General features: G+C 44.7%; 1 long non-coding RNA gene across 2 annotated transcripts; it reads left to right on the top strand.

Moving 5' to 3' along the window:
- Window positions 1-26,345: 26,345 nt before the first annotated feature.
- LOC146805222 (uncharacterized) lies at window positions 26,346-138,403 on the top strand. Of its 2 annotated transcripts, none has more exons than XR_014967437.1 (3): window positions 26,346-26,421; window positions 132,632-132,693; window positions 138,340-138,403. It is a non-coding gene; the product is annotated as an uncharacterized LOC146805222 (long non-coding RNA). The 2 variants fall into 2 exon arrangements; XR_014967436.1 differs by lacking the exons at window positions 132,632-132,693; window positions 138,340-138,403 and adding exons at window positions 26,589-26,680; window positions 26,786-27,415 and having other exon boundaries at window positions 26,354-26,421.
- Window positions 138,404-144,179: the final 5,776 nt, after the last annotated feature.

Below are 144,179 nucleotides of genomic sequence, written 5' to 3'. Positions count from 1 at the left end.
AAGATTGGAAACACAGACACTAGAGATGTTACTCTACACTTGGGCACCGGAGTGCCAGCTTTACCTCACCCACAGTAAGCGGGTGCATAGGCGTCGAAGTGCGTCGGGTTTCTTCTATCGGGTCAATGGAGCCTGTGGGCAAAGATGCTGCAGGCGGTCGGTCCGGGAGAGATGCGGTGGATCCAAGAGTGGATCGGAGTTGTAGAAGACCTGTAAGCAGAGGGGACAGTGTTCACAGTCACTAGCCAGTGACCAGCGTGGCACCAGGTGGGTACCAGGCGATGTCGGGTGCAAACAGGAAGAAAGGTGTAGCTTGTCTCTGCAGCCACGTGGTCCCTGAAGGTTGACGTCGTCCAGGAGTCGGTTCACGAGCTGTCCCACGCAGGCTCTCGCTGTCGGCGGTGTCGGCGACGTGATTGAAGCAAACAAGCCTTGGCAAAAGCAATTGTTGTGGAGAACAAGATAAGCTGATGGTTCTGACCAGCAAGGTCAGAGGGACTGCTCCTTTGGAGGGGAGCAAGGGCCAGTCTGGAGCAACCAGACCAGCGGTGTAGTTCTTGAAGTTCGTCGCCAAGATGGCTACTAGCCAGCGGGCCAGCAACCGGTTAGGCGCGTCGAGTGGCAAAATGCAGAAGGGCCCCACGCAGATCGTGGAGATGCTGGAGGGCTCACCTTTGGTGCAGATGCTGCTCGAGGGTTGGGCTTCTCAGATCCCAAAGCACAACTTGGAGGGAGCCTCGGTTGTTGCGCTTGCAGCTTGTCGTAGTCGTTCCAAGATGGCTGGCTCCACGTGTCTCGGTGCCTCCACGGGTCTCCTCTTTTCAGGGACTGTGGATCGGGCGGTGAGAGGTCTGGAGGTCCAGGTCTTGTCAGTCTCTGGGCTCGGGCTCCGGCGGGAGGGGGCGGCAAAGCAGATGTTGATTCGCTGGATGGTGCTTGCGTTAGCAAGGTGGTCACTCCCTGACCACAGGGGAGATTTCCTTCAGTCTTCTGTGCAGCAGAATGTCGAAGTTCCCGTCTTCTTCTTAGTTTCAAGTTGATTCCAGGATGTCTGAAGTCTTAGGACACAGCTCCTACCTTTAAGCGGATTCTAGGGGCCGGACTACCTGCTAGGTCCCTCCCTAAGGGTGGGACCAGGAAGGGGGGTGGTTACACCCCCAATCCTTTGTCCAGCTCGCCCCAGGCCCGGGACTGGTGTGCCCCAGGACCGGTTTGAACTGGCATATGCACCGAGGCTCCTTGTGAGCCTCAGGCATGTCTGGTTCTATTCAAGCCCTACCTGACCAATACACAAAATCCTGTCTGGGGTGGTGCACGCACCTCCCCTGGCAGGAAACCCTTTGTCCACACCTCCCAAGCTGGAAGGACTCCCAGCAGCAGGAGGGCAGACTTGTGTCTGTGGTGGCAGCATCCATTTTGTGGAGCTGAGGCTATGTCTGATTTTACCCGGGTTTCAGGTACTGTACATGTCGTGTCCCTCTAGAAGGGTGGAATGCTAACCCCGTCGCCAGAATTGGCGAGGGGTTAGTATTCCAATTCGTATGACACCTTACTCGACATATTTTGATAAAGCCAAACCAAAGATAGCATTTAACCGCGAGGTTCATAATGCACTTAAGAGTATATGGTATGACGATATCTGGAAACAGTAGAAGGAAGTTGTTCCGACCACTGCAGACAGGCTCAGCTCATGCCAGAGCACCATCTCACATGGAACCAAGCACTCTGCCTTCAGGATTGTTAAGGCCTGCCATAGGAGTGACTTATAGGTTACCAGGTGTCCCATTTAAGGTTAGGTATAGGTATACTACACCTAAGTAAGAGGTGGTTACACCAACTTACCCCAGCTGAGTGATCAGCCAGTTGTGTCAAATTTGTTAGGCCAAGCCTGGGGTGGCATAATACATGCTTCAGCCCCTGGCAGGCCTTAGATACACCAATGCCCTGGGTACCTACTGTACACTGGTACAGGGGCTCACAGGGTGATCCACTTCCAATTGGTTATGCACCTAGGGTGCATAGTGTAAATTTAGTAGAGAGAACAGCAGGCTGGGGGTCTGATTGGCAGGCCCACAGCCTCAATATGTCAAAAACCAGTGAAGCAAAAAGCAAAAATTTGGGGTGACCATAGGATAGCAGACCCTACTCTCCTACAACGACGGAAGAAAATACTCCTGCACAACCTGGGCCCGGCTGGACAACGAGTATACCAGGACTTGGTGAAGGCGGACAGGCCAGCAGCGGATGTCGACGTGTTTCGACACGCGTTAGAGGATCTGGACGCGCACTATCGACCAGTGGTGTGTACGGCGATCGACAGATACAACTTCTACCACCGGAAACAAGGCAAAAGCGAAACAGTTGACGAATATGTAGCAGCCCTACAAAAACTGGCTTTAACGTGCAAGTTCGGTAACCTCCAGGAGGACCTGATACGGGACCAGATCATAATGCACACCGTGAACACGAGTATCCAAGAGAAACTATGGACCAATGGGGACGGCCCACTGAAAACGGTGGTAGCGCTAGTAAAGAAGGCAGAACTCTCCAGAAGATGCGGGGAAGCGGCCAAGCGCGAGAACCCCCCAGGACAGACCGTGTGCAAGGTAGAGGACCGGAGGACGACGGACAACAGACAGCCGGGGGGGGCCACAGGGCACACGATCGAACAGAAGATTCAACCCCAGGACGCAAAGAATGCAAGGACAAAGGCAGAGTAACAAGACGGCCTGCTACAGGTGCGGCAGCGACAACCATGCAGCCAGCAACAAAAGATGCCCAGCATTTGGCGCCAAATGCCTGTATTGCGGACTCATCGGGCACTACGAAAAGGTATGCAGGAGGAAATCCCAAAGGCAAGAGGTGAAGTTCGTAGCCCAGGGGACGCGGGAAGAAGACGACGACGAAGGAGAAGCGGAAGAGGATGAAATCCTGATCATAGAAGAGCAGGTGCTGGGCATAGAGGCCATAACGGACAGAAAACCCCGGTGCGACATGAACATTGGAGGAATACAGACCACCATGGTGGCCGACTCAGGGTCACCCTACACCATAGTGCAAAGAAAGATATGGGAGGAGGAGTTCGCACCGAAAACGACCTATTACTTGAGGCCCACGGATATCCATCCCGTGACCTTCACGGGAGAACCGATACCCATGGTAGGGTACTGTCCGCTCACCTTCGAATTCCGAGGACGCACATGCGAAGGAAAACTGTATGTGGCGTAGAAGGGACCATCGGTGTTGGGCTGGAGAGATCAAGGAGCGTTGGGCATAAAGTTGAACCCAGGTGGGCACATGCAAGTCCTCATGACGGATGACGGCCCAGACATGGAAGGAAGGCGTTGGAAAGAGGAGTTCCCTGAAGTATTCAAAGACACCATCGGCCGGATGGCGAAATTTACGCACAAAATCCAACTGAAAGAAGGAGCAACACCAGTGTCCCACAAGGTGCGCAACATACCCTTCCGCGTACGAAGTGCCGTGCAGGAAGAACTACAGAGGTTAGAGGACAATGGCGTAATCGAGGCGATAGACAATGCGGAATGGCTGGCACCCTTGGTCGTAGTGCAGAAGCCCAACGGGAAGGTGAGACTGTGTGTCGACCTTAGAGAGCTGAATAAGAACATCGTCGTCGACAAGTTTCCCTTGCCTAGGATCAACGAGATGCTGGCGAAGACCCACGGAGCACAGTGGTTCTCCACAGTGGACCTCACATCCGCCTATCACCAGATTGCCCTGCATAAGTCATGCAACCATCTAACATCCTTCATAACACCATTCGGGTGCTATAAGTTCCTGAGGATGCCGTTCGGACTTGCGTCCGCGGCAGAGGTCTTCCAGAAGCTGATGCACAAGCTATTCCACAGGAAAATGGGCATCCAATACTTTCAGGATGATATCTTGGTGATGGGGGCCACCCGAGAAGAACACGACAAGAGACTGGCAGAAGTCCTAGCGGTGTTGCAGCAGAATGGGCTTACCGCCCAATGGGACAAATGCAAGTTCAGCGTGAACACCGTCACCTACCTGGGCCATGAAATAAGCAAGCACGGCATAGAACCCAAATCATCAAATGTCGCCGCTATAAGGGATGCGCCTACACCATCGAGCAAAGAGGACGTACGTACCTTCCTGGGCATGGCGGAGTTTTATAGCAAATTCATAGCCCACTTCGCCTCCAAAACGCATCTCATGAGGTCACTCCTCAAGAACAAGTCCACCTTCGTATGGACGGGAGAGCATCAACAGGAGTTTGAGGAGATGAAAAAGAACATCAGCGAGGCAGTGCCGATCCACGGATATGATCCGGAAGCCCCCACCATGCTGACGACAGATGCCAGTGATCGAGGGCTGGGGGCAGTCCTCATGCAAAAGACAGCAGAGGGGGGCGTATCTACGATCAGTTTCGCATCGAGGGCGCTAGCGCCGAACGAAAGCAAGTTCAGCGTCATCGAAAAGGAGATGCTAGCGGCTGTGTGGGCGATGGAGAGGTTCCGGCAATTTCTATGGGGAGGACGGTTCTTGCTGCGAACGGATCACAAGCCGCTAGTGAAGGTCCTCACATCAGGGGGGCACGAGCATGCGACACCGAGGATCGCGAAAATGACGCTCCGGCTGTTAGACTACGTCTACGACGTGGAATACCTACCAGGCCATCGCAACAGTGTGGCGGACTTCCTGAGCAGGGCTGCGGCCAAGGAGATCGCGGAAACTCAAGAAGAAGGAGGTTGGGAAGACTATGCGGTAGCTTTCACAGGCGACCATGAAAGAGCAATAAGTGCCCAAGAATGGGAAGAGGAGTACAGCAGGGACGATCAGTTGAGTGCAATCAAAGCATACGTAACTAGAGGATGGCCAGAGAAGAGATTGTTGAGTGAGGAGCTAAAACAATTTTGGGAAGTGAAGGAAGAACTATCCCTAGGAGACAACCCAGGGTTCTTGCTGCGCGGCAACAAAGTGGTTCCTCCCATCGCATTGAGACAACGCATACTATCTCTCACCCATGAAGGACATTTGGGCATCGTAAAGACCAAAGGAAGAGCCAAGGAGGACTACTGGTGGCCGGGGATAGATCTAGCGGTAGAACGGCATGTACGAGGGTGTGAACACTGCAGCAACGCAGACAAAACACAAAAGATGCTAAGACCACCACTGGGCAAATTTGCGTGCCCGGATAACCCATGGGAGGAGATCTCTATCGACGTCCTGGGACCCATCACGGACGCGAACGAGATCCAGAAGTACATCACCGTAGTGGTAGACCGGTATTCCAAGTGGCCGGAAGTCCACGTGGCAGACAACACGGAGACGATTCTGGAGTTCCTGACGGATATCTTCATAAGGGAAGGGATACCCAAAGGGATTCTGAGCGACAACGGCCCGCAATTCACCTCCAGCAAATGGGGTACATTCATGGACCGAAACGGAATTTCCATCCGGCACACTCCCATCTACCACCCAGCCGGGAACGGCGCGGCGGAGAGGTTCAACAGAGTTATCATGGGTTCTGTCCAAGCCGCCATAAGCCAAGGGAAGGACTGGGAAAAAGAGTTGAAAAGGCTGATGTGGGCGTATCGTATCACCCCCACGTCAACGGGGTACAGTCCCTTCCGGGTGCTTAGGGGGCGAGAACCCTTCACGAAGGACAATGTGGCCTGGAAGAGACTCACCGTACAGAGCCATTGGTCCCCGGCGGTGGTGCGGAAAAATTGGGAGAAGGCACAAGCAGTGTACACAGAACACTACGACAGGGCACACAACACGAAGGAGGTGGCCCTGGGAAAAGGGGAGTGGGTGAGAGTCAAGCTACCCACCATGCAAAAGAAGGGAGACAGCAAGTTCACACCGCCGTTCCAGGTGCTGGAACCATACTCACGATCGGCGCTTCTCAGCGACGGGAAGATATGGGCACAGGACCGCAGGGCGAGGTGCTTACCCGCAGAAGAGAAAACAGCGGCGGAGGCGACACCTGCAGAGACAACTTGCAAGGCGGTGAGTTTCGCAGAAGAGGGGGAAAGCCCTCCAAGAGACATGGGACGCAGTCCCCAGGCTGAGTGGAGACACAGTGCTGGAGGGAAGAAGGAGCAGGAAGGAGAAGCCCGAGAGGACAGAGCGGGCAGTGCTAAAGGACAGGCAAGCCGGGAAGGTGAAGAAGGGACACCTGACATGCAGAGCATGACCACCACCCCGAGAACAAGTGAACCTGACCGGCAGACGCGACGGGGAAGAAGAATCATACTGCCCCGGAAGTTTGGAGAATATTGCATGGACAACAAGTAAGACTGTACAAGTTACAGGGGTTCTGTTGGGATGTTGTTTTCGTAAAGGGGGAGATGTGGTGTAGCGGTCTAGTGTTGTACGCGCCGCTCCGCGACGTCACAGGATGTCCGGTGGCGGCCATTTCGGGGAGTTAGTACGAGCGCCGGATTCAAACTGTACGGAGCTCCGAGCCGGCGCTCCTGTGAAGGGATAAAGTACATGACACCACACTCACGTGTACTGGTGGTTATTGTCAGGCGAGGCAGCAGGGAACAACATTACACCCCTCAATAACTTTGGCGCCGTATGACGAATCTTCGCGATATTTTCCAAACTTATGGCCCGCTCTGGTCAGCTCCTATTCTGAAAATTTTGGGGTGATTCGCCAAGCGGGGGCCAAGAAAAAAGGGGGTCCCAAAACGTGTTTTCTCCATGTTATCTCCCATAGGAAAATTTGGACACAACTACAGCCCGAACTGCTGAACGAAATTTCACCAAATTTGGCAAAAGGTAGCTCTTGGTTCAGAAAGAGACCTTTTTTTAAATGGTGTAAATCCGTTCAGTAGTTCCTGAGAAATTCAAAAAATGAGGTAAAAAAATCAATTTCCCATAGGAAACTTTAGACACGGTTACAGACAAAACTGCTGAACGGAATTACACCAAATTTGGTAAAAAGGTAGTGCTTGGTTCAGAAAGCGCCCTCCTCTTTACATGGTGTAAATCCGTTCCGTAGTTGCTGAGAAAATCAAAAATTAAAAGTTTCGATATCTATGGCCGTGGTGGATCTGCGCACCCTGGCGATCACGAGCTGCATTCTAATTGGCTGTCAACACTCCAAACCAGGAAGTGTTGGCAGCTATCTTGTGCACTAGAAAACAGTAAAACTAGCGCAAAAACAAGAAAAGGGGGCAGGGTAGAAACACCCTGACCCCCTAGGCCTGCTCAGGAGGTCCCACAAGGACCACAGGGCCAAAAAACCATTTTTTTTAAAAACATCGGCTAAATTCGCGCAGGGTCCGCAAATCCCACCAATTTTTTTTTTAAATGAAGCGCGGGCTCCCGCGCTTCATTTAATTGAGGCCCCCGGGTGGGCCAGATCCCGGGGGCAGTGAACAAAATGTGTGGGGGGGCCCCAATCCCCCCACACTGCCCCGGGGACCGCTACCTCCCCGGGCGGGAATAAATAGTTGCGGGGGGCACGCAGCCCCCCCAGCCCCGGGGACCGCCACCCCCCGGGGCTAATTTTAAAATGTGTGAGGCCCCCCCAAGCCCCAGGGACTGCCACCCCCGGGGCTTTATCTTTTAAAATGAACCTGTGTGGGGGGCTCGAGGCCTCCCACACGCCCCAGGGACCGCCACCTCCTCGGGGAATTAATTATTCAAATTTGGAGGTCCATCACGGACCCCCGAGCTCTGGGGACCACCACCTCCCCGGGGCTTTGCCAATGGTGGGAGGGGAGCAGCGTGGTCCCCCTCCTGCAGCCTGTAATGGCCCTGGGGACCGCCACCCCAAGGGCCGGCTCCTGCAGTGTCCTGGGGTGCCCACCCCCGGGACACTACTGTTTGCAAATGACAGGGTGGGAGCCTCGCGGCTATCGCCCTGTCATTGCAAACTGCTTTGCTTCATTGAAGCGAGAGCAGGGAAACCTGCTCTCGCTCTAATAAAGCAAAGCAGATTGCTTTTCCACACGGGGAGCTGCTAACATGCATGTGGAAAAGCAATGCCGGCTCCTGCAGGAGGCGGGGAGCCGGCGGGACCGTGGGGTAATTGGGGCTCCCCCCACGGTCCCCAAAGGAGAGAGCCAGCCCCGGGGATGGGGTCCCCGGGGCTAGAAGTGGCCCGGGAGGTGGGCTACGCAGCCCCCCTCCCCTTACAAAAAAAACAAAAAAGGCAGGCCGGCCCGGAGGATAGGGTCCCTGGGGCCATAATTGGCCTGAGGAGGGGGGCCACGCGGCCCCCCTCTGAAAAAAAAAAAAGCAATGGCCAGGCCCCGGGGGATGGGGTCTCCAGGGCCAGAAGTGGCCCTGGAGGGGGCCAGTAAAAAAAAAAAAAAAAAACGAGGCAGAACCCCGGGGATGGGGTCCCCGGGGCTAAAAGGAGTCTCAGGAGGGGGGCCACGCAGCCCTCCTCCTTGGTAAATAATTAAAAATATATATATATAGTGGCCATGCCCCAGGGGATGTGGTCCCCAGGGCCAAAAATGGCCTCGGGAGGGGTGCCGCACGGCCCCCTTCCATTTTAAAATAATAAAATAGAGAAATTAGGGGTCAGGCCCTGGGGGATGGGGTCCCCAGGGCCCGAAAAACAGGAAAGGAAAGGGGGCCACACAGCCCCCCTTCTATAAAAGATTTTTGTTTAAAAAGCCGGCATCGCGCCGGAGGCCCCGCCCCCTCCCAGCAACACTATGCAAACGCGTCCTGTGGCACGTTTTAAGTTGGGGAAATTAATTCCCCTACAATCCTAAGGGTCCCTGGGTGCCAACTAGCCCGCCAGGTATCTCCAGTTAGCGCCACAGGGCTGCGTTGCAGAGAGGTGGTCTGAGGCAACGCCCCTTTTTACACCTCTCTGCAACGCAGCTCTGTGGCGCTTACTGGAGGTACCTGGTGGGCTAGTTGGAACCCAGGGACCCTCAGGATTTAAGGGGACTTAATCCCCCAACTTTAAACGAGCCACGGGGTGCGTTTGCTTAGTGGTGAAGGGAGGGGGCGGGGCCTGAGGTGACATGTGTGCAAACACGCCCTGTGGAGCGTTTTAAGTTGGAGAATTAATTCCTCTTCAATCCTGAGGGTCCCTGGGGGCCAACTAGCCCACCAGGCACCTCCAGTAAGTGCCACTGCACTGCGTTGCCGAGAGGGGGGCCAGGCCACGCTCCTTTTTACACTTCTCTGCAACGCAGCTCTGTGGCGCTTACAGGAGGTACCTGGTGGGCTAGTTGGACCCCAGGGACCATCAGGATTCAAGGGGACTTAATCTCCCAACTTAAAACGGCCACAGGGCGTGTCTGCACACGTCACCTCAAGCACCACCCCTCCCTTCACCACTGTACAAATGCGCCCCGTAATGCATTTTAAGAGGTAGTTTTAATCCCCCTGCACTATTATGTACTAGGGCCTTACAGAGGAGGTCATGCTAATCACAGGGGTACCCCAACGCATAGTGTTCCCTAGTGTATGTAGGTGTTTTCACTGTATTCTAAGTGTCTTTTAGCATAGCACTGGCTCTAGGCCTGGTTAGTCAGAGTCAGTTACCACCAGTACCCGTCTGAAAAAGTTGTGGACATAGGATGATTTTGCAGCAAGGCCTCTTTCTGCTCCTCTGTTGGTTCTTTCTGCACATGTCTTGCTTCTTCCCGCCCTTTTACTCGTCTTTGTGGACTTCTGTTGCTTCTTTCTGCATTTCTTTTGCTTCTTTCTGTGCGTTTTTTCTTCTTTCTTCACATGTCCTACCTCTGTAGGCATAGTTAGAAATTAGGATTTAAAAAACCTTTAAAATTCACTTATAAACCATAGGTTTCAGGCACGTTATAGTTAGAAATTAGCATTTAAAAAACCTTTGAAATTCACTGAAAAAACCATAGGTTTCAGGCACGTTATAGTTAGAAATTAGCATTAAGGGAAAGTTATAGTTAGTTGGACATTTCACTCGTACAAAAACAGAGAAATTCCCCCGTTATAGTTAGTTCAGCTAACTATAACTCGCGCCCCCGCAATGCACTGCTGATGATGTCACATATTACATCACTCATGACATGGTCAGTGACATCACTGATGACATCACTGATGACATCTCAAATGACATCACTGATGACATCATCCATGTGATAAATTGATGCATCTTCTCACAACCTAATATAACCTTTCATATACCCACTCTAAATTACAGACTGCCATTCTCAAAACCATAGACACTTCAACACCAGTAACTACATACCCACTCACTGATTCTTAGGTTTACACACACATCCACTCACTCACCTGTACAGTCACTCATACTTATGGTCACTCAGTACAGGACTATCATATGCACTCGTACACCTATATAGACACTCACACACCGCCACTCATCCATAGAGGTACTAACACACCTAGTCAGTCATGCAAATAATCACACTGCCATTTACCCCCCAAACAGTTATACGCACACCAGCTCAATTACTCATACAAATACTAGCACATTCTTACGCTCTTATACAATCAATGATACAAGCACACACTCATCCATACAGCCACTCTCACAATCATACACTCTCACTTATAGCCATTTATGTACTCCAAAACACATATATACTGCTCACTAACACACCCATACACACACTCACCCACCCATACAGTCCATCACAGATGCACTCTTGAAAACATGCACCCAGTGAATCACCCACTCACACATCTATGCACAGAGTCACACACACCCCACCCACACAAACACTCAGGCACCCATACAGATACTCAGACAACAAATCAATAACCCATATAGACACTCATGTAGCTATTCGCAAACCCATGCAGCCGCTTACACACCAACAGATAGACGGATACAGACATTCACACAGTTTAGTCAATAACCCATGCCTTCAGTAAGATACGTTTAATAACTCACTTATAGAGTCAGTCACGCACCTACTAAATCATCCATACACCCACTCATTCTTCAATCCGCCTTTCCCTATATATATTAAACATATTTAAACTTTACAGAAACACACAGTCACTGGATGATGTAATCAGTGATTCCATCAGTGATTCCATCAGTGATGTCATTTGAGATGTCATCAGTGATGTCATCAGTGATGTCACTGACCATGTCATGAGTGATGTCATCAGCAGTGCATTGCGGGGGCGCAAGTTATAGTTAGCTGAACTAACTATAAAGGGGGAATTTCTCTGGTTTTGTTCGAGTGAAATGTCCAACTAACTATAACTTTCCCTAAAACCTATGTTTTTTTCAGTGAATTTCTAAGGTTTTTAAAATGCTAATTTCTAACTATAACGTGCCTGAAACCTATGTTTTTTTCAGTGAATATATATATATATATATTTATATATATATATATATATATATATATATATATATATATTACTTCAAGAAACGAAAAACGCACTCTCAAAGGTCAGTCTTTTTTAATCATGAATCGCTACGCGTTTCGACACAACCTGTGTCTTGATCACACGATTACTTCTGGATTCTCGAACATACATATAGGTATATGTAAACATAGAAGAGGTGCTAACATGTTGCTCATTTAGGCTGCAAAGCGGCCGCCATTTCTAAACAGGTACAAACCTCGTACAATTAGATGAATATAACCTAGTATTCTTTGAGTTCAGACATTCAATCAGCTTGTTGCTTGTATGCAATTTACATATTGGATTATGTCATATTGTCGAGTATATGTAATACGTTTGTCCGCACTTAAATTTAGACAAAACATTCAATCAACTTTATCCATTGATAAACAGACAAAAGCTAAAAGTCAAGCCCCACTGTACATGCGCAATTCAGCGGACTAGTGCCGCATACGTTCCTATAGATGTGCAGGCATGCATGTAATGGTTTGCAAACTTCGAACTCAATTATAGGGATTTCTATACGGACTAGTGCCTCATATACAAACGTACCCATATGGACAGAATGCATAGCTCAATTGCCAAGTGGCAAGATAAAAGCCAAGAGCAGTTGGCACCTCTAAATACAACCACATGGTAGTTAGCAAAAGACCAAAGTCACGAGAGTATACTTGACATCACAGAAGAACTGAACTAATATACTGAAATAATATAAAAACTGTGAAATTCTTATCTCTAGGAGAGTGCGATGAAGTGTCATCCTCATGAAGAAAAGGGTAGGGAACCTGTGCCGTGTCGTGAAGAAGTGAATGGTCCCTTCCTTTCCTCCTGGATGGTGAGAGAAACATAGGTTAAAATTAGCTCTCGATTCATCATAAATCACATGACTAAACTAGTATATGTATATAAAACGATATCGGAGACATTCACTATTCATAAAATACATGTAAATTACATTTCAAAATACAGAATACAGATAGATATCGCAATACACGATTAAGTGTTCAATCATCATGTAAGTGTGTTGCAAGCTCCTCGTCCATATTGTGCCCCCCAGGGAACTTGGTTTCTAATTCCATGATCCATTTGGATTCCCTCTTCCTCAGGGCCAGTTCTCTATTACCTCCTCTTTTGGAAACATGCACCTGTTCTAAGGCGAAGTACTTTAAAAGAGAGTTATTGGACTGGTGTACACCCTGGAAGTGTCGAGCAATGGGATAATTCTGGTCTTTGTTGGTTATGACTCTAAGGTGTTCCTGTATCCGCTTTTTAACCATGCAAGTTGTACTCCCAACATACCAGAGTCCGCACGGACATTCCAAGACATACACTACATAGTTAGTGCTACATGTTAGGAACTGCGAGATAGTTTTATTCTGTCTTAATCCCGGGATCTTGAAATCCTTAACCATGTGGCTACATTTGCAGGCTTTGCAATGGCCACATGGATAGAACCCTTTGAGATCGAAGCGGTTCCTATTGGGTGTTTCTGTGATATCTCCTCTGACCAAAATATCTTTCAAATTCCTCCCTCTTCTATATGTTATTAGAGGTCTGTCACCAATGGTCCCACCAATGACAGAATCTGATTTCAAGATCCTCCAATTGTCAGCTAGCATTTTCTGGACCTGTTTGGATTCGTGATTGAATGTAGTTATCACTCTAGTTGGTATTTCTTCCTGGTCCTCCCAGGTGGAGTATTCCAAGGCTTGAGATCTGCTGATTCCACTGATCTTCTTTACTGCCTTGTTTAGTACCCATTCGGGGTACCCCCTTTCTCTGAATCTGCCTAGTACGATACCAAGTTCTTTCTTAAAGTCTTCCTCCGTGCTGCAATTTCTCCGTGCTCTAAGCACCTCCCCAAAGGGGATGCTCCATTTAAGTGGCTCTGGATGAGCACTGTTAGCATGGAGCAAGCTGTTCCCGGAAGTTTCCTTCCGGTGTAAGCTGGAAACCATTCTGCCCTCCTGTATAGAAATGGCAGTGTCTAGGAATTCGATTTTATTACTACTTATGTTAGCGGTAAGGTGTATATTATACTTGTTGTTGTTAAGTTTACTAATGAATTCCCTAGCTTCCTCTTCATTGCCCTTCCAAATGACGAAGAGATCGTCAATATACCTTAGCCACACCAAGACTTTTTCAAAGTCTGAGTCCATGTCACTGTTCGTATGGAGCTCCTCCTCCCACTTGCCCAGGAAGAGGTTCGCAAAACTAGGTGCGAAGCACGTACCCATGGCCGTGCCGCGGACCTGTTTGTAAATTTCACCATTAAATAGGAAGATGTTATTCTTCAGACATAGACCCATCATGTCAATTAACATATTGGTGTGATCAAGATAGCAGATATTTCTTGCTTTGAGAAAGTGGAGACATGCTTCAATGCCCTGGGTGTGGTCAATGATGGTATATAATGAACTCACATCCAGGGCAATGAGTAGATATTCATCTGCCCATGTGACATCAGAGATTTTGTTCAGAAAATCTTTCGTATCCCTTATATGTGAGGGTAACTGAGTGACATACTCTCTAAGAAAGAAGTCAACGTATTTAGATATGTTCTCGTTGACATTACCTAGTGATGATACTATCGGTCTCCGTGGTGGTACAAGTGGGTTTTTATGTATCTTCGGGAGTAAGTACAGGATAGGTAGTTTGGGGAAATCTTTTTTTAGAAAACAGTATTCCTGCCATGTGATGAGTCCTTCTTTTTGCCAATTAGCTAGTTTGTCCCATGTGTTATTTATGCTGTCATTATATACATCAGTGGTACATTTACAATAAAAGTTCGCATCTGAAAGTTGTTTTAGTGCTTCATCAACGTACATACGTTTGTCCCACAAGACAATATTGCCTCCCTTGTCGGAGGGTCTGATTACCATACTGCTGTCTTGTGCTAGAGAAAGGATAAAGGTTCTTTGCTGATTGGAAAGATTACAGTCATAATTCTGACGTGTACCTAGTCTGTGTTTGTGCTTAATCATTTCCTTCGTTACCACTTCCTGAAAGGTGTCTATTGAGTCGTGTGGCAAAGTCGGAAAGAAAACGGATCTGGGTTTAAACGTAGTGCACGCTGCCCTATGAGTATTGACACCCTCCAGATCTTCTGAATCCTGGGACCACCCAGTGCCCATAGCAGGCTCTGCTAGATCATACATAGTTTCTAGGACATCTGCATCACCAACATTGAGATTCGGTTGCGACCAGATATCCAATTGTTGATCACTGTTTTCAGGTGGTCTGGCGTTCCTTAGGCTATGCCATTTTTTTAATTTAAGTTTTCTTACGAACTTAAAAATATCCACTCTGGTGTTAGCATAATTATACAACTCAGTGGGGCAGTAAGTTAAGCCTAAGCATAGCGTTGTTTTTTCCATGGGTGTAAGGAATCTAGAGGAAAGATTGATAATTGTTCTATTTACCATTTCCTCATCCATAATTAGTATATTTTCCTTTGGCCTCCTCTTTTGGTTCCCATGAGTGCCTTGCTTATTTCTCCTTTGTCGGAGCCTGAGTCTCCTCTGCTTGGACCGCCCCTGCCTCTTCCTCTTCCTCTTCCTTGCCCTCGGCCACGTCCCCGTCCTCTCTTCGGAGTGGTCGATTGGGTATCTTCCTTCTGTCGTCTGGTCCTCATGACGCGAAATTCGTCTAAAAAAGACGCAGGTTTACTTGTTATCTCAACTTCAGAGGAAGTACTGGCTGTTGTATCTGAGAGTTCTGTGTCCGAATCTTCTGTTGTCGGTGTTTCGGTTACTGGTTCAACATTTTCAGAGGTGTTTCCTTGGTTGTCTTTCTGCTTATAGAGATGATCATATTTCTGGCTATACGTTAGGATGCGACCGCTCTCGTAGTCCGCACAATCTCTATGCAGCTTTCTTTGTTTCCGTGATTTGATATCATCTTCATATCTCTTAAGTCTGTTCACCAAGTCTTCTTTGAATTTTTTGATCTCCTCCTGGTCGGTACTCTTTTTGAAATCGTCATTGATCGCTTCCAATTCTTTGATTATTTCCTCTCTGTCTTCCCATGCGTATTTAATGAGGATCAGAAGCATGTTCTTGGAACTCAGGGCCGAATTGTTTGCCCAATCTTCAAGCATCCGTGGGTTCCTTGCATGAGGCACGAAAGATTTTCTGAACAAAATCTCTGATGTCACATGGGCAGATGAATATCTACTCATTGCCCTGGATGTGAGTTCATTATATACCATCATTGACCACACCCAGGGCATTGAAGCATGTCTCCACTTTCTCAAAGCAAGAAATATCTGCTATCTTGATCACACCAATATGTTAATTGACATGATGGGTCTATGTTTGAAGAATAACATCTTCCTATTTAATGGTGAAATTTACAAACAGGTCCGCGGCACGGCCATGGGTACGTGCTTCGCACCTAGTTTTGCGAACCTCTTCCTGGGCAAGTGGGAGGAGGAGCTCCATACGAACAGTGACATGGACTCAGACTTTGAAAAAGTCTTGGTGTGGCTAAGGTATATTGACGATCTCTTCGTCATTTGGAAGGGCAATGAAGAGGAAGCTAGGGAATTCATTAGTAAACTTAACAACAACAAGTATAATATACACCTTACCGCTAACATAAGTAGTAATAAAATCGAATTCCTAGACACTGCCATTTCTATACAGGAGGGCAGAATGGTTTCCAGCTTACACCGGAAGGAAACTTCCGGGAACAGCTTGCTCCATGCTAACAGTGCTCATCCAGAGCCACTTAAATGGAGCATCCCCTTTGGGGAGGTGCTTAGAGCACGGAGAAATTGCAGCACGGAGGAAGACTTTAAGAAAGAACTTGGTATCGTACTAGGCAGATTCAGAGAAAGGGGGTACCCCGAATGGGTACTAAACAAGGCAGTAAAGAAGATCAGTGGAATCAGCAGATCTCAAGCCTTGGAATACTCCACCAGGGAGGACCAGGAAGAAATACCAACTAGAGTGATAACTACATTCAATCACGAATCCAAACAGGTCCAGAAAATGCTAGCTGACAATTGGAGGATCTTGAAATCAGATTCTGTCATTGGTGGGACCATTGGTGACAGACCTCTAATAACATATAGAAGAGGGAGGAATTTGAAAGATATTTTGGTCAGAGGAGATATCACAGAAACACCCAATAGGAACCGCTTCGATCTCAAAGGGTTCTATCCATGTGGCCATTGCAAAGCCTGCAAATGTAGCCACATGGTTAAGGATTTCAAGATCCCGGGATTAAGACAGAATAAAACTATCTCGCAGTTCCTAACATGTAGCACTAACTATGTAGTGTATGTCTTGGAATGTCCGTGCGGACTCTGGTATGTTGGGAGTACAACTTGCATGGTTAAAAAGCGGATACAGGAACACCTTAGAGCCATAACCAACAAAGACCAGAATTATCCCATTGCTCGACACTTCCAGGGTGTACACCAGTCCAATAACTCTCTTTTAAAGTACTTCGCCTTAGAACAGGTGCATGTTTCCAAAAGAGGAGGTAATAGAGAACTGGCCCTGAGGAAGAGGGAATCCAAATGGAATTAGAAACCAAGTTCCCTGGGGGGCACAATATGGACGAGGAGCTTGCAACACACTTACATGATGATTGAACACTTAATCGTGTATTGCGATATCTATCTGTATTCTGTATTTTGAAATGTAATTTACATGTATTTTATGAATAGTGAATGTCTCCGATATCGTTTTATATACATATACTAGTTTAGTCATGTGATTTATGATGAATCGAGAGCTAATTTTAACCTATGTTTCTCTCACCATCCAGGAGGAAAGGAAGGGACCATTCACTTCTTCACGACACGGCACAGGTTCCCTACCCTTTTCTTCATGAGGATGACACTTCATCGCACTCTCCTAGAGATAAGAATTTCACAGTTTTTATATTATTTCAGTATATTAGTTCAGTTCTTCTGTGATGTCAAGTATACTCTCGTGACTTTGGTCTTTTGCTAACTACCATGTGGTTGTATTTAGAGGTGCCAACTGCTCTTGGCTTTTATCTTGCCACTTGGCAATTGAGCTATGCATTCTGTCCATATGGGTACGTTTGTATATGAGGCACTAGTCCGTATAGAAATCCCTATAATTGAGTTCGAAGTTTGCAAACCATTACATGCATGCCTGCACATCTATAGGAACGTATGCGGCACTAGTCCGCTGAATTGCGCATGTACAGTGGGGCTTGACTTTTAGCTTTTGTCTGTTTATCAATGGATAAAGTTGATTGAATGTTTTGTCTAAATTTAAGTGCGGACAAACGTATTACATATACTCGACAATATGACATAATCCAATATGTAAATTGCATACAAGCAACAAGCTGATTGAATGTCTGAACTCAAAGAATACTAGGTTATATTCATCTAATTGTACGAGGTTTGTACCTGTTTAGAAATGGCGGCCGCTTTGCAGCCTAAATGAGCAACATGTTAGCACCTCTTCTATGTTTACATATACCTATATGTATGTTCGAGAATCCAGAAGTAATCGTGTGATCAAGACACAGGTTGTGTCGAAACGCGTAGCGATTCATGATTAAAAAAGACTGACCTTTGAGAGTGCGTTTTTCGTTTCTTGAAGTAATTGGATTATCCGGCAGTGGGTTCGCCGGACAACGCACCACCTGACGAGGGCTTGGATCCCGGAAGGACCCGATTGTTATTGTATATATATATATTTTTTTATTTTTAAGTCACTAGTCGCCTTCGAGACATGTGACAATATGCGTCGCAAAGGCGTATTTCACAGTACCAACGGCGGCCCTTGAGGTGCAACACCTGCAATCTCTGCAGCATTTGTCTGCAGCAGAGAGCATCACAACGTGTTGTATGAATGACATCTAACTCACACGAACCCCTGAGGATGGGCAGGAAAAGCGAGGCTGGAAGGTCATTATTTTTCTTTTCTCTGTGTCTCTAGGCACTTGCTCATGCTGGCATTTATCTGGTAAATAGTTCCTTTTACTGAACTGGTTTTCCAAGAAGTTTTATTGTTAGTCCATTAGCAGGAGATGCTGACATGGGCATCTCAAAGGCTATTTTATTCATTTTTGAGTATTTATTTAACTCAGACATTAGCCAAAGGTGCTAGAGCGTTTTACAGGAGATACATTTCGTTGTGATGCAGCAGAAAGGGGCTTTGCCAGATTTTACCATCATGAACCAATTTGAACACCTACCATTCCCTTCCGCTGTGTCATTTTAAAACAATTATATCAGAACAGGTCACCAATATTGATAATGTTTTTGTGGTTCTCTCTCTCCGATGGACCTTTTAGAGTTGTCAAGGATTGGCAAAGGATAGACGGTATCCTAACCTTATGAGGACCAAACAAGGGAAATAATTCAAACACCATAATACAATGACATTAATAATGACAAACTCTGGTTACTTATCAACTTGCTTTTATTTAACTTTCATAAATTGTGAATGCTCATCAAGTCAACACAGCTTGAATCATAGATTACCACACAAGATAGACATCAATACAGTAATTTATAATAACATCTCTCAACGAGCCATGAATGAGTGGATAGGTAAAGAGACAAAAGACCATTTGCAAATAAGTTCAATGCAAATTCAGAATATCATACAAACCTGTGAATAACTATAGCACGAAAAGCTAGTAGTCAGAAAAATCCACTCTCCGACCGGAAGAGTAAGCTGGGCATACTCACAAAGGTATGAGGAGCAAAGTTAAAGAGTCAGGATCAGCAGAACAACAGCCATCTAGATAAGTAAGGAAAACAGCAACACGGCCCTCTCCTCTCGCAAAGGCAAAGTCTAAGCCTCTCCCCTTAAAAATTCTAACACTAGTAATCTAACACTTATTCACTAAAGATCTACCACCCATGTATCAAAACACAAAAATCCACGAGTGTGATTGGATTAGGCCAGGGGGTGTCTGATCACTCCACTTCAGTGCACCTGACTCTCAACAGTTCCTTTGTCTTTAGGAAACCATCGTCATCGTCCTTCAGCAGAGGAAACCAATAATCTCTTCCGCTGCTTGCACATAGCGCTCCGATGTATTGTATCAAAACTTTTGTCATGAATGTCCACAAGAACATTTTCTCCGGTTAGCAAGGGAAATTCCATTAATAACATGCATTACTTCCTCCACACAACTATGGCCATCAACAGGAACTCTCGAAGGACAAAATACATTTCTTCGCAGCCTACCTTTTTAAGATGCAAATTCAACCTAAAAAGACTTTTTGAGGCCTTCCCTTCAGAACAGTAAAGTGTGCTTTTTCTCTAGGAAAATCAAATACATAAGTAATTATCAGGTTAAATCAAAACTTCATTATTAATGCTTTGCATTTCTCTATACGTTATGTACAAAGTTTTGAACAGTTAGTGAAAAGGAAAAATGTTTCTCTTAAAACTCATGGCTTCTATCAATATTTTCTTTTGGCTGTTATTTCTGCATTAATCATTCACATTTACGGCCTACTAGAAAAGCACTGGAAACACAAATGTCTTTCCAGCATGCATTTGCTCAATTTCTTGTTCTCCCCGTTTTTAGTTTTTCACGCTAATTTTCCACACGACTTTGGTTAATACTCCACACAATGAGAACTTTTCTCCGAGCAGGTTTTATTTTGAAAAAACCCTGCTCAATCAGTTGCATTTAATTTACAGATGGTTTAAGATTAACTATAGTGTTATAAGTAATTACAGAATTAAATGTACAACTAGGTAGATCGTTTCATAAAACAGAATATGCAAATGCCATATCAGGGCTGAGGTGGTATACAAGTGTACAAAAAGTATAATTCCGTAAAGGAGGTAAAATACAGAGTGCACAAATAGTAAATGTCCGTAAAAAGGTTGAATTAGTATATAGCTATAACTAGGTCGAGGTAGTATAGAGGTCTGTGCCAAGAGTTGATTACAGTGCTTTGGCTAAATACCGTTTGGAAGAGAGAGGGTTTCAGGTGTGGTGACTAGATTTCTAAAACGAAAAACCCGGAAATTTCATAAAAATAGAAGTAGGACTACAAATTCACATCACAGAGGGGCGGAGATGACTTAAAAGACATCGCTCAACCAACGTAGCATACCAAGGCACTAAAGGACACAAATTACATAATGTAACAATTTATTGTACAGTTAATTAAAACCTTAACAAGCATGCATCTCATTGACATAGGTTCAGAACAGCAATATAAAACAAAAGCAACTGTTATAAAAACAAAGAGTGCAGGAGAAAGTGCAAAGTGCTGAAGCAGTATTTTTAACAGTGTCAGTTATGATTGACCCGAGCAATCCACATAACATTTTTTTTAGAGCAGACATTTAAAGTGCAGAATGCAAAGGCAACAAAGTATTGTCCCAAGGTTGCTTCAGATGTTAAGTCCGAGCGTTCCACAAAACATTCATTTGAAAAACCCTGGCAATTATGGAAAGGGCAGGTACAAAGCAATACAATTGTTCCAAGGTTGCTGCAGATGTTGAGTGGCAGCTGTGCAGGGGTGTTTTGCATGCCATTTATCTTGGTGGGCCAGAGAAAGTACAGAGTCCAAAGTGCAAAACGACCAATTTTGAATCAGAACTGTACAATGGGGTGAACAGTTCTAAGGGCAAAGTTCAGCAGCAAGAGGGGTGTTTGCAGAACCCTAATTTGCAGTGGCCATCTGGAGGAATTTAACTGCTTTGACATTTAGTGTGGTATTATCTGGGTTCAGGCTGAAGATTACAGCCTGGCGGCAGATTCGGACTCCCAGACAAACAACTGTCCAAGCAAATCTGGATTCCCAGGTCCCTCTACCTTCAGCATACATGCCAACCCTCCTGAATGAGGCGGGAGACTACAAATTTCAAGGCTAGTCTCCCGCCTCCAGATTCCTGCATGTAGAATCCCGATTCGGAGTTTTGAGGAACAACCAAATAAAATAAAATGTTGATGTCTGTCATTCACGCTCCAAGCTCCCCTCCAAGAATTACATCTAGCATCAAAGGTTAACGTGTTGCTTGAATATAAGTTTACTTTAAAAACATGAAAGAGAAGAGGCGTTTGGGAAAACAGGAACAATTGGTATAATTAAATGCAGCTTCCGGGAGAGCAGGCAACAGAGTTGGGGGTCAGAAGACTGTCTCAAAGCACATGGGTTTTGGCCATCATTTTATACACTACATGAGGTGTCAAAAATCAGTTGTACATTCCTTCAGGGACAGAAATCTGGGCCTAGTCAAGGGGTAATAAATCTGGTCTTTTGATAAGAAGCGCAGGTGGGCCTTGACGTGGTCACAATGCAGGGCCAGTGGGTACGTGTCCAGATGTCCAGCATGGAGAACACGTGATCATTGCAAGTAATGTGCAGGCTGTGTTCTGTATGTCTGTGTGTTCCTAAGTAAGTGTGGCATCTGACTTTATGATGTTTTTGGGAACGGGCTCCCCTCCAGCCAAACGTGTTTTATTGGGGCCAATCTCCTGAGTCCATTGTGGTATTGCTGCCTATCTGTGGGATTGACCACACATTTTACCAAACAAGTGCAGCGAAAAGAGAGTCACCCCTGGTTATGTTCAAGCATAGAAAATAATAATTTTCTTCTAAAAAATTCAAGTGAATGTATTGTGATGCTTGTTGTACAGTGGGTTCATTTAGAATAGTGCACTGTTGGGTTCAAATGTAAAGCTCAGAAAGCCAATTTTCAAAATGTGCTAAAGGTGATTTTGTCTTATGTTTATATTCAAATGTATCTGTATGTGTTTTGTCCTTGTTAAAGAGTATGTCATGAATTATTTTATGTTATACGTTGTGTTTTGGTCATGTACATTTTGATGTTTTGAAATTGATTTTTACGTGTAAATTGTGTAAAACGGTGGGTGTGGTTGGTAAATTTGTTATATGAAAATTGTTGAAACTTTTTTGATACATGAATGAAAAAATAATAACAAATAATAAAAATATTAAAAAGAGAATCAAATGAATCTTGGTGTCACATTGAGTTGGTCCATGTGTTACCTCCATAAGTAATGGATTCAAAAGATAGCAGTATTGGCGTTCTGGTGGTGTTTATATCTGTGGGATTGATCAGGGTTTTCCTATTCCCTCATTTGTCTAAGGGTTACGTATCTCCCCACTTGTGATCTGTCAATCAGTTGCTTCAGGCCTAGGTCGCAGTGCTTGCCTGACCAGGTATTTCTGACTTGTGGTTGAGGAGTAGGTCATAGCGAGTGAATTTAAGAAGTGAGATGCAAATTAGTTGTTATACGTACAGATATCGTAGTGTACATCATCATCGTATTTTTAATTGTTAACAAACACTTTGTCCTTACTTCATGGAAGGGGAAATTAAAGCATGTGACAGGCCTCGACATTTTATTTTTGTCAGTTTTACACAGCGCATACAAACACAGACTTTAGAGCTCAGGTTTTGTTTGTGCTGTTACTAAAATGGCAAAATTTAAATGCTTATTGTCTGTCACCATACATACCAGTATACCTGATTCAGGTAGATTGCCTCTGTTTCAATATGAGTGAGTCGGGAAAATGCATTCTCCCTACTATTTTTTTTAAACTCCCACTTGCCTGCTATAGACAAGCTTAATAAAACCATAGAGGAATTCAATTTCTTTTAACTAATTAAGAAGGCCGATAAGGTGACAAAGGATATAAAACATTTCTCAAAAGAGAGGGCATATCCTTACCTCAGAGTGGACGACTACCATACAACTTTGGCAAATCAGAACAGACAGAACACTTGGGGTAGATTTAGGAGAAACCAACCCATCACTTTCTCTGAATCCTCAGGTGGTTCAAGTGACTTGGACGCACAACCAGGTCCCAGCCGTTCAGACAACCACCCTGGTCAGCCTTTTTTAGACCAAGGTGGCAAAGCAAAAAGGAAAACTTGGTATCAATACCCAGGGGAGACACAAAGCAGGAACAAACACTATCAGTTGGGCCCACAACCATACTAGAGCAAAGTACAAGCAATATGGAGGTCATCCCGATCTTTAATCTGTCTAAACATGTACTGTCTTCCTCTGAAATATCTCTACTGAGCAAAGGATTATCATTTGTTATCACAGAAAGAACCATTTTTTTTCACTTTAAAAGCAGAACTGTTACAGTTCTTCAGAAAAATACAGGTAAAATGTTTCTTTAAAGACAGAGAACATATAACACAAGAATCTGTGACGGGCTAGAGACCACCGTCTACTTTCTATCCCACAAATGGCATGATGCCACTCGAACTCCTCACCTTTGAGAAGCTAGTTCTCACCAGCCTAGATACCCTAAAACACACTGGACAATTCATACCATATAACATTACATTGCAAGAGCGGCAAGCCCTCAATTCTTTGAAAAATGACAAATCCATAATACTAAAACCTGCTGACAAAGGGGGTGGTATTGTGATTCAAGAACGCAAAGAATATGACACAGAGATTAACAAACAAATAAATGAGGAAAAGCATTACAAAAAGTTAAACCACAACCCCCTATCAGGGATCAGAAGTGAGATACTTCGCATAACTACAGATGTCTCAACGAAGGCTATATAAATAAGAAGGAATTTGAATCTCTCAATGCGGAAAATCCCAGAAACTCAGTACTATACACCTTACCCAAGGTACACAAAAGCACTACCAATCCTCCAGGGAGACTTATTCTGTCAGGGTGTGGTTCCATCCTGGAACCCATTGGCAGATAAATAGATTTCTTCATCAAGGAGTTCGTACCTATTCAAGAAAGTTACGTCAGAGACACCATGCACATGATCAATCTGGTAGATGGCTTGCCCTACAATATTGCCACTGATTGGTTGGCCACACTAGACATCTCGTCTCTATATACTAATATCCCTCAAAATGAGAGTATCCTAGTTATAGAGAAGCTACTAGAATCCAGACCCAGATCCATCCAGGTACCCACCTCCTTTATAATTCCACAACTACGGGTTGCTTTACAAACCAACTACTTTGTGTCAGGAGGGGAGTACTACCAACAGTGCTCCGGCACTAGCATGGGTGCAGTTTTCGCACCAAATCAGGCGAATATTTATATGGACCACATAGAACAGACATATGCCCTTAACATCACAAATTGCCAACGCTCAAACATCAAATGCTGGCACAGGTATATAGACAACATTTTTCCCATCTGGTGTGGCAGTGAGACGGAATTCAATGACTTTGTAGTATATCTCAACAATATTCAGACACACTTATCTTTTACTGCCACTTTACACAAATCCACCATAGCCTTTTTAGACCTGAACATCCAACATGCAGAGGGGACATTATACACCTCGCTTCATAGGAAACCCACTGAAAGAAACACGCTATTAGCCTATAGAAGCCATCACCCTCGGGCACTAAAAGAAGGGTTACCCTTCGGTCAGTTCTTACACGTACGTCGAAACTGCACACGCAAAGAGGACAATATGCGAGAGGCAGAAATACTTAAAGCCAAACTAGTAGCCAGAGGCTATCCCAATAGAATTGTCAAGAAATCCATGCAACGGGCTTGGTATTGCCCTAGAGAGGAACTTCTTACCATCAAAGAGAAAGCACCGCTCAACAGAATAGTTTGCGTCACCACCTTCGGGGTACACAATAACAAAGTTCGCAATTTAATTACCAAGAATTGGAACATAATTAAAAGCATTGACCCCCAAATGGAGGTCCCCATGTTCGCCTAAAAGCGAGGTAAAAACATAAAGGACCACCTTATCAGATCATCCACCGAGACTACCAAACGAAAAAGCAATACGCTTGAATCCACATGGGGATTACCGGAGGTAAAAGGTCATCATAAATGCGGTAATTGTGTAGCTTGCCCCTTCACGAATAATACCAACACCTTTAAACATGGCAATTACACGCATACCCTCAAGTTTTTTTTAAACTGTAACACATGTAACGTGGTATACTGCATTTGGTGTCCCTGCGGACTACCACACATCGGGCAAACCCAACAACCAGTCAAAGCCCGCATTGGGCAGCATCAGAGTCGCATATGACGGACATTTGTGAATGCCCCACTGGTTTCTCATTTCTTTGAAAAACATCACACAGCCGATGATCAGGTGGCAAGTGATTGATATAGCCACAGTCCCTGAGAGAGGGGGAAACATCACACAAATTTTGCAAAGGAGTTAATGTCACTGGATAGACAGAATTAATTCTATAGACCAGGGACTCAATTCTGCGGAAGAGTGGCGTAGCATTGTGGCCACATTAACATGAAACTGCCACAACACCTTCCCCCACCCTTGAACCGACTTTGTATGTGTAAGCAATTGTACAGTGTTCTATGTAATGCTCGATTATGCCAGCACATAGTTATGATCCCGCGCGCGCCATGTATATGTCTGAAATATTTATGGTAATAGCCAGATGTAGTACGGTTGACCAATTACTGTACATCAACATAACAGTTGTCCATGATGTTGTTAACTAACAATCACTGTAGCTGCTAGACTAGGCTAATGTACTAATGTACATTGCTCAATTATTTATGTAAATACTAACTGACAACTTTGTATGTTTACAAATCCGTCTTGTCCAGATTTTCATGTGGCTCCTATGGCAAACACTGCTTTTTCTAGACAATTACTTGATTTTGCAGACGAATTGTATGAGAACACTAAGTGTAACATAATTTTATGTTTACCGTGTTTTGCTCAGCTACCCGTATATAACAATATAGGTGTGTTCACAGCTGTTATCCCTGTAATATTAATCCCAGATGCACACCATATCCGCCTTTTCACCATCTTTTGCTCAACAATCTATACATTGTGCCAACCGCTTTGATCTCTCTACTCATATGCTTGGACACACACCGTGTCCGTCTCTCTTCTAATTTTTCCCTGTCCCCTAACATTGTCAGCACACCGCTAGGCCTCTTTTCACTTTTGTTGGGCTTCCATCACCGAAAACTGGATAACTCCGAGTCGCTGCAATCATTCTGATGCCTGCGTACTGTTACGTTTTTTTGCTCTGAGAACTATTTAAGTCAGCACGAGCATCCGCTCTGTGTCATCGACCTCCAGCAAGCAGACGGCTGCAGACTTGCTGTTAGCACGCATCGCACGTGCCCCATGGAACTCCATCCAAAATTAGGTAAGAGGCCCGACACCATGAGCGCGCGAAAACATCCTTAACGCATATGAGTTACCCTTGATGCCAACACTCCGTTGTTCCCTTGCACCATTTCTGTAGTTTCTCTGAACCGAAGCCCAACGACCCTCTAATCCTTAATTATCTTTCTCTATCCCTTACACCACCAGAACCCAGCTGGGTCTCCCTGTGAGTATCTTTATTTTACTTCACCCACGGTTGGCACAGTTTCTTCACTCAAGCTGAGCGATTGATAATTCAGGTACATTGACCTATCCTTCTTGCCTACATGATTTAATCCACCACAATTGTGCTGGTATAAGGGCCATATGCTCACCTCACATTGTTTTTACTCTTCCTTTCCCAGATGTCCCCACAATTATAGGTCCTGACGAGACCCTACATTCTAGAAAGGGTCGAAACGCCGTCGACAGTAATGATGAAAGCGAACCACTGATTCAGCACTTATTATTGTACAAAGTCGGTGTATATTTTGTGAAAATTTCAGAAATGGTTATTTTCAGTAGAACTAATTCTTGAAAGCTTGTAAATATTATCACACTGTGTCACGTGACTTTAAGGTTCTTGTAGCACTTGGGACACTTAGCACAACTGCCTATCTTTTTGTATATTATTTGAGTAATACATACATATGTGTTCAATTAGACTTTTTGGTCCTTTCTTTCTGACATCATTCTAAACCCTTTATCGCGATTGTGCATCACAATATCTATATATGTATATACCATTCCACAGGAACCGTTGTTTTCTTGTATTATTCAATTGCCCTGGTTCCATAGTGAGTAGAGTTCCCTTGTTTTCCATTTTCTGCTTTACAATGTGGGCATGTATGTTTTCAAGTCCTTTTTGAATTTAGGCAGCAAGGTAATTGTGCACCGGTTTGGGAGTAGTGCGTTGCAGATTCTTGTTGCCTTTCCTGAGAAGGATTGTGCCATCAGTTGTTCTCTTTTGGAGAACAGGGGTTCAAGAAGCATTACTTTGGTGTTTCACAATTGACTGGAGCCACCTGATAGTTTGAGTTTTCCGCCAGATAAGAGAGTGGAAGTGTGCAGGACTTTATGGGTGATGCAGGCTGTCTTGTAGATGGCCCTTGCTTCAAATGGCAACCATTAGAGAGAGATCAGCTTGGGGGTCATGTGGTAATTTCTTTTGTCCCTGTGGATGAATCGGGCTGCAGAGTATAGAGTCACTTTCAAGGGGGTGAAATGGGTTTTGGGGAGACCAGCCTACAAGCAAATATGACAGAAAGTCAGAAACTCATTTTTTTTGCATTTCACAACTGCGCTTTGGCACTATGACATATACACCATATTCAGTTTTTTGTTCAGCAGCAGCATGTTACATTGGGGGGCTTGTGTTTTGCTTTTAACGGTCTTATTATACGATCAAGACCCAAGCATGCAAAGTGCTGTTGGTTAAAATGCCAAAATAGTCTGGAGGTGTTATATAAGATCCACTTGTCGGCTATTGTTTCAAATTTTACAAAGTCGCCTACTCCATTTCGAAAACCACTTGTTTGACATGTAAAACCAAAAGTAAACTCTGCTCACATGTTTTGTGAGGGTTCAAATTTTCAGTCACATCATGCATTAAAACAAGCATTGGCACTCTGGATCTTTTTTATTATGTGGAGCGGAAATGTTTTATACCAATCTTCACAAAACAATAAAGCTACAACATGGACAGGCCGCAGCACAGTCTTCCCTAACCTAAATAAATTAAGGACAGGTGGCAGCAGCAAAAAAAAAATCACACAGTTCTCTCTCACATACAGATAGGTACAACACAGGTAGCTAATGGTCCAAAGAGTGAGTGAGATCACCTACCTAATGTGGCATGCTTTTTCAGTGGATTCCATATCTTACACCAGGAAGCATTCAAGAGTACTAGTGTCCTCTAGCTGTACAGTCTCCAAGTTATGGGTTCCTTATGTGGGTGAGCTAAAAATGTTTGGGTGTGTTTAACACATGATTAAAAATATGAGGGCTGAGCAACTGATCCTACTTCTTTTTTCATTATCATGTTTTGGTGCTTGAATATATCCCCTTTGAGCTCAAGAGTCTTTCCCGGGAATATAGTATCTCACATCAAATATTGTGCAACAATCCCTGCTTTAAAAGGCATGTTTACCAGCCTCAGATGGGGTAACACAATGGGGCAGGCCTCCCAATAGGCTATTGGCTATGTTGTCAGTATGCAGCTTGTTTCCCAGGTCGAATCACTGTAATCCCAGCCTGCACTATGAAACAGATCATGCCAGTGCTGCCAAGCCATATGCACACCTATCTGGTTGTGGGCAGTGGCAGTGCAAAGGCCTTGACACCGCCCACTATACGCCCAACATAAAAGTTTCTCTTGCCTTGCTACAAGCACAAATAGCGCAGTGGTAGCCAGGCAGTGACCTTCAGGTCCCATCATTCTCTACAACACCATCTGTGTTTCATCCTGTCTGGAATAGCGATGTGGAGACTTAAGGGAACGGCTTTAGGATCCTTTTCTTATGCAAATGTTGGTGACTTCCACTTTATTTATAGCTGGGGTACGAACTTTTACATAAAGTGTATTTTGGATTGTTTCACTTTAGCATCTTAGATCATACCACTGGTGTGATCATGCTTTATTAACATTAGTGATCCACACCCTTTCTGCTGTGACAATTGTATTAATGACTCAAGAGGAAAGTCAGTTGTCTTGTTTCATTCTACATAAGCCTTTTATTTTTATAGTTTGAGCAACTTTATGGTCTATTAAACCATATGCAAGAGAGATTGTTGTATAGTTTGCACCCTGAACTATTTCAAGGTGCTCTCAAATGTGGTGATTATGGAAAAAGAAGCATAGTGGAGAAAAGTCATTGCCTAGGGTCACGCTGTAAGGTCATGCTGGAGATTGAAACCAGATTTCCAGATTAGACATTGTGTATTTCAGATCCTGAATGGATATCGCATTCTCATTACCCCTTCTGGCCAGATGAGAATTGTACAGTGACTCAAGAGGCTACTCAGTTGTCTTCTACCTCCTATACAAGGCATTCACTTTTGCCATAAACGGAGCAACATTATGATCTGTTAAACCATATACAAGAGAGGTATTTGAGGTTCACACACGAGATTTACAGGAAAGAAGCAATAGTCTTGTATTTATTGATCACCATTAGGCACAGTGATACAGAGACAAGAGCACACAACAAGATGATAGACAGAAATAGTCTTTTGCTATACAACAGTTTCCACCTGAGAGCCCTTCGTGAGAACCTGCCAGTGGGCCAGTTCCTGCGAGGGATGCACAACTGCTCCTATTTGGAAACTTTTGAAACCCACATCACCACCCTGGAGAAGAAGTTACTGGCACGCCACTACCCGAGTAAAACAGTAAAAAGAGCACACACAAGGGCAAAAAATAACACTAGAGAGGAACTCCTAGAAACGCACCACAAACCAGAGATGGACAGAATAGTCTGAGCGACTACATAGAGCACTCTTTCTAACAGAGTATAGGGTATCATAAAAAAACTGGAAAATAGCGAACAGTGGAACCAAACAGTGGTCCCCTCCACTTTTTCTGTTTAAACGCAACACTAGCATACGGGATATGCTAGTATTCACCTAATCACAAGGACCCACTAGTTCACCGCAGGGTGCCGCTTTACTACACCAACAAACGAGGCAAACACCAGCACTCGAAGACCATGGGTTCTGAAGGGCCTAACACACTGTAATAGTGAAAACCTGGTATACATGCTTACCTGTCGATGTGGCCTGGTTTATGTTGGCATGACTACTCGAAAGATGAAGATATGAATAAATGAGCATTGAAGTACTATACATTGCAAAAGAACCGTGCCAAACTGACACAACACTACTTGGAAGCTAACCACAACAATGGTGACCTGTCCTGGGTGGTACTGGAGAAGGTGGCATAAAATGCACCGGATCACACGAGAGCAAAAGTGGGTGTACCGCCTGAGATCTTGGAAAAATGGTGTGAGCTATGAGATGCCATGGTTACATCTATGAATCGCTGTATCTACCAGTTAGCACTTGCCATAGGTATTGCATCTAAGGTAGTATTGAGCACATTAAACCAGGACAAACCCCACGCCGGCTTTTCCCTCACGCCCCTTCCTCACTGCCCGTTTTTGTTTTTGGCGACGGTAGCACACAACTTAATGAGAGGCCCCTAGCTTGGCAGTAACTCCTGGTTGGGTCTATTTTTTTTCCCTTCGATACACAACTAGACGTGTGGGAGAGATCGGGAGGATCCAGAAACCACAATTCTCAAGGGACCGAGGAGAAGACCCAGAAAGAATAAGGATCAGCCCGCTATGTGACGCCATCCCTATCGCAAAGACCTTTGCATTTCGTTTTCTTTATTTTGACTTAACAGTTATTGCCTAAAGAGTCACCCCAAAGAAAGAAAACCAGGAAAGAAATAAACCCCTTTTGCAAAGCACACTTGGTTTGTTCCGTGGTCCCTTTGACACACCCCTACAGTGCCCTATTTTTTCCTTAAAATATATTTCTTGGTAGAAAATATGCTGCTTATATAGCTCTACAACACCCAGGATTCAGTATTTACTACCACTTTTATTTTAGATTCGTAAAAGTAACTCCCAGCATTCATTTATAAACTTTATTTCGGTCAATCAGACCTTAAGAGTGGAAACATACATATACATAAATTATTGCTGATTACATAATCCTAATTCAATAATTTCATCAAAACAACCCATTATAACATAATCACAATTCACATATGTAATGAAATGAATAAAAGGAGTCTAAATCCATAAAAAATCATTTAGCTGAAGAAGATAAAATGTTATAAAATTATGAACCAATGAGCGTCAGGCCTTCTACTGTTATAAGTTAATGCATTATATACTTTGGGACAATCCAAACTGCTATTCACTGGCCAAGGTTAGGGACTCATATTAGAACGATTTGTCAAACTAGACAATATCAATCATAACTTCCTTCTGTATACCTTTCCAACAAACCTTAAAAAGTGCCAACGTGCTTATACTAAGATCAATGCAAGATACATGTACATAATTCATTACTTCCAGCAAGGCACACATTAGAACATGATCAGATTTTTCATATGTAGTAAGATAAGTAGAGAATAGACTTTATCCATTAGAAATCATTTGGATAAAAAGATAAAATGTTATAAAACGTTGGATCAATATGCCCCAAACCTTCTGCTTCTATATGTTGGTTCATTGTATACTTTAAGACAGTGCAGATTGCTGTTAACTGGCCGGGGTTAGGGAATCACATTAGCACAAATTATCAGAATAAATGGTTTCGATCATACCTTCCTTCTGATTCCCCACATATGGCTTAAAAACGTAGCAATTACACAAGCAAACAAAGGTCTTGCATCAGATTTTAAAATACGAAGGGCCTCACAATGGTCCCTAGTGCCCAGTTGTTTACATATGGGAACGAGCCACCTGCTCCTAGACACTGAATATGCCGGGCAGCCAAGGAAGACATGGCCTGTAGTTTCACTAGGGGTATAACAGCATGGACAGTCCTTGCTGGCAGTGGCATTACCTGACCAAGAAGTTGTAAATGTATTCAAAGGAATTGCCCAGACCTCTGTACTGGGGTGAAAGTATGACATTGTTCTGCAGTCTGTCCATCAATTGTTCTTTTTGCATTTGTCACCCCGAATGGGATGGGTATGCCCAGAATGGGCCCCGTGCTCTCCATGCCACTAGAGTCAAGCTATCCTGATTGATGAGGGGTGAAACCCCGAAATCGGTCCTAGGATGATTGTTTCCAGTCCAGGGAGGACCTGGCCTGGCAGTTCGGGCTGGACTGTTCCCATTGGGCGCAGGGTTAAGACTGATTTGCATATGGCTGGGTTCAAACTGGAATGGCATGGGGAGCAAAATAATGATGGATTTAGGCCCAGATCTCTGTACTGGGGTGAATGTATGACATTGTTCTGCATTCTATCCATCAATTCTTCTTTAATCAAAGGAATTGTACCATATCTAAATTGGATATAGAGCTTTCTATCAGCCGGGACCTGTATCATATCTAGAAAACTCTCCAACTATCTCTGTAGTTTAAAGTCTAAGAATTCCCCTGTTAGTCTTCCTAAATTGCTGTTCCTGATCTCATTTCCGAATATCCAATCTCAGTACATGGATCTTAGTTGTTTTTTTGTGGGGAGGTCTTGGGGATGAATGCAGCTTCCTTTTAACCCAATGTTTTTTAATAAAATGTTTATATTCCGTATCCAGCCTATCTTCTTGTATGTGTCTAAAATACATAGTTCCTCCCAGGCTGAGGCATATGGGTGCAGATCCGGAATTGAATGGAGTCTCAGCCAAACCAAGAGAGGACTTAATTTGGCCAAGTCCTTTATATATTTGACGCCCATATTTAGTTTCAGAGGAAGTAATGGTGTGCTTGATGGAAGAGAGACCAGGTTCCTCAAGTACCTGTTCTCAGTTGTAGTGAGATCATCCATTTTGTCAAACCCCCACAGCTCAGCCCCATAGAGAGCACTGCTTACTGCTTTGGTTTTGTAGATATCTAAGGCTGGAGAAACAGGTTTACTATAGGATCCTGAATGTTCCTTTCTCAAGACTCCAACAATCTGTCTAAACTTTAGGTTGGTCTTAGTCAAGTGGGCTTCCAGGACATTCCCTCAGCCAGTTTTACACCCAGATATTCAAAAGTACATACCCACTGCAGACTAGTGTTATTTAGAGTAAAACAACCTCTAAATGATTTGTGTGGGTTGAGCATCATTAGTTTCGTCTTGCTAGTATTTATTTCAAGCCCCCTCACATCGCAGAACTCTTTTGTGGAAATCTGAAATAATTTCTATTAGCATAAGCTGAAGCCATCTTGGTTATGGCATCCATTTTGTTGGCTTTGTAATACCCCCATCCTCTGTTGCTCGTCTTTTTCCCTCACTGTGCTGTCTATTTTAGTTGACTTCCTGGCTCAGCTAAAAGCAATGTGCATGTTAAGAGTTTATAGCTGCCAGAACACCTGGTCTCAGACTAAACTGTCAATCATTTACTGCTGCCATAAGCACTCTGCTCCCCCTCCCACTTTGATGACTAAGTGATCTCCCATCTGCCCATGTTTGTCGGTAACTATTCTTGTGTAGGCCTGTACCTTCTATTTGTATCCACATGCTTACCAGTGCAGAAAAAGCTGTATATAAGGCCTGTATTCTGTGATTTCAATGTACTACCTCAGGCAGCACTTGAGAGTGCTGTGTGGACGTAGTCCCACTCATGAGTGATTAATAAACTTGTTATTTGAATTCCAGCTTCAGTGCCAATCTCTGTTTTGTTGGTCTATGGACCCGTGGACAGAGAAGGGTGACCCCTGCACCGGTGTGCTCATTAAAAGGCACATTTCCACACTTTGAATTGATTTAATAGATTCTGCAGCACACTGGGAGTTTTGGAGACAAAAAGCGTGTTTGCAAAGAGGAGCGTTGTGATCTTCATGTTCCCCAGGAAAGGAGCATCAGCTGGTGTCCAATCTAGGAAGTCCACAACCGGAATATTGTATAATGAAAACAATGTGGGGGCCAGCACACAGCGCTGTCGAACCCCCTTGTTTACAGTGATGTGGTCGGAAACTTGGCCCTGATTGCTCTAGCTTACTGTGGCATAATTGTCTTTATGAAGATGAGCAATCAATGCCAGGTTCTCCAGGGGCATCCCAATTTCTCTCAGCACCTCTCAGAGTTTTCCACGGGGCACAAGGTCAAATGCTGAATTCAGATCTACAAACCCAATGGTGGTTTTCAGGGCGCTGACCTTTTGTAAATCGGAAACAGAGATAGCAGCTTCGGAATTAACCAAAAGTACATCGCCAGGCGCGGGGTGGGGGGTGAGTGGGTGCTTCCTTTCTTGGTACCTCCCCTATAATTTATGTCCTCAGTTACAATGCCGGTTTCCAGTAAGTCTTGCAATGGTAAAAATCTATTACTGCATAGCAACTCAGTAGTAAAAGATAAGTCAGTGATCACATTTTGTGGAACAACCTTAGTCAGACCCGAGGCTTCCTGGGACTGAGGGCCTTTACCAGCATTTGCCTTCTTAAACATATAGGGTATGCAACCCTTTTTAATCGGGGTCTCGTGGCTTGTAGCGGTTTTAGCACTAGACACAACATCAACATCAACAGGAGTTGGAGCCAGTAGATCTTCGCACTCAGTCAGTAAATCATCAATGCGATCCAAAACACCGCTCCCCTCTGGTAAACTCTGAGCCTTCTTGGATTTCTTGGCTGCTTTTCGTTCCTCACCAACCCCTACCGCCCCCTCGACAACCTTTCTTTTCCCCATAGAGACTTCGGTAGGTTCCACAAGTGCTCTATCGGGGGCAAAAATGAGAATGCAAGGGGAGATGGCAAGCCCACAAGCCGGCTCAGCCGATAGGAACACTAAAAGATCGCAGAATGTTCTACAATGCATATAGTGTTTTTACAGTACTTTAGTGAGACCCCCAGATGCAGGTGTTAGAGGGGTAGCCCAGCCTCTTACGGGCTATGACGGGCGTGGACAGACCTGCCCTTGGCCTGGGCTTAGTACGGGCACCGCCCATGCTCGACTCGTGCAGCGGGGCCTCGCAACTGGCTCTATGCGCCTCTGGGCACCTGGAAATGCGACAGCAACAAGGGAGCCTGATGGATGTGGTCCATGCCCCAGCTCACAGTTCACGACAAGGTAAAGCGGGTGCCATGCAGTGGGCCACGCAACTGGCTTTATGCGCCTCCGTTCGCCTGGAACAGCCCCAGCAACAAGGGAGTCTGAGGATGTGGTCCGTGAACCAGTTCACTGCTCAGCAACAAGGTAAAGCGGGTGACGGTCCCAGTATTCCATTCTTTGGAGCAGGAGCTTTCAGGCACTGTGATTCACACGAAGCGCCGGGCCTCTAAGCAAGGCTATTGCAGCATTGGCCCATAGGTCTCACATGTACATTCACATGTACAGAGGAACACCTCCACACTGCCGATAGCGAACAGCAATTGTCCCTCCAGGGCATGGGGCTGGCTGCATCTCTTTAAATGCAACTCAGGTGCGGCTGCCATCGAGGGGCGCAAATGCCTAGAAATGTATTAAGGACCTCTGGGCTATTACTCACAGAAGCCACATTCTTTGATCAGTAACTGGGCATTATACTCTACAAGGAGGACGTGCATACAGCTGCATATGTAATAAAAAAAGAAACTGGAACACAGCTGATAATTATCACAAGAGGAGCGCTCCACCAACCGGATGGGCGTTTACTGGCACATAAATAATCCCAGCGTACACTCCATTTCCCTAATCATCAGGAGGAAGGAGTGAGCAGCTCTAGGTGATCCATGAGGGACACACCTTGGAGTAGTAAGTGGGCAGTGGGGGAAGACAGGTCATTGGCACTACAGCCTCTTGTTTAATGGTGGTAACAAGGGGGCTACAATGATGATAGTTGTGTGTTTCCCCCCTAAGTGTGTGACTGCAGCGGTTCCTGAGCCCTTCCTACATTGGGGCACAGATGACCCAAGTTTAGGGTAAGAGGATGTAAGCTGACATCATGTCATTATAGTATGGAACACGTGATACACTAGTGCAGTGTCACACTCACAATTTGTGCATGCAAATGTGCATGCTTTGTCTGTCACTTTCAGCCAGACAACAAAAATCAGCCCGAATTTAAAGTGGCACTAACAGGAGTACATGCCACAATATGATCCCGTGTTCCTTCCTGATAAATGCCACAGACTCTTGTGAGCCAAGAGGCCAAAACATGTTCATGGTCTAAGTGGGTATAGAGTATTGGTTCCCCTAGTCTTCACATTGCTTTTTACCACCAAGTGACATCTCACTAAAATTAAAAGGTAGTTTTGATTCATCACATTGTTCTTTAACATATCATGGGTTCAATAGTCAGGTAGAAGTACTTCCTTTACTAAAGTGTAGGCCCTCTCTTCATCAAACAGGGTTTTTGAAGAGCGAGGGGAGTCCTATGATGAAGCATGACAGCTGGTGGTATGTGAGGACATCCTTTCACAATTTTTTGTGTGTCCATAGATAGTGAGCTTTACTGACAGGCAGTGTGGCATATTTTGCGCACGGTTCTTTCAGTATTTAAGAGATTACATTTAATGTGAAAACTGCATCAAAGGAAACTGAAACAACGACCACCCCAGGCCAAGAATTAGATCAGCATTACTCACCACGACTTTCGGATATTTGCTTAGAGGATACTGTTTAAAATGATTAAATTCGCAACTGACTGAAGATCACTTCTTCATCATTGGCTGACAAAACCGGATTTGGACTCGCACTGTTTATCCGATCAGTGGAAGTTTGTCTACGATAGAGGCAGATTATACCTGTTGCGCTAAAATAACAGTCCAGGCCCTGATGAAGTCTTTGGTTATTACCATTAGACGAAACACGTGTTGGCAAGAACTGTGGCTGTTGGTTGTATCGTTGAAGAACTGAACTATGTTTTATATTCAAACAAGTCTGCTCAAGATACAAGTGACAGAATAAAGACCAAGGATGAACACTTGAAAAAACCATTGCATGGACTCATGATTTGAAATTCTATATTTTGCTCAGGAAATTGAATCTGTATTTGTCCATAGATAGGCTTGAGGTGGACATTCACTTATAAAGAAACAAATAAACATTTTCTCGTGTGGCTTTTCTTGTGTTTAACATTTGTGATTGGAGGGCAGCTCACCCTAGAGACCCCATTGCCTCCTGTTCCCTACCGTGGAGAATAGCCAAGGTTTTGTGATTTGATGACCCTAATATTATTGTCCAGTTTTACAAATGCCTTGATGACTTCTGATGGATTAATTTACACTGAAAGGCACAGATACACAAGATCCAGTTTACCCTCAATGGCAGAATAACCGCAAGGTCAGCAAATTTCTCACAATAACCTGAGCCCATTTTGTCTTTTGTAGAGTTTTGTGCAACCCCAACAATAGTTTTTACTTTCCCTTTTGTTGTTGCTCAAGTAACAACAAAGGGGTTATAATTAATATACTTGGATTTATAGCCCCCTCCAAAATATTATCGGTCAGGTTCCTTGAGAGAAAAGTGTAAGTGTGGCATTGTAACCCATTCCTGTTAATATTTATATATTTGTGTTGGAGATGGTCACAAAGGTCTACATTATTACATAAATCATGGGCCAGCAGATAAGTAGACAAAATGTAACCACTTGGATCCCAAGTGTGTGCTAAATCTATGAAGACCTTCAATAGAATTGGATTTATTGCTGTTGGCATGAGCCTGTCCCGTAGCTTGGCAATAAAATCCCCTCTAAACAGCAGGCTGAAGCCCTTAGCGGTACTTACAGCTGCTGTTTAGCTCATCAATTAATTCGAATAACATGTGGAAATTCAGAATATCCCTTGATTCGAAATCATTACTATAAAATGAATGAATGTATATGTATATTTCTGACTATTAAAAGGAAAAGCCTGAATAAATCCACTATTTTTTTTTTGATAAACAAATTTTATTGTTTTCACACACAATTTTAGCCACTTATCGCAATACATTGAAAAGGCATAAATATATTCAAATGCTAGACTTTCCCAAAATGCGGATCTGGTAGGGTACAAAATAATATAAGTAGACATTCCTGTAAATCTAAACCAATCCCCCCCAACCACTTCCCCCACACCCTACAATATTTCTTGGGACAACCACGTGCCTCGTACAGTGTTTTCTCCTGCGTGGCGCGCTAGTCAACCCTGCTCCACCAGCGTCCAAAGCTCGGGGGGGGGGGTCCGGGCATTTCCAAGAGGCGGCTATGTCCCTTTTAGCCACGGCCATTGCAGTAGTGAAAAACAGTTTTTCATTCCTGGACCCATCCAGCCCTTCTGTAATACCCAGAAGTGTGTTTCGAGGATCATGGGGGACCTCCCAACCCAACACCTCTGTGAGTTCCTCTTCAATGTCACCTGTGTCAACTTGGGACAAGCCCATACCATGTGGAAGAAGTCAGCGGGTTCATGTGCGCACCTGGTGCATGCGGGGGTCGGTCGAAATCCAGCCCAATGAAGGCTTGACGGGGTCATGTAGGCTGCATGCAAGTAATATAGTTGGACCAAGCGGAGTCTGGCGGAAGCAGTGACAGTCATGGGGGCCATAAGGGCGTCGCGCCAGTCCTCCTCGTCCAGAGTTCCCACCCATTGCGCCCATTGATGTCGGAGTCGGTCTAGCGTGGTCGGGGTGTTATTGATCAGTGTGCGGTAGATGCGGGAGATTCCCCCTTCCCCAGGTCCCCAAGCATGATCTGTGCCTCAGGTGGGCTGTGTCCAGGGATCTGTGTGCCTTCAGGGAGGTGAACATGGAGGGCGTGGCGCAGCTGTAAATATTTGTAAAATTGGGACTGGTGCAAGGAATACCGGGTCCGCAGGTCCACAAAGGAGCACATATGGCCGCTCGCCCCCACACATCACCCAACTGCGAAATCCCTATAAGATCCCAGGAGCGAAAGCCCTGTAGGCCACTCACCTCCTTAAGCCAGGAGCCGTGCCAGAGTTGGGTGCACTGGGTCAACCTGTGTGTCCACTGAGTGTACCACAGCGCAGCCCGCCAGGCAAGCAGCACGGAGCGCATCACGTCTGATAGTCCTGATGGAATGGGGTCCCCATATAGCATGGATTGGATGTCAGTCAGCGCCAGTGCGTTGAGCTCAAGCCTGTAGGCTGGGTCGGATCAACCACCGTTAAACCAATCGTGTATGGAGAGTAAGCGCGTGGCCAGGTAATAAAGATATAAGTGAGTCCTCCCCAGACCCCCTTCAAATGATGGTATCCTACAGATGTCTAGGGCCAGGCAAGCCTTCCCCCTCCCCATAGGAATTTAGAAGCTATACTGTCTAGCTCCCGGAACCAGGCCCTCGGGAAGCAGAGGAGGAATTTTGAAGAACGTAGAGGAACCTGGGAAGAATCGTCTTTTTAAACAGGGCTACTCTCCCCATGAGGTTCAGAGGTAGCCTCTGCCATTTCTGGAGATCTGATTTGGCTTTCTTAACCAAAGGAGTAACATTAATGGCCCAGCCCAAGTCGGGGAGCAGAGTCACCCATATCCCCAGGTATTTAAACGATTGGCGCCGGAGTGGTATGTTGGACTGCCAGTCATCGCATTATAAATCCACTATTAACAGTTATTTGCGATGTAGAACATTGGCAGGTTGCCTTGAACCAGGTCGATTGACCAATCATAGCCCAACCGGAGTTCCGGGTAAACTATACAGGCTCTGTGAAGCAAACAAATACATCACAATGTACTTTACCCAGAGCCTAAGTTTCCTGCAACATCACTATATCAAACCGTTGCTATATCCAATCCATTTCTCCAAATTTATTTTAGATGAAACACCTACAATATTCCAACGTATTCATTTTAAATCAGAAACTGTAGTTAGAGTGTAATTAAGATCATATGGCTAGTTTGCCATTGCAGGGATTGTAATGTGTTAATTGTGGAGCGAGGTTTAGACACTGACTGTCTATCATTTTGAGACGGATCTCAGAGCAGAGAAAAATTACTAAAAGTAATTACTCCGGCTAGCCGAAAAACAGACCATAGGGGCTAGCTCTTGCTGCATAATCTAACACGATTTGACCATTGCAACCTGGACGAAATCGTGGGTGACCCATGGGTACAAACAAAGACCTTTGTAGGCAGGAGGCAAGGAATTGCTATAGATTATATCTTCCTCCCCATGGTTATTGTAGAGTTATTGGAGCTGGGGGTCACAGTGGAAAATGGGTTTAGCAACCACAATCCAAATGAATTAGTAAAGCACACAACTTCCGGCTTGCAGAGGTTTGTCTGATCTAACTCCTAAGGACAGCACTTTTAGACTAATGTGGCATCTTGTGAATATCCATATTCTACTGACTGCTACAGTTCAGGCAAATCTTGGTCTGATTCTTGATCAAATTCTAGTTACTGATCATCCTGTAGCCGATACGACAGAGGCTTTCGAAAATTTAAACTGCTCTATACATTTTTTTAACTGGCCCATAGAAAAATGATAAACCGAATAAGATTGTCTGGGCTGACAAGGACTGCAAGATAATCAACCAACACATGTGCTTCAATGTAATCCTAGGGATAATACCGCCATAGCAAGGTCTAGTACATATCGACCATTAAAAAAAGAAAGTATATTCTCAAAGAGCGAACCTGGAAAAGCCTGATCAGAACCTGTAAAGAGAGGGACACCAAGGGTTTTTCAGATATTGTTAACGAGAGAAGAGCAATGGGCATTAAGAGTAATGTGTAAGAGGCCAACATTAGTGCAGATAGCTGCACCAGTCACTTTAAACGTATCTACTATTTTCAGCATGATCAGAGTGAGAATCAGGCAGACTACCCCAGCTACATTTTCCCTTGATATTAGGTTTACTGTTGAAGAGTGTCTTTAGCTTTCTCTTCTTGTTGCACACACACTCTGCCCCTCAACACAAACACACCGCTTAGCGGTACAACATTCAGTAACATCCGTTCTCCATCTTCTTACCCGTTATGGCAGGGAATGATCTTGGTTGTTAGGGTGGTGGGATGGAAAGGGTGTCCCCCGGTCGGCACAGCTCACGGAACGCGGTTCCGACAAAGGGCGTGATACCGCACTATCGGACTGATCAAGGACTACATTTCCCATGAGGCTAAGCGGAAGTCACCACGCGAGCCTGGGAAATGAACCGGAAGAGGAGGAAGGTTCAAAAGGAGCCTCCAAGAACCCTGATGCTGCTGATACTCTGATGCCGAGCAGCGCGTCCGTGCTGTACTTCGTCCTGGTGGGTTACCAGTAAGGGTGCACTCACACTGACGTAAGCAAGGCCTTCTTCGAATCTAGTTAACTGCGCCATTGCCTCAGAGAAATACGTGACTTTTTGCTCAGTGATATTTCTGCTTCAGGAACTCTTTGCGTAGCAGAACCCTTCTCATTTCGTTTATACTTATGTAAAAGGATATCGAGCCTAAAGGATTCTAAGCTTATGGTTTAGGTAATTAGGAACTCAGGATGGTGAACTGATTATCGGAATGCACATGCATTGGCTCAGATATATACTACACCTACCTTTGGCATAAAGTATCGAAGACGCATTTTGGTGACTTATTGTTTGTTTAAACCTTAACAGGGGGTTCAAGAGGCGGTCTTCTGCTCTTCCCCTGTGAAGCGGAACATGTCATGTGTGCTGGTGTGTATGGTTCCATACTATCTATGTTGCATACGTGAGTAAAGTGCTAAGAGTGTGTTTACATGTTGCATGGAAAACAGGCATTAAGATTCCCATATGTTATGCCTGTTTCTTAGCGCAAACCCTCCTCCTTGCTGATCTAGTTGCAGGGACGTTTACTCATTCCTCATGAATAGGACAAAGGAATTGTTATTTTGATTTACAGGTATGAAAAGCCTGCATCGTTAGCCGTAGGAGGGATATTGTGTAAACCAGTGCTTACCTCTATTGTTTTGCCTTTCAGATCTCCCTCCCTGCTGATCCCTTCCCTTTCCTTCCTTCGCTTGATCATCCCATTCCCCTGCGCTGTTATAGCATTCAGGGTTGGGACATTTGCAAGTTCCGTGTGAAAATACAATGTGGCACAAAAGCAAGCCTATTCATATAGTAACGTGTGCAGAGGGAAACGAGGCCTACAATGTGCACAATTAGGCTAACATAAGGAAAACTACAATGGGCCATACAGAAATCACATGACACCCTCCCCTTGGTCAGGAAAATAGCACTAAAAAAGAGAATGAATGCTAACAATGTATTCAACAAATTGGAACACCCAAAGGGTTGTGGTAGGAATGCAAAAGATAAAAAATCTAGTACTATATGCAAAAGGAAATTTTTGAAAACTCTAACAAAAAGGCTTTCCCAGATGTCAAATGAACAACATTCAAATGTATATGTGTATATATATATATATATACACTGAAAAAACCATAGGTTTCAGGCACGTTATATTTAGAAATTAGCATTTAAAAAACCTTAGAAATTCACTGAATAAACCATAGGTTTCAGGGATGTTATAGTTAGGAATTGGCATTTAAAAAAACCTTAGAAATTCACTGAAAAAACCATAGGTTTCAAGAAGTTATAGTTAGTTGGACATTTGACTCATTCCTCATGAATAGGACAAAGGAATTGTTATTTTGATTTACAGGTATGAAAAGCCTGCATCGTTAGCCGTAGGAGGGATATTGTGTAAACCAGTGCTACCTCTATTGTTTTGCCTTTCAGATCTCCCTCCCTGCTGATCCCTTCCCTTTCCTTCCTTCGCTTGATCATCCCATTCCCCTGCGCTGTTATAGCATTCAGGGTTGGGACATTTGCAAGTTCTGTGTGAAAATACAATGTGGCACAAAAGCAAGCCTATTCATATAGTAACGTGTGCAGAGGGAAACGAGGCCTACAATGTGCACAATTAGGCTAACATAAGGAAAACTACAATGGGCCATACAGAAAGCACATGACACCCTCCCCTTGGTCAGGAAAATAGCACTAAAAAAGAGAATGAATGCTAATAATGTATTCAACAAATTGGAACACCCAAAGGGTTGTGGTAGGAATGCAAAAGATAAAAAATCTAGTACTATATGCAAAAGGAAATTTTTGAAAACTCTAACAAAAAGGCTTTCCCAGATGTCAAATGAACAACATTCAAATGTATATGTGTGTATATATATATATATATATACACTGAAAAAACCATAGGTTTCAGGCACGTTATATTTAGAAATTAGCATTTAAAAAACCTTAGAAATTCACTGAATAAACCATAGGTTTCAGGGATGTTATAGTTAGGAATTGGCATTTAAAAAAACCTTAGAAATTCACTGAAAAAACCATAGGTTTCAAGAAGTTATAGTTAGTTGGACATTTGACTCATTCCTCATGAATAGGACAAAGGAATTGTTATTTTGATTTACAGGTATGAAAAGCCTGCATCGTTAGCCGTAGGAGGGATATTGTGTAAACCAGTGCTTACCTCTATTGTTTTGCCTTTCAGATCTCCCTCCCTGCTGATCCCTTCCTTTTCCTTTCTCGCTTGATCATCCCATTCCCCTGCGCTGTTATAGCATTCAGGGTTGGGACATTTGCAAGTTCCGTGTGAAAATACAATGTGGCACAAAAGCAAGCCAATTCTATAGTAACGTGTGCAGAGGGAAACGAGGCCTACAATGTGCACAATTAGGCTAACATAAGAAACTACAATGGGCCATACAGAAAGCACATGACACCCTCCCTTTGGTCAGGAAAATAGCACTAAAAAAGAGAATGAATGCTAATAATGTATTCAACAAATTGGAACACCCAAAGGGTTGTGGTAGGAATGCAAAAGATAAAAAATCTAGTACTATATGCAAAAGGAAATTTTTGAAAACCTGTCCAATTGTAGTGATTCAGCGCAATCCAGGACGCTACTTGCCATTTCATAGACTCTAAGAAGGAATCTAACTCTGTGCATAATAATTGGTCAACAGCCCAAGTTACGAGCTCCAAAGAACAAACATGCTCTCTGGTCGCAGCCAATGCTGAGAAGATCACCGAGTAACCTGCATCCATGTTAATAAAGCCTGTCTTGTGTTCCATGTGCAGATGCACATATCTACTAGTATGTTAAATGCTCAAACCTCACATTGTGAAGAAGTCGCAAGCCCACAGGTCAGTTCTGAAAATGGATCTTGAAGGGATTCATTAGGAGTCCAAAGTCCAAGGCAGCAGGTGTCTGCGTAGCCAGGCATATGTCTACTACTCATTCGAAGGGGCACCAGATGCAGTGGAAGATGGGATACGCACAATCCAAGATCCAGTTCCTGTAGTAGAAGCATTCCAAAAAGGTTTCATCCGCTAACAGTAGTGTTGGAGCAATGCCAGTTCCAGAGTGTCCACCAACGGAACATCCCTTGCGGAGAATCAGGAACAGACAAGAATGCCACGAATGAGGAATACAGCCACGTTAATCCTACAAATACACTAGAGAAAATGGAGTGAATAAAAGCCGGAATTACTCCAACGATGGTCTGAAGAAAACAGTCTGGAGCCTATAACCTTAAGAAAGTGGGCGAGGCCGGCCGTCCTAGAGGCGTTAAAGATTTGATGCACTAATTCTCCGAAATGCATTGCTAGGTTAGTGTTTAACAATGACTGTATTTCATTAGAAGTCCTAGCCGCCTGCAATTCGAAGGCCTCGTGGGTATTTGTAAGAGCTACGTCATGTTGAATAAGAACGCTTTGAGTCTGCTCAGCTTGTTGAAGTCTGCCTTCAAAGTAGTAAAGGAAGGCAACAGCGAGCTATCTACTTTCCCATGCGGAGGGGGAAACCGGACGTTGTTGCCTCAAGTGACTAACTGGGAAACAGGCACAATATACGGGACTCCAGCCCTCATTCCGCAACAAGACTGATCACTAAGCATTAGATATGTCCCATTAGAGAGTACTGTAATAGAGGGGAGAATTATGAGAACTGGGATTCCTTTTAAAAAACAAGCCAAATATGACACCGAAGTGTAGCATGTGGCGTGAATTTTTACATGTTTACAAACAAGTGAATGCTCGACAGTGGATTCTAATTCTTCACCAGTGACAAAGACTTCCTTGTCACTACGTTCACAATAGGCAAAGGGAAGTGACAATACTTCATGTATGTAACTGCTACCTAGGGGTTCATATTTACCTACAGGAAGATATTCATCCAAGCTGTGAATTTAAATATCGAAATAGGCAGTGAAATAACTCTGTGGATTAACCAAACCACTGAAGGTGTCTCAGCTATAGTGAATGGGAGTTGTTCTAACTTTTCTAAATGCACTATTATATAGGTCACGTCTTTCATGGCCATTAATTGTTGCCTACATCTTAAATTAAATGGGGAAAACAAGTCAGTACAATTCAAATAATGCCAGGTACAAAGCCCATTTTTAAGGGTTTGAAGTGTTCGTCTAATCTGCATATTAGATGTAAGCTGACTCTGTCCATGATACAGTGTTGACATATCACTGCACAATATCAACACCAGATGATACAATATTATCCAAGTTATAAATACGAGATGACAATGTATTAATACTATTATCAACAACAGCCAGCACTTTATCCAAATTGTCTTGGTCTATTTGTCGTAAACGTGCAGCAGCTTCCATCTGAGATAATTTCCAAAATGTCATTATAGGTAGCATATATAAACCTTTTGGAAAGAAGGGATTTGGGGCCTAAAAGTAAAGCTGATAAATTCATGTCCTCAGTGTAGGAAGCTGGCTCTGTATATACTATACCAAAGTAAGGTATAGTGTGCACAGAGTCCAGTGGATCTCCAGAGGCTTGCAGAGGCTGAAGTAGATAATACTAAAAGCTCCATTTGTGTTAGTGTGGTCGAGCAGTTAGGCTTATCAAAGGGCTGTGTTAAGCATTTATTGTACACACTCAGGCAAATAATTGCACACAGTCAAAGACTGAATTCAAACAAATTGGTTTGTATAAAAAATTATTACTTTGTTAGTTTATTTTTTTAGAACCAGGAGGAACTCAGTTTTTGGCAAGTAACAGTTTAAAAGTAGCAATACTCATCAAATGCAGGAGGAATCGTTTTGCAAGGTAGTAACAATGCATTACAGTAATAAAAATTCTTTAGTGATATCAGTTTAGAACAGTAGAACTTTGCAATAAAAATAGATAGACTTTTGCATGCAATAGGAGGAAAAAGGCAATGCAATCCTATGGGAGGAAAACAGGGTTATGCATTAACAGGTAAGTACACCACTTACTCTTCAAGTCTTCGAGCGTTTAGAACAACACTGGCCAGAGCTCAGTTTAAGGTAGGTACTGCTCCACCTGTGGCAATGGGGCGGCTGGGTACAGAGGTCACTGAGCCCAGTGTTAGTCAATGGAGACTAGGGGCACCCGAAGGGGTGCAGGATTCAGTATCTTCTACGCGATGGTCCATACTGGCAATGATATTAACACTTGTGGTCAGCAGAGAGCAATGAAGATGGATAGGTTTCAGTAGCCCGCCATGCTTTACAGACAGTCACCATCAGCAAGTTACTATAGGTCGAATGGAGGCATCGCCAACCCAGCAGTTGCTGTTGTGGGGTTGGTGATGCGCAGGAATTGAGGAGTTCACTCTGTCGGACAGTCACCAAGTGACAGCAGTCGTGCAGGAGGTGCGGGAGGGGGCTAACAGGGCCAGTAGTAGGAGGGTACCGGCTTTTGGGAACAGAGCTGTGAACTGCTTGGGTCATTGGGCCGAGAGAATCCCTCTAGGTGGAGGAAGAAGTCTAGCTGCTGTGCTTTCTTCTAGCAGGGCAGAGTTGCGTAAACACAAGTGCCGGTTCTCTACCACTGCGGTCTTGAGGTTCTTTTGTAGCAGTTTATTGCTTCGCCCTGCCAAATAATACAAAATACCGCCCTCCCACACGGAGGCACAAACATGGCAAAGCAATAAAAACACCACCAAAGGGATTTCACTCTTATAAAATGAAACACATCAAAGGACTGTTCTCAGAATAAGGCACGGGGTTTTATTTATGCAACACTCTAACAAAAAGGCTTTCCCAGATGTCAAATGAACAACATTCAAATGTATATGTGTATATATATATATATATATATATATATATACACTGAAAAAACCATAGGTTTCAGGCACGTTATATTTAGAAATTAGCATTTAAAAAACCTTAGAAATTCACTAAATAAACCATAGGTTTCAGGGATGTTATAGTTAGGAATTGGCATTTACAAAAACCTTAGAAATTCACTGAAAAAACCATAGGTTTCAAGGACGTTATAGTTAGTTGTTAAAGAAAGGGTAAACCTATACGAAGTCACTGGGACCTGGGTATAGATCAGTATGAAAGAAGTGGTCCCAGCATACAAATCATTCAAAACAAAACATTAAAAAACAATTAACCAAAAAATTCGAAGAAGTTCAAATGCCATTTAATCACATTGAACAATTGTAAATGTTTTACTGAGGTCCATAATTAAGGCAACAATTTTAAAGTCATAAAAGTGCCCAGAAAAGGAGGAGTAGGGAGGTGAGTGATTGAGTGTGGGATTTAGAAGGAAGTGAACACAATGATAAATCCACTTAGAATACAATCAAATTGATCGGCATAATTAAATCACTGCCGCGTATTACATACAGATCAAATCATGATTAAAATATCAACAGTTCTGAGAAATGCCCTATATATAGGAGATCACAGTGCATCCTGTACTGGTGATAATATTGGCAATGGTGTTATGTCGACGTTTCGACCCCTTATGTGTTGTAGGTACTCATTGCGACCTTACGAGGTGGGGTCTTCATCAGGACTGGGGTACGTGTGGAAGGGGGGTGGGCACCAGGTCAGGTGCTATCAGTCGCTAGTGTCGATATATAGTCATCAATCGGTTGCGGTGTCAATCTCAGCAGGTATCCTCTAAGTAAACAGCAAGGTGTAATGACGACTGAGCCGGTATAGCCCTTGGTTAGTTGGACATTTGACTCATATAAAACCAGAGAAATTGGCCTGTTATAGTTAGTTGAGCTAACTATAACTGGTGCCCCCGCAATGCACTGCTGATGACGTCACATATTACATCACTCATGACATGGTCAGTGACATCACTGATGACATCACTGATGACATCATCCAGTGAGTGTGTGTTTCTGTAAAGTTTAAATATGTTTTATAAATATATATATATGCCAAGGTGTATTGAAGAATGAATGAGTGTATACAACTCAGGATGGATGATTAAGTAGGTGTGAAACTAACTGTATAAGTGACTAATTAATTGTGTCTTGCTTAATGCATGTGTTAGTGACGGATATAGACATTCACACAGTTTAGGTTGTTAGTTGGTGTGTAAGCAGTTCCATGGTTTGGTTAGCAACTAAATGAGGATCTATATGAGCTATTCATTGCTTGTCTGAGTACCTGTATGAGTACCTGAGTGTCTGCGTGGGTGGGTGGGTGTGTGTGACTCTCTGCATAGATGTGGGAGTGGCTAATTCACTAGGTATATGTGTTCAAGTCTCTACCTGTGAAGGTCTGTATGGCTGAGTGAATGTGTGTATGAGTGTCTCGGTGAGTTAATGGATGCCTCAGTGGTACATGTGAGTAACTCCATATGTGAAAGGCAGTATATATGAGTGTTGGACTATATAAATGACTATATGTGAGAATGAGTGATTGTGAGAGTGCCTGTATGGATCAGTGTGTCCTTGTATTAGTTATTGTATTAGAGTGTAAGTATTTGTTAGTATATGTTTAAATAAGTGACGTTTTATGTGTAACTGTACAGGTGAGTAAATGAAAGTGTTATTGATTATTTCCATTACTGACTAGGTGTGTGAATAACTCTAAGAATGAGAGGCAGTGTGTGAGTGTCTGTATAGATATGGTAATGCTGTATTGATGGCTGACTGTATGTAAGAGTGAGTGTATAGGTGAATGAATGGATGTGTGTAGACCTACAAATTAGAGAGTGGATATGCACCAACTGGTATTGGTGTGTTCACGGTTTCAAAAATGATAGTCTGTATTTTAGACTGGGTGTATCAAGTGTTATATTAGGGTCTGATCAGGTGCATCTGATTTTCACGTGGATGATGTCATGAGTGATGTCATGAGTGATGTAATTTGAGATGTCATCAGTGATGTCATCAGTCATGTGACTGACCATGTCATGAGTGATGTATTATGTGACGTCATCAGCAGTGCATTGCAGGGGCGCGAGTTAGATTTAGCTCAACTAACTAGAACAGGCGAATTTCTCTGGTTTTATATGAGTCAAATGTCCAACTAACTATAACGTCCCTGAAACCTATGGTTTTTTTCAGTGAATTTCTAAGGTTTTTTTAAATGCTAATTCCTAACTATAACGTCCTTGAAACCTATGTTTTTTTCAGTGAATTTCTAAGGTTTTTTAAATGCTAATTTCTAACTATAACGTGCCTGAAACCTATCGTTTTTTCAGTGAATTTCAAAGGTTTTTTAAATGCTAATTTCTATTTATAACGTTCATTAAACCTATCTCTTTTTCTGTGTTTTTTAATTATCATCCCATTCTCAACTTGGTGAAAACTGCAAATCTCACCACTCTTCCATCAATACCTTACACCAACAAATTCGCCACAAACAAAAGCCACATCTAACGCAGATGAAATGCACAGTAGGCGTTCCCGTGCAAAAAACCACATAAACACCACTTCCCCATATTTTCAACGACCAGCCAAATCTACAATGCGATCCAAAAAGCAGGCGATAAGCCAAGTTAGCAGCAACAAATTAACATCAACCTTTAACTGGTGTAAGGAGGTCGACTATCTACTTATTTCGACCCAACTCACAGCCACATCTAAAGACCAACACGTGATACAGCTATTAATCATGCAGCTCCGACACCCAACAACGCCACAACACCCAGCCCCACCACCACCAGAACCTCCCCCCTCTACTAACACCGAGGCAGCACAAAACAGAACAACGGACCTTCCCAAAACGCCATGTCCCTCAGCCACACAATAGCTGAATGTTGGGAGATTAGCAACCAACTATACATGAGGGAGGCAAGTCACCCATCACTGATAAAGCACACAATGCCAAGTGGAACGCTCATGTGCTGCACAGACCTCACTATGCAAAGCACAAACCTCTCCATGTGGAGATATACTATTGATACTTGTAGTGTAGTGCACAGTGGACGCAACCATGTTACCTCAGGCAGTGGGGAAGATCTCGGTCATGTAGCTGTGTTGTCCCCCCCTGGAAGCAGAAGCGGAGTGGGCTGCTCCAACGTACGCCTCTCCGGCGTAGGAGTATGAATAAATAGACCAGGCCCTAGGCGTGGTTCACTTGTGGGAAGACCAACGAGTCTGTCAGAACGGCAGCCCTCACACTGGCACGTGGCAGCCGCCATAACCGCGGGCCTCCTCGACACAGGGCCTCTGCGAACCCAGCGGCACAGCACCTCAGACTTATGTCTGTACTGACTACTGCCTTCGATCTACTCTACGAACAGCACGGCTCACAATTCAGATGTAGGGGCGATTGCAGATATCGCAGTCCAGTTCGCAAGACACATTGCTCCCAGTGCGGCCCACCCAGACCACGCATCATCACAGGGTGCGAACACGCTGTGTGCTTCAGGTACTACTAGCTCACTGCACCATAATTCATCACCACGTGGCCTTATCAACGCAGAATTCATTAGACAAAACACATTGCTCCCAGTGCGGCCCGCCGGGACCACGACTCATCGCAGGGTGCGCACACGCTGAGTACTCCAGGTGCCACTAACTGTGCAGCTCAACTCAATGCCACGTGGCTGTGCGCCCATCCTGACCGCTGCCTCCACCCTACACTGGAGTTACATGGTTCACAATTCAACATTAGTAGCGACGCAAATTGTGTAAGAGACTATAATGGGTTAAGAAGACCAAATGCTCCCAATCTGTGCAGCTCAAATCAACGTCACCTACCTGTGGGCTTTTGATGACCACTGCCTCCGGCCTACACTGTGGAAGACCGGCAACACTTGGTGCCAACTAACCCTGTTCAACACAAGCCGATCCCACATGTGAAACTGTGTCCTGAGTCCTCAATGGCAGCGACCACAGCACCAGACTCCCTTCGATCACCGAGGGGTATTGCCACATGGTAGACCGGCAACTCGGGGTGCCACTGAACCTGTACTACGCAAGGTTTGTTTGGGTCACCAACGTATGCACGTGGCTGTGGACCCTAGCTCACTGCTACCTCTGCCCTACACTGTGGGCAACGGCGACAAATGGTACCACTAACCGTCTTCAACACAAGCCGATCCCACATGTGGAAATGTGTCCTGAGTCCTGCATGGCAGTGACCCCAACTTGTCAGCGACCATAGCACCAGACTCCCTTCGATTAGTGTGGCATATTTGCATATCGAAGTCATCACTGTGGAAACTATTGCCGACGAAAAGATAACACAAAAGATAAATTTTACACAAACTGTCGATTTCCCTTTCCACGTCCAGTAATTTCCAAAGGAAGAGTGAACAGTTTTATGTCCGCAATACCATCACTCGAAAATCACCCAAAAATACTTATAATTTAAAAAGAACAGAAGCATCGAAGTACAAGAATGATTACAATAGAGAGATTTTGAAGATGTGAAATGCAAATATGAACATACAATATGATGCATATAACTTAATTGCTGTTTCTCTCTATGTCACGTCATATATTACCAACTCTGAGAAGACAGAATTGAAAGAAATGTGGGAAGAAATTTCACAGGAGAAGACACTTAGGAAAGAAATGTACAGCTTCAGTTTGAAGATACTTTCACATCGAGAAATTGGATCCTACCAATGTTCGGATCGATAGACATCTGCAAGTTTATATTCAAAGTCAACAGGAACCATCTGGATAAGTCTAGGTTTTCCTGCGGCACGAAATCGAGTTTTAATATAAATGTTATAAAACAAATTTGTGATAATATAGACTTATGTTTCTTTGCTAGTCAAGAGAACTGTACAGAAAATAACAGTTGGATATGTCTAGGTGTTGATCAACAAATGGAAGATAATACTGTTGTGAAGTTTGAAAAAGAAATACCAAAGTTTAAAGTAGTTTCTGGTGAAAATCCCAACTATGTTTATATTTATAGCCGACGCACTCATTATAAAATTCAAACTAGGAATGTAGATGTACTATCACTAACCCTGTTCAACACAAGTCGATCCCACATGTGTAACTGTGTCCTGAGTCCTGAATGGCAGTCACCCCAAGTCCGTGGCAGCGACCACAGCACCACACTTCCTTCGATCACTGAGGCATATTTCGATATGCAAGGCCAACAACACGTAGTCCCACTAACCCTCTTTAACACAAGCCGATACCACATGTGTAACTATGTCCTGAATGGTAGTGACCCCAAGTCCGTGGCAGCAACCACAGCAGCATACTCTCTTTGATCAGTTAGACATATTTCCGTATGCAACGGCGGCGACACGTGGTGCCAATAAATCTGTTCAACACAAGCCGATCCCACATGTGTAACTGTGTCCTGAGTCCTGAATGGCAGTGACCCCAACTCCGTACCACCACACTCCCTTTGATCAGTGAGGGGTATTTCCATATGCAACTACAGACTCCAGTAGGCAAGTAAGTATTACAGTCCTACACCCTACATATTATCCTTTTAGTATTCTTGCTTCAAGAACTTTTTTTTATATCAGTTATAGCTTTACTACAAAGACCAAATTATTCTTCAAATGAAAACTAAAATGGAATAGCAGTCTACACTGCAGGCAGTTCAGCTCGCAATTCCATTTTTAAATGCTAATTTCTAAGAACAAGATTGTACAATACTTCGTCAGTGTATTCGATACTTATTTCATCTTTTCATCATACGCCTACACTGCACTCACTAGAGCTCCCAATGGAAATTATTTCTTCATTCATTAACTACAGAGTCCACTAGGCAAGTAACTATTACAGGCCTCAAATCTACATAATATCCTTTTAGTATCCTTTCTTCTTGAACATTTTTTATATCAGTTATACCTTTAGTACAATCACCAAATTCATTTTCAAGTACAAACGAACACTCCGCAGTCTACACTGCGGGCAGCAGACCTCGCAAGTTGAATTTTGGACACATGGTGCCAACTAACACTGTCCAACACAAGCCGATCCCACATATGTAACTGTGTCCTGAGTCCTGAATGGCAGTGACCCCAAGTTCACGGCAGCCACCACAGCAGCAAACTCTCTTGGATCAGTTAGACATATTTCCATTTGCAGTGACTTAAAACTTCATGGCAACGACCACACCACCACACTTCCTTTGATTAGTGAGGAGTATTTTCATATTGAAGGCTGGCGACAAGTGGTGCCACTGAACCTGCACTACGCAGGCCGGTGAGGCCACCAACATATACACGTGGCTGTGGGCCCTTGCTCACCGCTACCTCTGGCCTACACTACGATCAGCAAGCATATTTCGATATGCAAGGCTGGTGACACGTAGTCCCACTAACCCTCTTTAACACAAACCGATCCCACATGTGTAACTGTGTCCTGGATCCTGAATGGCAGTCACCCCAACTTCGTGGCAGCGACCACAGCACCAGACTCCCTTCAGTCTTATTTGTTGTTCTTTTCTTTAAATATTTTTTTTTATATGTAAATCTATACATGTCTTAGACTCTTCTTTGTCCAACCGCACAGGTACACTTCCGGGCCCAAGAAGGTTGTTGGGGGTATGATGGTAATGTGGGAAGAGGGTGCGTTACCTGCTGATGTGGGGAGAGGCAGCGTCAAAGGGGTATCTATCACAGAAAGAACTCCGATATGTTACAAATACCTCGGACAAATGCCAGCTGATGGACTGAATCACAAAATTATTTTTTCAATACTTATGTAGTGTGAGTTATGAACAGTTCGCACCCAGGCTCGCAGAGGGACAGCTGCGGCCCGTCCACTCCACTCCACTCACAGACGCAGTACTACGAGCCGTCCGCGCCATTGTAGCTATCCCTGCCCAGTTCCGTTGTATGCCACGACACTCAGATTACGTTCTGACGATTGCCCCACATACCTACCTGTCGCAGGTGTACTCGCTGTTCCTGTGCAGGTCAGTGGTCTAGTTCTCCACATCTCCCGCCCACTCCCAGAGGGCAGCTTTATCCACACACCACACCCGTCTGGCACATGCGTCACAGGCCATGTGACCACGCAAATAGAATAGATTGACAACGTCACATCCTTTATTGCCGGTGCTGACTAGATGCCGGACGCTCCACGTGTCTCAGCCATAAAGAGTCTTTCAAAACTTGCGCAGAAGGTTACTCGTACCCTAATCTGTATAGCCCTCAGGGGCCTAACACCCCCTTGGCGCGGACTTCAGATGCACAGGGTTAGTGCCACCCAAAGCTCATATGGCCATCAGGGGCCTACCACCACTTGGCACAAACTTAACTTCCACAGGCTTAGCGGCCCCAAAAGCTGATGTGGTCTCCACCATTGATGACTCAGGACTCAGCGACATGTGTGAGATCTGCCAGGCCGTTGAGACGATGATGTGGTCTCCGCCATTCATGACTCAGGACTCAGCGACATCTGTGCGATCCGCCAAGCACCTGATGTGGTCTCCGCCATTCATTACTCAGGACTCAGAGAAATATCTGGGATGAGTTTTGACGGGCACGTGGAGTGCCCACTGCTGCACACTCCAGTGGCACCAGGTAATTATTTGCTCATGGATGCGCAGGGGCGGCAGTGTCTCTCTCTGTCTCTCTCTCTCTCTCTCTTTCTCTCTCTTTCTCTCTCTTGTCCTTCTTTTCCTTCTATCTCTCTAACTCTCTCTCTTCCTTCTCCCTTTCTTTCCTACCCTCTCTTTTTCTCTCTGGCTTTTATTTTCCTTTTCTTTTTCTCTATGTTTCTCTCCTTTGATATGCGCATTACACACGTCCTTATTTTGTGCTTTATTTTCCAGGCTCTGTCGTCCACATCCATGGTCCCCACAGCAGTGTTCCACCTTGTTATTTTGTATTTTTTTTAATAAATTTTGTTTATTACTTTATCGTTGATATGTTAATAAAAAAATTAAGTTTGAAAAAAATAATTAATTACGTTTCTGGTTGTTTTCTTAACTGCTGTGTAACTCTTTCTTGTTCTTATAACTGTTATTTGATGAAGTCCACCATGGTCTTAAATTTTGGAGGACTTATCGCGGGAATGCTGGTGATGTCTGCAGTTTCCACCAACTTCTGAATAGTGTGTTAGATTTATCTCAACTTTACTTCGATTAAAGTGCTGATAATGAAACGCAGACTAGCCTTTCCCGTGCAAAAAGACACGAGGTGCACCTTTGCGATTTATTCTAAATACTAAAATCCTGTATTGAATTGCACTGACGTAGTGGCTGCACTCTCAGTGTACACACAATCATTTATGAAACCTCATTGTATTTATATTGATTGGGAATCGGGCGTCAGGTGCTGGATCTTGACGAGATACACTGCCCAGTTCGCATATTGTCCTGCACACACAAATCACATCACAGCTTTCACACCAACTGCAATGCAAAACAAATTCCGGCCATAAGCCACGTTAGCACCAGGGATTTTACACCTGCTTTCTGATGGTGTTAAGCAGGACGACTACCTGCACCATGAAAGAGAACACAGCCAAGAGCCACACCAGAACACCCACAGGTGCCATAGAATAAATAAGCATGATACAGGGATGCCCATGAGGGCCACAAGACTCTTTGGAACAATGCCGGGACCGCCAACGCCCCCCCAAACCCGCATCTGAGCAGGTGTGTCCCTCTGGTCATTGTCTTAGCTTGATAGGCACCAGCCCTGCAACATCACAGTGTGCTATCACCTCAGCCTTGGCAGTGAGCCTGCACATATAGCTACGCACGCATCCTCCTGCATGCACAAGCGGCATGTGCTGGTCCGGAGTACACAGATCAGTGCAGGGGTGTGCCTATCCGACAGCGGGAATGGTGTGTCTCGGACATCTCCGTGTACAGGAAGTGCGGTAAGTGTGTCTCTGTGTTCTGATGTGGCCTGCCACAAGGGCTGCAGCAGTCGATGTAGTAAAGTGGCATGCACCACCTCCAAACGGCACTGTGATGGTGTAGTTGGAATGCAGCAGCACATGCGCAAATAGGCATTACATTGGTGTGCTGTACGAGTGCACAAGATACAACAGCGCACCGTACAAAAGTGTGGGCGCTCGTGGGAGGGAGGAGCAGCTGTTTGCAATGTAACAGACAGTGAACTCGCCCATGTGCCACATGCTAGGCATCTCATCCATGATGACCACGGTCCCAGACATCCCACAACACCAACGACCCACCTTTGTACACATCCTCTATGAATGCAGCGTGGTTTTCACTTCTATGCTCGTTCACTGGTGTGATGTTGGCGAGTTGTGTGACTTGTGCTCCTTGTTGGTGTGTTTCATTTTGGCCATTGTTTGTCCATACTTGTGCTTTACCTAATTGTGAAAGTCTGTCATTCTGCCCATCTCCCCCGTCCCCTCACTCCCTGCTTCTTCCTCTTCCTGGTGCTGTTCTGTCTATAATTTTGTTGCTCCACACATGTAAAGAACAAATTAGAATAGTTCCTTGATTCTTTTAGGTTTCAAAACGTCTCTCTTGGTTTCTTTTTAATTTTCCATATAAACAGTTTTTTTTAATATTCAACAACACATAGAAGTCAGAAGTGCAACGTATTCTATCAACACACTTTCCAGAACATTCTACAGCACGTGCAGGTTAAAAGTTCATCAATCTTTTTAAACTTAACCATATTTTTTTGCAACATTTTCTCGGACATTTAACGGCACGTGCAGGTTAAAAGTTCACGATTGTTTTAAGTTCGAACAGTGCCTTCCAAATGCAAGTAGCAGGTGAGGTTGAGTTGACAACTTTTATCCTATGATATGTACTCCACGTTGAAACTGCTTTTTCTTAACCAATCACAAAGATGCTTCTCCACAAAACAAATGTGCACCCTACTTTTAAAAAAGAATGCTTTTCGTCTCCCAATCACGTATCGTTTTGTATGGCAATAAAAAGTAGATCCCCCATCTTTAAACATATCTCTTAGCCATACCTTCAAAATGCTAGTGTGGATCGTAGGACATAGCTATATTTTCTGGTGCAAGAGGTATGCAGAACAGAGACTTATTGACTTAGACCTAGGTTTACAAAATGTGGACATTAAATGGTTTGCACAGAGAGGATTGAAGTGGCACCAATTGTTGCCTTTGGTTAAAACCTGTTTGCATCTCCAACACCCTGACCTCATGATTGTGCACTGTGGTGGAAATGACCTAGGCACATTGACTGGGGTAGGTTTGGAAATGCTTATGAAGGACACCTTTGGATAATTGATGTTACTTTTCCCTCAAACTGTCTTTGTATATTCCAATATATGCCAAAGACAGAAGTGGAAATGGTCAAAACAATTTCGTCCTCAGATTGAAAAATCTAGGAAGAAACTCAACAAAGCTGTGTCTGCATACCTGAGAGACCACAAAATGGGGTCCATCTACAACAACAACATACGTTTTGATATGGCTGATATCTACAGAAGTGATGGAGTACACTTCACAGATCACGGAAATCGAGTTTTCCTGAATAACTTGAAGCTGTGCATCTGCACTTTTATGTAGCTCCAACTAATCAACACAAGGGATCTTTTTAGAGCCACCCTATAACTGACAACTTAGGCCCGCTATTTTAGGGCCAGGTAACGGCAACTCCCGGACCCTCGCCAAAATGTATTCTCCACACAGCTGTGATGCAGCGGCCAGACCATCTGACTTTGCAGCACAGAGCACTCGCTTTGATCACCACCTCTACTCCCCCATAGGGGTGAGTAGTTTGCGCTTTACAAATACCGTATTGATTTACCTTCGCACTCCCTGTACAACACCACCTAAGCACCATATACAAGTTGGACAAGTGTGGCACAGCACCCAGAGCACATGACTTCACAGCATAGCAAACACAGGCTCACGGTTTCATACCCAAGTCCAGCAGCAGCTCAATTTAGCAGCATGACACTCTAGGCAATACCTCACTTAATTTCCGTACCCCGCACTTTCTGACCGGTAGGGGTCAGTAGTTCAGTGGCTTTATCCCCGAGTCTGGCAGCAGCTCAGCTTACGCACCCAGCGCCATCAGACCCGTACGAGTGAGTAGTTTGCACTTTACAAATACCAAATTGATTTGATACGCGCAAATTTACCTTTGCACTCTGTATAATACCCCCTAAGCACCATACACAAGTTACAATGTTCGAAACAAAGGTTCCTCCGAGTAGGTATAACTACATACTGACACTACTTGGACAGATGTGGCACAGCGGCCAGAGCACATGACTTCACAGCATATGACACACTGTTTGGACTCACGCTTTCATCCCCGAGTCCGGCAGCAGCTCAGCCTAGCACCATGAGACTGTACACAATACCTCACATATTTTCCGTACCCCAAGACTTTCAGACCAGTACGGGTCAGTAGTTCGTCCTAGTAGGTATAAACACGTGCTGACACTACTTCCACAGGTGTAGTGCAGCGGCCATGGCACATGACTTCACAGCATAAGACACACAATTGGGGCTCCCGCTTTAATCCCCCACTCCCGCACCAGCTCACCTTAGCAGCATCAGACTCTAGGCAATACCTCACTTAATTTCCATAGCCCAGCACTTTCACACTGCTAGGGGTGAATACATCGCTTCACACCCCGTCTATACCACACCCTAAACACCCCACAGAGGTAACAGTGCTCCTACCCTCCTCTTTCCTACTTTTTTCGCCCTTTTTCCCCTTACTCACGTCGACGGAATCACAAAATGGCAGCCAACACTTTCTAGTTGCAACCGCTCGCAGCGCTCACAACCAATAAGCAGCAAGCTCGTGCTCATAACGCCTCAGCCAATCAGATGGCAGAATTCCCAAATATCGATATCTGTAAATTTCGATATTTCTCAAACTACTGAACGGATTTACACCAAATAAACAAAAGCATGCTTTCTAGACCAAGACCCTTCTCCCAGCCAAATTTGGGATAATTCCGTTCACTTGTTCGACCTGTAGCCGTGTCGTTTCCTATGGAAATTAACAAGGAGAAAACATGTTTTGGGACTCCCCTTTTATTCTCGGCCCCCCCCTTGACGAATCACCCCCAAGCTTCCCACATAGGAGCTGATATGAACAAAGAATTAGTTTGGAAAATGTCATGAAGATTCATCAAACGATGCCAAAGTTCTAAGCAAAACAAAAAATGCTCTTCCTATGGAAACTTGGTCCTAACTATAACTACCTACTGGCGCCCGCCAGTAGGTTAATAAACATATATATATATGTATATATGCAAGCAATAATATCACTTTTATAAGTGGGCAAATGCAACTGTTAAATGCATAGAATAAAATACATGAAATGTATTACAAGCAGATAACAATATAATGGACATCCACTGCAAGAAATCAGAAAGATATATACACTACATAAACAGATGATTACAACCACTGAAGACTTGGATGTGCACACAGACTCACTTACACATCACAAAGTCAATACTCAAAGAAAACACCTCAACAGCTGCAAACACTGCACCTTAGCCCACTCCAGACTTGGGGATTCACAACCAGGGGTAAGAGACTCAGCAAGCCAGGTTCCTGCACTGAAGACGTGTCCGTCTTTCAGGCCCAAATCCCAGTTTCCAAGTCAACAAACCCCAGCTTTATAATCTCAAAGCACACTAGAAGTTTCCGAGTGGCCCTCCTCTGTGCCAAGGAAATATACTTGAGTTGGCCACTCTCCATGCAAGCATTCCAAAGGCAAACGAGTTCTCACATTCCTTCCTCACTCTCACATGTTCCAGACCTTATCTAAAGGAAGCTTACAAAAGTACAGAAAACAATCTCCGAAAACAAAACAACCTTGAGAGTGAATAGACTAAACTTGAGTATTCTGGGGGACTATCTGTGCGCAAAGCTCAAGCTAGACAGAGTCAGAATTCAAGATGGCATGAGGGCATGTGAAAGCCAATTGTAAGAACTTCATAATACTTCCCAATGTACAACACAATGCACATTTGTGCACCACTGCCTAGAGCATCACACACTTCATCTCGCCATGTATAACATAATGCAAATTTGAGCAACACTGCTTACAACACTGCACTCTGAGACCAAGATGTACATTCCACACCTCTATCTCTCTCTCATGCTTTCATTTTTTATTTTGTTTTTTTATTAAAATCCACAGTATCAAAATCAATAAATACATATAGATCTAGTAGCAATTCAATTCATTCAACTATACCAAAATAATTATCGCTCCCCAAACATAGATACCTAATTTATGTTTTCTTGGCCCTTTAACAGAATACAAACTGAACTCCAGATTAAATATGCTATACTACTGGGCACACCACCTTTCATACAAAGGTGATTCAGACTGTAACCATGAAGACGCTAAACATAGCCGTGCTACAGCTGTCACAATAAAGAGCAAATATCGGAATTTATACATCGGTCTCCCTTGCTCCAAATCTTCCCCAATCCCAAGTAGCATCATGGAAGCTGAAATTTTGATGACGACACCAGTAACCTCTGTCAAACTTCTGAATGTGTTCTATAAATGGAGCCAGTTTAGCACATATATAAAATATATGAAGACTATCAGCGTTATCTGCCCCACACCGAAATCATTTACCATCGTTCGCTCCCCCCCCCCCATTTCATCACCTTGGCTGGGGTGTGGTAAAGATTAAACATTGTTTTATAATGCTGGGCTTTAAGATTCGCCGATAAACAGATTTCCCTAGCAATAGCGATCACTTTCTCTAGAGACACAGATTGTTCTCACAGACTATTTGCCCATTTAAAGTTATGCTTATCCAAATCATCCTTCCTAGAGGCTAAGAGGATTTTATAGAGGGCCTCTATTTTTTCTTGGCGCCTAACAGGTTCTACTAGTTTATGAGGTATCATCAAAGTGGACTGTTTACCCAGAAAATCACGAATCTGTCAATTTTAAAAACTGATTCTTCGGTAGAAGAAATTTGTCCGCCAAGTCTTAGAAAGAAGAGTATAGCCCAACAGCCTCATAAAAATCCCCAATTTGTGTGAAACCCTTGCGTCTCCAACTAGTAACCACGTGGTCCCAGAAAATCGACAGAAGTATCCCCGTGGCGGTGGTAGGTGTATAAAAAGTTACCCCCTCAATCTGAAGAATTTTCCGAACTGTTTTCCATAAAAATTATGAAAGATCCGTAGAATCTTCTGGGGATCATATACCATGCCACCTAAAGTATTTTTCATGCCAGCTATTCTATGGGCGGCTTCCTTTGAGCGTAGGTTTTGAGCTAAGCAACGCCCTATAGGCTCGCCATATTCATAACAATCCTTTTTATATACCAGATATTTAAGTGCGATTTCCTTGCTCCATAATAAATTGATGCTAGCCCTGCATCTGGCCACATTGTTTTGTAAATCAGCAATATTGTTTTTAAGCGAGATCCCCTGTGCGAGATTTTCTTCAGCTGTTTTAAGTTTAGTATACAGTTCCTGTACTACAAGTTTAGCTTTCTTTTGTTGATACAGTCAATAGCTCAGGACTTCCTCTCTGATGCAAGCTTTAAGGGTATCCCACAGAACCCCAGCTGACATAGAATATCGATTATTTTGAAGGAAATCCTTAATCCAAATCTTCATGTGATCCATAAAAGCATTATCAAGAAGGAGCTTCCTGTCAAAGATAAAAACTCCTGGGGTTATACAAAAGCCAAATGCGGGAATGTCAAAAAACTACTGGCGCATGGTCAGAAGTAATTCTTGGGAATACTTGTATCTTAGCTCCAGTAGATAATAATGGAGATCCCAAAAAATAATCGAGACGCACTAACTTCCGATGGTATGGGAATAAAACGTGAACCCGGGATCGGGCATACAGAGAGAATCCCAGACATCAACTAGGCCGTGATCGGCCAATAAATTATATAGTGCCTTAAAGACCCTAGGTTTCTTTCCTTTATAGTTTTGTATACCAAGTTGAAGTTCCTTATTAAATTAATCAGATTAATATTAGAATCGAGGACCAGGGTGCCTTGCGAACTACTAACCTGCTGCACCTGGTTCCTCTTCCCGACTCCTCCCCAGCCAGCTACTTCACGCATCGCGGCCCCCGCTTCGCGGGTGCCGCTCGCAGGCTTTGACTCTGTTCACCACCGGCTGGGCTCTTTTCGAGGACCTGATCCACGGCTGCTGAGGACGCCACGCTGTTTTCAGAGGAAACCCTGTTTTTACTCCGAACCTACCACATTCGGGACTGCGAGGACCAGGGTGCCTTGCGAACTACTAACCTGCTGCACCTGGTTCCTCTTCCCGACTACTCCCTCCATCTATTTAACCTGCACGTAGTCTCGCGTAAGCGGGACGCGTGCGGGGCGTAGACCGGGGCGAAGCCCGGGTGTGAGAAGTTGGCCTGGCATATGCTGGTCACTAGTTAATGTGGCCACCTTGCACCAGTCCAATTCGACTCCTATGATGTTAGGTTTAAAAGACAACCTTTAAAGAAAGCTATCCTAGTGGTAGCTGTGGAGAGCAGCCTTCAGGCTAAGTCTTGAAGGAGTGTTAAGCTTATTGTTTTACCATAATAACCTCTTGAATGACCAAATGAAAGAGTAGCCCACACAGGTATATATATAAAATATATGTATTTATTCTAAGTAGAATCCCACAGACACTTTATGTGACTAGTGGCAAAGTTACACTTCAAACAAGCATTTATAAACACAATAAATAGCACAGAAATCAATGGGCCCCAGGGGGGGACCAAACCATATACTAAAATAGTGGTATAAGAACCACGACAATTCTACAGGCAATGCCTAGGGCATTCAGGATCGCTTGCCCCTTCAGAATCCACCCACAGTTATGAGGAAGGGGACCCACGGGAGGCGTGTGCAGTGCGAGAAGCTGCTGTCGGGATCGCAATGTTAGCCTATGGAGAATGTCGCGGTTGAATATTTAAAGTTAAAGGACACTTCTAGCAGTAGTACAAGGTTAAGACTTGAGACTTAAGGCTTTGGAGAGCCCACCACCACGGGAGTACCGAAGTACTACTGTCACCTGCCCCAGGGAAGCCGGGTGCATAGGTCGATTCTGGTGTCGGGTCGCGGGCTGATTTTCAATGGAAAAGTAGTCCAAACTGCTGCTAGCTGAAAGCGTCGCTGAAGTCGTGAAGATTAAAGATGTAGGAAATGTAGAGAAGGACCTGAAAGCAGAGGGGACAGAGTCTGGGTCACGGCACAGTGACCAGGGAGCTCACAGGAAGGAGCTCGTGGATGTCGGGTGCTTCAGGTGAGGAAGGTACAGCTGGGCTCTGCAGTCACGGGCTCCGGGAGGCTTCAAGGAAGGCCAGCTTCTGGAGGGCGACTGTCCCACGTCGGATGAGGGTCGCTGCGGTGTTAGTGTCCCGATTGGATCCACTAAGCATTGGCAACCGCAACCCATGCAAGATGTACAAAGCAGCTGCTGGTGCAGACCCACGAGGTCTGAGGGTGCTCTCCTTTGCAGGGAGCGCAGAGCAGGCCTGGAGCAACCAGGGAAACTCTTGGAAAGGTAGATTGTCCTCCGTCAGGGCCCACAAGTCGAGAGACAAGGGACCACGGAAGGCAGCAAAATGGAGTGCGTAAAAGGGCTCCCACGGGCCACCGGAGCGGACTAGGGAGCTGAGCTTTGGCACGGATGCTGCTTGAAGGTTGGCTCAGAAATGGGCCAAAGCACAACTTCCCCACTGGTCGGGGTCGTGTGCTATGCAAGAGGTGGCCGGGGTCTCGGGGTATGCAGGGATCTCGGCACCCACGTGGTCCACGGTGCTCAGACTTGCTGGGCACACTCACAGGACTCTGGGATGCACTGGAGACCCACCTCAAGGTTGATGGAAGGCGTCGAAGTTCGTGAGAGCAGCGAAGTTCCAACCGGGTATCTTGCAGTCTTTTAGGTGCCTGCCAAGCAGGGGGGGTAACTCCTTTATCCCAAGGGAGATTTCTTCAGTCAGCTGGGCAGCAGCTCGTCGAAGGTCAGTTCTGTTAAGTTCTGGACGAATCTGAGGCTCTGGGGCCATGTTATTCACTTATATCCCCAAGATTAGGGGATGGTCCCAAATGGAGCCTGCCAATCAGAGTAGAGGCGGGAAAGGGTGGCTACACCCACTCCCCTTTGTGTGTTTCCCGCCTGGGCGAGGGGCAGGATGCCCCTGAACCGGTTCCAGGCGGTGTATGCAGAATTGGGGCTCTGCAGCTGCCTACGTGCATCTCTGAATGGACATTTGGTGCACCCACCCTGTTCCAATCCACATATCCTGTCTGGGGAGGCGCTGGCACCTCCCTGCCACAGGAGCCCTATTGTCCAGATGGCGAGGCTGGGGTTTTCCCCAGCAACAACCAGCCAGAGTCGTGTAGGTGGCGGACAGTAGCCATTTTGTGGTACATGTGCACTTTTAAATTGGTGTCTAAATTCTACCGCTTTTCCCATATCACCCTCCTAGCAAGGGGGAATCGTACCCTCATGCCCATGGCTGGACTGGGGGTATGATTCCTTCATGTTTGACACCAAACACAATATGGTTCTGTGTAGCGATTCCCAAGTTACAGCGATGACGCGATAACTTATAATGCGGTTAAGAGTATATGGTATGGCTACACTACAAACAACCCAGTAACGATTTTACGAAGGTTGCAGAGAGGTCCTACTCACGTAGGGGTCCCCCTCACACATACCTCAGCACCCAGCCCTGTAGGATTACCAGGGCCTGCCATAGGGGTGACCTATGAGAGTATATGTGTTGTAAGGGTGTGGGATATAGGGTACCTACATCCCTGTAAGGGGTGCTAGCACCACCTTACCCAGACTACAGTAGTGGTCTGGTGGTGTCAGTTTGTGTGGCTGTCCCAGGGTGGCACAATAAGTGCTGCAGCCCTGGTAGGCCTACTGGGGGACCCATGCCCTGGGTACCTAGGGTACCATCTACAAGGGACTGGTAGGGTGTGCCCAGCATCCAATTGGTTGGTACCTAGGGTACTCACATTGTTTAGCAGAGGAAGCAGATAGGCTGGGGTCCTGGATAGCAGGGCCACAGCCTGGCTAAAGTCATAAAAACAGTCAAAACATCAGCAAAACGTTGGGGGCAACTATGCAGTCGATGCCACTCTCCTACACCGGGCAAAGGGCGGGCCCATCTGAGCCCGTCCGAGCACGGTAGAGGACGGGACGGGGCGCTACTCTTGGCTTTTTGGTTTCGTGGGACCTCATTTTGTGCATTTCGTTATTGAAGGATCTCCTTAGAGTGGATCCTTCTTGTTACTGTGTGAAAGGCCGCTAGTCACCTTGTGTGTGTCTGCTTGTCTACATCATACTACTGGCAATGGCTACTGCAGGCTCGGGGAAGGGGAGGAAGTCTCTCACTGGGTCAGGAGTGGCTGGTACACTGGATAATTTCATCATTAGGGCCACCTCTGTCCTCCAGAGGGAAATTGAGCTAACGGAAAAAAGGCTCTCGCTTGATCAAGAGTTTACTAAACGGTCATCTTTGGGCACTATTGCTTTAGCGAAGTCACCTGTAAATCATTGTCTTGTCAATCCAGCCCTAGCCCCTAATTTCCATTCTGGCAGGGCTGAAGGTAACCTACCTATAGTTGTAAATTCCGATGCCCGCAGTTCGTTTGGGCATGGTGACTCTATTAGTCAAGATCCCTCCATACCCGTAACCAATGTTGGAACAACTAGATCTGGTTTGCAAATTCGTATGGAGGAATCTAATGGCAAAATGACAGATCGGGTTGTTAGACGTAAGCGGGGAGGCACAGTTTTGCCCAATAAAAGATTGAAAATTCAAAAATGGGCAAAACCAGGAAGTTCAGATTCTGCAGTGATAACAGACTCTGACCACCTGGTGACACAAAGCACTGAGTGCATAACGGGCATGGAAATCGGCGGAGAATTTTGGATCAAAATGGAACAGTTACTCACTGCGACTTGCCTCCCTATGTGTAACAGACTTGATTCAATTGAAAAAAGACTTTCTAATTTTGAATTAATGTTTGCTGCTTTGCCGGGGGTTAATGAGACAAGTGATGGGGAGGGTCCTAACGTTGATTCAGTTTTACTTATTGCAGATTCAGTAGGGTCAAATGGCACCGCCTCCAAACTAACTAATATACCGATAGATTTAATAGACCAACCCACCTTGCAGCGGGATAGATCAGGAATCACTGCCCAAATAGCATCAAATGGCCCAATTCCATCGGCTCTATCAGGGAAGACAAGGAGTAAGGTAAAACATGTAATTGTTAATCCTCCAGTAGAGTTGAGGAATTCTGACTCCCCTTACCACATCCCCAGCCAACCAAATCCAGAGACCTTAGCCACAACTAAGCTACCTTGTTTGGACCTGCCTCCTGAATCAGCTCCATATGTGGTGGTCCTAGTGGGGGTTCCTACTTTAAACCATGGACTAAGAGAGGATTTTAGTAAACTTTTTTTTTTTTTTTTTTAAAGTTCCAAAACCTTTATTAGCGTCTGAACAGTCATACATTATACGCCTACAACCTCACGGGCCGGCTCCACAAAACATTTCACAACGAATTTCAGCACTTTGTACACAGCCAAGTGGCCGACAACCCGGAGGTTCGGCGGCGAATACCTTTTGTCCCAACATAGCAGTAGTACTATACAATGTACCATGAACACCAGGGAAGTGGCGGAGCACCATGTCCGTCAGGCGCAACCGCCATGTGCGCTACCTATCATTTGGGAGTGCAAGCATCTAGAAGTATACCCCCCACTGCAGTCCACCACCATCACCCTCCTAAAGGGCCAACATTCTGATCCCACCTAGGTAATCTCAATGGATCCTGAGTCAACCCTCAGCCTGCATCCGGTCCTCCCCCTCCTCTGAGGCAGTATGCGCTGCCATATACTCTTTGAACGGGTCCCAAATGTCCCTTGCTCTGCTAGTTAAGGGTTGCGTCTCAGCGTAGATAGCACTCTGCTCCTGGCAGTACAACAGATCCCCTATCCATTCCTTGAATTTCGGCGCCCGCCCCCTGCCCCATCGGCACGCGACTCTACGCTTCGCCAATAATAGAGCAATGTTCCCCAATTTGCGCGTCAGCTTAGGTATTGATATCGTGTAACCCAGCAGCATCACAAGCGGATCTAATTCCACCGTAGCCCCCAACATAACCGTCAATGCCGAATGCACCTGCAGCCAGTAATCTGCCACTCTCGGACACAGCCATGCCAAGTGTAGGAAATCTGCTCCCTCCGCCTGGCACCTCTCACATCTGTCGCTGTCCGATAGGCGAAATCTAAGCTTTTTAACTGGCGTGTAATACATTCGCTGTAAGAACTTGTAATGAATAATACGTAGTCGGCTACTGGAGGAGATCTGGGAGGTGAGCTCGCAACAATACGTCCATTGCTTCTCCGTTATATCTCTGCCTAGCTCGATTCTCCACTGCTGGAGTGCCCTACATTCCAAGCTCCCACTGTGCGCCCGAATACTACTGTATAACTGAGAGACTAAATGTCTGCCATCCGTAGAGGTAAGCAGGAGCTGTAAAGGCCTCACTACGACGGGTTCCTCCGGGAAGCTTGGTAATATCTTCCGCAGCCCACGCCGCAGCCGGATATAGTAAAATACATCCAGCGGAGTAGGCTGATATCCACCAAACAACTGCTCTTCCGTCTTGAACCGCGCATTAGCAAAGAGGTCACCCCAGTGCCGTATTTTTATTCTAGCGCACATCCTCTGAAACCCTCCTTCCTGCAACAGTGACAAATTCCGGGTGATAAACCAACGGCAGCGTCGGAGCATACAGGAAGCTAAGCTCCAGTCGACGTAGTATACGCTGCCATGCGTCTACCGTGCACGGCACCGTAGTAAATGGCGTATCAAAGGCACGGATTGAGCCCTGAAGAACACCCGTCAGTGGCAGAGGCCGGGATAGCCAGTCCTCCACCGCTAGCTGCGGCAGGAATGGCGTAGGTGCAAACCAATGGTATGCAAAGTGAGCCTGCGCACTCAGGTAGTATTCCAGAAAATCAGGAACATCAAATCCACCAGATTCGTATGGCCTGGTGATGACCGACCATGCCAGTCGAGGCTGCTTACCAGCCCAGAACAGCCGCAATAATTCGGTACGCAACCTTCGAAAGAAGTACGCCCCCGGGTAGTACGGGATGTTCTGGAAAAAATATAAAAAGCGAGGTAAGACCACCATCTTGATCAGCGAGGCCCTACCCGCCATGGTAAGCGGAAGAGACACCCAGCGAGTAACATCCTCTGTCAACTTAGTTACGGCTGTGCCGTAATTCAGCCGCAACGTCTCCTCTCGATCCTTTGAAATCTGGATCCCCAAATATCTGAGATCCGACTCACACCATTCTAGCGGGTAGTCCAGAGGAAAGCGGCCCACTGCTGGCGTCAGGGGAAAAAATTGCGACTTCTTCCAGTTTATTTGAATGCCCGACAAACGCCCAAACACCAAAAATTCTCGGAGCAACGGATTAAGGTTAACCTGCGGATCCACCACGTACAACGTTAAGTCGTCCGCATATAAAGATACATCAATCTGCCGTTGGCAACATTTAAATGCACTCTGTTTATGCAATTGTCTGATACGGCACGCCAGAGGTTCAATCGCGATAGCAAATAGCAATGGGGAGAGCGGGCACCCCTGCCTGGTACCCCTAGTCAGTAGAAACGATTCGGACACCGCACCATTAATCAGCACTCTCGCTCTCGGGTCAGTATAGAGCAATTTGATCCATGCCACGAATATTTTGGGAAAGCCCATCCTGTACAGGATGGCAAACAGGTAGTTCCACTCAACCGAGTCAAATGCCTTGGTGGCATCAAGGAACACAGCCGCTACAGGCAGTTCCGGCGCTATCGTATTTATCAAGGAGAAGAGCGTACGCAAGTTGCTAGCAGTCGAGCGACCTGGGACAAACCCCGATTGATCTGGGAGAGCAATTTTCGTCATAAGCAGGGAGAGCCTAGTGGCCAGCACCTTCGCCAGAATCTTTGCATCACAATTAATCAGGGAGAGCGGTCTATATGAGTCGCACTCCGCTGGGTCTTTTCCCGGTTTCAACAGCGAGGTGATCAGTACCTCCCTCATTGTCCCCGGCAGCACTCCCACCTCCAGTGACTCCTCATACACCTCCCGGAGCACCAGTGCCATGACATCAATATAGCTTTTATAAAATTCCGCCGGTAGGCCATCAATCCCCGCCGCCTTACCATTACTCAGAGACATAATCGCTTCCCGTATTTCATCCAGTTCAAATGGAGCCCCGAGAAATTCTCTATGGTCATCGCTTAACCAACATAACGCCACATCATCCAGAAAGTCCCCAAACACCACCTCCCCACCACTGCGGGCTTCATATAACTCCTCATAATGCGCAGTGAATTGAGCTAATATTCCCTTCGTATCTTGCTGTAAGATCCCTCCCTGCCCTCTGATCTCTAGGACGTGTGTGGAACCCCGGGCATGCCGAGTAACCTCCGCTAAGGCGCGCCCTGGTCTCTCTCCTTCACAATAGCGGCGGGCTCGCCAATATCGGCCCCTGAATTTGGACTCCCGATCTGCTTCCTGCTCGTACTGCGTAAGCCGCTCTCGGAACTCCTTATGGACCGGACCCATTGGTTCCTGTGCCATCCTAGTTTCTAGCTCCGCCAGTTCAGCCTCTAATTTGGTGAGCGAGCCTCGTATTGTCTTTAGGACACCGAAGCTCTTAGATATATAATATTCCCTGACCGTCACCTTGAATGACTCCCAAATGGTCTCAACACTATCCACTGACCCCTTGTTGCGGGGAAAAAACTCCGCTATCTCGTCCCCCAGTTCCGCTTGAAACACCGGATCTAGTAACGCCGTGGGCTGCAGACGCCACCTGGGTGCCGCCCTACAGAATCCAGGGATCGCCACCTGCACCAGTACCGGACAGTGATCCGAATACGTCCGCGGTAAGTGAGCCACGCGACCCAGCTCCAGCGCCAAGCCCGTAGACAGAAAACAGTAATCTAGCCTGGCCCAAGAATTGGCATATGTTGTGAAGTGCGTCCCCTCCTGGACCCCAGGATGCACAAACCTCCAGCTATCCACAAGTCCCCCTTCAGCCACTATGCCTGCCATGACTTCCCTCGCTCCCTTATGATATTGCGGGCTACCATCCGACCTATCAAGCCCTGGGGTCAGTGTGAGATTGAAATCCCCCCCCCATATGATATGCATGGATCCAGTGTTCAGTATTTTGCCCCACAGCATGGCAAAGAAGGCAGGCGAATCCACATTTGGCCCATAGCAGTTTGCAATTGTGACCGTATCAGTACCAAGTCTGCCCCACAACAGGACAAATCTCCCTTCCTTATCCGTAAGATCACCCAGCTTCACAAACGGCACCGCCTTCTTGATCAGTATGGCCGTACCCCTGGCATACCCTGAATACGAGGAGAAGCTCTGTACTGCCGCCCATTTGCTAGCAAAGGTGTAGGTGGCCCGAGGACTAAGATGCGTTTCCTGTAGCAAAGCAATTTGCACCTTATGCTGTTCCAGATAAGCCACCACCCTCCTACATTTCCTGGCGTCATTTAACCCCCGGACATTCCAGGTGGCGACAGTGACATGTGACTTACTCGCCTTGTCTGCCATGCTTCGTCAACCGACCAAGTACCAAAGCCGTCGGCCAGGTCTGCCTGCCAAGAACACCCCAGGTGCCTGCCTCCCAATAATATCCCCCCTCCACCCCATCAGATCGAATATTCAGAAGCAGCCCTTTCCGTAGCGTATCGGATTCCAGCCCACACCCTCCTTCATGTACTACAACCACCCTCCTGGTACTACTCTGTCTCGCCCGTTTTGGAACTCTAATCATACAAACCAGAACAACATCCCATGTACCCACCCACCTCCCACTGAAGCAAACCCCAACCTGCCAGTGCTGTAACCCCCCCTCCCCTCCCACAATTGCCCCAAACAGCCAGGCAAATACATTCCCCAAACCCCGAACATATACTTGGGTATTTCCCGTCAGGAAACGAATCTAGGTGGCACCACCAGTTCCCTCCCCAGCAACGCCAGCCCGGCCACACAACGTGCAGCCCAGCGCGGCGAAACGAGGAGGTGTCCGGCGCTAGTACTTAATCCACCCGAGTCCCACAACAAGCAAGTCTCTGCCTTCTTTAACAGCAGCCGACACTGTGCCCCCCCTCGTGTAGTCTTAAGAGGATAATTCTGCGGTGGCAGCGCCCCAGAACCCAACAACACCCCACCGCGCTCACAGCCACAAGGCCTAACCAACCCCCAGCGCAATGACTCACAGCAAGCTACCCCAGTGCCAATTCTCGGGGGGGCCCTCTCAACCGCCCATGTAGTTCAATATACCAGCTACTGTCACACCACTCACGGTTCACCGGCCACCAACTCTTCACGCCCAGGGTCCTCGTCATTCCCAGCTCCAGCCTCCGATCTGCGGGAACGCTTATACTGTTTGATGAAGTCCTCCACCAGCTGAGGATTCGTGAAGAATTTTTGCCTCCCCTGATATGTGACCCGCAGGCGCGCCGGGTAAAGCAGTGCATAGTCCAATTGCAAGTCTCGTAGTTTCGCTTTGACTGCTACGAATTTGCGACGTTCCTCCTGCACCATCGGTGTGAAATCTGGATACAGCGTGAAGGAGTTGCCATCGTAGGTTAACGTACGCGTACTCCGTGCAGCCCTCAAAGCGGCGTCGCGGTCGCGATAAGTAAGCATCCTGGCGATGATCGGCCTGGGCGCCGCCCCCGGCTTCGGTCTGGGGCCCAGGGCCCGATGCGCCCTTCCCACAATAAATTGGGGAGAAAAAACGTCCGTTCCAATGGCCGCCCCCAACATCTTCTCCACGTATTCCTCCATTTTACCCACATTCGTCGACTCAGGAATACCTACGATGCGCACGTTATTCCGCCTACTGCGCGCTTCCAAATCCTCATTCTTAGCAGCAATGAGGCGCAGCAGATTGTCCATTCTGGATAACTGTGAGGTGTGCCGCGTCACCGTATCTTCTGTGTCCGATATCCGCTGTTCAGCCCCCGTGATCCGTTCTTCTTGGGCGTCCAACTTCTGTACTACCGCATCCATTCGGGACGACATTCTATCCACTTTGTCAGCGATCGTCGCAAACCCCTGGCGCATTTCTCGCAAGATATCTTGTAAATTGGGCGCCGCTTCCGCCGATCCTCCCGCCGCCACCGGTGGCTCCGCCGGACCACGCGTCTCTTCCACAGTCTTGGGCGGTTTCTTACTGGCCTCAAACGTGAGTTTGGGCTGCTTCGCATCTGTCCTGCCCATGCTGGCCTCCGGTCAGTCCTCTCCGTCGGCAACAGCAATCGATTCCCTAGGGCCCAAAAACAGCGTCGACGCTCCCTCCGCACTTCCCAGGAGCTACTATCCTTCTGCACTCCGCAGGCCCAGGCCGCCAATATACTCGAGTGCCGTGCAGCAGGCCAGCCGACACCAGCCGCAGCCTCCTCACACCTCCAACGGTCTCCACGGCCGGCCGGCGGCCGCGTCAGCACTCCAGAGAATCAAACCACGTGCAGTCCGTGCCAATGGCCAGTACAGCACCCCCAATCTCCTCTGCAGCCACCAGCAGGGCGATGCGCAACGTAGCCCTCCACAGCCCCTCCTAGGGTCGCAGCTGTATTCAGGGACTTCCAGGTCTGCCAGTCCCAGTGTCGTAGCCCAGTGACCGCTCACTCCCTCAGTCGCGCTCCAGTCCAGTCATGCGCGATGCCCGGGGGGTCGCCTCCGCTCCAAGGCGGCCGTTATTTCGGAGATAGGGGGGGGCGGGGGGGGGGGCAACACCTCTCACCCCCACCGTCCCACGGCTCTCCCACAGCACCTCACCACCAAGCTCCTCCAGGAAACAATGAAATCAGCGTACTGCCAGAGAACGGCGGGGGGGGGGGCGGCCAAGGAGCACCCTCCGTACCGTCCGCAGCTTCGCAGACTGCCCCGCTCCGCCGCCCCCGCCAGGGCGCTGTGTCACGCAGGTGGATCGATTTCCGGCTCAGCGCCTGCGGCCCGCAGTCGCTACCGCAGCCCCGGTCTCCCGTAACAGTGCGATCCGGCAGGGCGACCCAGCTCTGCCCACGTCGCTCGCGCTCCGCTGACAGCGGCGCGTCTATCTCTGGCACCGGCCGTCCGTTGTCCTTTAGCCGCGGCCAGCACCCGCCGGACACCTCGCCACTGCTCTTTGCTCGTTTTCGGCCCCCGGGTGGCACAATTAAGGATAACTGGACGGATTATAACCGCCGGACAGCGGGAGCCTCACACGAAGGCCACCATTCACCAGTGCGCCACCTAGCGCCTCCAGGATTTTAGTAAACTTAAAAATAAGTGTATGCATTGGTTGAATTGCAACAAACCCCTTCCCAACCAGTGTAGGAGTGAAATACTGTTTGCAAGACGGTTAGATTGGGTAGGACCTAGAACTAAGGACATACAGGGTGACTGCGTTGTAATTAATTTTAGAGATCCTAGAACAGTTAGATATATCTGCACTACGCAGTCACGTAGTTATGGTAGTCCTGAACCAACTATAAAAGCTCTCCCACTCACTTATTTTTATTCGGGTCCCTCTTTCCATGGGTGTGAAGCTCCTCGGGGGGGGGGGGGTTGGACGGATGGTTTGGGAAAGACACAGGATGGTCTTTTTCTCTACCCAACCAATGGAATCCAAGTCCACATCCAATTTTGCCCGCCCCTACTTGAAGCATTCCACCATAACTACAGATACAGTGTTTTGGATCAGGTGGATTGACGTCTGGGTCCCAGTGTCGTTACCACCTTGACCGGAGACCAGAAAGGGCCACATAACATCAAGGTTGGTCCTAAGGATAGGGGGAATAATTTCTCACAGTATGTGTCATCTGATGCACTGTCTAGTCCCAATGTCAAAGAAGATCTATCATTGAAATATCCCAGTGGATCACTGGAAGAACCACCTGCATTGACACTGTTGGGTGGGATGGAGTTTGAACATGACCAGGAAAGTTTGAGTAGGGCAACCATTTCCCCCAGTGACCTGTCTACCAAAGGAGAGCCTAAGATAGATATCAACCTGCTTTCCTGGAATGTAGCAGGCTTAAAGAACAAATTGATTTGTGAAGAGTGGGGTAATTTTATAGACACCTTTGACATTTGTTTAATGCAAGAGACATGGGCTCTGGAAAATTACCAACGGGCTGGTTTTGTTTCTTATAACATTCTCGCACTATCAAGTGGTAGGGGGAGACCCTCAGGAGGCCTTAGCACCTGGGTGGCTATCCACCTGGGTGTTACAGCAAGGCAGCTCCAAACGGGCTCAGATGATATCCAATGTGTTCTACTTGATCTGCCTGGAAACAAACATTTAGCTCTCTTGAATGTCTATTCTAGACCCTCACCGAGTGGCCGGGAATCCAAGGTCATACTACATTTGAATGTCTATATCTTGACTTTGAACTCTGAATATTCTGTGATAGTGGGTGGCAATTTTAATTGCCAATATGAGCCACTAAGCCTGTTGGATTTGGAAGACCCAACGGCAGAAGACGCACAATGGAATATCCCTGAGCCCTTGATTCCTATGGTCAAAGCTTGGACCCCATTAGTGTTACAAATCCTTGCTCTCACTCTTTCTTTATCCCTGAGGGCTTGTAACGGCAGATTTAAATCTGACTGCCCTGGACAAGCCACCTTTAATGGAGTGGGACAAACGTCGATTTTAGTTTACATCCTCATTGAAACAAGATCCTGGGACAAGGTACTTGATTTTAGGGTGATAGTTCAAGATGATAGTGATCATAACGCTCTTACTATGAAACTAAAATCAGGAAGTTGGGGATTCACAAGTTATGATATTGTGGTGTCTATACCACCCCAACCCCTAATTCTGCATAATAACAGACGCAGAGTTAGGTGGCCCTGTATCTTTGCCTGCCCAAACAAAATGGCAGAAACTTACAGACTGGCACTGCCCTGTCTTAATGATATGGCTGAAGCAGCGTTTAACTGCATCTCTATCGAGAGAAAATCCAGGCCTGTTAAAATCCATAGCCAGTTAGTAACTCAACTTTTGGATGTCTTCTGTCCGGTTGGGACTAGGAGGGTCCACTCGGCTAATAGACAAATGTGGTATACTGCCGAGTGCAGGAAATTAAAGAGTGAACTGATCTTGGCAATCAAAGCCAAGAATAAAACCAGGACTAAATTATTACGGGCACAATATAAGCAAATGATCCAAAGGGCAAGAAAGTCGTGGGAAGACGACAAGTGGGAGGAGCTAAGACTAGCTCTGCAGAATAAAGACTTCAAAGTCTTTTGGGCCATTGTTAGTAATGGCAGGAAAGAACCTGAGACTACTACTTGTTCTAACATAGCCCCTGCAGCCTGGAAAGATCACTTTGGGGGTTTATACTCCGATACAATCTGTAATACACCCTCTTTAACTGCCTCCCGTCCTAACATAGATTGCCGAGCCGAGGATATCCCGATGATCACGATCAAGGAGGTTGAAAATGCCATTCATATGCTCATACCCAACAAAGCGCCAGGTCTGGACAAAATTCCAGGAGACCTTTTTAGCTTGGAACCTAAGGTATGGGCACCGTATCTGTGTGTTCTGTTTAATTCCATCTTGTTTGGCGCAGAACCCCCAGAAACCTGGCGAGGTGCTGAGATTGTGCCAATACATAAAAAAGGCTGTCCACTGCAGCCCTCGAATTATAGGCCCATTAGTTTAATTGACACGACTCAAAAGCTATTTGGGCGTATAGTCCTGGATAGATTGAAGATGTGGGAGGCAGAAAACAATATTTTAAGTACCCTACAGGCGGGCTTCAGAAAGGGTATTTCAACCCTTGATCAGATCTTCCGACTCCAGGTTTTATATTGGAAGACTGTGAGTGTGGAGGGTGGCAGCCTCTACCTCATTTTTGTCGACCTGAGATCAGCGTTTGACCTGGTTCCGCGTGAAAACCTGTGGAGAGTTCTTCAGGCACTCAATGTCCCTACTTATCTTTTGAGTGTCCTAAGAAGCCTCCACACGGGTAATTTCGCACAGGTCAGATGCGGGAAATATGGAGAGCTATCTGAACGCTTTCCTGTCAACCGAGGAGTCCGCCAAGGATGTGTGTTAGCGCCCACGTTGTTCTGCCTATACATCAATGGGCTTATAAAACACCTCGAAGGCATGAAGGACACTGACATCCCTAGACTTGCCTCGGGTAAGGTACCAGCTCTAATGTTTGCTGACGATACCCTGTTGTTGTCTCGTACCCCCATGGGAATCCAGCGTATTTTAGATGGTTTTGTAGACTTCTGCGGGGAAAGGTGTCTTGAGATTAATTTATTAAAAACGAAATTTATGATCCTTAATCCTCCCAAACATACACGCCCGAATCCAGCACTAAATGGTATTCCCCTTGAGCGGGTAAAGACGTTTGGATACCTGGGGATCACACTTCAAGAAGACCTAGGATGGGGGGGGCAAGTTGCTAATTCCGCTTTAAAGTTGACCCAAATCACAGGAGGAATGGCTAGATTGTTCAAAGGATCGGTCTTTAAGCCAGCTGCACCAGTAATAGAAATTTTTAAATCACAAGCAAGAGCTTCTACTACTTATGGAGCAGAACTTTGGGGCCATTCTAAAACCGATAGTTTAGCAAGGATTGAAAATTCCTTTATAAGGAACTTGCTGAGTCTACCATCTAGTACCCCGCTGGTTCCTATCAGGTTTGATTTGGGTTTGTTGCCTATGGAAGAGGTGGTGGCCCTGCGGCCAGTGTCTTACTGGAAGAGACTCTGGTCTAACCTGGACCTGGAATCCTACAGAGATGAATTTATGGGGGTTTGGCCTATAATTAAAAATAAGAACATCCCTTGGTTAATGTATGTCAGGGACACTTGTGTTAAGATTGGCTTTCCAGATCTATGGGGTACCCCGGAAATCTCATGCTTGGCTGTTTCCAAAGCCAATCTGGCTGAACAGTTTAGATACTTTCACCTTTTGCGCCTGCACATGAACCCAGATGTTGGTAGGTTGACCGCCCAGTTTCTCCAGATCAAACCGAATTACGGGAGGGAGGTATTTTTAGACCTGATCTTCCCCCCCTGTTGCTAGGAAGCTGTATTTTCAGCTGAGAATGGGCAGTCTACCGCTTAGGTCCTTTACCTCAAGATGGGACCCTAACAAAAATACTGCGTGCCCTGCCTGTAGTTATAAAATGGAGGATGAAAATCATGTTTTTTTCTTTTGCCCAACGTATTATCTGCAAAGAAAACGCTGGGTAAAACCCATCTGCAGAAACCTTGGTTTTAGAGAGTGCGATAAAGCTCTGCGAGTTTTGAAATATGACACCCATCCCCCAATTGTTTTTACAGTTTCACGTTTTTTAAATGCTATGTGGTTGAAACGTAGGAAATTCTGCACTAACTATTAATTATCTGGTTTAAGCATAATTTTAACTTTTTCTTTGATTTCGGCAGTTTTTATATTTGTGATTTGATCTTGATGTGTTCTTTTTTACTTTTTTCATTATTAACTCTGTTTGTAAAAATGTTATCACTTTTATGGCCCTAGTGGCCGAAATAAAGTTGATGATGATGATGAATATTAGAATCCACACACAATACCAGAGGATAGGCCACAGTGCCAGTTCTAGATTTAGTTGTTCCAGGACGATGGCCTCATCAAAATTGGAACCATAAACAGTACACAACGTGAACTTTATTTCCCCTAAAATGCATTCCAAAATTGCCCACCGCCCCAACTTATCCACTAAGACCTGTCCCGATCATTGTACAACAGGTTTAGCTAATACAACCACCCCCCTAGTCATTGAGGATTGTTGTGAACTGGCCAATAGCATGAAGCCCATTTACAATAGCATTTCCGCTTTCCCCAAGGTACATGTGTTTCTTGTATGCACAACAAGTCGGGCTGAATCACATGAAGTTCTGCGGCAACACTTTGCCTCTTGTTATAATTATTTAGACCACAATCATTTAAAGAACAAATCCAAAGTCTGGATCTAGCCATTAAAGAAATAAGGGAGCGAGCCCTTGCTCAATTCTCTTAAACAAAACATTAGATCTATCAAACTCAAAAACGTAACAATACTGTGGATTATTTATCGTGTTTTACCCCCACTCAGTCATAGCCGTCTTGCAACCAATTCATCTTTGAGACATGAGATTCGAGCTTCCGCCTCATTAAACCTGGATGTAAACTCTGTACAGGTCTTAGCTATACGTCGCACTGAATTCTGTAATTTTCGACATGAGGTCTGCGCTCTCTGACTCTCTACTCGTGTCTCCTCCCTGTGAGTCATAATAGTTTGATTAATCAGGGCTAATGAGATCTTCTGATGAGTTGGCTGAACTTTCTTTGTCGGTCCCAGGACCTATGTCAGTTGGACAGGAATAGTCCCACTGTAGAGCATTGCTCCCATTGCCACCATTCATCACTTTAACACCGCCTCTAACATCTGGTCTTTTACGGACTGTCCGAGGGCTAACATCCGATGTATCACCAGTGTCCTCAACATGAACACTACTATGGTCGCTGCCACCCACACCCTGCACACTGGTCATGGCTGGGCCTTAAATGATGACTCTAGGTCATCACTTGATGAGTTTGAATGATTTGATAAAGAGTAGAAATGGTCCCCAGATTCTATCTCCTTCAGTGGAGATTTTAACCTTGAAATGTCCAACTTTGCACCCATGCCAGATTGCACATAATTATCAGCCATTGAAGCATTCAAGGTACAGCTTGTCTCCACGGGATCGGCGCTAGGAGCACTTTCAGGTGTGGCAGCACTGCATGAGCTATCATGCAATCTCCCCACTCCTACAGCGTCTACAATCGCTTGAGCCGCCCCAGATAGAGGTGAGGATCCTGCATTAGAGCCGGCAATATCACTGAGGGCAGTGTCTTTCTGCCTCCCGCCAAGTTCTGTTATAGTGTCAATAGTTTTCCTGCCCCCGTTGCTGCAGCAGATGGCCCGCCCTGGAGGGAGTGTGCGTCTTTTCTTTTATCCTTATTAGCGGGAAACAGAAGCGGGATAGTACGCTTACTGGTATTCTCCACCGTCTTCTCTGCTATTGCAGCTGGGTCATTTTTGGGAGTTTTACTGCCGCTGGCAGCGCTAGCCGCGATCTTGAGTCCCCCAGCTCCGATGGTATCAAGCTGGGGACGAGCCCTCCCTCTCGCGGTCTTGGGAGGCATCGCCAGCAGATCCGAATCCTCCCCTCTCCGACTTCCGTAACATGCAAGAGCTGAGCAGCAATACCAATGCCGGCTCAGTGAGACACTCCAGTAGCGCGAAAGTAGGTGGCGCAGCCTTTACTGAGATCACCGCAGCCGCAATGCCCAGCATACCGAACGGAACACTTTTCCAGCATAAAATCAAGGTCCGGGTCTGGTTCAGTAAGTAGCTTCTCCCCCAGCTTCCTTCTCCAGCCGATTAACTCATCGTTGCCTCATCATGCGGGCGTGAGCACCCGGGAGCAGCCAGCTCACACGTCCGAGCTTGCGGACGCCATCTTGCCTCCCTGACCCTCTCTCATGCTTTCAAATGCACATCCCACACGTTCTGTTCCTGGTAAGGCTTTTCTACTCTGTGAAAGCACTCCCACTTTAAAACTACAAAGAGACACGAAAGATCTTCAAGGAAAAGTGCACATGCAGGATACATGATGTCGTACATTCAAGCTAGGATAAAGTAAAACACCAAAAGTCAATTAAAATAATGGTAGTCAAAGGTCACCACGTGGTCTCCATACATAGGAGTGCCTCTAGCACTACAAGCAGTGAGTCACGTTGACATAAGTTTCGATCCTCAACTGATGCTGTTCTTGTACTGGCGGATGCAGGGGCTAGAGCCTCTAGCCCAAAGGGAGGTTCTTGGCACTTTGGTGAAGGCTGAAAGGTCTGCAGGTTTTCTTAGAGGCTTTGCAGGGTTTCTGGAAGGACAGCAGGTTCAGTTGTCGAACTGGTTGCAGGTGGCAGGGTTCTTCCCAGGTTCTTTCTGCAGCTGTAAAGTTCCTGGTCCGGCAGCAGTCCTCTTCCGTCGTCTTCTTTGGTCTGTGAAATCTGAGGATTTCCTTTGGGGTGACTTCACACTTAGAATGTCCCCTCCCTTTGGGGAGGGGGCATCCCCCTAACCTGATTGGGTCGAATCCTTCCATTCAAGCTGGAGGATTTCCTAAGGAGTGGGTCACCTCGGTCCAGGGCTCGTTAGGGGTGGACCTAGCAGAGAGGTGACACGCCTCTCCTGACTACTAATTTTCCCGACTACCTTGCTGCCAAAAGTGGGGCTTGGTCAAGGGGGTGGCATCTCCACTAGCTGGAGAGGTCTTGGCTAGCATATTAAAGAGCAGGAATCCTTTGAAGCTCACCATCCTGAATTCTGTTCCTGCCTGGGGGTAGGTGTGAAACACATCCACCCCAAGCAGCCTTTGTCTCTGACCCATGAGAGCACAAGGGCTTCCACCTCAAGATGTCAGAAACATGTCTGTGGGGCAGGCTGGTGCAGACCAGTCAGTTGCATGTCAGGGAGTCAGTCATTTTTCAGGGGGCATCTCTAAGATGTCCCCTGAGTGCATTTTGTAATAAATCCAGCACTGGCATCAGTGTGGGTTTATTGTGCTGAGGAGTTGACACCAAACTCCTTAGCATTCAGCAAAGCCATCATGGAGCTGCGGAGATCTGTCATCGGATGACAGGGAGTACATGGACCACAAGAGACTTTGTGCAATGGGTGAGGACCCCGTTTATTGGTTGATTAGACGGGGGATATGAGAGGAGCAGGAACAACACAAAATCCAAGAATCAATAGTCCCGGCGGTGTCCTCTTCAGGGGAAGATACCTTCTTCTCATTGACGGCGTCGGGCTGAAGTCCTCTCGTTAACGGGATGTAGGGGGAAGGAAACAAAAACAACAAGCACTCTGATTAGTGCTCGATTTTACGGAGCCACAAATTTAGACCAGGGATGGGGGTCCGTGAGGGAACACGCCGTGCGGCCACCGGGCATGAGGCATGCGAGAAGAAACACCATCACTGGAGAGGGGAGATTAGAGAGCGAGTGCTGCAGATCGGAGCATATAAATTCTCCCTACTTCCACGGACAGAGTATTTCCACAGTCACACGCACATACACTCATCATACGCTAGGGCCCATCACACTGACATTCATTCTATTACTCTATCCACACTGAATATACGAGAGAAATCCTAAACAATCTGCATCTAAACTGAGGTCAATGCGACCTAATAGATCTGTCTTGAGTCATGATTTTAAACATTAGGAATACATTTGAAACTCAATAAATGACAAAGAAATAACCACCCGACACTGATTCAAACAAAAGGGTTGTTTATCTAAATTAGTTCAAGTGAAAGTCAATCAATAGCAAAAACATTATTCTCATAATTACCTATTCTAGCTAAGTGTCATTTGGGTCAGGACAGGTCTCTCAGTAAAGTCTCCCGAGTCGCCGTCCTCTCAATCCGCGTCGATCCTCTCGAGCTAGGTTCAGGAAGAAGTGGCCTAAGACCCTCTCTAGTCTAACAATATTTATAGGGAAACTAACAAATTGAAAGTAACAAACAATCTCTAAACGTCCGTTGAGCCATTGAGCAGAGCGAGCAGGAAAGGATGTTGATTCGCAACATTTAGAAAACCTCCGCTCACGAAAATCACAAAAATAAAAACACGGAAGAAGGAAGCTAAAACTAAAAAATGATACATCCATGAATGCTCTTCCTCGGAATCATAGTGAAGCCACCGCAAGTTTATCAGAGTTCATTGTGGCTTTATTCTTCTCCAAGGGCAATTGGCAGCAAGCCTGGAGCTGCTGTCCTCACGGAAACTTTTAATACAGTCAGAGGCCGAGGTCAGGTGGTTTCCAACCATGTTCAGCGAGGCCTCTCGTCAAATTTCAACTACTCGAATGCAGGCTGTAAATATCAGCCATCTTGGATTAGGCCAAAACGGACCATCTTAATTAAAAGAAATTCAAAACAACGTTACTACATCGTAATGATTATACAGTGTTAATTCCCACTAATACCCTTATGTGTATGCAATTACCTAGCCATCTGCAACACAAAGAAGCATTAAAGCACGTTATTTTAAAGCGCAAACACATTACAAATAGCACTTTAGCAACACTTATTTTATTAATTTGCTCACCAACTTAGTTCACGTATTAATAAGCAACATAAATGCATTCCCGCGTATAATTCTTTCATTAGTAATGTTGGTTAATGAGAAACTTTAACAAGATTAATAATTAATAATTAATTATCAGTAATTTTAGTTATGACATATAAACATAAAACTGGAGTTTAAATCTCAATAAATTTTCAATAGAAAACTCTGCTCCAGCAATCCCCCCTTTGGTGATATATTATCACCACAAAAACCAACCCAAAAAAAAAAAAAAATGTAGTCCCCATTTCTTGGGAGAAATTGAAATGCCTTTTTATGACACTACACACCAGACTCTCTTTCATCATCCCTCTTCGATTCCAAGTAAACACTCTCCCTCAATTCTTCTAATTCTATTTCCTGTGGGTCTCTCTTTGACCTCTTTGCACTTTGCTGACAGGTTTACACGCATGTGCAGTCAGCAGGACTCTGCGTGTTTCCCCACCTGACCGGCCGGCTTGTGAGCTCCCGCCCCGCTCCCCAGTGCCCGTACCCGAGCATGCACCTGTTCAAGCCACGACCCTCCAGGGCCGTGGCTGGGTGCAGCGTCCTCCGGTTGGCCACCTGGCTTCTCCAGCGGCGGGTCGGCGCTTCCTCTCGTCTGCTTCGATATCCTCGGCGTCTCTCCACACGATTCCCAGCTCTCTGCTTCCTCTTTCCGGGTTCGATCCTCCTCCTCCGGTCACTAGCCCTTAACCGATTCGTCGGGGCGTAGCACCGCCTCCCAAGGGGCTGGATTTCCACAGGAAGAGCCGATGTTAAAGGGCCAGCTGTCGTATTCTCCCTAGTGCTCCTGTATCCCGACGCGAGCATCAGCGCCCGGGAGCTGGAAGGTAGAAAGAGCGCAGGAGTCAAGGGGAGCCCGGGGTGAGTCCATGGCTATTCGAGGTAGAGTCTGACAAACCCCACCCCTAGAGTCTTCCCGATCGGGGAAGACAGGAAAGCGCGAAAGGAAATCAGCATTGGAGTATAAAGAGCCCTTCCGATGCCGGATGTCAAAGGCGAAGGGTTGTAAGGAGAGAAACCAACGCATCACCCTGGGGTTGTTTCCTTTGTTCCGAGCCATCCAGACCAGGGGAGCATGGTCGGTGTACAATGTAAACCTGTTCTCTTCCAGATAGTACCGTAACTTTTCTACAGCCCACTTGACAGCTAGGCACTCCTTTTCCAGGACCGGATAATGGGTTTCTCTAGGGAACAGTTTGCGGCTTGTAAACAGTACTGGTCGTTCTACCCCTTCGTCTGTAAGCTGAGACAATACAGCTCCGATCCCTACCTCAGAAGCATCTGTCTGAAGGATAAATGGACAGGAGTAGTCAGGGGACATGAGAACTGGGCCGTGGGTGATGGCTCTTTTCGGTTCCTGAAAGGCAACCCGGACAGATGGAGAGGGTGAGAGTAAGTCATGTGTATCTGTATCCTTTTTTAGGAGATCGGTGAGTGGGCGCAGAGATGGTGGAATATTGGGGTATAAAGAGTCTGTAATATCCTAGCAATCCCAAAAAAGCACGGACACTTTTCTTTGTGGAAGGGAGGGGGGCCTCGGTGATGGCTTTGATCTTCTCATTTTGGAGCTCTATACAACCATTTCCAAGGACATAACCGTGATACTTCACTTTGTTATACCCTATTCTGGACTTCTTTGAGTTTATGTGTAGTCCTGCCTTCCCCAGAGCCTTGAATATTTGGTGACAATGCACTAAATGTTGTTCGCATGTGGAGCTATAAATGACAATGTCATCTAGATAGATAGAGGAGTAGCTCTGGTGGGGTCGTAGAACTTGGTTCATAAGCCTTTGAAAAGTGGCTGGGGCACCATGTAGCCCAAGGGGCAGGACGGTAAACTCAAAAAGGCCCTCAGGGGTTGTGAAGGCTGTTTTCTTTTGATCTGAGGCTCGTAAGGGGACTTGTCAATACCCTTTTGTTAGGTCTAGAGTGGTGATGTATTTGGCGTCCCCCAGGCGTTCTATAAGCTCGTCCACTCCAAGTAAAGGATATGCATCGAGGCTAGAGATGGCATTCACCCGCCTAAAATCGATACAGAACCGAATACTCCCATCAGGTTTGGGAACCAGGACGATAGGGGAGGACCAATCACTATGGGAGGGTCTAATGACCCCCATCTCCAACATGTTTTTGATTTCTAGGGAGACGGCTTCTCGTCTGGCAGCAGGAATCCTATAAGGACGGAGACGGACCACCCTGTCAAGTGCAATATTGATGCAGTGCTCGACTAATGTGGTTCTGCCAGGACGGTCCGAAAATAGGGAGTTATGGTCTACCAGTACGTCTAACAGGGATTCTCGCTGTTGGTGGGTGAGCTGTTTGTTCACAACTAGTTGTTCTAGGGTGCATCCCGGAGTATTAGGGACCTGCACTAACTGGTTGGTTTTGGTGGGGGGGCCTAGCCATTTCTTTAACAGATTAATGTGGTATGTTTGGGTTTGTTTGGGACTGATTTGGAGCCTATACGTCCTATTACCGATGGTTTCTATTACCTTATAAGGCCCCTTCCATTCGTTCTTTATTTTGGCCAGGGAGCTGGGAAGACAAACCAAGGCCCAGTCATTTACCTGAAGGATCGCCATTTTTTTCCTTTATCGTACTGGGCTTTCTGTCTGTCTTGGCTTCTTTCTAGGTTGGTATGGGCTAGGTCTCGTCATTTACCCAACCAAGACTTTAGGTGTTGGGTGTATTCGAGTAGTTCTGTCTCGTTGGGTTCCTTCTCCCAGACTTCCCTGGTCATTTCCAACAAAGTCCGGGGCTGCCTTCCGTACAACATCTCGAAAGATGAGCACCCAAGACTGCCCTGGACCTGTCCTCTTATGACAAACAGAGCAAGTGGTAGGAGATGGTCCCACTGTTTTCCCTCGAGTTCTAAAAATTTTTTAAGGGTCAGCTTTAGCGTCCCGTTGTATTGTTCTACTAGCCCATCGGTTTGTGGGTGATAGGCCGAGGTTTTTATCTGTTTGATGTCTAGTAGTTTACAGACTATTCCCATGAGTTTTGAGATAAAGGGGGTGCCCTGGTCGGTGAGTATTTCACGGCAAAAACCAATACGTGAAAAATACTCCAGGATTCTGTCAGCGATTGCAGCTGTGGTAGGAGCCCGAAGCGGAAAGTGTTCTGGGAAGCGGGTGCAGTAGTCCACCATTACCAGTACGTATTGGTATCCTGTCGCTGTCCTTGGTAAAGGACCTATAAGGTCCCTCCCTACTCGGTCGAAGGGTTTCCCTATTATTGGTAGGGGTTGTAGCGGAGCGGGTGATGGTCGGTAGGGGTTCTTTTTTTGACAAATGGGACATTCTTGGCATTATTTTTTTACCTGAGCGTAAATGCCGGGCCAATAGAAGTATCTTAGGAGGTTCTGGGTTACTTTTTCTGTTCCCAAGTATCCTGCCAGTAAATGTGAATGGGTGTAGAACATGATCTGTTCACGTCACGAGGAACAAGTAATTGGGGTTCTTCGTTGGCTTTGGCGACTCGGTACAACAACCCGTTGGTTATCTTAAACAAGGGAAAAACCGGTACAGGGTTGGATGCAGCAGCCCGGGCTTGTTGCCATGCTAGGGCAAGAGTGGGGTCATTTGTCTGTGCTCCGTGGAAACGTTTCTCATTGTGCCATGGTTCTTGTGTGAATAAAGCTCCCAGGGTCCCTTTTTGGTCGTTGGAATGGACGGAGTATCCTGTCTTTACCCTGTCCAATATAAGTGACATGAAGTGGGGGGTTGTCTGTTCCGCAAATTAATCGTTCCGGAAGGGTGGGCAGGACTCCAACCGTTACCATGATAAGGGAGTTCCCTGGGGATCTATGGGGAATCTTAGCTGTGGGATATTCCTTAACGTCTCCATGGACACATCGTATAAAAGCCCTCTCCCCTGGATTTAGTTGTCCTTCCTTGACCAAGTCAGCTTGGACAATAGACTGCCTGCATCCAGAAACTAGGAGAGCTTCTATGTGGACCCCATTCACGTATACACTTGCATAAAAAGAGGAACCTAACTCCTCGGTGTAAAGTATGCTTCGGGGAATGCAGCTCACATCCATAGGCTCATCCATACGTTCCCTTGGACAGGTTCGGGCAATATGGCCCCACCTACCACACTCAAAACACTGTGGTCCACGCATAAAGGGGCCTTCTGTCCTCAGAGGTGGTGTCTTTGATGGGACACAAGGGTTTGCATGGGACGGGTAGGGAGCAGGAGGATTTCTCTGTTTCCCAGGGAGTGTTTCGTGGTTGAGCTCTGGAATAGGACGCCGCCATGTCAACGGCTTGTTCAGGTGTCAGGTTAGAGTGCTGTTTGAGTCATCTCCCCGTGGGGTAGGACAGGGCCTCGATGAACTGTTCCAGATAAATGGCATTCATGATTTCTTCTTTGCTGTGTTCATTGGGTTTCAGCCATTTATCCGCCGCTAGCTTTAGTTTAAAGAAGAGAGTTTTTGGATTGTCACCCGGTGACCCCTTCTCTTTTCTGAATTTCATTCTATACGTTTCAGCGTCCATGCCCAAATGGTCAAGGATGACCGCCTTGACCTCTTCGTACGGGGTAACGCCTCCGGAGTTAGCGACCTGGTAGGCTGCTTGTGCCTCACCGGAAAGCAAAGGCACCAAAAAAAAGAAGGGCCATTTGGCTACCGGCCATCCTGATGCTCTGGCGGCCCGCTCAAAATTTAAGAGGAAAGCGTCAGGGTCTTCCCCAGGAATGTATTTCTGGAGGGACACGGTTGGTGAGGTGGAAATGGCTCTGCCCCCTCTTGGGGTCCCGCTGCTTTGGGATGTTTCCTCTCCAACACGCAGAAGGGCATTCATCTGCCCTTTCACCAAATCTTTAAAGAGGTACCTGTCAGCTTGGGCGGCGGTCATTTGCCTTTCGACCGCCCATTCCAGTTTTTTCTGTCCTTCAGCCAAGTGCTGAATCAAATCCTCCATTTCTCTTAAACAATGGAGGGTCCCAGCTAATATCGGGCTCGCCACGTGTCGTCGGATGACAGGGAGTACACGGACCACAAGAGACTTTGTGCAAGGGGTGAGGACCCCGTTTATTGGTTCGTTAGACAGGGGATATGAGAGTAGCAGGAACAACACAAAATCCAAGAATCAATAGTCCCGGCGGCGTCCTCTTCAGGGGAAGATACCTTCTCCTTGACGGCGTCGGGCTGAAGTCCTCTCGTTAACGGGATGTAAGGGGGGAAGGAAACAAACAACAGGCACTCTGATTAGTGCTCGATTTTACGGAGCCACAAATGTAGACCAGGGATTGGGGACCGTGAGGGAACACACCGTGCGGCCACCGGGCATGAGGGGGCAGGAAGAAACACCGTTACCAGAGAGGGGAGATTAGAGAGAGAGAGAGAGCAGAGACGGACCACCCTGTCAAGTGCAATATTCTGGAGGTGAAGATACACAATGTTCTCACTGTGAATAATTAAAATGGGGACGTTGTCTACCTGTTCTATGTAGAAAACGGTGTCCATAATGATGGTAACAGCATAGGTAGCAGAATTAAGATATAGATCTTTTGATTTAAAAACAGTATAATACTTTAATTCAGAGAGCATAGAATGTCCAGTGTCAACATCCCAATTATCTGAATGTAATCCAGGTAATATTACATCACCCATAGAACCTTTGAATACATTTGGTATCTGCAGGATCTCTTTCGGACTGAGTATGACAAAAGGAACTTTAGCCCAAATAATTCCATCAGTCACTGGAACAGCTGAAATGTTCACGAGGGACAAGTCTCTTTTCATTTTATGCAATGAAGAATGGGGGGGCCAACATGCAGTCGACCAGTTCTGTAGCAGAACATTCTGGGAGGTAATGGCCATTGATCAGTAGGAAAAAAGCAGTCACTAATCCAATTCACATAAACAAAAAAAAACACAAAGTATGATCCAGACATATATCCAAGGAGCTGTTAGATAAGTGCGTTTTAACCACAAAATGAAAACACAATTCAGTGCTGGAGGCATCTACACAACAGAAGAACTGTCGGAAGAGAAATTATCTTGATCTATATAGTATCCGGAGGTACTCAGCTAAAACACAGGAGGATGGGACTACGCAGTAGGATCTGTGAAGGCTAACTTGGATGGGCTTGCCAACGGTGGATCATTAAAAATGATCTCTGTTTCAGAAGACGTGTTATTAGAAGCAAGCAGCCGGTCAGGAAAAATGCCAATGGAGAACTCAGACTCTCCCTCCCTTAACCGAGGAGTATCAGCATCAATGGTGCTCTCAAGTTGTACAGAAAAATCTTGCGGAAAGGAACGGTCGTCCTGTGGCATACTATTAAAGTATTAGCCACATTGTGTAGTTTAATATGTTCAATAGAGACAAAGGGCTTCTCTCTAGAACCAGGAAGTGGCGGCAACATAACAGTTCATGTACCCTGAAGACCAAGGACTTTTACAGGAGCACGGTACGTTGGCCTGAATTCTTTTTGAGCGGCACTTTTTCACAAACAAGTTCTTGCTATTTCAGAAGCAAGCCACAAACTGGAAGAACAGTTCCTGTACTCTAAGCTTGAGATGCAGGCAAATATTTGCGTGAGTTAGTATCCCGGAACTGTTGAAGGTCCTATAAGACAGCACAATGGTTATCTATGTCAAAGGTTGTGGCAGCCGCCACAATGTCTGGACCATCAAGGTCTGGAACATATATCTTGATGCGAAAAAGTACTTTGTCTGAGGTCCGCCCACCCAGAGATCTTTTAGGGAGGTAACTTAATGCTCGTTGAACCCCATATAGATGGTGCAACCAACCCTGCCCTGTGCCTAATGCCCTAGCCGTTAAGGACTGTTTTAAGTCATGGTTCATTCTCTCAACAACAGAATTACCCTTGGTTCTATACCAAGAAGAAAAATGCACTTACACACCCATGGACCTAATCCAATCACAGTATGCCTAGGAGGCAAAAGACCGATCTTGGTCCAAGTGGAATGCGCAGCATGCATATGTTCCAATAGAGACTTGCAAGTCTTTAATAACAGTTTGAGCGTCAGCCGAGGCCTGTGGCCAAACCCAGAGGAACCTAGAGCAAGAATTAACTGCACCCAAAACATATTTGAATGCAGTATCAGAAAGTAGAGGACCGTAGAGATCTAGGTGTATACAGCCAAAAGGATGACTGGAAAAATATAGTTGTGTCTGCAGTGGACGAGACACAGCAGAACATTTAATCTGTTGACATATGTCACAACATAAAACATATTTTCTTGTTGGTATAAACTATGCCACCAATACATTTGCTGTAAAAGTGAAATGGTGGCAGCCACACCGGCATCCGCAGATGCTATACCCTCATGTGCGGCTACAATTAAACCATGTCTGCGGTCAGCATTGGGAATCATGAGATCACCAATGCCAGGAATATTTACAATAGAAACATTCTGGTCATTTAAATAATTGGAATATTTAGAAGGAAAAGCTTTCGGTATGGCGGTACCATTTTTATAAGCATTTATAGCAACCAAAATATCTTTGTCGATACGAGTCTTAGAGTGAGAGTGAGTTATCGCTGCTATTTTAGTTGTGGCTACTGCAGATATGGCGGCTTAATCAACCAAAGAATCCCCTACAGTGTGTGCTCCCACACATAGATGACTCAAAGTCTGTATAACATGAGTGTGTGGCAACCTATCCTTGCCACTTTAACTGAAAGCATCTTGTGCTTGATTTTGCTACCTTTGGAATCTCTAGAATCATTTTGTTTCCAAAAATGTAAATGATCATGAAAAGATTGTACGCAATAATACGAATCACACACTATAAGTGTGGGGAATCGACCATCTGCATTTTCAAGTGTAAGAAGTAAAGCCTTCAACTCTGCCAATTGCGCGGTGCAGTCACCAAGAGACTGTGTGTGAGTAATTTGAGGATAAAAAATTTCATCGGAGATAGTGCCTGGAACAATGGCGCATGCAACAGAATACTGGTGCTTAGAACCTATAGCTGATTGCGCAGATCCATCAGTATAAATGATGGACGTTTATTGTTCAAGAGGCAGAATTGAAGAAGGCAAAGGATAAACATGTTCTTTTTGCAAAAATTCTTGAGTGTGCAATGAAGGGTTTAAGACTAAGTCTACATCAACTTCTGTTAAGGACGTAGCCCATTGCATCCAATGAGGGTGGAGGGCTTTTGAGTTAGGTACGCTGGCTTTTGTGACAGCCTCTAAAGCAGGCACAGGAGAAACAACAATAATGCTTTTACCTTGAGCAAGTTGCAGTTCTTTTAGGATAGCCATTTACACAGCAGTCAGAATTTTTTCAGTGGAAGAAAAATGTATTTCAGCTAGTGAATACAAATGCAATTTATATGCAATGGGTACTGTTTCACCTTCATTAAAGGTGAGATAAATTGCACCCCATAAAACATGGATGACTAAATTGGTAGTGTTTACTCGAGTATGCAAATTATGTAATTCAAGCAAATCAGACTGTAAAGAATGGAGAGTAACAGTGCTACGAATTAAGGCATAAAGCGACTTAGGGCCACATACATCAAACTGCATTTGCGATTCCTAAATTGCGATTTTTAAGAAATCGCAATTTAGAAATCGCAAATTCTTATGCACAATTCCCTAAAATGCGATCGCAATTTAAGTTGATGCATCCCAAATGCAAAAATTGCAGTTGCAAAGGGGCAGATTCGCAGTGACCACAATTTACAATGATGCTGTGGCCCTTAATAAGCTGCGCATAATCAGGTATGTATGTCCTACCAAAATTCAAGAATCCTAGTAAAGAGTGCTATTTTTTAAGTGTACTCGGAGGCTGTAACTGTGCACACTTTTCAATTAAAATGAGGGCCAAACCTTTTCCCTCATTTGTAAGTTCATATCCTAGGAATAGAACACTTAGAAAAGTGATATAAGATTTTCTGAAGTTAAATTTATAAACAAGTTCAGTAAATTGCAAAATAATGCGATCCACTCTCCTGTATGACAAGGTGGAACTAGACACTGAATACGAGGCGCCCCCGCACCTGTTACGGGTTGGTTCCCTAAGCATTACTCTAGTTGCATTTGTGGAACTAACCTGCGGGTAACCCCAGTCTGTAGATCTACTGCTGATTGTATGTGACACGCCTCGTGGGTGGGTTAGGTGGGGGAGGTTTTAGAAGTGTAGGACTATTTTAGGATACTGACGAAATGCGCACCACATGATGATTGCTGTGTACATGATTCCTACATTGTGGGTAGGGGGATGGGAATTTCATATGCAGCCGAGCTACTATACTTATATCATATGCAGTGATGCTCTTGTTAATTGACCTGTGTGTACTTTGGCGCAGATCGTGCCATAGAATGTACCTGTGCAGATATGTAAAACTCTCTAACCTGTTTAAATTTTTTAATTTTTTTAAATAATGCGATCCATTCTCGCCAAGTGGAGGTTCTGTTCGTCATCAGTTAGGTAGATATCATCAACATAAGACAAAGCGTCCGGGTTGATTTAATGAAGAATTTACATAATTTGCACCGCAAAACGCCCGGGCTATTTTTATACCCCACAGGGAGTTGGACGTTTATGCATTTAAAAACTGAGGGTGCTAAATACAGACCAGTCACGGCTCTCCAGGGCCAAGTTGTGATTGAAAAAAAACATTAGAAATATCCAAGGTGGTTTTATATTTTTTACGGACGATATTATTAATCAGTGCCGTACTATGGGTATTTTGCATCGCAAAAGCGCGAGTGTGACTATTCAAATGTCTATAATCTAAGACTATGAAATAAGAATAATCAGGTTTCACAACAGGTAAAAGAGGATTGTTAATTTGAGATACACAGGGTTCAATAACCCCTTGGTACTCCAGTTCAGAAAGAATTTATTTTACGGGTGCTTTGGCATCCCGTTTAATAGGATACTGAGGTTGTACCTGAGGGGTAGACCATATAGGAATAATGTGGTAAGGAGAATCCTTATCCCAACCTGTATGATTATGATAAAGTGCTGGGGCTTATGCAAGGGCCCATTCAGAGACATAAGCTTGTTTAACTCCGTTAGGGACATGCTGTGAGAAGAAAGGGAGAATGATATCTTCATCCTGAGGGCATTCTGTCTGGAAGGGCCATGCGAGTGTTTGCGGTTTCACCTGTAATAAATGTGTCAGTTGCTTTCGCAACCAGAAACTGGTGGAGACCAGTAGCGGATGCTACCGGACCCAGGTGGTAGGGTGGGGGGGTGACAACGGGGCAAAAAAATAAACCATAAAAAAAAGACACTTACTCGATGAAACCCCGCCGCCTCTCCTCCGTTCTCCGTACTCTTCCTTCGGCCAGCAGCAGGAAGCACCAGCCCTGCCAACCTCCTCATAGCCAATCACTGTTGTGATTGGTCTGAGCGCCGTGGATCAGCGCTCAGACAGGGACTGGGAGGGTTTGCATGCTCCTCACCAGGCTGTGTAATGCAGCCTAGTGGGGGACATGCAAAGTGCGCAGGACTGCTTGGGGCGGCCAAACAGGGCCTGACCAAGCATTCCTGCATACTTCACGAGTGAAAACCACTTCTCGCTGTACTCCGCCAGCCCCGCCCCACCCAAGAGCCACTGAATTATATAGGAAAAATAAAATGATAATAACAACAGTTATTAGCATTTTATTTTACCTTTTTGTTTAGTGAGGCGACGCTCCTCTGCCTTAGTGGAGGAGCAGCCTCTGGTGGAGACTCCATAGTATTATGGCGACCTCTGCCACACTGTCCAGGAGAGTCACCGCCCAACTCCTGCTCAGGAGGAGGGTTCTCACTATCTGTGGTATATTTAGCTGTTAATGCTGCAACTATCTTCTTTTGAAAAGAGGCCTTATAAGGAGGAGGTCTATCCTTTCTTTATCTTCACGACAGTTGAGTTGAACATTGTGGCTCACTTTTCAGTTGCATGTACTCTGGTGGTCTGCAATCATATCACCCTCCTCTATCGTACTGATGTTCAGATGATTCCTGAAAGGAATGAGCAGAACGGGTGTTAGGGATTTGATAACTACCAGTAGTTTTACATTTTGTGCAATCACGAAAACCGTATCGCCATTCAGAATATTGAGGAGGTGAAGTTCCTCCTCCATGGCTTCTTAGGAAACTCATGGGTCAGCCTGGCTTCCTTATCGGTACCAGGCTTACCAAGAGGTGGACTAGTAGCCTGGTCCCCAGACTATTGGATCCCAAAGATGTATATACATTCGCAATAATGAGCGGCAAGTCATTCTGTATCTTTATGAGGGCATTCGGTAGAATGGCCTTCGAGGGAGTGCCATGAGAAAGAGTGTAAACCATGGCAAAAATAGTCCCCTAGGTATTGCAGTCAGCAAAAGTGAGAACTATACCATTAGTTAAGCATATAGTAAGAATTCTATGCTTTTCTTGGGTCCCGTAAGGGGAAACAGCTTTAAGTTGGTCTATTCTCTGGGCTGTCCAAACTGGAATATTTTCATGATTTGTGGGCCATTTGCCCATAGCTAAATTAACAACCACTGGACTGATCACAGGCCCAGCAGACTGTGCAGCCAATCATGGCTGCACCAGCCAATAATGTACGAGAAATAAAGACATCTATATAGATCGACTAAAACATATAAAAACACGCGTCTGAACTAAATTGAGCGCATCTACATCTGGATATGGGGTATAGCTAGCCAATGTCGGCCATGTGGCCCCGTCTTTACTTAAGGGGCCCATTCGAACATTTACAAGAAAATGGGAAAGGCCGCCATTAAACCAGGTTTGGTGTTTCCTAACCGTAAGAGGACCTTCAAGAAGTGCAAATGGATGATGCGCAACTGGTGCCTGTGGCACAGAATAACCAAGAAAAGTATTATCATTAGCGTCTACAGCAGGAAATGTGACCCAGGAATAAAAAAAACTCAAAGCGGAATGCTGCGTCCGCTTCTACTACAAAAATTACAAGCACTTCTGCATTAGGGACTCCATGTTGAAGCAAATGTTGAGTAACTGCCGGCTGGCAATTAACATTAATAGCCACGGGCTAAGCCATAGCTAAATGGAAAAAGATTTAAATGGTGGCACAATGCAGGTGTAAACATTTTAATATTCAAGCTTGAAAAACCAACAGAACCATGGCCTACCTAATAACTGTGGAGGAAAACCCACAACACCACAGACGTCTCTGGGAAAAGGTGATAGTGTATTGTGGACAAGCACAAGCACTACTCGGGGCACCCGCAAGTACCAGACCAAACGTTGGCGAGCCATGTTGCAGGGATTCTGCTCTGGAACAGAACTATGCTTGGGACCATGGAACATCAGCATGTAGGGATTGAGTCATCATACCACCTCAGTATCCATGAGCCCGAGACTGACTAGCTATAGTGCCTCACTTGCCCTCCTAACCATACCAGAGAAACTAGTGAATTGACACCCCAAGAACACAACACTCTCGACCCTCTCAGGGATTGCGGTAACAGGACACACCGTTTCGTTCTCTCACTCGTATTTGTCCACAATAAGATAACCATGAGACACAAAGAAAGTTTAGAATTTTTATTTAAACTTTTGTGCTGTGAATTGCAGTATACGTGCCACAGTTAGAAAACAAATGCATAATAAAAATACTGTTAGCATGGTTAATAAACCTTATACCATGAAAAGTGCTGTCATTTTATAAGACAGAGTAACCTAACCCCTCTCCCCTGCGAGTAAAGCTCAATGATTATATGAAAGATGTCTGGGATTATCTGCAGACCCTGTACCTTAGCATATTGTCTCAGAACTCTCGTACCAGGTGGCTGTTTTTGGCTCATGTACTCCTCAATATGCTAGGACATGTGTGCGCATAAACAACAGCTGATTCTTGTGTTATGTCTAGGTGCTAGTGCCTGGCCAGAAAGAATAACAAGGGACATTGTTGTTTGAGATTGTTGGTGTTGCTCAGACTAAATCCCAGGAAAAGAACAGAATGCGAAAACATATGCAGGTTCCGTGTGAAAGTACAATGTCGCACAAAGCAAGCATGTGTATATAGTAGCCTGTTGAAAGGAAAACGAGGCCTACAACGTGCACAATTAGGCTACCATTGGGAAAACCACAATGGGCCATGCAAAAAGCACATGACAAAATGCCCTAGTTGCTTACCTGAATGGTTGTGATAACGATGCCCCCGAATTAGCAGACTTAATGGTTCGGGCCCTCATGTTTGCCGATGATACCCTTATAGCAAAATCGCAGATGGGGATTCAGAAAATATTTGACCAATTTAGCAGGTTCTGTGTGCTTAAAGGGGTAGAAATTAATATAAGTAAAACCAAGTACATGGTTTGTAATCCATGCCGCAACACACCCAAATCCCATCTTGGAGGGCATCCCACTTGGCCAGGTTAATTTAATTGACTACTTGGGTATTACACTCTAAGAGAAGCTGGACTGGCGCACCACATAGTAGAACGGAGACTCAAATTGGAACAGCATGTTGGGGTGCTTCAGCAGCTACAAAAGGGGTCCCATTGTAAACTTGCCTCTCCTCCAGGTATATTCCTACCAGGCACAGGCGGCATCTCTTTATGGTGCTGAGATTTGGAAGGACAAAAACTAAAAATCCTTGGTATTGGTTGAGAATAGGCTTCTGAGTCAACTACTGTGCCTCACGGTTAGCACTCCTCTGATTCCGCTGAGGTTGGATACAGGGCTCAGACCGATTTTGGAAAAAATCGAACCTTCGATTTTTTTAGCAGACTGTGGATTATACCTGAACTATCGGTTATTGCGGTGTTTTGGAGGAAATACTTAGACACTCCTCCACTGCTAACCTCCCCTGGATTCAATTTGTAAGAGAATCATTTGTGGGGATGGTCCTAGCCAACCTATGGTATGATCCTGTGGGACACTTCATGTGAAAGTGGAAGGATCTAAAAAACCAGTACAATTCCTACAAGTTAAAAGTTCTATTAACAATTTATGCACAAGGCACTTTAACAACATCCATTTCAACCATTAAGGATACCTATCATCCTGAAACCTTTTTTGATTAAATTGAACCCAATTTGGCAAAAAAAAAAAACTGTATGTGCAGTTTAGATACAGAACCTTTCCACTCCGTACATTTATTTCAGGATGGGCAGGATCCCCTAACCCAAATGAGCTGCGCTGTCTTTTATGTGGATTTGAGAAGGAAACAATAACAATACCCCATCTGCTGCTTTTTTTGCCAGGCTCAAAGAAGGGCAAGATCAAAATAGTAGATTCCCATTAGCAGGAATCTTGGTGTCACTAAAAATCAGGTGGCTTGTAGGATTTTACAAACAGACCAGGCACGCCATTTGGTTTTTGATGTTTCAAGATTACTAATGTTTGCATGGCTAATTAGGAAACAACAGGCTGCTACTCTAAATCTAACGGACAAAAATATCTAAGATCTTTTTTGAACAAAATTCACGATTTTAATTTTCATCAACTGGTAGTTTATTGTTCTTGAATCATAAAGTGGCATTTCTTTTAACTGTGAATTATGTACATTTTCAGAAATGTTTTTAGACCGTGTATAGTTTTCTTTTGAGATTCTACAATTATATGTTTTTATTACTATTTTGTTCCTCTTTTATGGTAACTTACCGAAATAAAAAGTATGATGATGATAAATATTTCCTTTCCTGTTCCTTCTACCTCAAAGGACAACATTTTATGATTAATTATTTCACAACCTAAATTAGTACACTGTGTTTAATAGATAACAAATATTGCTTGTTAATTCAGTCTGACACAACAAATCTATGAAATGTCTAAATGTCGTTCTTTGAAAATGAACAAAGTTAAGTGTAAGTGAAGCCAGTAAACTGTTTTAATATTAATATTAATGCCTTGCCATGACTTAACAAAAGACTAATTGGGCGAAGGTCATCACCTCAATGATAGCCATTACTTTGATGATCAAATGAAAGAGAACTTTGACTTCCTGCAGGTTTTCAGTAAGACACATGTGAATTGCAGCTCAGCTTCAGACACACACAGTAAAAAAAGAACTTTTTCGTTTTTTTTAGTATGCCCAGCTGTCATGTGCCTAATATGTTTTGTTTTTAAAACTAGATTAGGGAGGGCAAAATCAAGTGCCTGTGATGCTTGGAATGGTAATTCTTTTGTAATGTGTAGGCTGTCATGTTGATGGCTTGCATATTCCCTTCTGGCATACCAAAACAGTACATTCACTCTGTTCATATCATTCTTTTCACACCAATTTACCAGCAAAACTTTGCTGTTATCTGTGACATTGCAGTTGAATGTCTGAGGTAAATTTTCACTCCTTCCATAAAGATGTGGCTACCTGAAACATATGCATTCATCAGTCTAAAACCCCAGCAATCTTTTTCTTTCTTCTAACTTTTACTAAGGTTAATATCACTGTGACCCTCTTTTTGAATTGGTATCATCTTTATGGTGCTCAAATTGGTATTTGTACTTGATATGGCTGTTGCATACTTTCCAATTTATAGGGTTTGGTTCAGCCAACATGAAATCCACAGTTTTCACCTTGATAAATATCAAAGGTTTAACGGACCAAATGAACATGTTCATTCTGAGAAGATGTGATTAACATTAGAAAATGATAAAGTATGTTTCTCCGTCGGACCAAAGCATTGTTCTTTATCATTTTCAATAAAGAGCCAAGGAGCCATTGAAGATTAGGCATTAATAGTGTTCATATCTGAAAGAGATTATTAGTTAGAGATTCCTTACCTTAGAATTGCCCTCAGGCGTCAAACTGGATCCGGCGAATTTTTTTCTTTAGCAGTACCCCTGCGTGTCGGTAAGTGGCATCGGTCGACTCCTCGTTCATCGTTGGCGTCGTGATCGCCGGAATGCCGTTGCGGTATCTACTTAGACGCCGCCCCTACGCACTGATGTTAGTTCTTTCTTTTTCCGGGCCAGCCAGCGCAGATCCGGAGAGAGCGGTACCCGGCATTGTACATAAACACACTTAGCATAGCATGTAAAGAGAGGAATCGGTTGATCCTACTTACATTGTTTTTTGATTTCTCTGGGTGGTGCAAGCCACTGTCTGTATCTCATGCACTTATGGTTCTGTTCCTACTAGGTACAGTCACTTTTCCAAGAAGAGGCACCAACAGCATCAATGGTTCCGTATTTGATCTTCAAATTTTGTTATTGCACATATCACTTAAGCAGCAGCATATTTTAGGTCCTGACAAAAGCCTTGCCTAATTTCAGGCTATCACGGCTGAAACATGTTGACCAGTATACTTCATCACACACATGCGGCTTAAATCCATACCGCAGGTGCACTGTTTTTAATCCTGGCAGCGAGAACATACTAATAAAGCATTTATCGTGTACTCACTAGCTAGTTTTATCATCACTTCCCTCACGTTTAATGTTTTTTGCGCTGCGCCCTCACTCACACTATGTGTCTCATTTGGTGGATTTAGAATATCCGTGCAGAGTAGACATCAAAACATCCCAGTGCTCCTCCCTCTCAGAGAAGGGGTTGTAGCCCTCAGAGGAACTAGGTTTTTCCTCTGAGAGGAGAATCCCAAATGATGAAGCATGCCACCTTTGGTAGGTGAGGGATTTCGTCCTTAAAGGGATTATCCCACAGCTAATTCTGTGAGATATAGTCAGTGTCTTCTTCTTTCAATAGACCCAAGGATTCTATTTTGTTTTTTTGAAGTATAACATTGGGGATGTAATCCTTTGCAGGTCTTATAAATGTTCCCTAGGACCCTTCTGCTAAATCTTTGTGTGTAGCATCTCTGAGCAGCCTCGGCTGCAGGTCCAGATTCAGCTAGTTCCACAGGGGATACTTGCCGTCCAACCACTTCTCATTTGAGTCAAGGTATTAGAGAGAGACCTTTTCTTTCTTTGTAACCCTTTTCTTTTAGTAAAAACATTTCTATGCACGATGGCTGAACGACAAGGTCTAACCTTTGATGACACAGTGGCACAATCTATCTTAACCACACCCAGCATAATAGACACCTTCCAGGGTGGCCCTTCAACACAAGGTGATGACTGGTCTAAGCTTTTGCTTCTGAAAAAATCCCATTCCGGTATCTATATACATGGGGCTATTATGATAGAGTATCTGTGTCATGACTACATCCCGGCGAGCGCACGTCAGTAGAAACAAAGAAACGTCACCGTCCGTCCGTCGCGCTGCCACGAACTACACTACCCAGGATGCCCAGCGCGTCACACTCGACGTCGCGAGAAGACGCATAAAGCAGGAAGTTGAGTCCCGGGACGCTCAGCTTCGAGGTACTTTCGTCCGCTACAGTTCCAGTTCTAGAAATCCTGGTCCGGTAAGGGTGCTTGCACCACTGCTTGTTCTTGTCCTTGTGCCAACCTCCGTTGGTGAGCGGCTGCTCGTGCGGAGGCTGGCGTTCTTTGGTTTACTGCTCTACTTGCATTCTGGATTTGATCGGCCTGCATTTTCGGCCGGCGGGGGTGAGAGGCGTTCACTGCGGGTCAGCGCTACAGGCGCTCCGGATGTGGTCGGCCTGCATTGTCGGCCGGCGGGGGTGCGCTGCTGCTGCTGCAGATCAGAGCTTATAAATTCTCCCTACTTCCACGGACAGAATAATTTCACAGTCATACGCACATACACTCACCATACGCTAGGGCCCATCACACCAACATTCATTCTATTACTCTATCCACACTGAATATACGAGAGAACTCCTAAATCAATCTGCATCTAATTTGAGGTCAATGCAACCAAATTGAATTGTCTCGAGTCATGATTTAAACAATAAGAACACATTTGAGATCTCAATAAATGACAAAGAAATAACCACCCAACACTGAAATTCAAACAAAAGTTATTTTATCTAAATTAGTTCAAATGAAAAGTTATTCAATTGCAAAATCATTATTCTCATAATTACCTATTCTAGCTAAATGTCGTATTTTAGGTCAGGACAGGTCTCTCAGTAAAGAATCAAAGTCTCTCGAGTCGCCGTCCTCTCAATCAGCATCGATCCTCTTGAGCATAAGTTCAGGAAGAAGTGGCCTTAGACCCTCTCTAGTCTAACAATATTTATACCAAAACTTACATATTAAAAGTTACAAACAAGCTCTAAGCGTCCGTTGAGCAGAGCGAGCAGGAAAGGATGTTAACTTGCAACATTAGAAAAATCTTCGCTCTCGGATATCTCAAAAATAAAAACACGGAAAAAGGAAGTCAAACTAAATATGCAACATCCATGGATGCTCTTCTCCGGAATTATATTGAAGCCACCGCAAGTTTATCAAAAATGTTCATTTGTGACAATTGTTCTCCTCCAAGGATATCTGGCGACCATCCCAGAGTTGTCGTCCTTTCATAACTTTTAGCTCAGACAGAGGCCGAGGTCATATTTTCAACCATATTCAGCGAGGCCTCTCTTCGTATTTCATCTACTCAAATGCAGGCTGTAGATGTCGGCCATTTCTCAACAGGCCAGAATGGACAACTTAATTAAAAAGAAACACAAAACAACGTTACTACATCGTATTGATTATACAGTGTTAATTCCCACTAATACCCTTATGTGTATGTATTTATCTAGCCATTTGCGACATAAAAAAGCATTAAAGCATATTATTTTAAAGCGCAAACACATAACAAATAGCACATTAGCCACACTTATTTAATTTGCTCACCAACTTAGTTCACTTATTAATTAAGCCATGCAATTGCATTCCCACGTGTAATTCTTTCATTAGTAAGGTTGATTAATTAAAACACTCGACAAAAATTAATACTTAATAATTAATCGTTAGTAATTTTAATTATGACATATAGAAATATAAACTGAAGTTTGAGTTTAAATAGAAAACCCTGCTCCAGCACGCTGCCACTATAAGTCCTGGGGGCGTCTCCCCTACAAAGAGTTTTTCTAGGTACTATGGTCCAGCCGAAGTCCGTGTAAGAGTCATTAGACTGGATACAAACACTGCCAAGGTTGTCTGGATCACAGACGGTTACGCTACAAAGCAAAGTCGCGATTGAGGGGATGAGCTAAGTGACTGAATGCATGTGGCTTGCTGTGTTATGTGACGTAACATATCCACAGTATTGTTAATGGAATACTGAGCATTTTGACAAGTGGTAACTACAATAAACATAGCATGCAGCAAGTAGCATGGTTGGCGACACTGCACCTCTCTCACACTTAAGGGGGCGAGTATGTGAGCTATCTTGACATTGTTGGGTTGTCACTACGCTCTAGCGAGTTTTGCGGCAAGTCATAGTACACCATATTAATCGAAACACTGTCTGTCATCCACTCTAGTGTTTTAAGTAATACCAATGATTGTGGTCACGATGATCTCCCTTTTTGGACTTAACCATGTGTTTTCAATCAACTTCTGTTTTTGCATAACATTGCTAGGTTTGTTGAGTTCCCTCAGCATACTCTTACGTTCCAATGTGTAGATCTTTGTGAAAAAACCTTATGTTTCTTTAGGAACAGGTTTTCTTTCTTTCCTGACCTCGGTCAGCCCTTTTCTACTTTTGACTTGTGGTTTTAAAGAAACAGTGTTACTGACACAGGCGCCCTTAATCACTTTTCTAGAGAGCGGAGCCCCCTTCCCTGAGCTGTTGCCAGGTGGAGGTGAAGTTATTTACCCAGCAATTGCGGGTAAGCATTTATTTAATTATTTCTTTGTTTCTGTTTTTGCATTGTACATAAACACACTTAGCATAGAATGTAAAGAGAGGAATCTGTTGATCCTATTTACATTGTTTTTTTATTTCTCTGTGTGGTGCAAGCTTGTTATTGCACATATCACTTAAGCAGCAGCATCTTTTAGGTCCTGACGAAAGCCTTGCCTAATTTCAGGCTATCACAGCTGAAACATGTTGACCAGTATACTTCATCACACACATGCGGTTTAAATCCATACCGCAGGTGCACTGTTAATCCTGGCAGCGAGAACATACTAATAAAGCATTTATCGTGTACTCTCTAGCTAGTTTTATCATCACTTCCCTCACATTTAATCATTTTTTGCGCTTCACCCTCACTCACACTGTGTCTCATTTTGTGGATTTAGAATATCCGTGCAGAGTAGACATCAAAACATCCCTGTGCTCCTCCCTCTCAGAGAGGGCGTTGTAGCCCTCCGGGGAACTAGGTTTTTCCTCTGAGAGGAGAATCCCAAATGATGAAGCATGGCACCTTTGGTGGCTGAGGGATTTCATCCTTAAAGGGATTATACCACAGCTAAGTCTGTGAGATATAGTCAGTGTCTTCTTCTTTCAATACACCTAAGGATTCTACAACATCACGTTGGACAGGTGGGTTTTGCAGATAGTCCAAAGGGGCTACTACCTTCCCTTTGAGACTACCCCTCCCTCCATGCCACCAACACTCCATCACATGTCGAAGAATCACATGGCCCTTCTCCGTCAAGAAGTTATGGCTCTCCTGGCCAAGCAAGCTATCAAGCGAGTCCCTGTCCCGAAAGTGGGTCGTGGTTGCTACTCCCACTTGCGTCCTATTTTGGATCTCAGGGATATCAACCACTTCCTCTGGAAGGAGAAGTTCCAAATGTTGACATTAGCTCAGGTCCTGTCTGCCCTCGCTCGACCCTGGAGACTGGATGGTAGTTGGACTTGCAGGATGCTTATTTCCACATCCCCGTCCTGCCAGCCCACAGGCGTTACCTACGGTTCACGGTAGGCCATGAGCATTTTCAGTTTACGGTGATCCCCTTCCGCCTTACCAGCGCCCCTCGGGTGTTCACAAACATAATGGAGGGGGTCGCAGCTCATCTGCGCAGATCAGGGGTTCTAGTCTTCCTCTGTATCAATGACTGGCTGATAAAGGTGGGCTCGCCCCAGGCTGTCGTCTGCCACCTCCAGACTTTGGCGGACCTCCTGCATTCGCTTGGGTTCACTATCAATGTGCCAAAGTCACACCTGATTCCCTCTCAGAAGCTCCTTTTCATTGGAGCAGTTCTGGATACACAGCAGTTTCTGGCTTATCCTCCCGAGCAGTGAGTCCGGGATATTCGGGCAATGATTCCGATGTTTCAGCCTCTATCCCTGATTTTGCTGAGAATGACTCTGAGCCCTCATTGCCGTTTCACTGCCCTGCTGAGAACGAACCCAGGGGGACTACACCCCCCAGCAGCCCACACGTCAGGAAGGCGCCAACGAGTGCTCTTCACGCCCAGAGGCACATATCATCTTTGTAGAGCTCTCGCAGCGCGTGACCCACACGGGCATACCTGGGCAAAGCCCGGGCCAAGGGCGGGCTTGTCTGCGCCCTTCAGTGTCCGACAGAGGCTGGGCTGGGCCACCCCTTGTTCACCTTGAAGCCACCATGGGTATGCGCAAACTGCCGTGCAGTATTGAGGGGATTAAAGCAAAGGCAAGGTGCCACGTAACTGTGCTTCCATTATATCTTATTTAACAACAGCTGTAGGGGCATTAACTGATGAAATTCACGATGTGGAGGAACTGCTTGCCCTAGGGGGTGGAGCAATACCCATCAATACCCCCCCATGGTAGTGCCACGGAAAGGAACCTCAGCTGTAGACATTGATACTGATTTAGTCTTGGTGGAGGGTGCTCCCATCCAGGTCATACAAAGTCCTTCGACCCGTTCACGGGGTCCAACAACAAAAAAGGGGGTAGACTGGCTGGAAATGTATCCCCTGCTTCAATTCTGGTCCCCAACTAAAAAAGGCAGAAAAGAAGTACGAAGCAGGGCACCTCTGCAATTTATTTCCCATCTCAGGAGGGGGGTGACGGACCTTTGGTCCAGGAGGATCGGACAAACTCGCAGCTTAACGCAGCAGTAGAAGACCTTGTTCATACACTCCTGGAGACATTCTTCGGGACACTCAGGGAGGACTTGACCACATGTGTTAAGAATGTTCTAGAAGGCATGATGACAAAGCTCTCAGGAATAGAGTCGAAACTAGCTGAACTGATGGACTCCAATCTTGAGGCAAATCATAATAATGCGATGCCTATTATGCCTAATAGTGTCCAAAACATATCACGTGCTCAAAAGACAGGACCGACGAGGGGAGCACAACATAATATTCAACACCCCGGGCACTTAAAGCCTGACATTGTTATATCAGGGGAAAACAAAGAAATGCGACAGGCTGCTGCTATTCAAACCCATAGGAGGTCCCACCTGCCGTTAGAATCTCCTTCCCTGAGAGCGCTAAGTAAATCCCCCTCGCACTGGGTTGGTAATAGATGCAGGCTCCGTTTGCCACCGGATGCCACTCCTCTAGTAGCAGTGCTAATAGGGGTACCCCCCTTAAAGACAACACAGCGGAAACTACAGATGAGTTGATTCGCAAAGTAAAATTCTGGTGCTCAAAACTGTCGGATGGCGGTGATAAATCTTCATCCACATCATAATGGGGAGGCGGGTGGCCAAGTTGAATGAGGGTGATTGTATTATTATTATTAATTTTGATTGGACCAACATAGCTGGCTGGCTCTTTCGAGAAGGAAGTAACCAAGGTCTGGGAGGTTTAAAAGCATTCCGTCTGGCTATTTTTATCGCCCAGTATGGAAAATCAGGATATAGACCACACAGCCATGTCTAGATACCCCCCAGAGTTAGTTAACAATGGGCTAGGCACTAGACGTAAGAAAAGGGATGGTCGTCCACTTTCCCTGAGCTCGTATCATCCACCTATATGCCTTTTAATCCCAGCTGTAGTAACCAGAGAGAGGGCAGTAGAAAATAACTTTGAATCAGCAAACAGATGTTTCCCCTTGAGTCAGCTAGATACTAATGACTGACTTACAAGATACTCCCCTACGCATGGCTTGCCTCCGGTCAGTCAGAGTATTTCCACTGTGAGTATAACAATGAGAGAGGAAGCCAGATCAAAGAAAACCTCTAAGGCACTTAGTTGGAATATAGCGAGTATTACAAATAAAATAGACGACCTGAGGTGGCTTGGTCTAATAAGGGAGTATGATTTGGTGGGGATCCAAGAAACCTGGGATACCGAGAATACCATTTGGCTTGACGGTTATAGAACTTATTCTGAGCCCGCACGAACTTCCGTAGCTGGTATACCAAAGGGTGGTCTAATAACCTTAATTTCTTTAAATGTCAGAGGTAATCATTGAAAACTGGATTCTGGGGCTGGCAATTGTCTTGATTTGATTGATTTGATTTAGGATTTATAAAGCGCCTGAATCACTCCCCAAGTGGTTTCTCTGCGCTTGCGAACTGCTTAGTTGGTCAGAGAAAGGGGAATAAATTAAAACAATGTAGTCTTCAGAAGCTTATGAAACTGCAGGTGATCAGGGCATTCCCGCAAATGGATTGGTAGTTGGTTCCAGAAGGTAGGGGCTAAGTGGAAAAAAGCTTTTCCGCCTAGCCAAGCTTTTTTGCAGCGTGGAACCACAAGTAGAGATTTGGTCCCTGACCGCAGTGTCCTGGGAGGCTGATATTTTTAAAATGTCTCTGCCAAATACCTGGGGCATTTGCCTTTTAGAGCTTTATGTACAATGCAGCAGATCTTAAAGCGGATTCGCTTCCGCACTGGCAGCCAATGCAGTCTTAGCAAGAGGGAAAGGGAGGAAGTAAGGGAAGGAGCATTGGAGACCAGTCAGGCAGTGGTTTTTTGGACCACTTGCAATTTGTTCAAAGATGCTTCACTGGCTGGGATCAGCAATGCATTGCACTAGCCTAGGAAACTTAGTATTAGTGCCTTGGTCAGGGTTTTCCAAGTGGACAAGGGGAGAAAGGGAAATACTCTTCGCAAAAGACCTAGAGCATGGAAACAGGCGCCAATGGTGGTAGAAGCCTGCTCCTTCATAATTAATTTCTAATCCAGGCAGACCCCTAAGGTTTTGACCACAGTCTTGGGCTCCGGTTCAGGTCCTAATTCCAGTGCCCACCAGCTGTAACACCATTTCAAAGGAGCATCACCAAACGGCATAATTTCCGTTTTTCCCGCATTGAGCTGGAGAAAGTTTTGCGTCATCCAGCTGGCATTGGCTTGTGGTTCAGATTATGTCTTTTAATGCGCCCAAAGTACTTGTCATTAATTTTTATAATTCTTTTGAAAAATCTTCTGTGAATGAACATTCATGCAGTTTAAATCGCTTCTTAAATTCATATAGGGTTTCCCTTCGTTTAAGGGAAGGGGTGCAAACTCAACAATTGACTATATATTTGTTAATTCAGCTTTACAACCTCTGGTATCTGACTACACTGCTCAATGGTCACATTTCAGCGACCATAATCCCATACACCTTATATTATTAGGGTGTCTCAAGGATACACCTGAAACAGAGAGGATCGCCCTAGCGTCTAATTTAAAAACAAAGGATCAAGCCTGCAGACTTAAATGGTGCAAGGTAGTACCAGATCTTTTTTTAACGACTTATTAAATACTTTTGGGAATTAGATAGATCTATGCCAAGAGGGTAGGCAAATGGATGGAGACATTCTTTTTTTTTTTTTAAAAACATTTTTGTATACAACATGAACAAGCTTCAGGTCAATATCCGTTCAAAAATGACATAGTAGGAGAGACATCTGATACAGGTTTCACAGTCCTTAATATGTACCCCGTCGTAAGTTTCTGCTATTAGATATCCATATTCTCTCGCCGTAAACCACAGCAGCATTTCTCCCACATCAGCACATAACATTTCCCAGGGCCTTTATCAAAGGTCTCAATACTCGGCACATGATTGAGAGATTCTTATAGCATATGACAATCTGTAAGCAGGTGGCCAGCGCCCCCTCATATTCTAATAAGGAACTTACTAATAATGGTGAGAGATGATTCGATTATAATTGCACAGCTGCCCATCAAAAGTTACTTTCTGCGTAAAAAAACCCTCCCAAGATAGAACTTTATTAGCTGCACTAAGGAAAGCGTACAAACAGGCCCTAAGCACCCGTAAAACAGAAATTAAACAGGAAGCCTGGAATTATCTGTTGTCCGTTAATGTTATCAAGAACCGTGCTAAGTTTTGAGCTCGTCAATAAACCATTTCTTTCTGGCCTCAGTAGTACCACTGTGGAATGCAATATACTGGAGAAGCAGTGGTTTAATCATTTCAAACACATATATTGGTGATCAGATCGAACAAGGACTCACAAGTACACCACCTATGGTTGAAGCTGATAATCTGGATTTTTCCAAAAATAAAGTAGCTGCGGCCAATACCCAAATGACAAGCAATAAAGCTCCTGGGCCGGATGGGGTCCCGGCTGATCTTTTTAAGATGGATATAACATTATGGTAAAAAATATTAGCACATGTTTCTAATATGGCGTGTCGATATGGGCTGCCAGGATCTTGGTCCAAGTCAATTATCGTCCCAGTCTTTAAAAAAGGGCAGAGAGGAGAGCCATGATGCTATAGGCCTATATAATTGATCGACGGCGGTTAAAGTGTTAGACCAAGTGATTCTTAGCAAATTGACAGACTGGATCAATGATTGTAATGTTTTGTCAAACCTGCAATATGGTTTTAGGAAAGGTAGGGTCACCATGGACCAGTGTCTCAACCTGCATCTTTTAGCAGGAAAATATACTATTGCTAAGAAAGGGACACTACACCTTGCTTTCATGATCTGTCCTCGGCCTTTGACCGAGTGAACAGATCCAAACTTTGGGACTTGCTACTTTCAATGGGTATGGATAAAAACATTGTTCATTTTTTTATCTGATCTGCATAGGGACCTAACGGCCACAGTAAGGTTTGATCAAATGGGCAATCATACACCGGGTATACGTATTATAAGAGGAGTTAGAAAAGGATGCATTCTAGCCCCCTACTGTTGAACCTTTATATAAATAAATTAGATTCAGTCTTAGGTGGAGCCAGTAAAGATATCCCACATGTGGGGAAACGACTGATACCACTGCTCCTATACGCAGATGATGCTGCTCTTTTAGCCCATACAGCGGTTGGCCTTCAGTATCTTCTGAGCTCCTTTGCCGATTTGATGGGATCATTGGATCTTTGTCAGAGCGATACCAATCGATGCATAGGAACAGAATGACGCAGTTCCCAATGCCCCTCTCAGACTTCCCAGTCACACTTTTTGTTGAAATGTAACTGGAGAACCCAAAGGGGGTAAGGGGTAAGGGACAGAGAAAAGACTGCCACTCCGTTGTCTATTCTTCTCTTGCTGGTTCTTGTCGTTAGTCGTTTTCAGCTTTTCATTATATTTTTATATCCATTTTTTTTATGAACCAAAAATACAATGACACTGTGATTATTATCTCAAATTAAGATAATATATTATTATGTTAAGTTCTTAACCCCTTTGGTGCTCTTGACAAGCTGGACTCATCATGGCACACAGTGGGCGTGTACTCATGACTCTCCCCCCGTGGGACTCCGATCTGGGAATTTTTACCGGGAAAGGCAGGGGAAGCCCTTCCCTTGCCTCCCCCCACCCCCACCACTGTACACGTCACCAATGACGTCAGTGTGCGAGGCGCGCTGACGTCATTGGAGGTTTCCCTTTCTTCCCTGATGCGCTGAGGCACCGTTTGATCGGGAGACCTGGGGGAACGCTCGGTGGTAGGAAAATTGTGTCAGCCCGGTGATGCCACAACTTTCCCACACAACAATGTGTGAAAAAAGTGATTTTCTTTCAGCTAAATTTGAGGTTTGCAGGGGATTCTGGGTAAGGAAACGTTGGGGGAGCCACGCAAGCCATACCTCCCTGGAAGCCCCCAGGTGTCTAGTTTTCAGAAATGTGTGGGTTTGGTAGGTTTCCCTAGGTGGCCAACGAGCACCGGGCCAAAAACCCAAGTGACCCCCCTTGCAAAACCAGGTCGTTTTGAGATAGGCAATCTTCATGTCGCCTCACAACGTTTTGGGCCCTTGCCTGTCGCGGGTACATGGGCCTCCCACACAAGTGAGGCACCGTTTTTTAATCGGGAGACCCGGGGGAACGGTGGGTGGTAGGAAATTTGTGTCAGCCCGGTGATGCCACAACTTTCCCACACAAAAAAGGTGTGAAAAAAGTGATTTTTTTACAGCTAAAATTGAGGTTTGCAGGGGATTCTGGGTAAGGAAACATTGGGGTATCCACGAAAGCCATACCTCCCTGGAATCCCCTGAGTGTCTAGTTTTCAGACATGTGTTGGTTTGGTAGGTTTCCCTAGGTGCCGGCAGAGCTAGGGTTAAAAAACTACAGCTAGGCACTTTACCAAAAAAGGGTCATTTTTCCCTGCGAAAGTTAGGTGTGTCCACGATGCGTTTTGCGCCGCTTCCTGTCGCGGGCACTAGGCCGACCCACACAAGTGAGGTACCATTTTTCTCGGAAGACTATGGGGAATGCGGGGTGGGTGTAAATTTGTGGATCCACGCAGATTCCAGATCTTTCCACCACAGAAATGTGGGGAAAGTGTGGTTTTTTTGGACAATTTTTTAGGTTTGCAAGGGATTCTGGGTAACAGAACCTGAAGGGAGGCAGTCAAGTCACCCCATCCTGGATTCCACTGGGTGTCTAGTTTCCAAAAATGTATAGGTTTTCTAGGTTTCCCTAGGTGCCAGCAGAGCTATGGTTAAAAAACTACAGCTAAGCACTTTGCCAAAATGGTCATTTTTCACTATGAAGTTGAGGTGTGTCCACGTTGCCTTTTTTCGCGGTTTCATGTCGCGGGCACTAGGCTGACCCACACAAGTGAGGTGCTATTTTTCTCGGAAGACTTTGGGGGATGCAGGGTTGGTGAAAATTTGTGGATCCCCACAGATTCCAGAACTTTCCACCACAGTAATGTGGGGAAAATGTGTTTTTTGGACAATTTGTTAGGTTTGCAAGGGATTCTGGGTAACAGAATCTGGTGGGATGCAGTCCAGTCACCCCATGCTGGATTCCCCTAGGTGTCTAGTTTTCAGAAATGTATAGGTTTGCTAGGTTTCCCTAGGTGCCGGCAGAGCTATGGTTCAAAAGCTACAGCTAGGCACTTTGCCAAAAAAGGGTCATTTTTCACTGCGAAATTGAGGTGTGACTGCTGGAGCGGGTAGTACAACATTTTGTATACCCCCCCATTTCTGCATGTTTATATTAATCCGAATAATCTATTAATTGTAATATTATTAATCTGTTTGAAGTGATATCTAACCAACAATATTAATGAAAGAATTACACGTGGGAGTTGCATTTGCATGGCTAAATTCATTTGTATACTAATATATGTACGCATATAGCTGCGGAGGCCCCGACGGCGCTTGACGCCCTGCTTCATCACCAGCTTCGCCACACATGTCGAGCACTGTTCCCTACATTCCCGGAGCCGCCGCCCAGTCTGATGGCTCTGGAAAATGTCCTGAAGGTGGAATCGGGGCGCAAGCTAATTTCCCGTCTATATAGCCGCATGCAAAGCGATCATCCAGTGGTGACCCCGGTGGCGCGCGATCTGTGGAGCGCTGCGTTGGGAGCTGAAATTCTCGATGCCCACTGGGACCTATGCTGCAGAATGCTTGAGACATTATCCCCTAACTACAGACTCCGGCTTATCCATTTCAAGTACATACATATGATATATCGCACCCCACGCAGACTTCATCGTATAGGCTTACGAGACACGGACAATTGTTGGAAATGCGCTGCGCGTGGCGCTGACTTCTTGCATATGGCGTGGGAGTGTCCCATGATCGCCTCCTTTTGGGAAGAGGTGCTGCGTCTGGTGTGCCTCATTACGGAGCTTCCGATCACATGTACCCCTCAGACGGCACTGCTGGGGATCCTACATATGGTCAAGCCTAAACATCGCCGACTGCCGGCCATGCTCCTCCTACTTGCTAAGCGCCAGGTTGCGATACACTGGGGGGCTACCACAACGCCTACTATCAGGGAGTGGCTTAAGAGTGCTGTATACTGCCAGACGCAGCTCACCCTATTCTGGGAGCTCCTGCCACCACGCACGCGCCCGCGGGACATATGGGGCCCTTTCTCACAGTGGTTAACTCACACACCGCTCAATCCGTTGTAGGGCGCTGACCCTCGCGCCGGATGACTGGGGGGAGACAGATGTCGAGATTGATGGTGGGTTGCAGCGGCTGACGCTGAAGATGTGGGAGCTGTTGGGGGTGTATTGGGGGCTGGGACGAGGGGAGATTCTGCTCTTGTGTCTCGCTCTGGCACTATTGTGTGGATACCTATCGGCAATATGGACATCGTTGTATATGGAGGTAACTGTCTCGTCTATACTGGATTCTATACATTCTGCAGTGTATTGTGTTTGTACTGTTGTTGAAATGCAAATAAAAAAATTTAAAAAAAAAAAAAAAAAAATATATATATGTACGCATACTAATAGTAGAAATTAGAATATTGCATGATATATGTTGCTTTTGTGATGTAATTATAAGTTGCACCAGATGACATCGTTGGGTGCATATAAACGCTTTGAATGTTGCTATCGTGCTAGATAATTACATACACATAGGGGAATTAGTGAGGGTTTAACATATTATTAGCCATTCCAATGTTTTAATTACGTTTTGTGTTTGTTTTGCTTAAGTTGACCAATTTGGGCCTTCGTAAAAATGTCCGACCCATGGACACGATGGCCTAGTCACTGGTCCACGAGGTTTCGGGTGAAGTGCGCCTGCGCCACAGCCAGCAACGAGTGGCCTCGTCTTGACCTCATGTGAGATGTACCCATCAAGGACGCACTGGGAGAGTTGCCAATTTTGCTAAACAAAAGACTGTCTTTAAAACCGGAACCAGCAAGCGTGATGGTCTAACCAAATAGACTATGTGAGAACTTCACCGAATGACCCCAAATCCTCCAATCAGGACTTTCTAAAACTGATTTTTGTTACATTTTGACATTAAATTTATTATAAAAGATGGTAGAATAGAGAGGGACTGAGCTATGCTAAGCTATGCTATGCGATTCAAGTCGCCTTAAGGCTGGGAATGCTGATGCTGACGATGAGGACGGTGACACTGCTGGACAGCTGTTTATCCTGAACTTTTGACAGACTGAATTGCTGCCTGACTTTGATGAATTCTTTCCTACGACTTGATTGACTTGGAGGACGACTAATAGCCAGATTAGAAAAATATGATGATCGGTGATTTGGTTTATGATTTATTAAAATTGCAATTGATTAGATAAACAAAATTATTATTCTAACAAACAAATGTGTCGAGTGATTTATTTAGAGAAATTAGAATAAGATTAAATGTAGATTTAAGAATTGAGTCACCAAATATCCAATATCAACTAACTGATCCGTCGACTAAATGGAGGGAATATCTCGAGGATCTGAGTTTAATAAAGGTACTTAATGTATGTTCAAGTAAATTAAGTTCTTTAGTTGAAAAGGTATTCCTTTCATGTCAGCGTTTGGACAATTTATCTCTCCTGTGAGAACGGATCAATGAAGTGTGAGTGTTGGTGTTATGGGCCCCACCAATGAATGTATTGAGTGAATGTGCTAGTGTAATATTCGATCTGTGACGAAGGGAGGATTTAAAATTCCACGCTGCTGGTAGCAGTATGATGGTTTTTATTGTTTTGGTTTGGTGATTATCATTGATCTGATTATCGCGTATTGATTTTTCAATTCTGATTATTGGTTATTGATTGTGGATGTTTGGAAGAGTATTGGTTTATGTATTAACACTCTATGTTGAGTCACGTCGAGTTCTATGTTTGACGGCTTCTGGGATGTAGGAAGTCGGAAGTTTGTAACAGTTCCGTAGTAGAGCAGAGGTAAGCTCTGCTCTCGGGAAAGACGGAATTGTTGTTGCCCTGAAGGTACACGGGGAAAACGTGTAACGATTGGAGTTGCACGACGCATTGTCTTAGTTCGATTCGGTGACATTGTCGCGTGTTGCCATTAGAAATATCTCCTGTATGAAAGAAGTGTATGGTAGCGAAGGTCACCTGTGAAATTTTGGTCTTAGGTACCAGGAGTCTAAATGGCACTCCGATAACGCTTATCACTAGAAAGGTAATAGGTGCTCCCTAAGCTTGTTAGAAGGATAAAGTAGAGGGAAGTGCTACTTTAGTAACGTATGTCATAATTCTGTAGTAGGACAGACTGTTCGCTGTTCTCGGAAAAGACAGCATTCTGTGTGAATGTACTACATTTTCTCGTGTGAAAGTGCGTGAATGTGAAGGCATTCGGGTTAATTGTGAAACTCTAGTTTTATTTCTCAGGAGCATTGGGTCTCCAACCAAGTGCTTGTTAGAAGGGTAAGGTAGAGGGATGCGCTACTTTATCAACGGAAGTAACAATTCCGTAGTAGGGCAGAGGTAAGCGCTGCTCTCGGGAAAGACGGAATTCTCATGAGTAAGGTCTATTGCTATTCCTTGGTTAGCGAAGCGGACAATGGTGGTGTTTTTTGTGTTGTTACTAACAGATTTGTAAGTTGGAAACAAAACTTAGAGTGAATTTTGTAAAGGAGGGGTAGACAGGAGCTGCGGCTGCTGACGTCAGAACGACCGCGCTGGGATTGGCCAGTCAGTTGGAAACGTAGAACGCTCCTGATTGGTGCGTTAGTGTGAGTCGCGCTACAATTGGTCAGAAAAGCGGTACGGTTGAGAGAAGAGACTAGTGATCCACGAAAAGACAGAAAAGATGTATTACGATCCACCAGAAAAGGAGAAAAAGTCCTGGTTCGGTAGAATTAAAAAGTGGTTTAAGAAGGACAAACCGATTGTAACTAGGGAAGGACAATTACTTCCTCCACCGAAAACCCCAGCATCCTTTATGGTTGCAAAATATGGATATCGCACTTATATTTGGTTAGACAATTGGGTTAAGTACACTAAGGATGACGGAGTTTTGGCTTTTCCAGAACATGGTTCATTTAATTTAGCAGTTTTGAGAAATTTAAGAGTGAAAATTATGAATCTAGAACCGAGACCTAGACCAACACAGTTTGAAGCATTGACCGAATGGGAAAATGAGATGCATGACCGAGAAAGACAAGGGAGTAGCGGAAGGTATAGGTACATGTTTGGTAGATCATACGGACATGACAATCATGATGATCGAATGAGAAGGTTGCGGAATGCAAGTATGACCGAGGGTTTGTTTCCCGTAAGAACTGCAGGAGAGAATGAAGGAAGAAAATGCGTAGAAAAAAGACAAAATGTGGAATCGAGAGGGTATGGAGTGAATGAATCAGAGGATGATGTTCTTGATGACATGTTCTATAAAAATCCACCCCCATATCGGCCAGAACCAGAAATATTAACACCAAGTGCCCCAATGAAAAACTTTGCGAATCATAAAATCGGAACCAGAGTTCCAAGATTTAGGGAAAACAATTCTATTAGAGAGGTAGAGAGGAAATCAGAAAGTAGAATAAATGGTGAAAACTCAGCCGAACTAGCAAAGACAACCCTAGAATTAACAGAGAAAATAAGAGAATTAACTAAAAATCTGGAAGCTGTAACAGTTCCGGTAACGATAGGTCCAGTAATGCCTATTTTTGATAAACAGAAAGATAGCTAACATTGTTTAATGGTCCCTTATAAAAGCAATAAACCGGTTGAGCAGCCAAAACCGAGTCAAAATGAAAATCCATGGAGACAGACAATAAGTATGATTGAACCAAATGTTTCAAATAATCCGTTTGTAGGCCAGAATTTTGCAGAAAGACGTATAACAACAATGGAGTCAATTTCGGAAACACAAAAGGATTCAGAACAAGGTAATGTAGAGAAGTCAGTAGGACCATCTACAGAGGAATTAAGTGAATGGTTGAGAAACTTGCAAAGAAAAGATAAAGAATCTCAGTCAATAGATGTGGCCAAATTACAAATGGTACTGGAAGAGTTAATAGTAGGAACTATCCCTACGGAGAAGTTAAAAACTTACCTGGATGAGGAGTTGCTTTTTCTGTGTAAAAGCGTAACTTGGAGAGCAAAAAGTCTCCATGAAAGATTAGAAGAAGTAGCAAATGAAATGGGTATAGACATTGAAAAGGTAAAAGCTTTACAGAAACCATATCGAATAGATTTCACTGAAAAGGACATTGAAAGTATTAATACCACAGGACGAATAAGTCAGATTAAGGAAATAATTATCTTGTTGAAAAATGGGGAGATGTGGACAAATGGAGAAGCAGATGGTATCGAAAACGAGATGATGCCTTAGATAAAACTTTTTCAGCTTTCCCTGTTAGAGAAAAGGAGAAGGTAGTAACAGAATGCCCTATGAGAGAAATTCCAGGAGGAGGATATGTACATGTCCCATGGACTAGGCAAGATATTTTGTCATTTACAAATGACTTCCCTCGACTACGTGAAAAACCAGTCGAGTGGTATAGACAGGTAGACAGATTTGTGAAATTGTCCAAAGTATTATGGATTGATCTAAACAGCCTGTTTGACATAATAGTACCAGCAGATCTATGGACAGAGTGCAAAATAATGATAGATTGGCCAACACAAGAATACCCAAGAGATCCAAAAACAGGGGCTCCAGACCCCGAGGTAATGAAGAAATACGAACAGGTTATTGCCTTTCTGAAGAATAAGGTTCCACCTAAAGAGACAGATTGGGTAAAAATTGACAGAACGCATCAGGAAAGCAAAGAGTCAGTACATGCATATTATGAGAGGCTGACCTTGGCCTTTAAACAGTTTAGTGGAGATGAAAATCTGAGTGAAAAGGATCTAAGTCATTTTGTATACAGGTTTGTATATGGTCTTCATCCAGAAATTAGGGAGATGATAAAACAACATACTGTAGATTGTCAGAATAAGAAAATAGACGAAGTATTGAGACATGCTAAATATTTCAGTGATGAGTTTGAAGCTAAACAGCAAAAATTGAAAGAAAAGGCTATGTGGGCACAAGTGAAGGTAGCAGAGAGACAGGAAGCTCAATTAGCCGAACAAGCGAATAATACAGGATCAAGACAAAAAATCAGTCCTGGGAAAGGTAAAGGAAATATAGAGGAAACTAAGAAGAAATTCCCATGTCATAATTGCGGTAGAATAGGGCATTGGAAATCTGAGTGTAAATTTCCCCCAAGTACTAACGATGAAAATGCATCATTGAATCCACAGGTGCAGAATGAGGTGAGTGGTCAACCGCAGCGACAGCAGCAGGCTGTTACCCAACAGAATCAGGTGCCAAAACCGCCTTTTCCACAGAGCAAAAACTCCCAGAGGTATAATAGTGAAACGGGATTCTACAATGAAGAACAGGTAAATAAGCTGCCACGCGCTAGCGCTGTTTCGCAGTATTGGCTGCAACGCGATGAGAGTGATTCAGAAGAAAGTTATTGACGGTGCCGAAGGGAGGAAGAAGAGTGCGTACTTGGCGCAACTCTAAAAGTAGACCAGTCAGGCCCATTTGTAGATGGAAAGATTAATGATGAAAGCATTACTTTCCTAGTTGATACTGGTGCTACTCGATCAACTGTCAGATCAGCTGATGTTAAGAATCTTCCTCTCTCGAATGAAACGATCCAAGTAGTTGGTGTATCTAACAGGCAGATTAAAACTTACCTTACAGACCCGGTAAAAGTTAGCATAGGGAAATTTTCTGAAATGCACCGCTTTGTCGTGTGCGACACCAGTCCTGTGAATCTGTTAGGTAGAGATTTGTTGTGCAAAATGAACTGCACTATATTCTGTACCCCGGATGGGATAGCATTTGAAACCCTGGATGAAGATGTGCTGTATAAAATGACAATGACAAACAGGAAAAATGAGGTTATTGGAACCTATGCTGTATTTAACTCTGATGAATTACCTAAAGAATTAAAACAATCTGTAAAGGCAGAAGTTTGGGATTTCACAGGAGAAGACGTGGGATTAATGAGAAATGTAGATCCAGTAAAAATAACAGTGAAAGAAGGAGCGAGTTATCCAAATGTCCCTCAATATAAATTGACACCTGAAATTATTGAAGGAGTGACTCCTGTGATTGAAAAAATTATAAAACAAGGTATTTTGAGAGAAATCATGAGTAGTCCATGTAATTCACCAATAATGGGACTGAAAAAGCCTAGTGGAAAGTTCAGGATAGTACAAGATCTGAGAAAGATAAATAAAATTGTTGTCATGTTGTCCCATTGTACCAATTCCATCTGTGATTTTATATCAGATTCCCCATGACGCAGAATGGTATACAGTAATTGATCTATGCCATGCTTTCTTTTCCATCCCATTGCACCATGACAGTCAGCAAATGTTTGCATTTTGTTTCAGCGAGCGTATTTTGGCTTGGTGCCGAATTCCACAGGGGTATACAGAAAGCCCCTCGATATTTAATCAGATATTGAAGAAGTCTTTGGAAAGTCTAGAAATGCCCGAAAATTCAGTATTAGTTCAGTACATCTGTTGAAAATTGAAACAGCGATGTGATTAAGCATTCACTAAAGACATGAATTCCCCTTTTGTGGACCAAGTTTTTCTCCTTATGTTGACTAATGTCTGGACTCCATTTTGTATTGTCGTGTCTCCACGTGCTCAGCACGAGAAGAGTCCTATCTTCGTGTTAGTTGCTCTCATAATCTGCCCAGTAACAGCCTATAAATAGCTCCTTTGTCCGTCTGGCACATGCCCAGACTTGACCACATCTGTTATCAGTTAGTCCTTGCTTGACCATGTTTTCGCGGGCTTAGGAGTGTGTTAACTCCGCCCACATATTGATTCTGTATCGAAAATGTCCATAAAAGGTAATTCTCCTTGCTTCATGTTGTATCCACCCACTTATGAGCCCCTCTGTTGTGTATAAAAGGGGACCGTGTACGCAAGTTCTTTGTGCTACTCTATGCAATACTGAAGAGTGTTGTAGGACCACCCTTAAGGGTTAATAAACTCTGTCTTTGTATTTTGCAGTTTCCGTGCCAACTTCCTTCTAGTTTTTGTTACAGGAGAGCGAACACTTGTATTCTGCGGGCCTAGCTGGGGCCTGTATTCATCACATCGACGACCTTCTTGTGGCGTCGAAAACCCATGAGGCTTGTGAATTAGACACTATAGCCTTGCTGAACCATTTGGCAGATGGAGGGCTTAAAGTGTCACCATCAAAATTACTATTTTGTAAGAAAGAAGTACAATATTTAGGACATCACATTGAAAAAGGACTGAGGAAAATAACGATAGATAGAATCAAGATCATAAAAAGAATGAGTGCACCTATGACCCAAAGAGAGGTGAGAATGTTTCTGGGAATGGTTGGATATTGTCGTCAATGGATTAGCAATTTTTCATTGATAGCAAAACCTTTGGTACGAATGACAAGAAGCGATGTGAAAGATCCCATTGATTTGAATAAAGAAGAATTCGCTGCGTTTAAAAGATTGAGAGATGGGTTGTGTTAAGCACCTGCATTAGGTATGCCTGATTATGAGAAGGAGTTTGAGTTGTACTGCAGTGAGAGAAATGGATGTGCGCTCTCTGTGCTAATACAGAAGCATGGAAAACTGAGGAGACCAATTGCATATTTTTCTTCAATGTTGGACCCAGTAGCTGTGGCCCTACCTGGGTGTTTGAAAGCATTAGCTGCTACATGCCGAAGTTTGGAACAGAGTGAGGGAATTGTGATGGGATATCCTGTGAAAGTGTTTGTACCTCATGATGTGGCAATCCTTTTAACAAGAAGTCGTACTCAGTATATGACACATAGTCGGCTGACTAAATATGAGAAAGTTATACTAGGTGCCACGAATCTAAGTCTTGTGAGATGTATAAATGTGAATCCTTCAACATTACTGCCTGATGCTGAGAATGTGGAAGTCAGAGATGAAGCAGATCATGATTGTCTGGATGTACTTGATTTCTGTACAAAACCTCGACCTGACATAAGAGATGTACCCTTACCAGAAAGTGATTTTGTTCAGTTTGTGGACGGGTCTTGTTTGAGAACAGATGATGGAGTGTTAAGTGCAGCATATGCGGTATGTACAGTTGCAGCAGTAATGGAAGCATCATATCTGAAAGGAGTAAAATCGGCACAAGTAGCTGAACTTGTTGCTTTGACTAGAGCATGCAAGATTGGAAAGAGTGTGAGAGTGACTGTGATAACTGACAGCCAGTATGGATTCGGAGTCGTACATGACTTCAGTCAAATATGGCTGCAGAGAGCATTTTTGACATCAAGTGGAACTCCCATTAAGAATGCTGAAGTAGTTGGAAAATTGCTTGAGGCGATATAGCTGCCTAGGCAATTGGCTGTTGTGAAGTGTGCTGCCCATAGTCAAAGTGGTGATTATGTCGCCACTGGCAACAAATACGCTAATGACATGGCCCAATACTGTGCACGAAATCAGAATTCCATTAATCGGGCTAAGGAAAGAGAAGTGATTTCTTGTTCCTTGATGTTTACTAACATTGTGGGAACATGGGAGGAAGTGAGACAATTACAGGAAGAAGTAGGAAATGAGGAAAAGATGCAATGGATAAAAGCAGGATGTGCACCAAGAGAGAAGGATGGAAGACCAGTCATGCCTGATAGCATGATGTCTGCCATGGCACGGATGTATCAAGGTTCGGGGACACATAGGGAGAGATGCTATGGTCAGGTCATTTAACCAAACCTGGTACAATGCAAAATTCAGACTTGTAGAAGAAAGTCTTTGTCAGAGATGCCTAATATGTCAGCAATACAATCCTGGAAGAAAGACAGTAGTGAGTCTAGGAACAATAGGTCGAGAAGGAGGGCCTTTTACCAGAATGCAAGTGGATTTCATTGAAATGCCTCCCTGTAACAGACTGAGGTATGTTTTGGTTATGGGCTGTCTGTTTTCCAGATGGGTAGAGGCATTCCCAACAAGAAGAAATGATGGGATGACAGTGGCAAAATTACTTTTGAGGGAATTTATCCCTAGATTTGGGTTCCCAGTGACAATTGAATCAGACCGGGGAGGACATTTCCATAATGAGATCATAAAACTGATTTGTGAAGCATTGAATGTACAACAAAAACTATATTGTGCCTACCGACCCGAGGCTTCTGGTGTGGTGGAACAGATGAATGGTACTATCAAAAACAGGATAGGGAAAATGTGTTTAGCCACAGGTATGAAATGGCCTGATGTCTTGCCTCTGGTACTCATGACTATTAGATCAATTCCAGATAGAACTACAGGGTTAAGCCCCCATCAAATCATCATGGGACGAGCCATGCGGCACATGTTTATACCAGTCAACAAGCTGATGACTATAACTGATGACATGGTGTTGGAATACTGTAAAAGCCTGGCTGACGCAGTTCATTCTGTGTTTCATCAGGTTGGAGCAGATGCCACCACCCTTGAAAAGAAGCCAGCCCATGATCTAAGCCCAGGGGACTGAGTGAGGATAAAAGTTCACAGAAGAAGAAACTGTTTGGTTCCAAGGTGGGGAAAACCAAGACAAGTCATCTTGATCACAACAACAGCTGTAAAGTGTGCAGGATTGAAAAACTGGATCCATGCAAGCCATACATTGAGAATTCCAAACCCAGTGGACATCACAGAAAAAGAGTATTTTGATGAATCAGAATCCAGTACTGAGTCAGATGACGGAGAGCCAAAAACAAAAGAAAACCCTGAAAGGGGGGAAGCAGAACAAAGTCTAACACATGTTCCAAGAAGTATTTCCCTGAGAAGAAGGTTACAGATCTCTGATACCAGTTCAGAGCCGAACAAGGAGCGCAGTGTTCAAGGGAAAAACAAGGGAAGACAAAAGAAAAAGACAGTGAAGAGACAATAAAAGAAATTCATGAAAAGGAAGTGCCAGATGAAAGATTGAGAGAAATTCCACCTGAAACAACACATTTAGATGGACAGGTGCCAGATACAGAGAGAGAGGGAAAGATTATTGCGGAAGACCCCCGAGGAGGTGTAGGGTATTCCAACATCCAGTTAGAAACAGGGACAAGTAGTCAGCAGGTTGCGTGACGGAGATTCGAGGAGGGACAGAAGTAGGGAAAACAAAAGAAGTGGTGGAAAAAGAAACTGTTGAGAGTAAAAAGCAAGTTGAAACAGAGTCGGATGAAAGCGAAGATGAAATACCTGAAGGTCGAGTTCTAAGGAAAAGAGCTTGGAGAACTGAAAAGAATGATAAAGGAAGTAGAATGAAAAGAGCAGCAAAAGATGATGTTTGGCCGAATAAAATAAAAAGATTGAGATACCGACTGACACAAGTAAATACACCAAGGGCTGAACAGGTGAATGAAGTGACAAGTCAGGTGAAGTCAAAAGACGAGGAAACCATTGAAATTAAAGAGCGCAAAAGAACCAGAAAACCTAACCAGAAGTATAAATCACCAGAATGGACGTATGTGGCCCTGTCTAAAGTAAAAGAAGAGGCGGGCAGCCAAGGAAATCCAGAGGTGGTTGTACCAGAAGTGGTGGAGGAAGACGAAGAATCGGAAATCCTGAGAGTCATCTTGTCCAATATTGGAGAAGAAGCGGATGTTCAGGACATTCTGTATATAGATCACGAAGGAAAAGTGAAAGATGATGAAATGCCAAACTAAATGATGAGGAAAACAACTGATGAAAAGACAATAAAAATACAGAAAAGGACAAAAGACTGGTAGAACCAAGTAGGTGCTTAGAGCCTTGGGTTCGAAAACTAGTTGTGAAGTAGAAGAGGCTACGTCAAAAGACACAGTCCATTTTAGCAAAGATGGCAAACGTAGATAGTAGAAAAGGTAGATGTACATTTATAAAGAGATGGTGTAAAATGTGTTGTTGTTGTACAGGATTATTAATGTTTCTATGGAGTGTACTTGCTCTCCTGATCTCATTTAAAGTTACTATAGATACAATAGAAGGACATAATGAAAACATAACTAATATAGGAGAGATTCAAAAGGTAGTTCCGACTAGAATAGATAAAAACTATTTACATAAAGATAGGTCTATAACTAATTTTTCTAATAATGTGTTTTCGAAATTGTTGTATGAATATGTAAAGACAATGGATGTAAGGAACTGCTATGTCTGCATGCAGTTACCTGCCTCTGTATCAGAGGGAGTGACTTATCACCACCTTCCAGTAACTTATGGAATAACATGTAGTGTAACAGCTAGTCTATTTTATCAAATAGGGAAATTAGAATATTATTTTTCAGATGTAGATACTATATTTTCACAAGTACCGTCAATTAACAAGCTAAACAAAGTAAGACCTGCAAAGGTATTAGGTGAATTTTTCTTAGAAACTAAAGAACTAACATTAGAATACATATTTGAAAACAATTTGACTTGCAGTTTAAAGAAAGAGGAAAATACATTTTTAGATATGGTTGAAGAAAGGAGACTGAAAATGCAAAGAAAGGCATCAGAAGGAAAGGTGGAGAAAACAGTCTGGGATGTAGAAATAGAAAAACACTTGGAAGGGGAAACTAGTCCAACTATGGCTTTAGATTGGTCTCAGAAAGGAAAATTGTGTATTAGAAGGAATAAAACTGCATATGATAATTATTTTGTAGGGAACAGCGAGTGCCATGATACATACCGAATCATGGGTGGATGGGGATTTAAAGGTGGAAAAGATCCAGTTTTTTCTGGTTTATATTTCATTTGTGGGAACAGGGCATATTATCGTTTGCCAGACCATTGGTATGGCACATGTTATGAAGGCCTGGTCTTTCCGAAGATTTTTCACATGGATAGAGGAGAAGATGGTGTACATATTTTAGGTAGTAATTTAGCACGTAGTAAGAGAGAATCTTGGTCAGAAATTGTAGGTGACATTTTTGGAGCATTAATACCGACAGTGGGAATATCTCTGAATGCAAACAAAATTAGAAGACTCAACAGTAGTGGATCGCTTGTCAACAAGCACCGCTGGAGGATTCTTATTGGTGAATACTAAAATGGTTGCCATGCGTGCTATGGTAATGCAAAATCGACTTGCACTTGATATATTATTGGCAAAAGAGGGTGGAGTCTGTGGAATGCTGAAAGTTCAACATTGTTGTACTTAAATTCCTGACGAAAGTAAAGATTTGAAAGTTTATATTAAAAATATTACAGAATTGCATGACGAAATTGTACCACTGGAGGTTGAAGGTGTATGGGAAAAGATTGGAAAGAAAGTATCAGCTATTAAAGATTTCTTAGTAAATTTAGGTAGTACGTTTTTAGGTAAGATATTATTTCCATTAACATGTGTGATTTTCATAGTATTAATAATAAGATTAGGGTGTATCTGTCGTAAAAAGAATAAAAACCAGAAAAAGTTAAAAAGAGAAAATTTAAGGAGAAAAGACGTAAAACAAGAGAGAATTTGATGAGATAGAATTGCAGGAAGTTAAGGAGAGTATGTACAAATCAGCAAAAAGAGAAGAGACAGGGGAAACTGAATTATGAATAAAAACAAGAAATCACTTTGAAATTCCGCAAAAGGGATACAAAAATTTGATGGTGTGGTGATAAAATCACCAAAGGGGTAATTGCTGGAGCGGGTAGTACAACATTTTGTATACCCCCCCATTTCTGCATGTTTATATTAATCCGAATAATCTATTAATTGTAATATTATTAATCTGTTTGAAGTGATATCTAACCAACAATATTAATGAAAGAATTACACGTGGGAGTTGCATTTGCATGGCTAAATTCATTTGTATACTTATATATGTACGCATACTAATAGTAGAAATTAGAATATTGCATGATATATGTTGCTTTTGTGATGTAATTGTAAATTGCACCAGATGACATCGTTGGGTGAATATAAACGCTTTGAATGTTGCTACCGTGCTAGATAATTACATACACATAGGGGAATTAGTGAGGGTTTAACATATTATTAGCCATTTCAATATTTTAATTACGTTTTGTGTTTGTTTTGCTTAAGTTGACCAATTTGGGCCTTCATAAAAATGGCCAACCCATGGACACGACGGCCTAGTCACTGGTCCACGAGGTTTCGGGTGAAGTGCGCCTACGCCACAGCCAGCAACGAGTGGCCTCGTCTTGACCTCATGTGAGATGTACCCATCAAGGACGCACTGGGAGAGTTGCCAATTTTGCTAAACAAAAGACTGTCTTTAAAACCAGAACCAGCAAGCGTGATGATCTAACTAAATAGACTATGTGAGAACTTCACCGAATGACCCAAAATCCTCCACTCAGGACTCAAACTGATTTGTGTTACATTTTGACATTACATTTATTATAAAAGATGGTAGAATAGAGAGGGACTCAGCTATGCTAAGCTATGCTATGCGATGCAAGGCGCCTTAAGGCTGGGAATGCTGACGCTGACGATGAGTACGGTGACACTGCTGGACAGCTGTTTATCCTGAACTTTTGACAGACTGAATTGCTGCCTGACTTTGATGAATTCTTTCCTACGACTTGATTGACTTAGAGGACGACTAATAGCCAGATTAGGTAAATATGATGATCGGTGATTTGGTTTATGACTTATTAAAATTGCAATTGATTAGATAAACAAAATTATTATTCTAACAAACAAATGTGTTGGGTGATTTATTTAGAGAAATTAGAATAAGATTAAATGTAGATTTAAGAATTGAGTCACCAAATATCCAATATCAACTAACTGATCCATCGACTAAATGGAGGGAATATCTCGAGGATCTGAGTTTAATAAAGGTACTTAATGTATGTTCAAGTAAATTAAGTTCTTTAGTTGAAAAGGTATTCCTTTCATGTCAGCGTTTGGACAATTTATCTCTCCTGTGAGAACGGATCAATGAAGTGTGAGTGTTGGTGTTATGGGCCCCACCAATGAATATTTTGAGTTAATGTACTAGTGTAATATTCGATCTGTGACGAAGGGAGGATTTAAAATTCCACGCTGCAACATGACCACGTTGTGTTTTGCGCCATTTCCTGTCGAAGGCACTAGGCTGACACATACAACTGAGGTACCATTTTTCTCGGAAGACTATGGGGAACGTGGGGTGGGTGTACATTTGTGGATCCACGCAGAGTCCATATCTTTCTACAACAGAAATGTGGGGAAAATTTGTTTTTTTTGCCAATTGTTTAGGTTTGCAAGGGATTCTGGGTAACAGAACCTGGTGGGAGGCAATCAAGTCACCCCATCCTGGATTCCCCTGGGTGTCTAGTTTTCAAAAATGTATAGGTTTGCTAGGTTTCTCTAGGTGCCGGCAAAGCTATGGTTAAAAAAACTACAGCTAGGCACTTTGCCAAAATTGTCATTTTTCATTGCGAAATTGAGGTGTGTTGACGTTGCCTTTTGCGCTGTTTCCTGTCGCGGGCACTAGGCTGACCCACACAAGTGAAGTGCTATTTTTTTCAAGAGACTTTGGGGGACGTGGGGTTGGTGGAAATTTGTGGATCCACGCAGATTCCAGAACTTTCCATCACAGAAATGTGGAAGAAATTTGTTTTTTTGGACAATTTTTAGGTCTCGCTGAGGCCAGTGCATGCGCTGGCTCGGAGAGAAATTTTGTAGTTGGGATTTTTAAAGTGCTGCCAGTGGCCTAAAGCTTGAGTGCACGTGAGTGTGCACGCGCGCAGCCGCCAATCACTGCTGCGCGCGCAACACTCGCGTGCACTCAAGCTTTAGGCCACAGGCAGTGCGCTCTCGCCGTCCGTCAACCATCCGCTTCCTTATCCTTTAACCACCTCAGTTTTATCTGTATCACAAGGAGCTTTGAAGCCGGAGGCGCAAGAGGCCTCTCACAATGTCGCGCTTAGCTGCCACTTTAAATAGTAACCCCAGAGCGAAGCCACGCTGCTGACGGGGGCAGCCAGCCCTCGCCTCTCCACAAACAGGTAACATTACACGCGCAGCGCTCTTTGACACTACAAACACACGCGCCCCCGTGACTCCTGGCGCGCTCACGCTATGCTGTGATGACCCTGCACAGTCCACCTCTCTCTCCTACACACACTCATGTGCGTGACCCCTCCACTATCCAACAACCTGAGTGCACGTGAGCGTGCACGCGCGCAGCCGCCAATCACTGCTGCACGCGCAACACTCGCGTGCACTCAAGCTTTAGGCCACAGGCAGTGCGCTCTCGCCGTCCGTCAACCATCCGCTTCCTTATCCTTTAACCACCTCCGTTTTATCTGTATCACAAGGAGCTTTGAAGCCAGAGGCGCAAGAGGCCTCTCACAATGTCGCGCTTAGCTGCCACCTTAAATAGTAACCCAAGAGCGAAGCCACTCTGCTGACGGGGGCAGCCAGCCCTCGCCTCTCCACAAACAGGTAACATTACACGCGCAGCGCTCTTTGACACTACAAACACACGCGCCCCCGTGACTCCTGGCGCGCTCACGCTATGCTGTGATGACCCTGCACAGTCCACCTCTCTCTCCTACACACACTCATGTGCGTGACCCCTCCACTATCCAACAACCTGAGTGCACGTGAGCGTGCACGCGCGCAGCCGCCAATCACTGCTGCGCGCGCAACACTCGCGTGCACTCAAGCTTTAGGCCACAGGCAGTGCGCTCTCGCCGTCCGTCAACCATCCGCTTCCTTATCCTTTAACCACCTCCGTTTTATCTGTATCCCAAGGAGCTTTGAAGCCGGAGGCGCAAGAGGCCTCTCACAATGTTGCGCTTAGCTGCCACCTTAAATAGTAACCCCAGAGCGAAGCCACGCTGCTGACTGGGGCAGCCAGCCCTCGCCTCTCCACAAGCAGGTAACATTACACGCGCAGCGCTCTTTGACACTACAAACACACGCGCCCCCGTGACTCCTGGCGTGCTCACGCTATGCTGTGATGACCCTGCGCAGTCCACCTCTCTCTCCTACACACACTCATGTGCGTGACCCCTCCACTATCCAACAACCCTATGATAAAACCCAACACCCTCGTGGTCAAAGCACCGTCTGAAGGCACTCCTGTGCACTCTGACCTCCACTTGCACTTCCGGATGCACCCTGGAAACACACCAAGCATGCACCCTTATCGGTGCCCGGGTGCCCCCCAAAATAATCCATGAATTGCGGCTCACACACAATGATTCGGTTCCATCTTGTATGTCTGCGAGCTAGAGTGATCTCTGTGTGCAGTGCATGCATGTCTATTCACTGGAGCCTACTATCACCTAGTTTTGTGTGCAAATTATATGCATATTTTGAATGTGTTGTGATTGTATTGCTGTGTATTGTAAGTAGTGTACCGTGTTGTTCGTTGTGTGTTTGACTGTTACTTTTTATATTGTGCCCTTTGGATTGTGGTGAAAAGTGTGTATTTTGGTTTCCTGAGATGTCTTTATGTACAGCACGTACACATAGTTGTGCATTGTTCTCTTATGTGTGCCCACTGCTTTGCAAGTGGCTGGACTGCTGTGCATTGGTGTGTGTGTGTGTGAGAGTATATTGTTACCCAATGTGTTTATATGCGTAATTACATTTTACACTTGGAACTATATGTAGCAGTCAGAGTTTGTTGCTCCGTGATCCGTGTACACTTGTTTGCTTGGACCCGTGCTGGGTTTAGGACTGTGGGTTGGTTCCACCTGCTGTGCGGGGCAATCTGTGTCTGGAAGGTATTGATTGTGGGCTGTTCGTTTCTTACTGACTGCTGTGTGCAGAGCTGTGTATTCCTTGCTCAGCATTTTTTTTTGTCCTCATTCATCCCAGGTCCATACCCCTAAATTTACGGAGATTTTGCACTTGTCTTTCCAAGGTAGCCATGCCTGAGGGGTAGTTTGCTTTCTCTCTCGGCGTGCATCAGCATATAACTGAGTATCGAGATACAGAGAAAAGGATGGATGTAATCATAGGACAAAGTTATGAACCATTCACTCACCAACATTACCTTGTTCCAACCAACTTGTTAGTGGTAACCAAATAGTATGTCTTTTAGAAGTCAGATGTGCGACATCCGTTCTTAATATGTATCTTAACAAGAAGAGCCATTCAGTATACTTTGGTGGGCACTGTATGATCCTTTCCTGTAAATCTCTCTACATGCTAAAATTATTAACTAGAGTAGTAGCTTTGTTTTTTCTTTACTCAGCTTTACTGGGCCCTCTGGGATTCCAAATATAATGAGGGAGAGGCTTACCTTAATGCATATCCCAAAAATGTTCTTCGAGGCCTTACCCACATTTTCCCAGAAGCTGTAGATCCCAGGACATTCTATAAACATGTGAACATCACTGGCCTTCTCTAGCTCACATTTTATACATTTAGCTGGTATCCTTTTTCCCATCTTCGATATCCTATCGGGCGTCCAGTATGCTTGGTTTATTGTTGCTTCCACCGTTGTCGCCCCCTCACGTTGCTTGTTGCCTTTTGCCCTATAAAGAATGTTCTATGGCGCAGCCAGCACTGGTCGCATTCTATTGCTTTTTAAAAAATAAATCTTTATATGTATCTTAATTTTAAGCTGCCTTTCAGGGACACACTCTAAGGGAGAATGTGTTTTTCAAGCATTCCCTCAACATGAGCCTGGGATTAACTTGACACAGTCTATCAGGGAGCACATTTAAACAAGCATTGGCATAGCCAATAGATCTCGCTTTTGGGACCCTATAAGTATTTAGTTATGCAGCACAATATCCTTGTTTTTATTTTACCACCATTTTTTCAATACGAAGTCCACTATTAAGGGCCTGATTCAGTGCTTAAAAAGCAGTCGTCCTTCAGTCAGAGCGTGGAGAGCTTTTTGTGTGCCAACTGATGGTCTACTGACCACCAGATTTAAAGATCATCGTGGGCTCAGTGCTGATCTCTGTACCTTTAGAGAAACCACCATCATGACGGATACTCTGAAGTTACAAAAATGTTTGTGGATAGCAGCCGTTGGATTTTAAACCAACCCCCACACTTTCTGTTTCTCAATAACAACTCCAAAGTGGGAGTTTGTTTTTTAACATCAACAAGATAATGACCCCGACACCCAAAGTTTTTTACCTCAGTGTGGGGTCATTATTTTTTTCAGTCCTTGGCTGCCACATTTTAAATGGCAGTGACAGAAAGAAGAACAAGCATTTGCAATGCAATAGGTCTCGCATTACTGAATGTTTGAGCTATTGGTGTTGCATTATTATTAGCAATGCCAATAGCTCAAACTTTAATAATGCGAGACCTATTGCATTGCAAATGCTTGTTCAAGTTTGCAAGGGAATCTGGGTAACAGAACCTGGTGCGAGGCAGTCAATTCACCCCGTCCTGGATTCCTCTGGGTGTCTAGTTTTCAAAAATTTATATGTTTGCTAAGTTTCCCCAGGTGTCAGCAGAGCTAGGGTTAAAAAACTACAGCTATGCACTTTGTCAAAAAAGGCTCATTTTTCACTGTGAAATTGAGGTGTGACCACGTTGTGTTTTGCGCCGTTTCCTGTCGCAGGCACTAGGCCGACCCACACAAGTGAGGTACTATTTTTCTCGGAAGACTTTGAGGAACGCGGAGTGGGTGGAAATTTGTGGATCCACGCAGATTCCAGAACTTTCCACCACAGAAATGTGGGGAAAATTTGTTTTTTTTTACAATTGTTTAGGTTTGCAGGGGATTCTGGGTAACAGAACCTGGTGGGAGGCAGTCAAGTCACCCCGTCCTGGATTCCTCTGGGCGTCTAGTTTTCAAACATGTATAGGTTTGCTAAGTTTCCCTAGGTGTCAGCAGAGCTAGGGTTCAAAAAGTACAGCTAGGCACTTTGCCAAAAAAGGAGCATTTTTCATTGCCAAATTGAGGTGTGTCCACGTTTCGATTTGTGCCGTTTCCTGTCGCGGGCACTAGGCTGACCCACACAAGTGAGGTACCATTTTTCTCAGAAGACTATGGGGGATGTGGGGTGGGTGGAAATTTGTGGATCCACGCAGATTCCAGAACTTTCCACCACAGAAATGTGGGGAAAATGTGTTTTTTTGGCTAATTTTTAGGTTTGCAAGGGATTCTGGGTAACATAACCTGGTGGTAGGCAGTCAAATCACCCCATCCTGGATTACCCTGGGTGTCTAGTTTTAATAAAGGTATAGGTTTGCTAGGTTTCCCTAGGTGCCAGCAGAGCAATGGTTCAAAAACTACAGCTTGGCACTTTGCCAAAAAAAGGTAATTTTTCACTGCGAAATTGAGGTGTGTCCACGTTGCATATTGCGCTGTTTCCTGTTGCGGGCACGAGGCCGACCCATACAAGTGAGCTCCTATTTTTCTTGGAAACATATGAGGCGCGTGGGGTGGGTGGAAATTTGTGGATCCACGCAGATTCCAGAACTTTCAACCACAGAAATTAGGGGAAAATGTGTTTTTTTGCCAATTTTTTAGGTTTGCAAGGGATTCTGGGTAACAGAATCTGGTGGGAGGCAGTCAAGTCACCCCATCCTGGATTCCCCTGGGTGTCTAGTTTTCAAAAATGTATAGGTTTGCTAAGTTTCCCTAGGTGTCAGCAGAGCTAGGGTTCAAAAACTACAGCTAGGCACTTTGGCGAAAAAGGCGAATTTTTCACTGCGAAATTGAGGTGTGACCACGTTGCGTTTTGTGCCGTTTCCTGTCGCGGGCACTAGGCCGACCCACACAAGTGAGGTACCATTTTTCTCGGAAGACTGTGGAGGACGCGGGGTGGGTGGAAATTTGTGGATCCACGCAGATTCCAGAACTTTCCACCACAGAAATGTGGGGAAAAGGTGTTTTGTTTTGACACATATTTTAGGTTTGCAAGGGATTCTTTGTAACAGAACCTGGTGGGAGGCAGTCAAATCACCACATCCTGGATTCCCCTGGTTGTCTAGTTTTAAAAAATGTGTAGTTTTGCTAGATTTCTCTAGGTGCCGGCAGATCTATGGTTCAAAAACTACAGCTAGGCACTTTGCCAAAAAAGGGTAATTTTTCACTGCGAAATTGAGGTGTGTCCACGTTGCGTTTTGCGCCGTTTCCTGTCTCGGGCACTAGGTCGATCCACACAAGTGAGGTACCATTTTTCTCAGAAGACTTTGTGAAACACGGGGTGGGCGGAAATTTGTGGATCCATGCAGATTCCAGAACTTTCCACCACAGAAATGTGTTTTTTTTGGACAATTTTTTAGGTTTGCAAGGGATTCTGGGTAATAGAACCTGGTAGGAGGCAGTCAAGTCACCCAATCCTGGATGTCTAGTTTTAAAAAATGTATAGGTTTGCTAGGTGTCCCTAGGTGCCGGCAGAGCTAGGGTTAAAAAACTACAGCTAGGCACTTTGCAAAAAAAGGGTAATTTTTAATTGTGAAAATGTTGTGTGTTCAAGTTGGGTTTTGAGCCATTTCCTGTCGTGGGCACTATGCCTTACCACACAAGTGAGGTACTATTTTTATCGGGAGACTTAGGGTAATTCAGATTTGTAAGGCAACTGTTATTCCCTATTGACTTTCGATGCATTTCTGCCTTCCAAATGAAAGACATTGTGTAAAAAAGAAGTCATTTTGAAAAATGGCCGATAATTTTCATGCAAGTATGAGTATTCCCAATTTCGAAAATGTGCAAATATCTACTGTTTCTAAACTCTATAATTTGTTCCCATTTCAGAAATACATAGGTGTCTTTCATACCGATTTATCCATGTATACATTTTCCCACAATAATTGCTATATATCCGATGCATAATAAAAAGCCATTGCAAATTGCTGCTCAGTTTTGACTCTGCGTTCGTCGGGTTCTTGGTGAACCTTCAAGTCCTATATATCCCCACAACCAGAAAGGTCCAGCGGATGTAATGGTATATTGCTTTCAAAGAGCTGTCATAATTAGAAGAAGTTACAGGTGAAAACATAGACACAGAAGGCCATTTTTTTCAACTAATTTTAAATTTTTTCTATAGTTAACTGTTAGTTTCTATAAAGAAACCTTGAAGGATCTACACAAATTACCACTTACTGAATTTAGAATTTTGTCTACTTTTCTAAAATGTATAGCTTTCCAGGATCCATTATTGCTTTCATACCCATTTTTACCATTAACTGGAAGGAGGTTGAAAGCACAAAAAATAGCAAAAATAGGCAATGTCCCAGGAAAATGCCAAAACTGTGTAAAAACTTTTGGTTTTCTGACAAAAGTCTGTCATTCCGTAAAAGCTGGGAAAATTGTGATTTCAGCCCCACAAACCCTTTTTTGATACCACTTGCAGGGAAAAACCCAGGTGCTTTCATTTGCAGCCCTTTTTTCCAATTTCCCCCCCCAAAAACAAAATGTTGCTGTATTTTGGCTAATTTCTGGGACCCCCTCCATGGAAATCGACAAACCCTGGTTACTTTTAGAATCCTCAGGATGTTGGAAGAAAAGGACGCAAATTTGGCATGGATACCATATGTGGTCAAAAAGTTACAGGGGCCTAAGCGCGCACTACCCCAAATAGCCAAAAAAAAGGCTTAGCACAGGAGAGGGGGGGGGGGGGGGAGGAGGCCTAGCAGCGTATATTACCCAGCTTAGGAGTGACTATTGCCTCTCTTCTGTAATGATTGCTTACATTTAAATGATGTATTTAGCGATCCTATTACTTCTTAAATCAGGAATATCTCTTCTGATTAATGTTCTTTATTTCTTCTTTCCTTTTAGGTTAACTGTCACCTTTAGATAATCGAGGACAAAAGGATAAAGTACCCAGAGCGCTAGTAATGGTAAGGATAACTGGAAATAAGCAGTAACTAGAACTACCTACTATATGTATATATGTACATGTATTACAGGAACTCAAACTCAATTTGACCTCTCAAAATAACTGACTAAACTTCTACTCGAATGTTGACTGAATTCTCACTCCACGATAAATGTTCCTTCCTTCGAGCTCCGATAGCGTTTAAAACAGAAACTATACTGGTTACTTGTGCTGACTCTTAATTCTCATAAAAGAGCATACGCAACTCGAAGCTCTAACTACAAGACAGCGGCTCCCTCTATCGGGCAATTAGAGAGTAACACAACTCTAATTATTTCCAACGGACATGCGCGACTAGAAAACACTGAAACGCCTTACCACTAAAGCGCATGTGTGAAACAACTCCCAGGTAGCTTTTCCTGAAGACGCGACATCGGGAACAACAACGCCTGCTACCCTGACTGGCTTTTCGCGGCGAACACAAGAACGAATCCTATTCCCTCAATATCCTCAGGTGAAGTGCGCAGACCATTGAGCCTTCGCTCCTAACGTTCTAAACTGACTTCTTGAATTTCCATAAACTAGAATGCAACTTAATGGATGGCTCGCTTGGCGGCCATCTTGAATAACCTTCTTTGCATCTTTCAGGTTTTAGTTATTCCCTTACTGAAGGACCAAAGGGATATAACGTTCACAGATTGCTGGTTTTTAGTAGATGACCTAGGGGTTCTGACAGTACCCCACCGCAAGGGTGACTCCACCTGTGTGGGTTTTTCAGGGAATTTTCTATGAAAGGCCCTAATTAAACGTGGAGCGTGGACATCAGAAGCCAACTCCCACGATCTCTCTTCAGGGCCATAACCTTTCCAATCTATTAAGTAATAGACTTGGCCCTTGCTTTCTTTTGAATCTAAAATGTGTTTTACCTCAAATTCAGTTCCTGTCTCAGTTTGTATGGGTTTTGGGGGCAGAATCGTTCTTAGATTTTTAGATACCTTTTTCAACAAAGATACTTGAAAGGCTGGGTGTATGCGCAGTGTCTCAGGAAGTGTCAACTTATAGGCTAAGGTACTTAAATTCTTTTGTATTTCAAAAGCGCCCATAAACCTGGGTTGTAGTTTCCTGTTCCCCTTAAGTCTCAGATTCTTTGAATTTATCCAGACCCTGTCTCCAACCTTGAAATCTGGCTCCTTCCTTCTCTTTCTGTCTGTATACTGCTTATAAGTCTCCCTAGCCTTCAGTAAGTTATCTGTTGCTGATTGGTGTAAACTAGCCATGTGTTGCACTAAATCCTTCACTGCCGGTACATCTATTTCTTGGAAATTTACTGAAAGGCTGGGATGTCTGCCTGTGTTCAACTAAAAAGGTTAAATAACCTGTGGAAGCATTCTTTGCATTATTATTGGCAGATTCCGCTGCCCAAAGGTATTCCAGCCAATCTCCCTCTGGGTTCAACAAATAAAATCTCAGATACTGTTCTAGCTCTTGATTTGCTCTCTCCGTCCGACCATCTGATTCGGGATGATAACTAGTGCTATATCTTGTTTCAATGTTCAATTTTTCAGTAAAGGCCTTCCAGAAATGTGATATGAATTGAAAGCCTCTGTCTGAAATTAGAGTTTTAGGAATTCCATGAGCTTTCACAATATTCTGACTAAAGACTTGTGCTAGCTTTTTAGCTTTTGAAACTCCCTTTAGTGGTATAAAATGAGCCATTTTTGTAAAAGCATCTACACATACTAAAATTGTGTCAAACCCCTGACTAGAGGGTAGGTCTAGAGTCACTGTATGCCAAGGATAAGGTGTATTTGGCAGCGGTTTCAATAACCTCTGTGGAGACTGCCTTTCTGGTTTTCACCGAGCGCAAGTTTCACAAGTAGCCACATACTGTTGTATATCCTTACTCATATTAGGCCACCAGAATCTTTTTTTCACCAAGTCCTCTGTCTTCTGCATTTCTTTATGTCCTGCTAACACATGATTGTGACACTCTTGCAGTGCTTTCTCTTGCAAGACTGTAGTGGGCAAATACAGGGCTCCATTATGATATGGCAACTTTTCTCGAATCTCTCGAACCATTTCTTGATCTGCCCACTCCTGCATCTCACTCTGACTCATCAAATTCAGCACATTATTTTCCATGGACTCTTGCAAAACCGCTCCTATGACTCTTTCTTCTGCCATGATATTTTGATTTTTCATCTCTTCCTGTACTTCTCCAGTACTTAACCTGGACAGAGCATCAGCCTTTCCATTCTTTGACCCAGATCGATAAGTTATCATAAAATCATAGTCCGCAAAATACAGGGACCAACGAAGTTGCTTTGGAGGTAGGGTTCTTCCAGACTTAAAAAACTTTAAGTTCCGATGATCGGTGTAAACCGTGACAGTATGTTTTGCCCCCATAAGATAGTGCCTCCATTCTTTAAAGGCATCTTTTATGGCCAATAACTCTTTTTTGGTGATTGTATAATTTACCTCTGCCGGGGTTAATTTTCGGGATCGAAATGCAACTGGGTGCAATTGTCCTGTTCTTTTATGCCTTTGTGACAAGATTCCTCCTAGGGCCAGATTCGAAGCATCTGTCTCAACATAGAAGGGCTGTGATGGATCCGGGCAAAGCAAGATTGGTGCTGTTGTGAAGTATTTTTTCAGGCTAGTAAATGCTTCTTCTGCTTCTGTCGTCCATTCAAAAGGAACTCCTTTCTTTAAAAGTCGGGTTAGAGGGATTAACTTCTTGGAGAACTCTTGAATACATCTCTTGTAAAAGTTTGCAAAGCCAATAAAGCTTTGTACCTCTTTCACCGTCTGTGGCGACTTCCAGTCCAAAACTGCTTCAATTTTGCGTTCATCCATTGTGATTCCTTCTGGTGACAGGACAAATCCAAGAAACTCCACAGAGGTCACACTAAATGCACACTTTTTCCAATTTCACAAAGAGGTTGTTCTCTCATAATTTCTGCAGCATTCCTCTCACTTGACCTTCATTACTTTCTCTTGAGTCGAAGTATATCAGGATGTCGTCGATATATACTATCGCACACTGGTCAATATAATCCTTCAAGACATCATTTATGAACTGCTGAAATGCTGCCGGGGCATTACAGAGGCCATAGGGCATCACCTGGTATTCATATAGCCCATACCTTGTTCTGAATGCAGTTTTCCACTCGTCTCCTTCTTTTATACGGCCAAGATGATATGCCCCTCTCAAATCTAGTTTTATAAAAACCTGTGAGCCTTTCACTTGATCAAGAAGGACTGAAATCAAGGGTAAAGGATAGCGATTCTTTACTGTAATGCGATTGACTTCTCTGTAATCTATACAAGTTCTCAATTTGCCGTACTTCATTGGAATAATAAAAACGTGGGGAAGATACAGGAGATTGAGAGGGTTTGATGAATCCATTTTCTAGATTTTTCTGTAGATATTCTTTCAAATGCTGATATTCCTTCTCTGTAAGTGTGTAAATTTGGCTGCAAGGTAAGTTGGCACCAGGTTCTAGCTCGATTTTACAATCATAAGCCCTGTGTGGGGGATGCTTCTCTGCTTTTACTTCACTAAAACATCTTGGAATTCCTCATACTCTCTTGGAATTTCTGTAGTATGTATAACACATACCATTGCTCCTCCTTGACATAAATGGGTTGCAGGAGTAGACCCCTGCTTATCCTCCAGGTTCCTGTAACCATTTTCCTTACAGTAATCAGACGTCAATGTTATAGTACGTGCACACCAATCTATTGTGGGATTATGCTTGGTGAGCCAGGGCAAACCCAAAATTAACTGGAACTGCGGGGTGTCTAGAAGGTTAAATTGTAAGATTTTACAATGGCCATACACTGATAGTAGTTCCACTGGCTCTGCGTGACTAACACCGGTCCTGATGATAAATTGATACAATCTACTGCTCTGACAGCCTCACTCTTCTCTTTTCGTATTGATTTTAATCCTATTTGTTTTGCGAACTTTAAATTACAAAAGTTGCCCGTGGCCCCAGAGTCCACCATCACTGTGATACCATCTAACTGACTTTCTCCAAACTCAATTGACATGTGCATAACTAAATGAGGAGAAGAGGATTGCAGGGCGTTTGCTAAAGAATGATTCTTTGGAGTTGTGTCTGAAGCCGCATCCATCAGTCCAACTCCTCCTACTGATGGTGCTGAGAGTTTTCCTTCTGCATCGTTCCAGGCTTCTTGGGACAATTGCAAACAAAATGCCCACCAGCTCCACAATAACGACATATTTTATTTAATCTCAATTTTTCTTTCTCTTCCTTAGATAGCAGCCCCCGAATTGTTACAATTTGCATTGGCTCAGCACCATGCGATCCTTCTGTAACCTTAGAAACTTCTAATCTTGCTCGATCAAACCTGGGCACCCTGGAACAAACATCTCCCCTATTCTCTCCTCGCTTTTCCTTCTGTCGAAAGTCTATTTCCAATACCAAATCTATGAGGGCTGATATTTCTGTTGGTCTGTTTGGTACTTGGGTTAGTGCATCTTTAAGTTCATCTTTCAAACCACGATAAAACACTGCTGCCCTCTTGTTCTTAGGACATTCTGTTTCTGCTATTAATTTATTGTACTGGGCCAAATAAGCAATTAAGTCTCTATTCCCTTGTTTTAATTTCAGCAACTCGTTATCTGTGGCTTGTGAAACTTTCCATTGGTCAAATATCCTGAGGAATTCTTTTATAAACTTATCCAAATCATATAGAATTGGGTCATTTCGTGAAACTAATGGCATCAACCAGGAGGCAGCATCCCCACTGAGATAGGATAGTATAAAGGCCACTTGTGATTGCACATCCGGGAAAACCTCCGGGCGACACATAAAATGCAAGGTGCACTGTGTCCAAAATATTTGCGCCTTTTGCGGATCTCCATTGAACCGCTCAGGAGGTGTCAGAGGAATTACTGGGGACAAAGAACGAATAATCTGAGTGGTAACTTTTGCCTGTGAACTTGCTGTGTTACTAGTAGTATCTAAAGGGGAAGAAGGGAATTTTAAACTGGTTTCTGGCACAAAGCTACTCATTTTAATTGCTAAATTTGATGTCTCTCTTCTAGAATTCATTATCTCTTGTTTTAAATCTGTTCTCCTCTCTAACTACCATTAATTCTTTTTGTATTCCCTCTAAAACTTCGCCTAATTTCTTTTGGTCTAAACCTTCTGCCATTCTGTTCGGGTGCAAAAGCAACGTGGGCACTTCACTCTGTCAGAGCGATACCAATCGATGCGCAGGAACAGAATGACGCAGTTCCCATTGCCCCTCTCAGACTTTCCAGTCACACTTTTTGCTGAAATGTAGCTGGAGAACCCAAAGGGGGGAAGGGGTAGGGGACAGAAGAGACTGCCACTCCGTCGTCTATTCTTCTCTTGCTGGTTCTTGTCATTAGTCGTTTTCAGCTTTTCATTATATTTTTATATACATTTGTTTTATAAACTGAAAATATGACACTGTCATTATTACCTCAAATTAAGATAATATATTATGTTAAATTCCTAAATACTCTATGTATCTTACCCAGCTTAAGAGTGACTATTGCCTCTTCTGTGATCATTGCTTAAATTTAAATGATGTATTTAGCGATGCTATTCCTTCTTAAATCAGGACTATTTATTCTGATGAATGTTCTTTATTTCTTCTTTCCTTTTAGGTTAACTGTCACATTTAGATAATCGAGGACAAAAGGATAAAGTATCCAGAGCCCTCGTAATGGTAAGTATAGCTGGAAATAAGCAGTAACTGGAACTAGTTACTATATGTATATATGTACATGTATTACAGGAACTCAAACTCAATTTGACCTCTCAAAATACCTGACTAAACTTCTACTCGTATGCCGACTGAATTCTCACTCCACGATAAATATTCCTTCCTTCGAGCTCCGATAGCATTTCAAACAAACTATACCAGGTACTTGTGTTGACTCTTAATTCTTATAAAAGAGCATGCGCAACTCGAAGCTCTATCTACAAGACACAGGCTCCATCTATCTGGCAACTAAAGAGTAGAACAACTCTAATTAGTTCCAACTGACATGCACAACTTGAAAACACTGCAAAACAAATTACCGCTAAAGCACATGTGTGAACAACTCCCAGGTAGCTTTTCCTGAAGACGTGACGCGACACTAAACGTCGGGAACAATGACTCCTGCTACCCTGACTGGCTTTTCGTGGTGAACACAAGAACTAATCCTATTCCCTCAATATCCTCAGGTGAAGTGCGCAGACCGTTGAGCCTCCGCTCCTAACGTTCTAAACTGACTTCTTGAATTTCCATAAACTAGAATGCAACTTAATGGATAGCTCGCTTGGTGGCCATCTTGAATAACCTCCTATGCCTCTTCCAGGTTTTAGTTATTCCCTTACTGAAGGACCTTAGGGAAATAACGTTCACAGATCGCTGGTTTTTAGCAGATGCCCTAGGGGTTCTGACAATCTTAATGTAAATTTCTCTAAATCCCACACAATGATTATGGGCACCAAACCAAGAAAACCCAAAACACATTATTTTGAAGGAAATGAAATAACTTGGGTTACTACATTGTCGTATCTAGGCGTCTTGTTTGACGATAGGAGCACCTGGGTACCGCAAAATAAAGCTAAGAGAAATGCCATGGTCAGATCGACAGTAGCGGTGCTTGATTTTGCACGCAGGTTGGGGGCAAAGCCAGTGCAAGCAATGCTAAACATATATAGAGCAAAAAGTATAGTTATTTAAAATTATGGCTCAGAAATCTGGGGATACAAGGATGCTGAAGAGCTTCAAATAGTTGAAAATACATCTCTGAGAAGCCTGCTCTCAGTTCCACAATCAATACCTTCTTATATTATTCATCAAGAAATGGGTATTGGTTTCGTGTCAGATTTGATCGTGAATTTTTGATCTGGACCAATCCTGAATTAGAAATGAATTGGGAGATCATGCGTGATTGTCTAGCACTGCATAGAGCAAGCAGTATCCCCTGGTTGAGTCACGTAAAAAGCACAGTAATGTTATTAGGACGCCCTGAGATCTTTGATATGCCAGAAAAACTACTTAAAGATTTGTCGTAGGCTAAGATTTCCTTCCTACGCTTGGCACATGTAGAAAGAGAGGCTAGAGAGCTGATGAAACCGACAGTTCGGGCCCATTAAATAGTAAAAACTACCCACTCCATGGAGCCTTACTTAGAGATAGCAACTAAGCCCCAACATCGTTTCGATTTAGACTTAACTATCTGCATATTTTACTGGCCAAACCTCAGGGGTGGAGAAAGGCGGAGGATATGGGTCCCTGCACCTCTGACAATTTCTCCACTCAAGACACCTTTCACTTTGTTTTGCTTTGTGAGCATTATTTGCACATTCGTAAACGTTTAATTTTACCAATTTTGAATAACAAAGGCTTTTTGCAGGCTTGGCCAGCTTTATATATTTGAAGATGCTGAATAATCCATGGGAAATTTTTTATGTTGCTAGCTTCTTGGCGGCGGCAGTTAGAGAAAGGAAAAAAAAGGGGGTCCATATGACCCTATATATCAAATGCTCATTCCCTTTTTCACTTAAAATGAATTACCTGTAAACTTGGTTGATGAATATTATGCACTGTAAACGTATTCCTTTTTAAACTTTTTATTTATGTACAGTTTGTAACTTGGACCATATATTTTGTTTGATTGATTTTTACTCATTGATTATGTATTACTCTGTTTTATCAATGGATTTTTTAGCATGCTTTTATGGTTTTAATTAACCAAATAAAGTGATTATGACTGACTGACTTTGAGGCTACTGGGCCTCATGGCCTCCTGCATCCTGCTGGTGGATCATGCCAGGTGGCATATGCGGGCTCTGCAGTGGGACCTGAAGTTCCAGTGGGCGCAGCATCAGGGGAATCTTTCTGATGGCGTCCAGATCTCGGAGGGCACTGCACACCAATTGCAATGGTGGCTAACAAACCAGGGTTGGGTCAACGGCAGATTCCTCTCCCTTACCCAACCAGACTTCACGTGGTGACAGATGAGTCACTTCTGGGATGGGGTGGCCTCATGGGAGAGGCAGAGATCCAGGCTCCACATCAACCTTCTGGAGCTCCGGGCGATCCGTCTTGCACTGAAAGCATTCCTTCCTTCTGTCAAGGGAAGAGTAGTGCAGGTGTTCACAGACAACATCACCACCATGTGGTACTGCAACAAACAGGGCAGGGTGGGGGTCATATACCCTATGTCATGGGGCTGTCCACCTCTGGACGTATCTGGAACATCAGAGCATGTCCTTGGTGGTTCAACACCTGACAGGTTCCCTGAACGCCAGGGCAGACAAACTCAGCCGCTGGTGCATGATGAATCACAAATGGCATTTTCACTCGGAGGTGGTGCAAGGTCTCTTTCAGCAGTGGGGAGTGCCTTGGTTAGATCTGTTCGCCACCGAAGACAATGCGCAATGTCAGCAGTTCTCTGCGTTGAAATTTCCAAGTTGGCAGTTGCTCGCGGTTCTTTTCATAGCAAGTGGAATTGCGGTCTTCTATAAGCTTTTCCGCCTATATCACTTCTACCCAGAGTGCTGAAGAAGATCAAGCGCGACTGGGCCCAAGTCATCCTTGGGCTCCAGACTGGGCACGAAGAGTCTGGTATCCCAAGCTCTTGAACATGGCTATCGATCCTCTGATCAGACTGCCTCTTCGGGAGGATCTTCTGTGGCAGCAGCAGGGGACGGTCCTGCACCCGAACCTGTCCAGCCCCCAACTCCTTGTGTGGAGGTTGAGCGGCGACTGTTGACAGCTTTTGACCTTCCTCCCGAAGTCTGTAAAGTCATCTTGGCAGCCAGGTGTCCCTCCACTAAAACGTTATACTCCTGTAGATGGAACAAATTTGTGGCATGGTGCACAGCAAAGGCTGTGGATCCCCTTTCTGCCCCTCTTTCAGAGGTTCTCCTCTTCATTCTTTCTTTGGCCCAGCAGGGCTCTGCTCTGGGCAACTTTAAAGGCTATCTTTCGGCCATTTCGACCTTTCTTCGCCTTTCTGATCAGCCTTCTCTTTTTACGTGCCCTATTGTAAATGCCCTATTGTAAATAGATTTCGTAAGGGCATTACTCACCTCTTTCATCCTATTCCTTTCATAATGCCCCAGTGGGACTTGAATCTGGTCTTAACTTAACATATGTGTGCTCCTTTCGAGCCTCTACGTAATTGTCCTCTCAGACTCTTTTTTTTTTTGTTGAAAAATCTGTTTATTGTTTTGCAAATTTTACAGCTTACAGACGGGCACCAGCACTCAATTAACATTGACCATATCATAAAGCAGTAGGCTAGAACAGAAGAGCCGTACCGTGAAACATGGGGACCTCTCACCCGACAGTCAATGGTTTTAATGACCAAGTGGTAATAATACGAACCACAGTACGATACACAATATCATGCTTTGGTATGATCGGTCCAGTGGTATAGTGCACATAGTCTACAAAATCCATCAGGATACTTGAGGGTACAGATAATAAAAGAGAACATAAACAGGAGACAGAACGTCAAGAACCCCCAGCAACCAAGAACAGCAGCAGAGTCCGACCTGCAAACGTATATTTCACATTATTTCCCCAGCCCTTCTGCCCCACCCCTCCCACAAGCACCCCTCAAATGAGCAGTCCCACATAGGAAACCCGGTATTGTCCACCCTGGGCATGAGGCATTACGCAGCTGACTACTTGGCAGGCTAACAGACCGCATGCACCCACTCACCAATCTCCGGGGACACCCCTCCCCCCAGGGCAGTGTGTCTCTCCGCCGTGTCCCCCTCAATCTGTGTCAAGGCCTGCAGGAGACCTTCCCACTGTGTCGTGATAGGTGTCCTCCGAAGTCCCAGTGTTTCCTCCCTCAGGAAAGCTATGCCTTCCGCCTTGGCCCGTGCCCGGAGTGAAAACCACCATGCCCGCGTATATGGTGGATCCGGTGCCTTCCAGTGTTTGGTGAGTAGCCATTTAGCCACCACCAACCCCAAGTCGAGGAAACGGGAGGTGACTTTCGTGGCTAGCGTTCTGCGGAATAGGTGTAGTAGGTAGACGGGCCACTCAAACGGTATGGTACGGCCTGTGCGTATATGCAGCGCCTCGTGGACTGACTCCCAATATGGGCGTAGCTTGCGGCAACTCCACAGCATGTGCACCCAACTCCGCGCAGCGGGGGCAAGCCGTGTCTATGCGATGGAAGTATCTATTAATCATTTCGGTGTGAGGTACGCCCTGTGGAGTAGAAACAGCTGTATCTGGCGGAACCCCATGTTGTGGGGTATGCGTGTTGGGCTCTGTAGCATCTTGCCCCATTCCCTATCGTCCAGTGGCCTCCCCAGGTCTATCTCCCATTTGCGGTGAAGCGGCTCTAGACTGATCGCCGCGTGAGTGCGGAGGGAGGCCGCAAACCACCGTATCAAGGGCCTACCCTGCCCCATCACATGTAGATACTGTATGGTGAGGTGTTGGCCCGGTTCCACCGCCATGTCCCCCCATCTAGCAGTCAATGTCGCAACCAGGGAACGGTGTCTGAGGAATTGCCCAGGTGGCAGGCCTGCCTCATCGACCAGGGATTCGTAGTCCATGAGAGTGCCGTCCCGATAGAGGTCACCCAGGGTCTGTATGTCTGCTGCATGCCACTCCGTTAGCTCAGAGGCGGTGAGCACCCCCAGCCCACTAGGGGAGCCCTCCAGTGGAATGGCCGGAGCATAAGGAACCAGGGTTCATCGTGGCATAGGCGTACTCGCCGTCGCCACTACATTTACCACAGTTCCTTGGGGCAACTTGCTGGTGTGACGAGCAGTGTGCGACCAACCTTTGCACAATTTATTACGGCTCCCTTGAGCCAACGGGCTGACGAGCCTTGGATCTGCACCTGCGCGCCATGAGAGGTTCTTGACCTGTTTTAATTACATTTTGGCAGTCCACGCGGCACCCCTTACACTGACCTGCTCCCTGCTGACTAGAGGCAACTACCTCGAAACACGTGTCCAGGGATGGCTAACGCAACACATACTGTTCTTTATACATCGTGGCATAGGCGTACTCGCCGTCGCCACTACATTTACCACAGTTCCTTGGGGCAACTTGCTGGTGTGACGAGCAGTGTGCGACCAACCTTTGCACAATTTATTACGGCTCCCTTGAGCCAACGGGCTGACGAGCCTTGGATCTGCACCTGCGCGCCATGAGTGGTACTTGACCTGTTTTAATTACATTTTGGCAGTTCACGCAGCACCCCTTACACTGACCTGCTCCCTGCTGACGAAGGCAACTACCTCGAAACACGTGTCCAGGGATGGCTAACGCAACACATACTGTTCTTTATACATCATGTTAATGTTCCTCGCCCTGCAACGGCTGGTGCACAGCATCTTTGTTTGCTGCTGAATACAAGGTCGGTAGGCTGCCATGCCCTGCATATTTACGATCTCCTTGTTAGGGAAAATCCCCTTTGCCTGCTACTTACCGAAACCTGGTTGGGAGAGGCTTCCAATCCGGATGTCT

Source organism: Triturus cristatus, chromosome 8, assembly GCF_964204655.1.
Source record: "Triturus cristatus chromosome 8, aTriCri1.1, whole genome shotgun sequence".
Taxonomy (NCBI): Eukaryota; Metazoa; Chordata; class Amphibia; order Caudata; family Salamandridae; genus Triturus; species Triturus cristatus.
The sequence above is the reverse complement of the archived record's forward strand: the minus strand, read 5'-3'. Positions and strand labels throughout refer to the sequence as shown.